Below are 144,179 nucleotides of genomic sequence, written 5' to 3'. Positions count from 1 at the left end.
CTTGCCTTCTGTATCCCTCATTTAAGTGTTTCAAAATAAAGAATATTTTTAAAAAATTAAGGGGGAGCAGACAAAATGTTGAGGAGGGTTTAAATCCAAAATATGGACATTTAGATGTCTTTTCTGTTCAAACATTACAGCTCTATTTTAGTTTATAGGAGTCTAACATTGTAGGATTCCAAGCCCACGACCACTTACCTTCAGATGGGTAACTTCTATCTGCCTGTGTTTGTTGGCCTAAGCCCTAGGGTGTGCCTGCTTTGTCTTTCATTCTGTAGGAGGTACAGTAAGGACCTACCAGAATGCTATAATAATAATAATAATGGATAAGAACTATATGCAGCCTTATTAGAAATATTTTTTTTATAAGAAATAATTTTTTACTTATATAAGGTTCTGTAAGGAGAGTCAGAATATGGACAAAAGATAACACACAGGTGTATAGGTAATATTATTATATGTGGTGCTTTGTAATTTTCAGATCATTTACTGGATATGTTCAGGATTTTCATTTTTGATCTTTGCTAAAATACATCATATACTTAAATGTGTCTTTAAGGGAAAATGACTTTTAAACCTGCAGCTGTTGCTTTAATTCACCTGCCGTGATGTTTTTAGTTTATGACCATATTTATCATTCTGTGGATAAATGCAGCATTTTTCTAAAACTGAAGGGTAAAGTGAGAAGAAAGCAAAGAATTTCCATAAATGTTTATTCCCTTGTAAAAAGCTTGTTAAATATTGATGGTAAATTGGCAGACAGGGGTATAAAAAGGACCATGTGGCATTTTAACTATGGCTTGAAAAAGAAAATGCTGGAAATGGATGTATTTGGCAGAGGCTATGTCTAACTGATATTTTAATATGCCTGCTCAGATGGTACTGGCAGCTAATGTGATGGTCAGTCAGCAGAGGAGCTGCTAGAATGTAAGGAAAAAAAAGAATTGTATGTGAGATTTTAACCTTAATCTTTTACTTAATGTCTTATATCTCCTGTACAGGAGAATGTCTGTTAGGGCCATGTTTTCTTAGTCTTGTTATTAGCTATGGGGGGCCTGATTATGTGTTTTACTGCAAAGGGGGGTTCTCAACTCAAAATGTCTGAAGACCTTTGGATTACTGTATCTAGAGAAATTATATATCCCTTGCAATCATGTGCCAGTATCTGACTGGGGGAACTCAAATGGAAAATCAGTGAGTAAGGTTAGAAAAGGGTGTGCACAGTTATTGAGAAGGGAAAAGCAAAAGATAAGGAGGGAATTGACTTAACTGCTCAAATACATAGGGTTAAAGTGCTTTTAAAGTGAAAGACACAGCCTCAAAGAACGATTGCACAAAAGAGATGGAGCATACACAAATGTGTGTGGGGGGTCAGGAAGATCAGCTTATAACTGGGTGTGATCTGGGTGGCCTAAAGGGGGTCACCTATTAGTGGGGTAATGGGTGTTACAGTTCAACTGGAGGACTACAGGTTGGATGTCCATAATAAATATTTTATCTGTGTGCCCCCTCCCCTATTTGGGGCCTTCTGATGCTGGAGGCCAAGGTCAATGTCCTTTCTGCTCTTCTTCCCATTAACAGAAAAAAAAAACATCTGCCAGAAAACCTGCTCATAACAATGGAACACTGAGAAATGGTTTTGTCAGAGAAAAGAAATGCTCCAGCTTCATTTTGTATCCTTGACTGTACAGTAATATATAATAAAAGATTAAAAACAAGTTCTGCCATTTTCTCTTTATACTTCAATAAACCATGTCTCCTGTTTATATAACGCATAACCCATCCGTGCTAATGAGGCTTGACTATGCTGGGGTTAGGAAGTCACACTCATATTATCTGTTCCATAAAGCTGTTATTAAATCAAAAGGGCAAAGAGATGGCCTTTTCCTTGCTTTTTTTCACATGACACTGTTTAGTGTTTACTGATCCATTGTAGCTGGCCAAAGTATATGGTGCTCAGATTGCTTCTTCCTGTAACCTTAGTCCACCCAGCCTTACTCTCTGGCTTCTCTCCTAGCTATCAAAATACAGCAATTAATCAAACAAAAGTGAAGGGGGTACAGCATATTATTAAGCACAACAGCTGTTGTAAAAACATTTCATAGGCTGCACTAAACTCTTACATTGCATTAGCCATTTCCAATTTATACCATCAACTAGGAGAAAATTGAACTTTAAACAACATGATGACAAAACACATATAAATCTCCTGTGCTCTTCCCAACCACAGTGCACTTACGGCTTACTTACTCCATAGCTTTATGGGCCTGAATGATCTTTAGGTCATGTCTAATCTCTGGATAAATTATGCATATACCTCTTAAGATAGTCTTCCCTTTTGTAGGGCAACCTATTTTTGCTCACGGAATCTTTAACTATAGGAACTAAACATTCTGTTCAAAATGAAATACAGCACAGCATATTTTGGTGTCCTGGGTTATTTTTGCAGAAAAATCAGCTTTTGCATTTTTGTCTGGCATCTGGACAAAGCAACACCCAGTCAGGGGCACATTATTTGATTGTTTTCTAGAACCAAGAACCTCCTGGAATTGCAGGCATGGGTATTGTGTTTTAACAGGGTATAAGGCAAAAGCTCCCATCGCACTCAGAGATTTTGGTATTCAAATTATAGTACATAGTAAATAGCTGAATTGGATAACTGCATTTCTCCCATCATATCCTTGTGTGTTTGGGCAAGTCCTCTGTTCTATTTATTAAAGTGGTCCTGCACTTGGTATATGATGCAGTTGCATAACTACTGAGGAAGCAGATTTTTTGTGAATTTTTAGTCCTGCTGTTTGTGGGATTTGAAAAAAGTGTTATGTGTCTCTAAAAGCTGTCATTGTGTGACCTTTAGTGCTTCTGCACATGCAGGACTGGGCCAAACCATTCATGCACCCAAGGCCGGAGCCAGCACACCACACCCCCTGCTCATCACCCTCCCTCCAGCTCCTCCGCGCTAATAGCACTCAATTTATCTCAATAAATTTAATCCCTACCCATGTTACATAATGAGCAGAGATTGGGGGCCAGAGGAAGAGCAGGAGCTACAGGAAGACAGAATGGCTGGAACTAAGGGTTGGCAGGCAGAAAAGGTACATGCCAGGCTCTCACTAGATGTTGCACCCCTAGCCACCCTAAACAATAGACAATACTAAGAATTGCCTCTGCTAAAACACACATAGACACAATTATCAGTAACTGATCAGCATTGTCTAGTTTAGTAGCCGTGATAAGTAGCTGCTACTAGTAGCTCAGTGTGTCTTCACCCTTAAGGTCCCCATACACGGGACGATTATAGCTGCTGATATCGGTCCCTTGGTCTGATTTGGCAGCTTATCGGCCCGTGTAGGGGCAGAACCAAGGGGCCTGGCCGACCAATATCTGGCCTGAAATTGGCCAGATATCGATCGGCCAGGTTAGAAAATCCAGTCAGATCGGGGCCAAACGATCGAATTCGCCTACATGCCTCCCTGATATCGCCACCCATAGGTGGGGATATCGGGTGAAGATCCGCTCGCTTGGCGACATCGCCCGTGTATGGCCAGCTTTTAGTTAGAGGCTGAAAATACAGAACAGTAACCCATTCAGCTGCTTTATCAGTCAGAAGAAACTGAATTGAGACAATTGGACATTTTGCATGAATTAAAATAAAACAAAACAAAATAAAAGCCATAGCTTTTGTGGGTTGATGGGATTTAAAATGTTTTAAACTCAGCATACCTTATAATAATTAGACGTCTCCAATAAATCTGCTGTATAAATTCCACATGTATTTAATAAGCATAAACCAAATTCTCAAGGGATCATTTTCCCCACAGCTCCTATGTTTCCTGCTTTATAAGAATGAAATCCTTTCTTTCAAGTATAGGAAGCAATCCATTCCCCTTTCTCAACAGAAGGAGGGCTTGTAAGGACATTTAATGCTTTGAAATAGAAAAATGTTCAATTGATTTTCCCTGGCAAGTGGCATCTGGTTCTGTAATCCAGGAGGTATTTGTTTATAGAAAGTCATGTTTTGCACATGAAGCAACTCGTAATGAAACCTAATGTGCATTGTAAATTCTTCTGTCCTAAGTGCTACAATCAGGAAAGTGTGCATTTTCTCAATATTTGGATCGGCCTCTAAGAAAACCTTCCTGATTGCAATATTTAACCGATGACTGATTTTAAACATTTTCCGCGCACATTGTGTTAATTAGATTGTGTTGGGTCCACAAAATACTGTACATTCATCAAGTCTTTGTGACGTCAAACATGTTTTCTGGTTTTTACATAGGAAGCAAATAAAGCACAGCACATGCTTTCTCACAATAACTGATCAGGAATCCCATCTTGTAGCCTCCAGGAAAATAAAGAATTCCTTTTTCCAGGCTCCTCCCTTTCTGTATGTATTGCAGGCAGCACTGAGGCCTCCTATCCCTTTTTGCCATCCTTAGCCGCAGGATCTGGATCTCCTGTTGCAAACACTAATTATGCTCCATAGTATTATGTGCAGCATGTAGCACTTCCAACATTCTTGCTACTGTTACTTTATCCTATGAAAGTAATGAGCAAATGTTTTCGCCAGGTTTAGCCGTGAAAAAAACCTCATAAATTCCAAGGACAGCAAAAATAAGTTGAGCAAGAAAATGCCCGTTGACTTCAAAGCGTATGGGAAATTTTTACCATTTTACAATTTTTTTGATGAACTGAAATGGGATGGATTCACTCATCACTAATAATAAGCAGTCAAAATCAGAGCATCATGTGTGTCATACTTCCATAGTGGTTTAAAGGATCAGCCACGGTGGTGCTAAGCAAAAACCTCCTGAAGCTCCAACTCCCACACACTTGAACCTCTCTTACTAGTTTGTAGCTGTTACCTGCGAGGTACAGGCCAGTATTATGACTGCTAGCTATGCACAAAACAGCACTGTGTAACTCAGTGTCAGTCAGATGGATAATTACCCCCACCGCTAATGACAAGAGGCAGGGGCAATGGTAAAGGCTCCTGCCTGGCGCCCCCTAATCGCCCTAGGCAGCTGCCTCTTCTGCCTACCCCTAGTTCCGGCCTTGGCATTAACTCAGGGGTTGAAAACAAAGTTTTGCCTCTTTTTTGGGGCCCCAGTGCTTAGAAAGGACATTTATGCTGGAGAAAGTGCAGAGATGTTGAACTACACTGGTAAATGGAATTGAACACCTAAACTATTAGAAAAGGCACATGCAAAGGGACATGATTACTCTTTACAAGTACATTAGGTGATATCATAGGCAGATAGTAGGGGTTCATTTCACATACAAAACAACAAAAGGCCACTTTCATTTGAAGCAGCATAGATGGTTCTTCACGGCAGTGAGGTTGAGAAACTTCCTGCTGGATAATATTGTGATAGCATGAATGCCTTTATAGAAACAGTAGCACCAACAAAATAAAGTGTCTTTCAGTAATTTGGACCTCCATACCTTAAGTCTGCTAGAAGATTATTTACACATTAAAAAAAACCCAGTAGCAGTGTTTTGTTTTCAGTAAGGATTAATTGTATCTCAGTTGGGATCAAGTACAAGGCACTGTTTTATTATTACAGGAAAAAAAAGGAAATACTTTTTAAAAATTAGAATTATCTGCTTATAATGGAGTCTATTGGAGATGGCCTTCCCGTAATTCAGAACTTTCTGGATAACAGGTTTCCAGATAATGGATCCCATACCTGTAGTCTTTCAGAGACAACTGCACCAGTTGCACCAGTGCAGGGCAACATTATATTGTATATACAGCTTCATTTTTTGGTGTTACTGTTCCTTTAACAGGGGCTTGACTTCTTGCATAAGCCTAATGTTCATCAGAAATCACTGTGTACTGTGTTCACATATAGCTTAGATGACATCTCCCAATAAACCTTTATGCAGTAATGATCCAAGCTGAAGTTCTTGTAATGCCAAATCATTCTCCAGCGTGCTGGGCAAATTTTTGGTGCGCACTGCTTTTTTTAGAGTGGAAATTGATACTCACATAATCCTACAAAATAAAACACTTAAAATACATTGTTTGTTTTAATGGGGCTTTTACATCTTCAGTATAAAAATGTAGGGGACACAGAACACAGCCTATGTCCATGCAGCACTTCCAGATTCATCCTCATTCCACCATGCCCTGCCTACATCTGCACTCCTTTATGCACTCCTTTTGGAAAGCCCAATCCTGTTCCTAAGATCTGTCATTATTCAGTTTAATTCATTTGGAATAATTACCAACTTATAGATTTAAAAAAGACTTGAAAAAGTTTTTCCTTTATCTTTTTAGCAGATTTTTCTTTTCAATTAATTTGGGATAGTTTCAAGTAATCCAGTGTAAACGAAGACCAACAATACTAAAAATGGAGTGCATGCTCTGGAAAACAAAATGAAATGATCTATAAAGGAGGGAGCCAAGTGTTTGGTGACTGTAGCAGTGAAATAAGCTTTAGATTTAGATTGGGAATCTAACAACTTGACAGAAAAATTCATGCTGGGTTGTTGCCTAGAGATAAAACCAGTGAGAACAATATTGAATAACGTGTTTTTCTTACCATAACAATCAAGTGATATAAAGTAAAATTCCATTGACTCTTTCAGGAAATATGCAGGGCCCCCGTTTCCCCCCTCTTCATATCTCACACTGGCTCCTGCTTGTTCCCTTTCTTTCATTATGATTTTTTATAGCTTCAGGGAGCACATGAGGACACAATGCTATACTTTACCAATTGCTGAAATATGCATCCCTCCAGCTGCGGACGGCATTAACTGGGGTATTTGTAATGTATAGTTTGTGGTTAGCGAACTTGGCACGGAGAACAATCAGGCTGACTAAGCCTGCCCGGCTCATGCTGAGGTTCTATAGATCAAACTTCACGTACAGTTGTTTTTTTGAACTTCGATTATCCATTTGCACAGGAATAATCCCTCAATTGAAAGAATATATATGAAATCAAGGCACATTGAATTTCAATAGGTATAATAATTCAGTAAGTTGAGATGCCTATAATTCTCTTGGAATCTCTTCACACAGATCAGTCTATTTAAGGTCATTCTTTCCAGGTTTATATAGTATCAGACAGCTTCCCTGCATGATACGTATCAAAAATATAGATTTTAAACATTAAAATAGTCAGACTTGAACTGTGCTTTAAACACAAAACGGGTGAAGAACATAAATAAGAAAGACACCGTATCAGACCTTGTATTTATGTCTCACTGTAATGATTTCTTTGTAGGAAGGAGCAGCAGATTTGTTTTCTTTGAAACTTGTGTTTTCTTATTTATGTTTCTTTACAGAATCAAACCATCACCAGAATCCAGAATCACCCATCAAATAAAAAAGGCATTGAGTGAGTATTATATCACTCACCAAACTCAAATTTTTACAATGTTAAATTCACTTCTCTGGTACTGACTTTGCAGCAGTGTTAATCAGTAGCATGAGTTTTGTTATAGGCAAACTAAAGCACATCTAGGCAAAAAATCACCATGTGTAATGCAAAGCAGTGGCTGGATTGTTGTATAGGGTGCTTCATCATCTGGCAGTCTGATGGACACATTTGTTTGGTAGATGGCAGGAGACACATGGAGCTACTAGTAGCAGCTACTAAAAACTACAATGCTGATCATTAACTGATAATTGTCTCTACATGTGTTTTAGCAGAGGCAATTCTCAGTATTGTCTATTGCAGGGGATTTTATGACATTTAGCAGCCTTGAGTAGCTGCTACTAGTAGCCCAGTGTGCCTTCACCTTTAAGGTATGCTTGGCTCAGCAATGCTCCTTACACCAGGATGTAGAGGTGTGGTTGTCAGACTTGGAACTTGGAGGTCCAATTTGCGCCAAGCACATCTTAGCTAATAATAAGTTTACATATATTGAAAAATAGTGTATAAGTTATTCAGATAGACACAGTTAATCAACTGATTTTCAATCCGGATATATTTAAGAGAACAAATAGGTATTCTCCCCAAATCTTAACTAACTGGCATTTAGGCTAAACACCCCTTTTCATTATCTAGTATAAATAAATTTAAAGCAACTGGACTTGTTTGGTACCAAACAAGTCCAGTTGCTTTAAATTTATTTATACTAGATATACCATGACCTGGATGAATGAAAATCTTCATAGACACATCCCTTTTCATTGCTCCATGGGGTCAACCCCATATTTTGGAAACCAAAAATCAAGTAGGAAGCAATGGGTCATAAATATATTTAGGGAACCTCAAAAAATGAGAATATAAATGCATTAGAAAACCAGACAGCCTGGTTGTCTTAGGACAACTCTATGCCCCATGGCACCAAATCCACAGATTGTTTGGGGGTCAAATAAACCATTCAATGGCTTGGATCAATGGATGCAGGCCAAAAGCATTTATTGTCACAATTAGTGGGTTTTCTGAGACAAGTTTGTGTTTTTGATGACCAAGTAGCATGTATGCAGTGCAAAGTGGGTTAAAGAAATATAACAAATAATTTTGCAACATGTATTTGCTTTAATCACAATTGGTTATAAAGTGCTACCATGGTAAACTAAGGAACAGTATACTGTGTATATTAGTAACACCATCTTTGCATCCTGGGGCCCTGCTTATCTTTAGCAGCTCAGGTGATATTCCAAATCAAAACAGATGCCAGTCAGTGGGGACAGCCTTTAGCAACTGAGGCATGCTGGGAGCTGTAGTCAAAATATTTCTATGCCACATTTAATATCAGTTGAGGGCAGAAAGCAACTCTTTTCACACTGCATCATTCTCAGCTTCATTACCTAGACTATTTCATGAAACACTTCACTCTCTTCTTTATGCAAACAACAAACGAGGAGTAAATTTGGATAAAGAATAGGATCCAAAGCTAACGTCCCGATTTGATCAAATCCTTTTGTTGTATACATTAGCCAAAGTCCGAGCTATGTTTTACAATTAGATGACCAAAATATTTACTCTCAGCCTAAGACAATTAGAACTATAATGGATGAGATGAAAGTAGGGAGGTAATAGGCAAGTGCCCCAGAAAGTCTGACTCATCATGACACAAATATTTATTACTAAGATTCATGGAGTAGACTAAACTAATTCTATTTATGCCCTACACTGCTTACTATGAAATCTTTCCAGTTTTCCTTTTAGGGGGATCATTGTATGTTCCTGTTTACAAACACAGGAAAACGAGACTCTTTAAATCATCCCATAAGCCAAACTAATGTAGGGTTTCCTCAGTTGTTTTTACAGCGCACCTGTGACTCCTCTTCACTTTGAAAACTGCAGCCAGGACTTGTAAAACGGCCTCTCTACCATCAAGACTGTAAATCAACCCTGGAGAGGAGTCCTTCTCTCTGCTTTATAGCACATTCCGGGCATTTTCGAGAAGTGATGTCAAAAGCAAATTGGAACAAAGATAAGACTGGGTCAAAAAGTTTCTTTTGTATCCGTTCTCAAAGTTATGCATGAGAAACATTTGATCTCCAAAGAAGAAAAAAAAACGCCTTATGCCGTATTCAAACAAATTCAGAGCTGGTATATGTGAGAAATTCAGTACAGGTTGTAACAAAATATGAAGGAATGACTAAGCCCACACAAACACACAGCCATGATGTTTAAAGTGTAAACAAGAAACGCCTGCAGTGTTTAACAATCAGAATGAAAAATGAGTGTTTGAAATCCCATTAGAGAGCTCTGGGTTTCTTTTAGTTGCATGTAAAATTGTAATGCAAAATCTTGGGCTACATATAAATATTTGTCGTTTTTCTACTCACACACTCTGTGTCCACTTTCTAAGAATGAGCTTGGGGAACCTGTGAATTTAGCGCTGTATATTTTTAGCTTTTTTGTAGTCATGGTTAATTTACACTAACAAGTTTGCCTTTATCTCTAGTCATGAGATAGTATCACATGCTTGTAACGACGTTATGTGTATGATAGAAGGAGAGGACTGAATGGCTGCAAAGTGTTCTACTCAGTAACAATGTGGTGGGGACAATATTCTTCCCAAGCTATACACAGCGAGGGCCACCGTAATTAGCCAGGCATTTGCAGCAAATTGCTGTGCTTCGCCATTGGCGGATTGTTTCCCAAAACGGCAAGAAAGTTTGCCGCTGAAAAATTCGCCACACAACCACAAATTGTCATCCGTAAAAAATTGTTGTGCACATCAAAAAAAAATGCGCATGCGTCAATTATTTGACGCACACACTGTTTTTTCATCGACAGGTGACAAATTTAGGCATTTCAAAAATCTTTTGAAAGATTTGCAAATTTTACGGGGAAGCAAAACGGGACAGATTCGCTCATCACTACCTGCCACCGAAGACACTCAAGTGACTATATGGTAAATATGACCCTGGCTATACAGGCTGCTCTATTACATGTTTATGTACCATAGAGCTGTCAATCTAAATATAAGTAAAGGTATGGACTCTCTTATCTGGACACCCTAAATCCAGAAAGGCTGTCTCCCATAAAGTCCATTATAATTAAATAATTCAAATTTTTCCAATTTCTCTGTAACAATAAAACTGTACAGGTATAGGACCCATTAGCCAGAATGCTTGGGACCTGGGGTATTCCGGATAAGGGGTCTTTCCCTATTTTGGATCTTCATATCTTAAGTCTACTAAAACAGTAATTAAACCCAATAGACTTGCTTTGCCTCCAATTAGGATTAATGATATCTTAGTTGGGATCAAGTACAAGGTACTGTTTTATTATTACAGAGAAAAAGGAAATCAATTTTAAAAATCGGATTCCATACCTGTACCTTGTACTTGATCCCAACTAAGATATAATTAATCCTTATTGGTGGCAAAACAATCCTATGGGGTTTATTTAATGTTTACATTTTTTTAGCAGACAATTTATGGTGATCCAAATTACAGAAAATCCCAGATCCCAAGCATTTCATTTCATAATAGATCCTATACCTGTATACATAATTTAAAGGAGACTTTTTGGAATGGTTTTAATCTCTGCAGTACTATTCTGACCACACCTTAGTAATTATATGTATATATATATATATATATATATGTATATATTACAGTCATTTATGACAAACAGAGGTTTTAAAAGAATTTCACAAACAAGGGTTAGAGAATAAATATAGGATTGGCGGGCCCTGCCTGCAAGAGCTCCCAATTAGGGTATAACCGTAAGCAGAGTTCACATCAGTACATTATTTAGGAACTAATATGAAGGGAAGATCAAAATATTTTGCTTTGTTTTTGTTTTGAAATCCCATATAAAAATAATAATATTTGTGTTCTGTTTATTTCTGATTTATATATTTAGATTCTCCAGATGCCGGTGTTATTTTTATTTCATTATTTTGGATTTCCCTCTGAGTACCATTATCAGGTGTTACATTGCTCTCCAAGCTAAAATAAAACAAGCCTGCAGGCTGCCAGTTGCCTTGGCCATATTGTATGTCAGCATGTATGATTCACATTACATACAAACACATTCTCAATCCGTGCAGGTGGGGGAGGAGGGTGGGGGGGCAGCATCTATGAAACTCAACACACACCTTCTCTAAAAGATATATTTAAAAAGAAATATTACCTTGTTTTCAGCAGTGAGAGGGAGCAAGGTTTACATTCCCATAGGAAATTTGAAATAACATATACAAAAATAGCATTACATAATAAAAAAATAAGGTGCAGAAATAAAGTTGGCCCCTGGCTAGCAGTGGCACAGTAGTACACGAGGGAGTGCTAATTTGCTTGCTGTAGGTGACCCTTAAAAGGCAACTCCTCCAATATTATTTGTTATTTATAAATGTTATTGGAATGAAAAGCATTATGTGCTTAACCCTTGCTATTTTGTGCACTGCCTGTTGTGACTGTTGCAAATGTGTAGCAGAAGGCAGCTGATCAACAAACCTTTGAAAAAGCAAGCCAGCATTGTGGGACATAAAGTATTGGCTGGAGGGGAGCTGATTTCTGCAACTCTTGTTTCAAGAGTCAGAACCAGCACTGCAGAAAGGGCCCAAAACTGCTCTCACTTGCAATTAGATTTGCAGATAAAGTTGAAACCATAGACTTCTAAATAAATGTATAGAGGAAAGTTGCTTAGATTTATATGCTCATTGCGGGGTTACCATATTACATGTTTGCAGAAGACCGCTAATAGCAAGGCCACAGATCATGAAAAAAGACAAATAGATTGCATATGTGAGCTTAGTTTCATCCTAAGACTGAACTGATTGCCTTCTTTTCTGCTAGCAATGCCTGGGTTGCAGCTGCAAGTCACATTCAGCAATAGCCGACAGTATATGCTTGCCCCCTGCACACAATGAGGCCAATTGTCTTCTGATAGCAAGTAGTGATGAGCGAATCTATCCCAAAAATCTGCCAAGGCATTGAAGTTAATTGGCGTTTTTTGTCACTGCAACTTTTTTTCCATGTTGAGGTTTCCACACAAAATATGGGTGTTTTTTTGTGGCAGTTTTTTTTCCATGCAAAATACATTTGAGTCTATGGGAGTTGCCATGTTTTTGTTTTTGATCTCTAAAATATAGTTTAGAAACATAACTCTAACTGGGTTCTACCCTTGTATGGCCCCTACTAGCGAGTCACTCTTGACACAGCTGACTTTTGTCCTACTTACCCTAACAAACCTAACCTAATGCTCCTAACTAATGGGACAGACACTCCTGGCCTTTCAGCCTGAAGCAATTATGTTGGAATTCAGCAAAGCAACATTGCATTGCATGGCTAAAGCATGGTGGTTCGTCCTGACATATTTCATTTGGCATTATGTGACTAGGTTGGTGGCAATAACAGTTACTTGGGTATAATTCATTTAAGGTTTGCATTTAGTCTCTTACCAGGTCTCAGTTTTAACAAGTTAAATGGACCATGAATGAGGATCAGGTTGCTGATACCTGTGGGGCACAAACAGCTGACAAATTGCGGCAGAGGGGCTATTCAAAGGAGCTAATGGAGTCTGTATTGAAAAGAATGAAACACACAGACCTGATAAGTCAATGTCTAGTGTTTTTTTTGTTTGTGTATACCAAGTATGTGTAAGATGTGCACTATCATACATAATTACTGCCCTCTTTTTATATATACAGAGGGCTGTATGTTGGGGCAACTACACTAGACAGGATCAGTCAACATAATTTGACAGAACATTGAGAGAATCTTAAATTGCCAGTGTTAGCACATACTGTAGTCTCAGCCCCTAGTATACATGGCTTGCTAACCCAGGGACCCTGGATAATGGCATGTGCCTCTATTCAGGCTGAATTTCTACATAAATGTAGAAAGTTTGTATATCTTGTATAACAGGAAGTATTAAAAAAGAATGAGATACTTATGTCTAAAGGATAAGGTTTTACTGTGTTTGTATGTATAATGCAGCTGATCTGATTCATATGTTTATATGCTACTGCACATTTCTTTTTTTCTGTATAGTTTATTGAACAAACATAATGGGTGTATATAGTGCAAACAGAAGATCCATTTTGCTGTTTAGTCAAAGGAAGGAAAGAAAAAAATGAATCATAGTATTAATAAATGGCCCCCTTGGAGTCCCCTTTGCACTTAAACTCAAGAAAGAAAACCCCTTTTGTCTGTGGAGTGACTAAGGGGGCCACTTACTAATATCTTTTTTATAAATTAATAAATAATTTATAATACATTTTTTAAATTAATCATTTTTTTGACATTTACTATGTGTAAAAACAGCTAAAATCCAACAATTCTCCAGCTAAAACTTGTCGAGATCATGTAGACATCAATGGCAGATTTCCCTTCCCTGGAGGATCCTTTTTGTTGCTTCAAAACTAGAGGTTTCGTTTTTTCAGCGCTGGTTTTTTGTGCGACAATTCAATTTTTGGTGTGAAAATTCAGAGTTTCGTGACTTTATTCCAATTCTAAAATAAAAAAAATTAGAAGTGTTAGAGTTTTAGTAAATCTACCCCACAGAGTATCTTCAAACAGCTCTGTGTTTGTGGGTTTTTTACTTTTTTTTAATCCATATAACAAAATACAGTAGACAAAGTTTATTTGACTGAAACAAAGACAGACTGGTCCACTGACAATCTGAAAATTTAGGAATGGTCCCCTTTTAAAGAGCCTCTATTAGTGCAGCAATTACCAAAAAAGTAAAAATTGTCACTTTCACTCACATTCTTTAGGTGTTTTTCATGGACATTTTAAATAATTAGATGCTTTCACCAAGTTCAGCAACATTATTAACTAGAAGTTTGGGAAGTTTGAGAACAAACTACCTGTTGGTTTGAAAAACGTGAAGTCACTGAGTGAAATCTGATTGGCTGTTGTTGGCTCCTCCCAGTTTTTCTACTTGGCCCACTGAAAGTCAATGAGTGACATCTGATTGGCTGTTTGTGGCTCAGCCCCATTTTTATAACCTTGAACCGCAGTTACCTGTTGACTAACTCTACAAAGTTTGGGGACCCCGGCGTTATTATGGTGAGAATGGCAGCAGGTTGAATTTCCTACACAAGTCAAAAGGTCAAAAAACTGATTGGCTGTTCTAGCTCCACCCACTTTTGGGCAACCAGCAAATATCATGTTTTCATTCAGGCTGACCCAACGACTGTGTGATTCAAGTGTGGGGAGCGTAGCCTCACAGCTGTAAGATTGGCAGCAGTTTCAATTTCCCCATTAAAGTCAATTGGTGACATTTGATTGGCTGTTGTTGGCTTCTCCCACTTTGGGTTATCCAACAAATGTTGCTGTTTCATTCGGGGTGACCCCATGATTATGTTATTCAAGTTTGGGGGGTGTAGCTTCAAACCTGTAAGTGTGGCAGCAGTTTGAAAATCTTTCCAGTCAAAGTCAATGGGAAAATTGGGGTGTTCGGAGTGGTGCCACAAAAAGACGGGGGGAAGAATCGCTTAGAAAAGGACAAGCAACCTGCTTCGTTATAGGATGAAGAGGTGTGAAGAGTTTGGGTGTTGTACCCCTAAAACTGTAGGAGGAGTAGAGTTTAGAAAAGGGGGGTGCTAAGAATAAGAAGAAGGAATGAAAGCAGAAGAATAAGCTGAAGTGGAAGAACAGTAGGTTGGGTTTTTCAAACCAACATAAAAATACACATATCTGTCCTATATATAACCACTGATTTCAATTAACACTAGCTCACATACCCTAGTGAATTTTCGCAGAAAAATAGTGCCGCTAGAGAAAATTTGGTTGTTTTATTCACATGGGATATTCACCATCTTCTTTTTTTTCACAGTACAAATACATGGACTGTATTAGCAAAAACGGGAACTGGAAACAGCACTATGTTCTTATAAATGTTGCTTGTGTCTAATGCTTCTTATCCCCGCAACATGAAAGCTCAAGGAAAAAATATTCTGCTCCGTGTCTGCCAGTTTGTTATTGTGTGTGCCGCGGAGAACGCACTCCCTTCTGGGATACCACTGCGGGGGGGGACACGTTCTTCATTCTATTGAGTCCCACAGCTTCAATGGAGCATCACTCTCAGATCACACTGTTACATGCATATAAACTGTATAATCAGGAATTATTTATTCCTTGAACCGTGTCACCTATGTAGGATTCTCTTTCATGTTCCCAGGCTTATGTCTTTAAGAAAAAAAAGCTTTTATGTTTGCTGTCATAGACACAGTTTATAATATAAAAATAGGCAGATTTAGATCTAAGGAGGCCCAAGGCAATGCAGACATGCAGGAGTACTCAACCTGAAGAAATGCTATGTAAATCAAGACTGTAGAGCCTGCATCCCCCCCTTATTACCCTCCAATCATATAATGATAAGAATTGCAATTTAAAAACTGTAGGGCATCCCTGGTGCAAATAGAAACAAAATATAAAATTATTACTTATAATATATGTAGTCAGATATTTCTTGATCAAAGAACCTTTGCTGAGCGTGGACCTCAGCAAAATCTCAGTATACGTGCCATAAAACACAATACTTTTATATTATTTTTTAATGAATTTGCCCATAATAATTATTTTTATTGTTAACATACAAACAGACACAAACCAAAGAGACAGAGCTATTAGGGTTGATGGAAGTTTTGGATTGTGCAGCTAAAGGTGAGAAGGAATTTGCTCCAGTTGTAGGAACCCTCAGTGCATCCATACATGCTCCTATAGCAATCAAAATATCAGACTTATAGCAGTATATATATCAGTATGTACACTCATAGCAGCGTCCATACAAAATACCTTTGGTATGAAATGTTTATTATATGATGTAATTCTACTGTGCATAATTAAAAAGAAGACAAATCTTCATTGTATAAATATCCTTAGAATGCAGCTAAAAACACATATCCAATAAGATGAACCACTGCTGAGCTTTCTCTAGAGAAAGGCTGACAAAACCCCCAGAAAGTTATTTGCCTGTCAGGGGATCAATTGAGACCTTTCTGTCCCCAAAATTAATAAAGCAAGTAAATCCCTTTATGAATAACTAAAATGAATATGTATGGATGAATGTACAGTGCTTCACTGAAACTTGTGATTCCCTTTAATAAGATAGATGCACCTTAAAAAATCCTCTTCCTTGGATGGGTGTCCTATAGGCACCCTCATATCCAAGAGTTATGTGCCCAATCACTTACGCATAAGAACAATTTTGTTAGTGGCAAATATTTAATTGTTCACTCCAAATCTGAACAAAGCAAAATGGCTTAATGGCTAAATGTCAGTTTAATAATTTTTTTACAATTTAGTGTCAGGTTTATTAAAGAAGGTGTCATTGTTTTATTATACTTATGTTATATTATTATTGTTTTAGAAAATCATGAATCCAAATTTCAAGTCAAGTGTTTTTGTGAATGATTAGTGCTGCTCGCAATGTAATTCTGTTCACTAAACATTTATTACATTGCAAATGATTAACACCTGCTTGAAAACGGCGTAAATCTTAACACGAAAATAGGTTAAGAAGTTTTATTACATACACTGCGCACTTGCACAAAATAAAGAATTAACAATCACAAACCTACTGTCGCAAGACATCTAAAGGGTTCGCAAACAGTATTTTTCTGTTGCACAAACGCAAAATTTGCCACATTTTGTCCCATTGCGACCATTTTTTCCATTAGCGACATATATTATATTACCCCAAAAATGTGTAAATCAGCATATCCATGTGTTGCCAAAAGTCACAAGAAATTGACAGTAGTGATGGGCAAAATTGGCCCATTTTACTTTACTACATTGCAGTAAAGGCTTTCAGATCTGCAATAGCATGCTCGTTGCAATACATTGTTAAAGAAGTTCTTTTCTGCTTTGCTACAAAAAAAAGGCTTCCATGTTACCTATTTTTCTTAACACAGTTCCTGGGCAGTTTCTTAAACAGAATCACTGGGGAGGGCTTTAAACCAATTGGTTGATGTAAATGGTAGAGAGCATATAAGATGTTGATCTGTGTTTTTTCCAACAAAAAATTTCAGGACAAATTTAGCTGCATAACTGTATGCAGACAAAAAATGTGCTCTTTCCCAGGTGGCAGAGGAGGGGAACAGCCTTATATTCCTGGCTTACTGTTTATATAACCAATTAGTACCACATCAGCTTTATAGTTAAAACAAAATTTGATTGGAAGAAACCCCCCCATAAAACTTCTAAGTAAATACCTAGTATGTTGCTACATTAATCTCCATCACATCATGGTTTAGAAATACTCAGTCCTTCTGATTCCTCCATTTAATGTTGACATTTATATTTTGGTCCTGAACTGTAATTATGTCAGAAGATGTTTTTGCACAACATCTCTTTGTTGAAACTACATTTTCCTACTTACAAAATAAGTGATTACATAATTCCGGCTACCAAAACGAAATCTAAAAATAACATTCAGTGCAAATAATCCGGTCAAACTGTGTCCAGAAATGAAAAAAGGACTTCCTTCATGAACTAGAAATTCCTTTTTGATTACGACTATCCGCATTCTCAACATTTGACAGCAAATGGTGAATACTGCTGCATACCATCTCATGTCTCCTTACAGAAATATTATCAGTGCCCATAAAAGTCAATGGGTCACCACACAAAGTCCACACCTGCCACAGTTCCGTCAGTTATATGATGACCAGAGCAGAACATAATTATGAAAAGAACAGAGCACGCTGCAGATTACACACTGACTCCCTTTTGAGATCATAACCTAAAACTGTTACAGAAATGTAAATGTTTAACATTTTGTATTCATGAATCTATACTGAGAGAAATTGGAATTATTTAACTGAGCTAATGAAATAAACCACAGCTACACTTGTAGTTTGATAGATTATATTTTAAATCTATTCAATTCATCTGATCAGAGGGTTTGTCTGACTGTAAGAAGAAAACAAGTGTTTACTTATTATCTAGTCAGTTTACTCATAAACACAGGCCAACCTACTATATATACTATACTATACTGGTCTTTGGTCATACAGCAGATAAAATGGATAAATATCTGTTGGCCAGAAAAGGAACACTAGCCTTAAGTTATATATTTTATACCCCAAAAATGATAATGAGCTGTTTTTATTTATTTTCTGCTGGCAGCCATGCAGAACAGTGCAGTGGCGGTTTCTATAGAAAGTCCCAGTTTCCAAGTTGCGTTTAATTGTAGCGCCTCCTCACATATACTATGGATCCCCAATCTTTCCTCCAGTAAGCCACATTCAAATGTAAAGAGTGTTGGGAAGGAACTCAAGAATGTAAAAAGTTCCAGTGTTTGGCAACTAAGAGCAGTGATTGTCTATTTGGTAGCACCATGTGAACTGCCAGCTCATTGGAGGTTCTGTTTGGCAGTAAACATCTGTCTCTAAAACTTGCCCCCAAGTCAGGAATTTAAAAATGATCACATGTTTTAAGTGAGCAAAAAGTTGCTTGCGAGCCACTGCTTGGGGGATCACTGACATAAGTCCTAGCTCTTGCTAAGGAAGGACCCACAAAAGAGCATCATGTTTGGTCTGCAAAAGGGCTTAAGGACAGACTGATGTATAGCCTGAGACATGCCACGCACGTAACTGCTGAGCAATAAATATAACATGACATTACTTCACAACTGTCAGGTGACCTGCCTGCATTGGGAGTCTCTCATTAAATGAATTTGTGGACAGAGTAAATAGAAAACAGGACAAATGATATGTGTGTGTGTATCCAGCAAAATGAGATCTAGAGACATGAAAATAATTAATTTACTTTTAATTTAACAAACATATCTAAACAATAGAAGTACTTGTGAAATATAAGCAGGTGCTTACTACCCAGCAATCCAACAAGGATAAGTGGAAAATGGAAACCATTGCTGCACCTTTCAATAAACTCCCAGAAGCCACTGGAATACAGTTTTATAAGGTGGTTGTAAGTGCATTGAACCCATAAAGGTTTTACCAGTAGCTGTTCATGGGTATGCAAATACAAAGCCGAATAAACCCAACCTCTTTGTAGAGTCATATGAAAATCATCAAATCACTAATCACTAATCATGTGCAATATTGAACAAACATACAATATAAAAGAGCTACATGTTGACAGAAAAAAATTTAAATGAAAGAAATTCCAATATCACTGGTAATAAATTCCTGTGAAATGTTAACTGACTCATTGCAGATAAAGAACAGTGGAAGTTTAATACAAGGCCAAATACACGTGAACTAACTACAGAAGAAAGGATCCTGGCACTAAGCTTGCCGTAGATTTCTAGCAAATATTGCCACTGTAACTAAGAGCTATCAATCAATTCCTATTCTTCTTCCCTTCTTACAATCTACAAGGTGCACAGATGAGCATCGAGATCTAATATGGGACATCAGGGGGCAATACAGTTCACAAAAAAATGATTATATCTCTCACAAAAGCAAGAAAAATATTTCCTTTAGAGAGTAAATTTATAAAGAACAGAAGAAATATTTTAAATCATATTTTCCAGAAGCAGCAAATAACTAAACAGTTGCTGGACACCTCAGTAACGCTCAGGCATTATTGCCAACATACACTTAACATTGGTCATAGGGAAAATAAAGTTGCATTATTGTCCATCCCCAGCCAAAGTATCCTCACCATTAACTGCTGTCTCAGAGTGTGGATTAGAGGAGATACAAAGGGATTGTGGAAGTAGGACAGTAGCCAATCCAGGTGCTTAAATGATACATTTAACCATTAATATCTAAACCCTTGTGATTTTATAACATACCAGTGGTTTCAGAAGATGGAATTGACATTAGGATGAAACATGGCAAAGGCATTACTGTTTCTGCTAGTACAGAACATACAGAGGAACATACTTAGGCATAGAGTCCTGCAGTGGGTTGGGTACCTGCAGGTTAACCACAAAACATACAATATAAAAGAGCTACATGTTGACAGAAAAAAATTAAATGAAAGAAATTCCAATATCACTGGTAATAAATTCCTGTGAAATGTTAACTGACTCATTCCAGATAAAGTACAGTGGAAGTTTAATACAAGGCTAAATACACGTGAACTGACTACAGGTAGGGCTATTGCTCTCTAGCACTCTAACAGAAGAAAGGATCCCGGCACTAAGCTTATAGTAGATTTCTAGCAAGAATTGCCCTTGTAACTAAGAGCTAGCAATCAATTCCTATTCTACTTCCCTTCTTACAATCTACAAGGTGCACAGATGAGCATCAAGATCTAATATGTGACATCAGGGGGCAATACAGTTCACAAAAAATGATTATATCTCTCACAAAAAGAACAGAAGAACTATTTTAAATCATATTTTCCAGCAGCAGCAAATAACTAAATGGTTGCTGGCATTATTGCCAACATACACTTTACATTGGTCATAGGGAAAATAAAGTTGCGTTATTGTCCATCCCCAGACAGAGAATCCTCACCATTAACTGCTGTCTCAGAGGGTGGCTTGGAGGAGATACAAAGGGATTGTGGAAGTAGGAGAGTAGCCAATCCAGGTGCTTACATGATACATTTAACCATTAACATCTAAAACCTTGTGATTTTATAAGATACCAGTGGTTTCAGAAGATGGAATCCACATTAAGTGGAACAAAGTTTTGAGTCCTGCAGTTGGTTGGGTACCCGTAGGTTAACCACAAAAAAGCAGGTACCCTGAGGGTCACAACCAGATTTTTGGATGCATGAGAGTCGCAGGTTATGGGTTGAGTTGTGGGTCTTATCCATATTTCTTATTTTATATTTCCTATATTATCTATATTTTTCTCCTTTAAACATTTTTTTAATTTTTTTTTATACCCTCATCCACTTCTGATGATGTCACTTCAGATTTGCAGACATATTACTTTCTGTTTATTGGTGGTCAGCAAGTCAAGGAATGAGTTGTTGTGGGTCTGGTCAAGTAGTTGGTCTGGTCAAGTAGTGGGTCAAAGCAAGTAAAAATGTAGGTCGCAGGCCCCAGGTTGGGTCCGGGTCTCAGAAATAGGTTCCGCACAGGACTTAACTTAGGTATACATGAGCAGAATAAAAAACATGTAGTTAAACGTAAAACAATTACAGGATAGAGAGATGATACAAGACATTGCTGTTTGAAGAGTCTGATATCCCTATGTGCAGGAGAAAATGAACATTACTGAATATACAGTAACTGGCTGCTGTTTATCATCAGATGCTTGACTTATAATGAGAAACAATTAGAACGCTGCAATGTACTCTGTTTCAAATCACCCGCATATGCAATTATATATCTCTTTTGTTTTCAAAGCTTTTGCCCCCTAGGACAAAAAAAAAAAGTAATGAAACATTCATAAGGAAACCGCCTCACTAATGGCACCAATTAACCTAACTGTTTTCAAGTAGTTTACCTACTGAGGTTTTATAGGGTTTTCCAGCAATGTGTTGCAAATGTGCACCTATTGTGTTATGGTCATCAGCATGGTAAACTGTCAATTAGGCCAATAACATTGTGCCTGTGCCGCAGTGATCTCAGGTGAGAACAGAGAACTGGGCTATCTAGGCTGTGTTTACGAGGTGCGGCCTGACAGGCCTGCATGCTACAGTAAGAAACCACTAACATGCTGCTATTAAGACACAGAGAGAACTTTTCATCAACACATAAAGAAATCTTTTTTTCTTGAGCACATTGGGCTTAGAACCAGAGCCCCTTATAAAACGTAGCTGCTTTATTATCAAACACTCTGCACAAAGCCATCAACCTGCTTTTGTTTTGCAAATCCTGTTATTCGCATACAGGAGCTCTGCTAACTGTGGGTTTCGGTGCGTGTTTAGTTTAATCACCAGCCTGAATCCCTTTGCTGTGCAGAAATGCAATTTGGTTAATTTGCCTGAATAAGTCACAGAGCACCTTTATGGAATGCAAGAATCCTAGGAGTGTGATTCGTCAGTCACAGCTCAGGGAGAATTACATTTTAAAGGCGCTTGTTAAGGTTTCACTGAGAATATTGAGTTAGGGTGTTACTATTATTTAGTACTTCACCTCCTGTTACCCTGTGCTCCCTGTGGGGAAGGGAAGAATGAATTAGCTTAGGAGTGTAGAAGGAAAGATATGAGCCACACACACTTAAGATAAAGGATGCTTATCCCACTTATTACCAGCCACGGGGTGTGAGCACACAAAAACACAGATAACATTTAAGCAAAAAATGTAAAGGCTCTGTAACCTTATCTCGGCTAAAAACAGGCCTTCCCAAGCTAGTGATCAGTAGAACAAGGGTATGACTAGACTCTCTCACCCAAGTGAGCCCTCACTAAGTGAAAGAGAATGGCGAGGGTGTTGTAAAACTATTCCTCTCATGCTGCTGTGTATAAATAAAAGTAGAGGATGCCAGAGGTTCTTGCAAATAAAATACCAACAGGCTTTAATTCCAAAGTGCCCAGTGTTATACCCACAAGCAACTAAGGTAATATTATAAGATGCCTGGTACAATTACATGCAGAGCAGGATTCTGTATAATTCTGTAAGGATAACCTGGTAGGTTAGGTTTAAGGTGCACAATTAGGGTTTCTAGTGAATGTGGCCCGGATCCCCTACAGCAGAAATGGATCAGGGAGAAGACTAAAGGTGGCCATACACGGGCCGACTATAGCTTCCGATATCGGTCCCTTGGACCGATTCGGCAGCTAATCGGCCCGTGTATGGGGAGAGCAGATCGGCCTGGCCTGAAATTGGCCAGATCTCGATCGGCCAGGTTAGAAAATCTGGTCGTATCGGGGACCGCATCGGCTCGTTGATGCGGTCCCCGATCCGACTGCCCCATTGCCGCCCACATAATCCGATCGTCTGGCCCCAGGGCCAAACGATTGGATTATTTTTTTTTTACCTAAATGGTCCCCGATATCGCCCACCCGTAGGTGGGGATATCGGGGGAAGATCCGCTCGCTTGGCGACATCGCCAAGCGAGCGGATCTGCTCGTGTATGGCCACCTTAAGCCTGATTGCGGTCCCTTCATTTAACCTAGGAGAGAGTTACCTCCAGCTATTAATTTTTGTTAAAGCAACGGCTGCTATTTTTAGCTTTTCTAACTATCTCATATTCCTGCAGGGCCGGAACTAGGGGTAGACAGAAAAGGTACTTGCCAAGGACGCATCAGTGGGGTGGTGGCACTAGGTAGGTACTTCTTCTGCCTACACCTAGTCAGGACTTTCTTGTACCTGTCGCTGCTTGTCACCACACACTCGCTTGTAACAGTGCTTTTTAGCGCATATATGCATGCCAGAGCAGACGTGGCATGGTGGACGGTTGGGTTGCCTAGGGTGCCAGGAAGGCTAGGCCCACCTCTACATTATTAGTATATAATATAGCAAAAGCTAGTCCTGTAACCGAGTGTACCTTGTTCCCAGGACCCCTGTTCATTGACTTTTACTAGAAGTGTTGTCCCTTTATAACAAAACAGCTTTGCTGGGCCTTGTTGACTCCAGGCTCCCCAGACACATCCATCTGGTTCAACAGATAAAGTGAAAAGAGGAAGAGGTAACAAAAATAAAGCAAGTTTTGCCATCCCATACCTATCTATGCCTGCATTCCCTTCTTTCCAAAACAGTGGCGGCTAAATAAATTTTCACCTGAAGAAGGGGTCACCCCCGAAAGCTTGTGCTGTTTGTCCATTTCTGCAAATAAATGATTTAAAGGCATTGCCGACAGAGTGCTTCTTCCCCTTTGCAAAGATACATGGAAAAAAGGCTTGGGAGCGGCTGTGGAAGTTAAGCACCCTCTGAGAACATGTATGTAAGTGGTGTGCTGAAGATTTTTGTTTAGGCTAAATAAATTTGCCACACAATAATATAATAATAAAAGTACCAAGGTAATTGTTGCTGTACTAAAAATGGGAGTTTTCTTTCTGGGCCATCAACAATGCAATATAATAAAGGTTTGGTACAAGTCTTCTCAAAAGAGCATAGCACCTACGGTGAGACTTCTAAACCTGTCCTATTACGGGCTTCAAGTCTGACATTCAAATAAAAGGACTGTATAACAAAGAAAAACAAAGGAAGGAAAACCATAAACATTCAGCTCTTTTTCGAATTGCTGAATTATATTCCCAACATCATCAAATATTCTCAGGCAGTCGCTGACATTATGGTTGTTTTAGTTCAGCAAAAACTTGAAACCTGGAAGGCATCAGATTCACCAAATCTGAAATAATAACGCATGAAGAGAGACAAAAATCTTTTTGAGATACTGCCAAGATCTTAATTATGTGTTTCTGAAGGGTAGAGAAAGCCAAGAGGAGGGTTGTACAGCAAATGGGGAACACGGAACAAAGGAAATATTCTAACAGTAGAATTTGAATTCAGGATAAAACTTACAGGAGAAAGAAAAAATGTTTGTAGTAAGATTCTTAATTTACTTATACTTTAAAATGAGCATATTAGGCCTTACCATTGGCTGAATCTAATTCTAAATCTAAAAGCCCATGTCCATGGACACTGACGTGAAAAATAGAGGAACAACTCCTTGAATTACCTTGCAACTGCTGGTGCTTGTTGGAATATTTGAGGCTGAATTTCTCTATTTCCTAAATGTAGGATCCAGTATGTATTGACATAAATCAGAGTTGGAGTAATTGATATGTCACCAGCTTAGCACATTATACAGATAAAGGAGAATGTATTTACATGGCCCTCATAGTGCACACAGCTCACCCTGTATTTTAAAGGGGAAAAGAACTGTGGCTGAGACTAATCCTTCAGATACCCTAATCCACCTGTAGCTTGTAGGTTCATTTTTATTCCCATGAAATGTATATGCTTTGTACTCCTATTGTACTTTAGGTATGAGTCCCATACCTATAAAGGCTTGCTCCTTCAAAAAAAAGTAGCACTGGAGAAGAAGTTGTGATAACTTATAGAGCCAGCAGGAGAATGCAAGAAAGAAGTGTACCTTTACCCTTGTATATACAGGGTCAGACTGGGGTGTGGAGGGCCCACCGGGGCCCGCGCCCATAGCGTAAACCCCCCCAGGGGCCCCCTCAACCCCCCACGCAGGGCCCCTCCAACCCCCCTTGCAGGGCCCCCCACCCAACGACCTTCCCCGAGCGCGTAAATATAACGCGTCAGGGCAGGAGCGTTCGGGCAGGGGGAGCGCCGCAAGGGTCGGGTCTGGGCCGCCGGGATTTTTCCCGGTGTCCCGGCGGCCCAGTCCGACCCTGTGTATATATATATATATATATATATATAAAGACAAAGTCCCAACAGGTAGGCACTCGAAAAATAAGGGTATCCGTTGCCTGGGTGCAGTCCTTAAACTTATGTGTAGATAACAGTAGCTCCACACAGGACTTATAGCAAACAAAAAATGTATTAATGCAAAATAACAGAGACTGACGTTTCGGCTGGTACACCAGCCTTTCTCAAAGTTGCAAAATACACTGTGGGGTGAACCTAAATACAAGAACTGGCGGGAACTGACATCAATGACGTGAATGTGTGACATATATGCACAATAAACATTAATCAATTGCATAAGAAACACAAAGTGGATAAGGTACACACAAAAGTAACCATAAACATAGAAAAATCATCGAAGGTAGGGAATAACTTCAAATAAATATGAGCAAAAAATTCTAACCGCAGAAAGTACAACTGTGAAAAACTCCTAGGTCTTAGAACTAGCCCCGAGAGTCAGACATGTTCGATTCCATTCTGTAGCAATTAACAGCGCTAGGGGAGCTCTCAGCTGTTTCGTTGTTGTTAGGGCTGGCTTGCCCAGCAACCATAAAAGCAGGGTACTTGCCGCTTATTTGGGGCGCATATAGTAATCAGAAAGGAAATGAGCAATAACAACATACATGACCAGAGAACAAACAAAAATAGAAAAATAATACAATACAATACATTTATACTGTATATATATATATATATATATATATATATATACACAAGGGTAAAGGTACACTTCTTATATGAATGATGTATACTGTTGTGAAAATGATTCTGAATGCAAAATTCCATACTTAAATCATTATGTTGCAGGTTTTGTTATGGATGTGTATAAGCATTATCCATGGTGTTTTCCATAAAAACAATTTACGATTTCTCTGAAAGAGGCTAGAAATTCCTGATGTGAGAATAAAATATAATGATTGATTTTGTTCTAGCTTTGTGTCCTTCCTGACACAGCATAATACATGACTGGGTATATTCATTCCATCTGCAAAGTTGCTATGGTCCTGGTACTTATCCTGTATTCCCATACCTTAAATAGTTCCTGAGAGAACACCTAAACAGGGCCACAGACAAACCTATAAGGCAAATCAATATGGTTGTGATAGAGAGACAGACAATAGATAGATAGATAGATAGATAGATAGATAGATAGATAGATAGATAGATAGATGATAGATGATAGATAGATAGATAGATAGATGCAAAGGAATTCCATAACAATTTAATTTTATATTCATTTTCATGTTTTACTTGCCCTTATTTCAACGTATTTTCAGCTTGAAATATATTTACAGAAAATGGATTTGGCTAAATAGCATCTCTCTGTGTCAGAAGGAAAAACAACATTGCACAACATGCAGCTTGGGCTCGTGAAGCCTCTTTCTGTTTACTTTACATTTCACATTCAGCAGAAACCCTTGCTAGAGAGCCAAGAGCCTATTTCTTTCCTTCACTGATGCCTAGCATCACTCTTTCTCTCATAAATGGACTTCTTATTAAAAGACGCCTGAAAATACAATTTTCTAATGCTGATAGATGAAGAGAAGACCCATCTTTTACCCCAATATGCCATGTTAAATGTAGAAGAGCACTTAGGCAAATATCTGTTGCATATATTCTGATGCATAGCATTTTGAGCACCCAGAGGATACTTAAATATTTACTATCTGATCCGATTGCTCAACATGAAAGCAAAGTAGCCACTTAGTTTGCCTGTAAATCACATTAGAGTGCTCCTGGGACAAACCCCCATTTTTCTGCAAGAAGGCTGAGAATAGAGAAATCAAACTTCCTTTGATAATGTAACCCTTTCAGCTAGGGAATGCAGCAACACTGTACATTGGTGTTGACAAATGTAGGACAGAATATATTATCTTGGATACAGAAAGCTGAAATCTCTACATAATGCCACCATGGAATACAACTTCTAATTCTGCATCCACTTCATGGCTGAGACAGTTACTATAAGTTACTTATGGGAGAATTTAATAAAAACCATCAAAACAGCAAGAGCAAGACAGCAGCTATATGAACAATGCAACTATAATTTCTTTGTACATATTTAATTTAGATTTTGCAAAGCTGTAGAGGCTCATCCATCACTGCAAAAAAATATTTCATGTTTGTACGAGTAATAAAACTTCCTAATGAAAAAGTCATTATAAATATGGCTCCTTCAAGCTAGTCTTAAAAAAACGCAGTATTGATGATTAAAATTTGCAGGCTCATAAATGTATAATGAAGAATACTATATTATGAGCAACAAATTTTTGTTCTTATTTATGCAATATTTTTGCCAATTTATAACTTTTATTACATGCTCAGTTTAAATCATTGATTCTGACATCAATATCAACAGAAGACTTAAAAATATAAGTACAAGACTGTTTCTGTATGGTATGGGCACTGCCTTGTGCTGCTGTGCATAAGCATTTGTGGTGTAATAGGGGCCCTCTGTGCTAGTGCGCATTTACATGGTGGGCTCTTAATAGTAGTCGTTAATATGGGGAGACCAATTTATCTTAACTTCATAGTTTTAGAGGTTTTTAAAATCATGACTAAAACCACGTGTCCAGCGTCATTAGCGTCTGCCGGTGTGACGCGGTGACATGACACACTGGGGCCAAGGATCACACTGAGGCAGACAGGTAGAGCCAGGGACACAGGGGGGAGGGGGCCAGGGGGGGCGTAGTTTGAGAACTAACCCCCAACAGTCTGAGGGACCGTGAACTGGCCCCCTGTTTAAAAATTTTGAGGGCCCCTGCCATAGACAGTCACTATTTATTGGGCTGGTGGGGGTCTGTTTGGGCCGCTGTGTATTTGAAATGCCAATGCCTATTTTGAAGCCCAATTCAGTCAGCTGTTTATCAGTACTTAAAATCATAGCCACTGAGGTTCATTTCAGTAAGTTTATTAGGAAGAAATCAGTCAAGTTCACTTTGGAACCTTATTAGTATTACCAAAGGAAAACAGAAAGTGGGGCCCAGGCTGTTGTGGCTGAACAGAAGCAAATCCCACCAACAATATTCTAACATCTAGTGCAAAGCATTCCTTGAAGAGTAGAGGCTGTCAAATTAGCTTCTACCCATGAGCCACATTCATATGCAAAAACAGTTGGGCAGCAACACAAGCATGAAAAAAGTTAATAGGGGTGCCAAATAAGGCCTGTGATTGGCTATTTGGTAGCCCCTATGTGTACTGGCAGCCTACAGAAGGCTCAGTTTAGCAGTACACCAGGTTTTTATGAAACCAAAATTTGTCAAGAATTCAAAAATAAGCACCAGCTTTGAGGCCACTGGGAGCAACATCCAAGGGGCTGGTGAGCAACATGTTTCTTGTGAGCCACTGAGTGGGGATCACTATGTTAAAGGAGCAGTTTAGTGTAAAATGAAAGTGGGCAAAATAGATAGACTGTGCAAAATAATGAAAAAAAAATTTCAATATAGTTAGTTGAGCAAAAATGTAATCTATAAAGGCTGGATTGAGCAGATGTCTAACATAATAGTCATAACACTACTTCCTGCTTTACAGCTCTCTAAGCAGTCAGTAACCAATCAGTGACTTTAGGGGGGTCATATGGGACGTAACTGTTCAGATTGCATTTGAATCTGACCTGTGTTCTCACAAACTAACTGAATCGTTATGTCCCATGTGGCCCCCCCTACTGAAGAGGTTAGAGAGCTGAAAGCAGGAAGTAGAGTTCTGGCTATTATGTTAGACATCTGCTCACTCCAGCCTTTATAGATTTCATTTTTGCCTAACTAACTATATTACATATATCTTTTATCTGTTTTACCCAGTTTGATTTTTACACTGTTCCTTTAAAGCAACACAGGAATAACCAACTCCACATTGTCCCATACTAATATTCCTGGTTTGGGAATGACTTGTTGAACAGTCAACTGTTCATTGGCCATATTGTGTATTTCTATGTGTATTCTAGATCCCCAATGTGGCCAGAATTTCCTAGTGGCATTATCATTTGTTATACAAATTGTAGCTGTTTTACTGCCAGTGAATGACTGCTTGGAAAAAAAAATGTCAAAAAAGCTGTCCATAAAGAAATTGGAAAATATGTGATCCTGAAGGATGGGATGCTAAGACTTACATAAGCTGATCTTCCTTTTTCCCATGACATAATAAGAAAGATTTGCAGCAATCGCTCCTTGCCTTAGCTGATATACCGCAGATGTACAAGATCTCTCTCCCTCTCATACTTTGCTGGCTTCCAACTATTTCCCTCCCCTTCTACCTGATCATTTGCTAGCCGGCAGATTCCTGCTGCTTGTTTCTTGGAAATTGCCAAAGATCAGTAAAAGATTAGGGAGTTATTTTGTAGGCAAATGTTTGCCGTGTTCTAGTAACCATAGTAACTAATAAGCCGTTATTTTTAATAATCCGGTGCAGTTGGAATAATGAAAGCAAACATCTGATTGCACTCGGCTGCGGCAGACTTTGTCTGTGTTGCTGCACATCCTCCTGAGACCAGAAATTACCCTGTAATTTTCAGCCAGCCCTAGCACATACCTGACTGTCTGTTACTTCCACAAATAAGAGATTTCCTTTCAAAACCTCAGAAATGTATGTGCCCCCCCATCCTCAGTTAAGTCATGTCCTTGGATAAAAGTGATGGTGTTTACGTGCAAAAGCTGCAAGCACAGAAATAAGTTCTGTTTTACATTACACACATTTACCATTCTTGTAGACATTGGGAAAAGGTAATAAATTGTCAATAAAATAGTGCTTTTCAATATTGCTATGCTGCTACTGAGCCATTTATTTGCCTATACTATTGAATATAGGAGCAAAGACATTTTCAAACCCTCTGCTTTAGTGATGGGCGAAATGTTTCGGCAGGCATGGATTTGCGGCGAATTTCTGCGTCTCGCCATTGGCGGATTGTTTCGCCATTGGCGGATTGTTTCGCCATTGGCGGATTGTTTCGCGAAACGGATGAAAAAAAAGAATAGTCGCGGGCATCAAAAGAATAGCCGCACGACGAAATAATAGCCATGGACGACAAAATAATAGCCGCAGGTGACAAAATAATAGCCGCGGGCGACAAAAGAATAGTCGCAGGCGACAATTTTTTTGCCCCACGTCATTTTTGCCGTTTCGCAGATCTTTTGAAAGATTCACGAATTTTTTGGCAAAGCGAAACAGAACAGATTCACTCATCACGACTCTGCTTCATTTTTATATGAATTGTCTTTTCCATAACACCATTCAGTGCATATCCATGATGAATATTTTGCCTTTTGTATTAATATGTTAAACAGTAGCTCCGCTTCTTATAAACTTTTGTGCAAGTTGCAAGGAACATTTACTCTTTTTATAAGTGCAGAGTAAAATCTTCCAATTCTTGAATGAATCGAATAAAAGTGTTACTGGCCAAACTATGGATCAGTCTGATGCAGCTGGATATTTTTATTATATCTATTATATAGTTCTACCCTGTTCGACAGCACTTTACATACATTATACATATTTACATTAGCCGCTGCTCCAACCTAAAGTCTAAGGTAGCTATCATATTTTCACATATTGTGGTCAGTTATATCAGAAACCAAATAAAGGGGTAGTTCACCAGCATCTAGTGGAAAGCCTTCAAGTTAGGAATCCTACCACGATCGGGTTGCTAGGATCTTGTTTACCTTAGCAACCAGTAAGTGGTTGAATGAGAAACTGGAATATGATTAGGAGCAGGCCTAAATAGACAGATAAGTAATAACATGGAACGATAATAGTAAAATTGCAATCTAACAGAGCAATTGGTTTTTTAGCTGCCGGGGTCAGTGACCCACACTTGAAAGCTGATAAGATGTAGAAGAGGAAGGCAAATAATTCAAAAACTTGATTTATTTGGGATAAAACTTATCCCTCTGCTCAGAATATTTTGTTGCGCTTCTTAAGCTTACCTTATCTACATCAACTAAAAGCACCATAAGCACCAGAAAAAATGGCCTACAACAGTATTCTACATTTAAACTAGCACAATAGTAGTAGAGAGTACATGATTTCTAATTTCTCAGGTTTTAGTTGCCCTTTAAGATTTATGTTTTGTGATTTGAAGAAGCTTAATTTGCACTTGGCATTGTAAAACATAAATGAGCCATGAGCACAGTGATAATACAGATACTGATTAACAACAGAGGGTGAGCCACCATCTCCACCAGCCTAATCCTTTGTTTGGTTTAAGTTGTCTTTTACTTCCTTAGATGGGACACATACCGTATATACTTGAGTATAAGCCAATCCGAATATAAGCCGAGGTACCTAATTTCACCTAAGAAAACTGGAAAAACGTATTAACTCGAGTATAAGCCTAGGGTAGGAAATGCAGCAGCTACTGCTAAGTTTCAATAATCAAAATAAAAACCAGTAAATTACATAAATTGAGGCATCAGTGGTATGTTTTTAAAATATTTATTTAAAGGAAAAACCATAAACTAGCTCTGTAAGTGGAGAAGAGGATCAACAAAAACAATATGAGTGCTACCCTATGCTCATTGCGCATTGGCAAACTGGCAGCAGACCCAGTCCCGGAGGACATGTAGGGGGGAATAAGTATTGCGACTGGGCCAGGGCACTGGAGGGTCAGGTTGTGAGTGGCCTAATTTGCACACAAAGGACAGAGGGTGCTAGTCTGGAGGGACCCATGGCACCCGACTCAAGTATAAGCCGAGGGTGACTTTTTCAGCACATTTTGGGTGCTAAAAAACTAGGCTTATACAATAATGAAATGTAGGTGGAGACTGCACATAACAGAAATTATTTAATCATTAATAAAACAAAACTATGTAAGCAGCATCCTGCAACAATGTAGAAAGAGTCTGTGTTCTTCCAGGTCTATCAAGCCAGCTTCTGCTAAATAGTTTCAGGAGTCAGAAACAGTACTTCAGAGAATATAAATAGCCAGGCAAGTACTGTTTTCAGTTGCTGGTATATTACATACAGAGCACTGGAAAATCTATTGGTTTATGATTGGACTACAAACTGGCTGGAAGCCCACAAGCTCATTGATGAATACATGAAGACTATAAACCAGTGAAAGAATTAGTTGTATTTTTTCTCAACCATTATATAGTGTTTAATGATAAATGCCTGTGTAGAAATGTTGCAGAAGATGTGTAGCCTGTTGATTACAAGTATAACAGGGTGTCGTTTTTATAAATGGTTAGCAATGATTGAAATTTTTGAGCAGGTATAGATTCACTGTGAAATTCCGCATTTCACCATTGCCAAATTATTTCCCAAAACTAGCAAAAAAATTCAGTGTGACAAAAATTTGCAGATTGAGGAAAAAGTTGCGGTTGAGTCAAAAAAAAGTTGCAGTCATGTCAAAAATGTAGTGCACACCACATTGCTGTTTGGCAAAATGTTCAGCAGTTTTTTGGCAAAGCAAAGGGACAGATTTGCTCATCACTATAAATGGTAAAAGTGCAACAAACTGCTTTTATTCAGTCCAGCAAGGAGTAAAGCATACAAACATCGTTCCCATTACTATAATATGTGTACATCATTAGCTTGTGAAAATAAGTGTGACATTAATCCATCATTTGTTATTTACTGAGCTTTTAGGGCCAGGGTAATTGCCATTTAACACCTGAGGAGGGGAGCCCCTAAAGACGTAGTGCATGCTATGATCCACATTTTGCAATAAAATATTTTATGGGAAGGGGTTTGATCCCCAGTTGAAATAGTAAGTTGTTTCCTCTATCTACCTGCCATTAAAGTAGAGATGTTTGCATATTGGCCAGAAGTAAATGTGCTTGAAACTTAATCCTATCCTAGAGCCCACCATTTGTATAAAGATGAGACAATAACAAAGAATGATGAACACACAGGTTTAAGGGCTTTTAATAAATATATAATAAATTAAAAATAAGACTGTTATTACAATAATTACGTTGTCAATTAATAAAGAGTGCATCTGTAGCTGAAGACTGTGCATAGCATTCCATGTAAGGCCTGCACTCCGCTGTGCCCACCCCACCGATACTCGCACGGCTTGTCTAACCACTGTGTGAAATCGCATGGAAATCTTTACATGGCTGTGGAGACAGCTGCCACTTGAAGCGCAATTTAAGCCTTTTTAGGCATTCAGATGAGGTGTGGACATCATGACAAAACCTCAGCTTCATACTTTGTGTGCTTTACTTACTGCAGCAAAACCAGAGCAGACTGAATTACAAAAGTTAATCCACCCACAGCCACATTTCTTCTATAAAACAGAGCATTTAATTACTACATATGCATGACCAGCGGGATTTGGGCTCCACGTGCAGTTCCACTTAGTAACAAGCATTACTTCTGTAGGAAAGTAAAATTACGTGTCATGAAACACACACATATTAATCTTAAAAATTGCTTTGTGTATGGTCAATAATTCAGTATGGTGTGTAACCTTTTAAAGGAGAACTAAACCCTAAAAGTGAATATGGCAAAAATGCCATATTTTATATACTGCACTTACTGCACCAGCCTAAAGGTTCAGCATCTCTATAGTAGTAGTGATCCAGGACTTTAAATTTGTCACAGGAGCTCCCCATCTTGGAAAGTGTTTGCGACACTCACATACTCAGTGGGCTCTATGTGCTCTGTGCAGCTGTTGGAAATAGGGTTGCCACTTCTGCCGGCCTTAATCTCTGGGCAGGAGGCAGGTGGTGATGTCACAAGGGGTGGAAGGGACAATGCAGGGGTGGGGAAAAAGTGGGGCAGTGACATCACATGGTTGGGGCTATGATTTGGCAGACAGCCCTTCCGAAAACCAGACAGGTGGCAACCCTAGTTAGGAATCTAAGCTTAGGGGTCGTTGCAAATTATCAAGCAGCAAATCAGGTTTGTCTGTCATATAAGATGATTGTACAGTGCTGATTATAAAATTAAGCAGTCAAGAAGATGGGAAGCTACTATGGGCATTTTCAGAGGTACATATCTTCCTTGCTAAAGGGCTGTGGTTGCCTTGGGCTGGTACAGAAGCCAAATCATAGGGGCCTATTTATTATGCTGTGTAAAACAAAATTTGCCCATAAAATGGTGCAAAATGCTGTATAAAATAAATGGAGAATTTTGCCATCCCCACACCAGATTTTACACCATTATTTCATGTAAGTTCTGGTGTAAGAAAAAAAAATTACGCCATTTTTTACACAGTGAAGCCTGGCAATGTGTGGCAAATGTTGTTGCTGTTTTAATAATAAATAAATAATAGTAAATAATAAATAGGCCCCAAAATGTACAAAATATTTGCATTTTTTGTGTCCTGCAAACATTGTTTTCACCTGTTTATTTTTTTGTGGGTTGAAAGAATCAATGACCCCCTAAGGGTAGGATGAGTAACTGTGTGTAAATATACTTTTACTAAATCAATCACTTTACTGAGACTGACTCAATAATAATACTCAATGAATAATAAATGATTTAATAATATTAGTCAATTTGGCATATGAATGTTTATGTTATGTGTGCGCATATTAGCGCCTTCGTGACATGCATTTTATAATGTAGGGGGCTTTGTGCACAAGGTTTCATGAAATAGTCAATGTGCCTGAGGGCACAGTACAGTTCCAAGCCAGGCAGTGGGTATGAGTTGGCTCTGACTCATTGTGGCTTGCCTTCAGCAGAACAATTGATTTAGCCCTGTGACTGTGAGGATAAGCATGCACAAATGATAGATTAGAGGTACTGTTATGACTTGCAGCACTTACAGGGTTACATAGTTAAGTTGGGTTGAAAAAAGACCAAAGTCCATCAAGTTCAACCCCTCCAAATTAACCCCAGTGCACATATATACACACATACTTAAGGTGGCCATACACGCACCAATAATATCATACTAAACCTCGTTTCGTACGATATTCGGCGCGTGTATGTCGGCGAGTCGACCGATATCGCAGGAAGCTGCTGATATCGTCGACTCGCCGATCGGACCAGTTTGAAAATTTTGATCGGGCGCCATAGAAGGCGCCTGACCAAAATCTCCCTTCAGCGCTGAATTGGCAGAAGGAGGTAGAAATCCTATTGTTTCTACCTCCTTACCTGCCGATTCAGCCCTGAATGGTGTGTGGCGGATCTGATGATGTTTTGTGCGACCGATGGTTGCACGAAACATCGTCAGATCGCCACGTGTATGGCCAGCTTTATACAGACCTATCACTACTCATATACTGTATATACCAATACCTGTGTGTCCTGTTGAAAGGAAACTGCTATCAGTAAAGAGCACTATCATGCACTGTCATACACCCTGCCAGGATTTGGAACTTGCCAGGTAACTCCAGCTGTCATGGAGGAACCAATATCTATTAAGCACCTAAAACAAATGAAGAAACAGCAAATTGCAAATTCAATTTATTAGCACATTAATATGATATAAACATTAATTAATTTATTTCTTCACCATCAGCTTAGAATAGCTCATCTTTTAATTGCTCAGGAATTTGAGTAAAAAGACTTAATTTTAGGTATTTCTAACCACTAATATTAATTTGCTTTTATTGGGTGGTCTTTACACTATATTAGCACCTAACTTGCTTTCCTAACATAGCATCTCATCTCATAGCTCTCATAGCATCTATTTATGCTGGGTATAATGGGGCTCTTTAAAAGAAAACTAAACCCCAAGAATGAAACCTTAACCAGCAGATAGTTTATATTATATTAAGTGACCTATTAAAGAATCTCGCCAAACTGGAATATATATCAGTAAATATTGCCCTTTTAACCTTTCCCTTGATCCACCATTTAGTGATGGGCTGAGTGCTCCCTCAGGGATCACCTGACAGGATATAATGCAGCTCTAACTGTAACAGGAAGTAGTGTGGGAGCAAAAGGCAGAACTCTGTCTGTTCATTGGCTGATGGAGCCTTGCATGTATGCTTCAGGCCTAGATTTGTGTAGAGGCCACAAAGTCGCGGGCCTAGGGCGGCAAAAATTTGGGGCCGCCCCGCCACACCAAAATTTTTAAATTGTGCTCCCATACGGAGCAATGTGTAAACTTCCGTGCGTGTCCTTGCAGGGGGGGTGCTGTTTCCACAGGGGGGCAGCCTCGGGACACCCGGATAGAAAATCTTACGCTGCTTGGCTTGTTTGTGTGCACTGTGAATCCTATGGTCCCAGGGGGCGGGCCTTCATTCTCAATATGGCAATTTTCTATTTAGGATTACGCAATAGCACATACTACTAAAAATGTATAATTTTATGAAAATGGTTTATTTAGATGAAGCAGGATTTTACATATGAGCTTGTTTATGCAATATATTTTTATAGAGATCTACATTGTTTGGGGGTATAGTTTTCCTTTAAAAAATAACTTGTGCGTTTAAGGGATATTGTTCTTATTTAACAACATGATGATATTGGTTGACTTTTTACCAGGCAAGTAAATAAAACAATATGAAAAAAGGAGGGGGGTGCAAACATCTATAGGGTAAATACATATACACATATATACAAGCAGTATTTTAAAACATAAAGAAGGGGATGTGGGATTTTTGATCCCCTAATGTCATGTGTAACCTATGCTCAGAGGGAGGCATACATGATCATTGGCCTGGGGGATTGTGGGAAATTCCTAGTCTTTCAGAAGAGAGGAATTCCAAGGTTTAGCCTCTTTGGGCTCCACTCAAAGCAGGGAGTAGATATGCTGGATGGGCTAAATCAGGTAGGCCTCAGTAGGAAGACATAAGAACCCTAGGATATGGCTTAGAGGAAGTGTGGGAATGGCTTCTAGACAGTAAAGAAAGCAACTTTAAGCACAATAAGAGCAGATACAAGCTGAGTTTTAGGGTCACATCCCTTCATCAAGCATACAAACCAGTGAGAAGGTAAAGCTATTTAAAGTCCCAGGAAAAGCATAATTAATTGTACAAATACATTTATATACCATATTAAATTGAAAATGTATAATAAAGTTTGAAAACGCTCCTTGCAAATAATTTAAATAACTTTAACAAAATGCAATGATAGTTACCAAACTAAATCACCAGCATAATTTGTAATTGGCATTATTTCTTTGGAAAACTGTCTCCATGCATAGAGTGGATGCAAGCGTAGCTACATAAAGCACACTGACCACCTACTGTATAAAGATAACTTCCCAAAGTATGTTCAGTTGAACTGAGACCTGTACACACAGGATCCTTCTGAACATTTTGTTGGTGGCAAAGTATGGTTAGATACAAAGAAAAGTTCACCTTTGCATTCTGTTATCCAAACTATGTTTGTAGACCCTTTTCAATCTTGGAAACTGTCAACCTTGCAGTTATTGGTTTTCAGCTTCTACCAGATATACTGTACATATTCCAATTGTTTTTCATGTATACCTTGGCAAAGCTGTGGGTTCTGGAGGGGACCCACTGGTTGTCTGGCAAAGTTGGTCTTCCACTACTGTCCCCAGTCTGGACCTTGGTTGGCACAGCAATACTACTGCTCCCATTTTCTTGGATCTACCCCTGGATTTTGGTGCAGTCATAAAAGGGATACAGCTAGATGTCCATGACAGCTGGGATTTTCAGTTTAGAAACTTCCTGTGATTCCTGTGACTGCCACATTAAAGTAACATCAGATCAGACAATGGCGACATAACATTTGCTGACTGTATGCAACAGGACAATTAGATTCCAACATCATTTGATTACACTAATATTCTAGGGCTATTTTAATATAATAGGTGTTGAGTGTGTTAGTGTTAAGTTTCCTCTAGCAACTAATCGTGTTTTCTCACTTATGTAAGACTGTTCAAAACCTATTCCTGATTACTAAGGGCAATGTCACTTACCACAGTTTAGCACCTATGTTTGTAAGCTACCCACCCAACTCATAACGGACAATTATTCCTTTATTAGAATTTTTGCTCTAATTAAATTGAATATTGGTCCAGAAAAGTTCTTTCACAACAAGCAAAATATTTTTAAAATCAAGTCCACCAGCAATACCATCCATTATTATTCTCACAATTCATTGCACTTGCCATGACAAATTTCTGCACACTTTACTAGTTAGGTCATTCTGGTTGCTTTAATCTAGACACGTAGGTATTATATGCTGTTCTACTGTGAATAAATCTCCAGGTTTAATTGTAACCTATTTTTAACTACTCAACAAATATCTAGTTCAAGAAGACTTACATCTACAGACTATAAACAGAACAGAATAAACTCCTAGAATTTTGACTGAATAGAGGGGTTATTTGATGTTAAATGATAACCTCATTCAATATTTAATAGAGATGCATAGAATCCAGGATTTGGATCCCAATGCTGCTGGGGGCAACAATTTGTTTTTCATAATGCTAATTTTTGGGATTCCCCTGTAACCAAATGTGTAAATTCGGGTTATGACTCCTTTTTATATTTTGAAATGTTTTCATAGTTGGACATATACAATGTATATGTGCCTATTTGTGTCTGTTAGTTACCCCTCCAATATAGATTGTAAGCTCTACGGGGCAGGGACCTCCTTCCTCTTGTGTCCTCGACTCTTAACTTATTGCTGCTGTATTTATCTGTATTTATTATTATACTTATCTATTATCTTATTAACACCCTGTTTGTATTAATGTATTCTACTGTAGAGCGTTGCGTACATAAGTAGCGCTTTATAAATAAAGATATACATACATGTATGGATTGCCTAGAATAAGCAGAAAAGTATTTAAAGATATAATAATATATTATTAAAATATTTTAAAAAATTAGTGGTGGTTTTAGGTAGGAAAGTGATGTCTACCTTTCCTGCTTGGACAAGTATTTTGGGTATTAGTTATGTGAGGCCAATAAAATTTGTTTTGTTCAGGTTACACTGTATCCTACCTCCATGGTTCTTCAGAGAAATTGTGGAAGGAGAAAACATTTTAGTGAGGAGAGGAGGAAAAATAGTTTGAAGAGTGGGTGTGGAATAAAGTTTTCTGTCAGGACCCTGGCATCCCACACCAACACTGTGTATTAGATAAATATATCTACAGGAAGTAAAAATGTACTACATAGGGTTGGTATTATAAACAAGAATCAGTGTAGAGTGTTTTGGTATTGCCAAATGTTGTTGTGCTGGGACCTACTGATTCTAATGGACATCTAATCCCCCATCCCAAGATATGAATTTAAGCAGCTGCTCTTCATTCTGTAGACACAAATTATAGAGAAGAAGTTAGTTCTGCAAATGAGCTGTGTTGCCTAAATGTGTCTTGTGATCACAGCGGCTGGCAGTCAAAGCTCTAGGGTTGTGTAGCCATAGTGTATACTGGAGGGTATACTGGAGACAGTGCTGAAAAAAAGTACAGACAAAGTTATAAAATACAATCAACATAGCAACATCATGAAGAGTTCTGTGTGATCCTTATTATTCTGCCATCACATAATGGTCAGTATTATTCTGACCATTTTCCCTAGCAATAGCTCACCTAAAGCACAATAAAGCACACCTAACAAATTTGCTTAGCACATGAAAACATGAGAAGCCTGCTCTTTAAAATTATAGATATATATACATAACTCTTTCTTTTCTATAATGTTCCCTTCTTTTTTTGCTTTTTGTGTTTTTTGGTGTGTTTGAGGTGATAACATTAATGGGAGTGTTTAGATGGCAAACATCTTTCATCTCCAGCAGAGTGAATGGAGTCATGCAACAACTGTAGGCTGGAATGACTCTGGTTAAATGGATTCTGATGCAGTTCCATCTACTCAAACCTTTAAACTGCGTAATGGGACCTTTGATGTGCCACGTGCTCTGACAATCACAAGTCTGTCATAACATTCCATTCCCTGCCAAGCAGATGCATAGCGTATATTAAAGCCACTCCTCTGAATGCCAAAGGACAATTTCTCTGTGGCTATCCGGGACTACATTTTCTACAAAACGCATGAATATGTAACGATCAATACAAAAGCATACAGTCAATAGTATCTGCTGTACAAGTCTCATAGAAAGATATTACACTAAATTTGCACTACTACTAAAAGCAGCACATATCAATGTAATCAAAGGATATTAGGAGTCACTGAGGAGTTGAAAATAACAAGACAGTAGGTCAATAACTTTTGTAGAGGGCACGCAAGTCATGTTAGTATTGCATAGAGTACAGTACATTACATAAATTTTATTTTTCTATGGAAATTCTTATTGACATGTTTTTTTAAATTGCATTATTTTTAATGCTACTACTGTCTGGCCAGTAGTGGAGTTTTGAACATATTTTTTAATTCGAAGCAGTCCATGTCAGTGTGGATTTTGCCCCTTTTCCTAAATAAAATCTTGAGCTGTGGAAGGGTGAATATTCTACAGTATATCGGAAATAGTGACTTATCCGTGTAAACACTAACAGTGTCCATGTAAACTCTAATGTTACTTTAGTTATCACAAAATTCATTGAAGTCAATAACAATACCAACCAGACCTACCTTTGCATAAGGTATGAATATCCATATTAAAATAACCAGCCCAGGCATCTCAAATAAATATACCATCAACCTTGTACCACATATTGTTACCAATTCTTTTAAAAGAATCTTTTCTTAAGAAAGCATAACTTTGTATTTTGTTAAACATGTATATGTATGCTTTTTTTTTCTGAAAACAATGCACTTGTGTTTTAAATGTGAAAAATAAATAAAAACACAGTTGAAAAAAAAAAATAACCAGCCCCAGATTTACAGTTTGTGCACCCCTAGGCACCTTACATTGAACTGCCTCCCCGCACTAGTATGCATGCGTAGTAGTTCCTCTCCGTATCTCCTTCCCACCACTCCCCACTGTCCTCTGCCCCTAAAATCCCGCCACCCTAGGCCTGCGTCTTTTTGGAGGCCTGCGTCTTTTTGGCCTTTTCATAAATTCTGGCCTGACAATAACACTCCAGTACACTGAAGCTTTTAATCATGGCTTCCCTAATAGGCACTCTCACATGCTCCCAAGCAAGCAATACAATAGGTCAAAAGTAAATTGGGGTGAGAGAAAGGGCCACTGTGCAGAAAAGCAAAACTTACTTAAAAACTCTATTGCAGCATAGTACTGCCTCCCCAGTTCTGTCTCTGATTCACTACATTATCAAATCTCCATGTGGGTTGAGGTATGTAGAAAAGACAGTTACAAGACTGAATGACCATAACTATATATGCAAAGCCCTTGAATCTGACACAAGAGTGGGGCAACATTCAACTCAACTTATCTAAGTCACTGATCAGTTATAGGTATAAATTACTACTGTAACATAGTGGTTATATAGTCTCAATACTATTGAATCAAATAGACATTTTTAACCAATTGTCTTTTTTTTATTAAGGCTATATTAATTGCCCAAAGACCGAAGGAGTATTCTAGAAGTTGCACTTCAACAATATCTGGATCGCCACAGGTTGGACATGTCTGTCAAATTACCACATATGTGATAGAATATATATACAAAGACTCTCTCTCAGAAGTGATTACTTGCAGTTACTGTTTGTAATGTAGGGATTTTGGTTGCCGAAACTGGTCAGATGCCCATTCATTTTATTTCATTATTCCAGTCCAGTCACTCACTTTTAGCTGACAAAAATTTATGAAAGGCAAAAAAGAGTTATTTTCCACTTAATGGATCAACATAAAACCTACAATTCCCATGTTCTTCTAAAACAATAAGCAACTTTCTTAATCTACCATAGCAGATTAGGCAGATCTATATCTATATTAACAGCTGAACATACACAAAGGTTCCATACCTAAAAGACACTTGTTTTCTGTCAAATATTAATCTTCCTACATATCCAGGGATACAGCTGAATGACAAATCAATAGATAGCTTGAACACCAAAATCTCCATCTCCATTACTTGTTATTCTTTAGTCTCCTTTTCTATGTTGATGTGTGTTCTTAGACTATAATTTCCCTATGAATGACCTAAGAGTACTTTTAGCTGCCATATTGCCATATGGTGCTAGGTCCTAATATTGTGCTCTCTGTTCCTTTACCTTTAATAATATTAGTGTTTCCACCCTTCCGTGATATTTAGGATTCAGCCAAAGATTTCAAGAGCTTTGCTTAAAAGAATACTGCATATGAAAAATAAAATCAAATAAATAACAAATTGCAGGGATGTTCGCATTCCTATGAAATGGGTTCATTATAATAAGACCAAAGATATTTAATAACTATCACTTAGTAATTTATGTGCTATCCTTTTTTAAAAGATTTTATGGCTTTTCTAAAGATAACCATGTAACGAGGAACTGGAACAAAGTACTGAAACAAGAAACTCATGTTTAGTCATTTGACTAAATATTTGAGACGCTTGTAGTGGCCACACAGCAGGTCAGTGTGAGTGCATCCCAAGCCCTGGAGGTATATGAACATGATCTTGCAGGATGGTAGTAACATTACTTAAATACTTTCAAAATTGAAGCCATTTAACCTTAAGACCGAGATACTAAAAAAAGAAAAATAAAGTACACAAAATGGATTTTGCAGCCATCATGTGAACCTGAGAATTTTGTTTTTGGGATCAGACAATGAGCAGTTACTGAGAAGTAACATGTAGAATGACTTTAGAAGCAAACAACGGAACTGTCATATGATTATATTTTTGCTACATGATTTAGCTGTCAGTTCCCCCAACCTTATCCCCACCATCTTTAACATACATAAACAGTTTAAACCCACTTTTATTAAAGGGGCCATAATGTGAGCTCAGTTAATACAACTTGTATTAAACAAAATAATCTTTTTATGTAAACAAAAAGATAATGTAATATATATTAAGAGTGCCCCATTCACCCAGATTCTACAGTCAGTGCAACCAAAGATTTACCAATGTTCTGAATTCTGTTAAGGGTAACCATTGTCATAAATCAAGGCAATGATGGTAGTGGCCTCTGATGTGATAAAGGAGGTAATTACACAGAGTCTTGGTAGTAGAGTACAGCCAAATAACAGGTGTAAATATGCAGAAAATCCAGCCCCATGGATAGATAATGCACAAATCTCCATCAAGATATAGGAAGTAAGGGCAGCCCTAAAATATTTTATGGTAAAGCCCGCAGACTTCTCCTTTTGATACTGCTAAAAAGCAGTCTCTGCTCCCACTGACTTTTTGCATTGAACTCAGTGTTGCATATCCCCCCTTTGCCTGTAGGTAATATAATCCAACTGCCCTATTAAATGTGTAAGCTTTATGTCCGCAGTCACTCCAGGTTGGAAGTTATTTCATCATTTTTTGCACAGGTTTCAACAGTTTTATGACTAAGGTAAGTTTTATAAATGGGTATATTTATTCAACCTACATATTTACATAGTAAGCAGCCAGTAACTGATACAAGAGTTAAAGTGGGACATGCCCAAAAGAGCTTATTGCATTGAGAATTTTAATTGCTCATTGTAGTCTTTTTAAGGCAAGCTTGAAAGTGGCATAATATTTTGGAGCAAACTTAACAACTTTTTCATTGTCACAAACAATACAATTTGCAAACTTTCTTTCACTTTTGAAGCGGTCACTAAAAAGTTTCCACATTCACAAAGCCTGTATTAAAGTCAAAGGCAAATTTGTTTATACAGAGGCATAAACTTTCGTAACTGCAAATAATTTTTTCCATCTTTTATAACATTCCCCCCATGGTCTCCTGTTTAGGTATCCCTATACCCAGTGTAATGTTTTACTAATTATCTAACTTTGATTTGGGCATGTTACTTGTTACCATAATGCATCATAGATATCTACTGCATCACACACTCACTCTTAAATGCACCATGTATAAGCTGCTTGGAAATTATCACATGAAGGAATCCTTAGGGTAATGTTCCATGGGGCATTTTGACTTGCCATCTTGATGGAAAACAGCAGAACCTCCAGTTTGAAGTACAATTTCAAGTACAATGCAGCATTTTTTTCCCAGAATGCAGGCATCATTTTTGCTTCAAGGCTTTGTGCCTGATGCAGTTGTGTGGTGTCTGATGGAATTGTGTCCAATTCAGCAAAATAAACAAAACTGCACGTGCATTGGTTGCAAATAGGATGCAATTGTTTGGAAGTCCATCTGGTGTCACTTCTGGTGTTTTACGTGCGAGTACGTATAGATTGGCGTTATTAGAAACCTAGATCCCCTTGGAATGAAAGATAGGAAGGACTGAGCACTGCTAAGCACACCTTTAAAGGAAAGCTATATGCTCAGAATGAATACTTAACCAACAAATAGTTTATATTATGTTAAGTGACCTATTAAAGAATCTCGCCAAACTGGAATATATATATCAGTAAATATTGGCCTTTTACATCCTTTCCTTGATCCACCATTTAGTGATGGGCTGAGTGCTCCCTCAGAGATCACCTGACAGGAAATAATGCAGTTCTAATTGTAACAGGAAGTAGTGTGGGAGCAAAAGGCAGAACTCTGTCCATTAATTAGCTGATGGGGCCTAGCATGTATGTGTGCCTTGGCTTGTTTGTGTGCACTGTGACTCCTATGATCCCAGGAGGCGGCCCTTAATTCTTAAAATGGCAATTTTCTATTTAGGATTACCCAATGGCACATACTACTAAAAAAGTATATTATTTTATGAAAATAGTTTATTTAGATGAAGCAGGGTTTTGCATATGAGCTTGTTTATGCAATATATTTTTATAGAGACCTACAACGTTTGGGGGTATAGTTTTCCTTTAATAAAAGTGCTTTAATGCACAACTTGGGAAAAGTCGCAATTTGCTAGCTGCGTCTGTGAATGTAACTGATCCCTACAGTATACTATAGAGTCACTCATACTGTAGGTGGTGTTTGCATCTGACTCCTCCACCACCTTTGTAAATTAGCCTTTTAGTCATTTAATGATTGAACGTTTATTTTGTAACAATTATGTTGAAGTTGAGAGAAATATATATATATATATAACTCTAACCAGATTGTAATGACATTTCCCTAGAAAACCTGTTATTGAACGCCTTTGGGTTGTGTGTATAACAGTAACATTCCCTCAGAATTCATAGACCAGGGGGCACCACTTTAGTTGTTTGTGAGCTACAACTTCAAGCAGCGAGCTCATTCCACTGGTGGGAGTGCCTATCTTTCATGTACAGGGTAGCAGCTGACAAACAAGAGAAATATGGCAGTGCTCAGACAAGCCAGCAATGAGAAACACTGCAGCAAAGTATGAAACCTTTTTACATTCTTCTCACCTATGGACATTTTTTACATTCCTTTGCCTAAAACTGAGCTACATAATAGCCTCTACGCCTTCAAAGTAAATAATTAAATTGTCCAGAAAAGATTTAAAAATAACAATCTGTTTACTCAAGTCTTAAGTCACATTGACAGACTGCATGGTGGAAGCTACTTTTGCAGGTATTAAGAGAACTCAGTCTTTACAATAAACTTTTCCCAGATTTGTATAGTTGCATACTAGTGTCTCATCCTTTTTGGTATAATAGCTGATGTTTAGTTGGTTGGGAATTTCCAATCTTGAAGGCTCATCACCAGCCTGGGCTTGAATGGACCACCCAGTGTCATATGCTGTTTTCTTACTAATAACTAACACACACAATACAACAGGATTTCCTTTAGTATGTGCCAATGTCACCTCTCTCTCTGTCTCTCACAAACTCTTATAATCTTAAATGTACTTGTCAATATCTATTTCTTTGGTCTAACACTTAACATTTAGCCAAATATAAAGCCAATAGCAAACAAGGCTACTGGCTCTTCATGTTCATCCTCAGGATAAAACACAAGGGGAATTACTGTTAATTCCTTCCTGAAGTCGTCAGTGTGCAGGTTTACAGGACATTGCCCTTTGTACATACATCCACAGAGTTGGGATAGAAAAATGGAATCCTCATTAGCCTGTTTACTTTTAGAAAATGGAAGTTTGTAGGATTTTATTTTTAAAGCTACTGTTATGGGATCTCTTATCCAGAGATTCCTTAACTGGACCTGAGGAAAAAATTAGAGCATTTATTAAGAGTACTAAAGGGTATTCTAATATTAAAAAAGACAACAGAATTGTTTTGACAATATGGATCTTTGGCTGGCTTAGTCAACTTCAGGTAAAAATACTAGGGGTAATTTACATTTATTTGGGGTGCAAGTACTAAAACACTAAGGCAATTATGACTCTGGGGGAAGCTGCACAGCATCAGGAGGCACAGGTAAGTCCAATCCTTATTGCCTGCCATAGGACAAGAACAGGGCTTTGTTATGGCCTGCACCTCCTGTTGCTCTCAAACTTGTGCATCTACATTCCTCCTCCATTTACCTCCTTTACGTCAGTCCTGTACTTTATATATGAGTTTTCCTTGTATCTCTGAATACTACATGTAAATGGATGCAACTGGTACCAATGCACTGGTGCTAATCAGATGACAAGCGTGTTTATGACATTTTAACACGTGCAAGGATTTTTATCACGGGATCCACTCATATTATGCATAAAACATACATTTTTTATATCCAAGTTTTTTATCTGAACAAAAAATAACTCAATTTACCTTACAGTATGTGTGTAGCTTTGAGAATTAAACAGAATTTATTGTGAAGACAGAACACAAATGCAGAACACAAATGGCTCTGTGTAACTTTTACCTAATCCAGTAATGTCCATATCACATGTGGATAAAAAATTGGGGCCTCTTTGTCTTGCGTGCTATTGTTAATGCCATTGGCTTTCCCGGGCTCGGTTACACTGTACTATGACACAGGATCTGTCAATTTCTTCCATTCGAGGCTTCTCGGCTTTTCCTTCTTAATTACTTTTTGCAATTGTTCTGTAATTGTTTTTCCCAGTAAATGTGTTGAGAATGTTATGTTAATCTGTGGAACAGCGATACCTTAATGCATTTTGAATTGCGTTTCTAAACAGCAGAATGTGGAAAATGTACAAGGGTGTGACGATTCTTACAAAGCACCGTATCTGACACATTAAAGGTGCCGACTAAGGCAAAAGATTCTAATCAGAGAGCAAGCCAAAGAAAGCTGGACTGAGAATGGAGTAATTTGAGAAGGTTGCAAGCCAAGGTGAGATATGGTCTTTATAAACAAATATGATGTTTTTGCATAAAACAGCATGAGAAATGTTAGAAAACCAGAACACACAAACTAAGCTTCTATACTAGATATGATGCATTTATTTTTCTGTTGGATCGTTCTGCTCTGGTTCACCGTGTACATTTAGTGGTATGGGAACTAAACATTACTGGTTTTAGGAGCAAATCAAATGGAAAATTACATACTGTTCTGTAAAAAAAAAAAACTGTAAAAAGAGACTATAATAGGGGAGAACACATGCTTTATGTAATGATCAGTAAACATTGGCTGGCATATAGCTGATATTAAAACAGAGGACATAGGGGGTAATATATGACCCACGGGTGCAGTTGTGACAAAAATTCGCCCCTGGTAACATAAAGAGCCGAATTTCTGTTTTTTAAACTCTTCTGGTGCAGGGAACACAATTGGTACTTGTGTAAAAAAGGAATTCCACATAGCTGCGCTCAGCGCCGCTCAGTTCTTCCGTTCCAAATCAGCTCTGCTGCACCTATTGGTGCAAGGGGATCCTGCAGCTATTGGCATCTACTGGCCAGTCAGTAGTGTCATGATCAGTAACCTAAAACCCTGAACAATTGGCACAGTCCTGGTCACAGCTCACACTTCTGCCTATAACAGCCACCTTTGGCATGGAGTGGAGCTCTTCGCTACTTGGGTGCCACCAGGTCTTTAAATGAGAGAACCAGGGCAAAGGTTATGAGTGAGCAAGGGAACCAGATTGTTACAGGAGGACTGAGGGAGCTTACCAGAATCAGAGTTAGGCAGGCCAGGTCAAAAGCAGAACGGTAGCCCAGTACAGAATCAGGATCCAGAAGCAGAATCAAACAGGCAAAGGGGTCAATCCAGGCAGAATTCACTCAAAGTCAGGATTCAGGCAGGAGTCAGAACTAGACATACAGGACAAAATTTGCACCCAGAAACTATGTTAGATCGACCTATAAAAGGCATGGGAGAAACTTGGAGGTAGGGATTTAAACAGGTGTGTGTAAATAGAGAGCACCTGTAGCCATCACTCTTGCCTGGATAACTAAGGATACTATTGTAGTGAACCAGGAACCCAGCAGTCCTGCCCAAATAGGTAAGAGCACAGCAAGCAGTGGGTTCCTGGTTCAAATCCAGGCAGGATGTTACAAGTAGCTCCAGAGTTCCCTTCATGCCCAGCATCAATAGGAGCCACAGCCTTGGACCACAATGATGCTGGAATTTTGGGGGAAAAAATGCTGCGTTGTGGGGAAAAAACTTGCCGATTGTGCTCAAAATTGCACATTGCTCACTGCACTTAAATATGTACATGTGTCCTAAAGTGTTCCTGGTGCCCAATTATTTTTAAAAAATGTAAGAAATGTACAATGTTGCTCATTGACCCAAATATTTCCCTCAAATAGAAAGCCTATCCTTAAAAATGAGGCCCCTGTGCACCTCTGTATTTATTCATTTCTGCATGGCACAGGGCGGGAACACTGGACAACACCTTTGAATATCAATGAAACATCAATATCACAGATGCTATAGTTTATGAAATATTACAATTATCAGTGACAAATCACAAATATTTATACTTGTACTAAGCTAATTGTTTAGTTTTACATAATTTCAATGAAAAGGGCACATGATTGCAGGCTTCTCAATTCCAGCTTAATAAATCAATGGTTTTTCCTCTGTCCTCTGCCTTCTCAGCCTCCATTCCAAGCCCCTTGATCATCCAATCAATATTTCATCATTTATGGCTCTGATTTGTAGTTTTTCAGCCTTGCTTTGCCTTTTGCTGGCACTGCACTCGAGAGTAAATGAAACAGCACAGAGGCAGGCGTGTCATCACAATTCTAAACCCACTTGCCTATACACTGCATATTTCAAACGAATAACAAGATAACTAGAAACTGAATGCATGTACCCAAAATGACATTCACAGACTTATCAATGACCTGTATGTGATCGTGCTACTCAAAAACATTTAGTGACTTCATTTTTATATATATATACGTAAATAGGTTAAAAAAATAAAGTATTTGGTGCGGGATTTGAGCATCTCTTCATTTACAGTAAGATATTGGACTGAAGGCTACTAATGGGGATCACTGCTGCCATCCTTGGAATGTTATGATGAGAATCTTAAAGGCAAAGTCCCTAATGTAAATACCTGCCTTGAGGCTCCATTGCGTAAATAGCACCTACTGACTAATACATTCAGTGCCTGAGAACAGAGACAGTAATGACGCATCTAAATCACCCTCTAGCCTTGCTCAAAGGGTGTCCTTGCATTTTCCCTTGCCTTTCTGTATTTAACAAGATGCATGCAAGGTCTGTTGAATATTCAAGCTATGCCTATTGTTGCCCTTTGCCATATATACACAGGCAAATAAAAGAAGGAATAGCTGCAGAGTTCAAGAGGAGGGCCTGGATTTTAATAATTTCTAGCTCCATCAGATACAAAAACGAACATTTTCGGTTGTTAATTATAAACATCTACATTGTAGCACTCACAGGTATCATTTCTCATGATTTATTAAACTGAGCAATGCTCATGTGCAACTTACAACTCACAAGGCAAGAAATAAAATTACTGATATGTGCATGCCACTTCTAATGTTGTATGCTTGTCAATACACCCAGGTACATAGAATTCCCAAATTCTGCTTTAGTAATAATAATATTATTTCTATGCATGCTGCATTCTGCAGTACAACCCTCTGCTGATTACTCTTAAAGGAGTTGTTCACCTTCAGTTTACCTTTTATTATGTTATAGAATAGCAACTTTTAATTTGGTCTTTATTTTTTATTTTTCAAACTATTTGTATTTTTCAAATGGGGGTCACTGACCCCAGCAGCCAAAAAACTATTGCTCTGTGAGGCTACAATTTTATTGTTATTGTTACTTTTTATTACTTATCTTTCTATTTAGACCCTCCGCTACTCATATTCCCGTATCTGTCTCTCTTTCAAACCCCTGCAATGGTTGCTAGGGCAAATTGGCCCCCTGCAACCGGATAGCTGCTGAAATTCCAAACTGGAGAGCAGCTGAGCAAAAACCTAAAAAATTTAAAAACCCCAAATAATGAAAAAAATAAAGAGCAATTGCAATGTGTCTCAGAATAGCACTCTCTACATTTTTACCTAAAGTTCATTTAAAGTTGAACTACACTTTAAGGCATACAAAATATCCATTTCAAAGCTTCCTTCTAACTTTATTCTATTGACTGAAGGAAGGGTGGGTCTAGTAATACTTCTCTATCCTAGTGACTCATTCATTCATTCATTTGTTTATTGCAAGGTAGATAATTGTATATTAAATGTGTATATTTAATATGCACATTTAATGCCCTGCATACCAAAGGGTGAAGGAAAGGCATTGTATATTGGTAATCTAATTATCGACTTTGCAAGGATAAAGCATTGAATAGCTTCATTTTCCCTGTTTTCCCTGCTGGAAAAAATGAGAAAATGCACAGGTTACATGGCAGATAACAGATAAGCTCTGAAGAATTCAATAAGAAACTACTGTTATATCTGTTATCTGCTATGTAACCTGTCTTTTCTCCTATTTTCAATTTGTATAGCTACTCCCATGGCCACACAGCAGCTTTGGTTATATAAATTATAGAAGGGTTTTTGTAGAGAAAATTCAGCTTTTACCAGAGTAGGGCAGTACATTATAGTTTAAATCTTTGGTGTTACTGTTCCTTTAAGCCATTATTATGGCTTTCATCATGGATTTTGTTTGTCGAGTTCTTACTTGTACATCGTTGTATGATCTGGATCGATCTGGATCACTCTGGATATGAAAAGAGAGAAAAGAGAGGGAAGGATCAGGACACAAGCCAAGCCCTATATATTATACCACCCCTATTCATGACTGGCACTTCTTAGCAAAGCCCTTCTTACCCTTTACTAGGGAATCATCAATTCATCAAAATCATTAATACCTTTAACATAATGTATCTCTGCAAGGAAGATACAATACAAGCATCCCTCTCTTACTCAATGCAGCAGTAAAAGCTTGTAACATCAAGCACCACTAAAGAACCGCCCTATGTTCTTATCACTGACTGTTAGTTACCCTTCTGAGTATTCATCAAGGAAGAGAGCACACCTTTATAAAGTAAGAAGTGGCAGAATTATTATACTTTGGATTGAAAGAATTTGTATTATGCTGGTCTGTTTTATAAACAGCAGAGATTTCCAAACTGTAGGAGGACTCATAACACTGCAAGACGAGGGCAGCCTAATATCTAATTATAGATTTCTTTTAATTGTTGTTTAGGATTATATAGCAATATCATATTCCGTAGTATGCTCAATCATTTATATTGGCCTCTGTTTACAATCTAAATAATCATAATCATATTTACACTCACACAATAGGGCTACAAATTAAAAAATATAAAATGTTGCACAAGGAAAATTCTAAGCAAGTTTTCAATGTACATTTATTACAGATTTTCAAAGTTTTTGTAAAGGTGCCCATACACTATAAGATCCGCTCGCTTGGCGATGTCGCCAAGCGAGCGGATCTTCACCCGATATCCCCACCTACGGGTGGGCGATATCGGGTAGCAAGAAACTTAAAAAAAAATAATCGGATCATTTGGCCCTGGGGCCAAACAATCGGATTACATTTGTGGTTATGGGGCAGTCGGTTCGGGGACCGCATCAACGAGCCGATGCGGTCCCCGATCCGACTGGATTTTCTAACCTGGCAGATCGAGATCTGGCCAATTACAGGCCAGATATCGGTCAGCCAGGCCGCTCTGTTCTGCCCATACACGGGCCGATTAGCTGCCAAATCAGTCCAAGGGACCGATATCGGCAGCTATAGTCGGCCCGTGTATGGGGACCTTAAGTGTAATTGCAATTGAAAGCAATATCTCTCTATCCCTTGTGGAAGCCAGCTAATTAGCAGAGCTAAAAGAAACCATGCAAGGCATTGTGGGAAATGGAGTCTCAGTTAGAGGAGAGCTGACTTCTGTATATCTCCACAAATAAATCATTATTGCATATTTTGCTCTGTAGAAAAATAGAATGCATTTTAGTAGTGATGACACATTAGACTATATCCTTGTAAAGACGTTCAATGCGACAGCTGAAAGAATACTGATTAATCCTGGTACAAACCTTTTGCCCTTGTAGGATTAGGACATCCCAACCCTAACTATCATGTTCCCCCACACTCGCTCTTGTTATGTCAGGTTTGAGCAAATATGATAGATAGAAAACCTGGAATGATTTGAATTTCATACAAGTGGCACCAAAGCAACAAAGACAACTGGCTTTGCTCAGGGACTGGTAACTATTCTGGATCTTCACCTGCCTTTCCACATAGTTATTAATGGACAAATTTCTAAACCCTAAATGCAAGTTCAGCATCAAACCGTGCAAAATTGGTGAAAAACTCTTCTAATTTATCCTGTTTTTGGCAACATCAACTAAAATTGTAAAAAAAACAATAATAGCATGACGGATTAGAATGGAAGTCCTGCTAATGCAGCTCAGTGGTTGTATTTAGTTATAAAGGAGACATTTAATTCAGATACATTCACTATTTATTAAAAATAATGGAAACATGAAACGATGCAAGTGCAAGTGAATACTGCAATTTAAGGTGCAAAGTTGCCTTTTTTACTAAAAATGCAGTGTATTTTTTTTCACAATTCCAGCATAATAGCACCCGCAAGATGGTGATGATGCAAGTGATGCATTAAAATGGTGATCCCCAACCAGTGGCTCAGGGGCAACATGTTGCTCACCAACCCCTTGGGTGTTGCTCTCAGTGCCCACAAACCAGGTAGTTATTTTTGAATTCCTGGCTTGGTGGCAAGTTTTGGTTGAATAAAAATAAGATTTGCTACCAAATAAAGCCCCCTGTAAGCTGATAGGGTGCATAGAGGCTGCCTAATAGCCCTTATTTGGCTCCTCCATGAACTTTTATGATGCTTGTGTTGCTCTCCAAGTCTTTTTACATTTCACTGTGGCTCACAAGTAAGAAAGGTTGGGGACCCCTGCATTAAAACATGCACAATGGCATCAGTGCTTCAACACAATTGTGATGAAAATGCACAGAAAATCTTTGGTGTTGGGATGTTGTTATTTTGGGCACTTGGTGACAAAATTACATCTACCCCTAATTTCTTAGGCACAAGTATGCTGGGTCAATTGATGCCAGCTGCTGTAGGAAACATAAAGCTCCTGCCACATTTGAGGTGCAAGCAGTTTTAGTGGTTCCCTTGCATCAATATGTGCACTGTGTGTGATCAATCTGAACAAACTGCCAGGGTACCTTTAATAATACCTTTAATAAATGCAGCCACCAAATAAATGCAACTACGATTGTGCTTAATTGTGAGCTCCATAATCTATAGTTAGAATGGAGAATGTGTGGCCAGAGGTGACCTACAGCAAGAACATGGTATCTGCACTTGGCCTGCAGTTGGCAATGTTTGCAATGATGTGCCAAACATTTCTGATCCCTTGTCTAATACAGGAGACAGGAACACTGCTGCCAAGTGGCGAGATGAGATTCTTCCCTCAGGTGGCAGCTGCTCCTGATAACAAAAAGAGCAGAAATTTTGATTTTTAAATTAGAATTTTGTTGCAATAGCACCTTCTGCACTAGCAATGAGGCCCTTCCGACTCTAAAAAGTTAAGCACGTGGTGAGCAGGGGGGCAGCATCAGAAAGGCCACCTTGGGCGGTAGAGGGGCCAGGACTGCCCCTGACAGAAGGAAGTTATTGGAAATGCTTGATATCGATCTGATGTTTAACCAATTACATGTAACTAGTTCCATTCTGTAAAAGAGGCAGAGATATATGTTGTTTTTGGGGGGCTAGAGAAACAGTATTTCTTAGGGATCCTCTGCAAAGAAAGTCTGCAAAGAATAATAATAATCTATCTATGTGGGCCTCCAAACATTCCCTTTCTTAGAAACAGGAAAGAATGTGTTTTTCTTTACCTAATACTATAAATGAGTGACTTGATTCTGTATTTTAATAAGAAAACAATGAGCCTACATCCCTACAAAGACTACATCTGTAGGTGTTTAATACTTTTTTTCACTGGAAATTCCCAGCAGTTAACCCACAGAGTGCCCTACAGAAATACTGGTGATATCTATCCTTTAGCAGCAGTTTCCCCTCATACATACACTTCTAGACAAACAGCAATCCATTGTTGTTGCTTCGAAAGATTTTAAGGCATTGTGATTTCAGACTTTTTTGGTATTTTCTTTCAAAAGAATAACAATGTCATTTTCATTAACAATACAGTACAACAAGAACATTCACAGGTATACATGGAGCCAAGCATACAAGTCTTTAATCAATTACACAGCTTGGGAAATAGATGTACAAGTTCACAAAAGTTTCAGATTTCTTCATAGCTTTTAGACAGTAAAATTATTTTTTTCTGGCTTCCCTTAATATGCCAACTCAATACACTCATCTTAAAATCATCTTATAGAGAAATGGGGATTGTCTTGAAAAATGTTCATTGATTGCAGTGTCACTTATTCTTCTGGGGTGGCAGTGGGAGCCTAGAGACAGAAGGTGCAGGGAATCGCGTGCCACTCGATATTCTTCAAGGATATTAACCCTATAGTACCAATGCCATGACTCCTTGAGTGCCATAGCCATGTTTTTTCCCCACAATGCATCGTTTTTGACCAAAATTTCAAGGTTGTTGCAGATGCAATTGGGCATTTCTATTGCTGAAATGATGCTGCATCTACTGCAATTCTGCCCAATTCGCCAAAATGGAACCAACTGCAGCAGCATGTCACTGCAAATTGGACACCGTTGTACCATATATTTTCAATATCTGCCTGCTGTCATTTTTTGTGTTCGGCATGCAAGTGATTCATGTGCCCTATTCTTTGGGCACAAATGTGCTATGCCTATTGTCGCAGGGATCTGAGTGAACTCTTGCCCAAGAGGTGGCAGCAGCTTCAGTATGCACAGCAGCCCCCGATTCAGAAAGAAAGGCAGGAAGGACTGAGTGACACTAAGCACAACTATAAAGAAGTGCAAGGAGTGCATTTTGAGTACTTTGTGCAAAGAAAAGCACAAGTCATCCACTGCACTTGTGGACATAAATGAGTCTTCATATCTCTAGGTTAATGAAATTGGTTTTTAAGAGTTCTAATGTGTTTTTCAAATGAAATAGAGTAATAATGGTTTTCAAATCAAATTTTAATAAAACTAATGTCTTATTGTCGAAACAATCTATGGTGCTAATGGGTTCAAAACTATGGAGCAAATACAGTTTGCACAAATCTTAGTTTATTTTTTTTTTATGTCTGCTCTCTTAGCTGTGCCACCATCCATATTATGCGAAGGCCCCAGAATCCATTTCAGCAGAGATACTTACTTTGTACAGAGCTAATCTTGATGCCATATCTGCATTGCTGGGTATAACTATTATTGTGCAGAGGGCTATAGATTCCCAACAGCACCCTGCATTTCTGCCTATTTTTGTAAGCTAATCCAATGTAGTACCTTCAGTGCATATGTGTTCACCTCAGCAATGTAACCGCAGCACCAAATATTCATTCCAAATTGTCACATTAACTACACCAAAAGCAGCAAAAACAAATAACAATTTGGGAAACTTCAGGAGTCTACATTGGTCATGAGCACTATCATTCTTCAAATTTACATTTACAGTGAACCTGCTGTCCTCAAATACACCCACACCACTGATAACATTGGACATATATTGTAGCTTCCATGGAAGATGGCATTTAGGCCAAACAATCGAATTACAAATATATAAATAGGACCCATTAGAGCAAGGGCCGCATCAATGAGCCGACACAGTCCCCGATCTGACAGTAAATTCATATCCAGCCAGTCAAGATCTGGCCACTTTTACATGGGCAGATAAACTGCTGAATCGGTCTGAAGATCTCCAATCGGCAGCTTTAATCTGCCCATATATGGCCAATTAGGAGAACAGGAGTGATTAAAGAGTGTGAAAATAAAAGACAAAAGGGGGGTATCCTAAACCTACTTGTGAAGCATCAGTATTTTATTAGCATGCTCTCTATTCAATAAATAGACCTAATACAAGTAAATGAAAATGATATAATACAACCAATGCATTTAATATTTCAAATGACTACAATGGTATATCTATATTTGCTTTGCAATGGAGATCAAGCCCTTGCCCTTCAAACAGCTAACTTCCCTTAACAAGACCTCTGCTACATGGGCACAAAGCACAGTGCTGTGTATCTGAAAGCACGCCAAAGTTAATGATCACCAGGCACATTTCACTGGTTTCTTTAATCCTTTGCTCTTTCTTCCCATCACCAGGCCAGGCTCCAGTTTGGAAATGAGTGAATGAATTCAGAAGTACTCCAGTTTGTACTTCCACAGACTGCTTCAACAGCTCAAGTATCTGATTTCACAGCACACTAAAGAGGCTGGAGCGGCTTCAAAGAACTTGTGAAGCATCTATGACTTTATTGCACAATACTAATGATCCAAGGAGTGCCACCTCTCTTTTTACATACATTACTCAGGTTACTTTTTGTTAACCTGCACAAATGAGAGGCCAGGGGTATTCTATATGTTCTTCAAGAACCTATCAAGGATTAAATAAACACAATAATTTTCTGTTTTGGATTTTACTTTCCTGGCATCTCAGTGGCTTGCTAAAAAAATAATTTGGGGGTTGTAGAGCCCAAGGCTTCCCACCCTATGTTTCTTGCCACTACCAGTCCACCAGTTCTGGCACTTTGGTGTAATGCACCTTGTGTGCTGCACCTGCTGCCTCCCCTAAGCCCCAAGGGTAGCAAGTGCTTGGGCTGCCAGGAAACCATGTGGCACTGCTGGCAAAATACAGTGCTCTGCACTCTCAGTGTTTGGCAGAACCCTTTTTCTTCTGTATAAATAGAGAGGCATATTTTTCTGCAATTTGGATCACCATAGCACAAGAACTTTTGCATTGATCTAATTTTAGTATATTTTCTTGAATTCTAAAAAACTGCAAATGTTACCTTATTTATTAAAAAATTCAAATAAAAAAAAATATGATTGAATAAAACCAGAATAAAAACTTGAATACCTCACATTTGTAATTTTTGTATCATTTTTAATAGGTTGCAAAGCTCAAAAGCAATTGAATAACTTCAAAAACTCAAATTGAATGAACAGCTACCATTGACTTCTACATGACTGCGCAAGCTTTTAGGTGCCCAAGTTTTTCATTTGCCTTTTTTGCATTTTTTTCCACTTATTAAATATAAAAAAATTGTGTTTTTAACCAATATTTACGTTTATAAATTTTAATGCAAAAAAGAACTCACATAATTGCAGCTTGGTTACCTCCAAGTACAAGGTACTGTTTTATTTTTATAAAGATCTTTTTCCAAATTTGAATAATTAGCCTTATAACTGGCTCTATGGAAGCTGGCCTTCCTGTATTTTGGAGCTTGGATAGCAGGTTTCAGGATAAGCGACACCATACCCGGATTACATTTTTCATTTTTTCAATACCACTAAATAGTTTGACTTTACTAAAAGGCATTTAAAACTTGCACAGAATTATTTGCCCAGAGGGAAGGACCAGACTGATCATTTGGTTCCAGATTCACCATGACTAAATACAAACCTAGCTCTTACTTGTAGAGACCCTCACACACTAACACCTAGGGAACAGCTAATTCTGCTCACATATTGCCATTCAAGGAATGGCCCATTGCTTCTTTCATGTCCCCAATAAACACCAAAGTGCTACCTAATCACTTCCAGTAAAACCTTCCTTTGATACCTTTATCAGTAAATTGTGAACAAGAACATGCATCAGTTGGAATTGATGTTCTGCAGCATGTGTAAACCTCAAAGAAGACTCCCTAATACCACTATTTCATTGTATCCATGCCAACCAGAACCAAGCCCAAGGTGAAGCCAAACTAAGAACTGGCTAACACACAAATTATAAAATAAAGTTTCCAAAGTACCTCGTATTTCGTACATTATAACTTATAACTCTATAATATTATAAAATCTCTTGTGATCAGGAACTTAATGTATGGATCCTTTTTGAACCTGTTGTATCAAAATAAATGCTTATAATATACACATATATGGGTATATGACGTAGGACTGTCCACACACTTTACATTTCCTTCTCCGAACCCACGTAATACGAAATTATAAACATATTTTTGGTGCTCATTTATTTTAACAAGAGAACAGGTTGCTGGTGTTCCTCTGTGTGCTCTGTGTGCTGTACATAGGGGACGTGGTAAAAAGTCCACTGTGTACAGAAAAATGCATTGCTTAGAAAGTTTCCTTTAATGACCTATGGAATAACTATACTTGGAAAGACTGCAAAAGATTCTTAGAACTATGATTAAGAATTTGTGACCACAATATAACATAAACAAACCATGTCCTCTGGGCTCAAGTCTCTACTTGTTCAAAAATGTAAAATATTAAGTATAGTATACTAATAATAATAAGTATAGTACCTGTGTGAGATAGTTATTAAAATGTTCACATCTCAGTTTTATGAGTGTGATACAGCTTTAGCAATAACATTCTATATAATTATATTATATTCTATATATTATTATATTATGTACTATTATAACATTATTAATTACTTATAGTAAGTAAAAAAGTAATAACACAGCATGTACATATGTAACCACATACTGGGTTTCTGGGTGTGGTCAAGGAAAGGATGGTATGTAATGGCAGAAAGCTGGCATATTATTACAATGTTTATCATTATTATTATCATCCCTGGTTTATATATAGTGCAGATTTGATTGATTACAACTGTGGAAAAAAACATAACACCACAAATTTGTTCGTTTACAAGCTCAAAAGAAAAATCTTGAATTGAAAATATGGCTTGAATTTTGTCTAGGAAACTCCCATTGACTTTTACATTAACTCTTAAGCTTTTAGTTGCCTACGTTTTTTGTGCTTAAAAAATACCAAATATTAGCATTTTTTTAAAGTATGAGTTGTTGTGTAATAAAATTTGAATTGCAGCAAATATTTCAGTGTTGATAAATCATGCCCTAAGTCTTACCTTAAAATTTGCATTATTAAGGAAAATGCATATTACACATTTCCACACCAATATCCAGACCGTGTGTGTCAGTTCCAGTGCACTTCCAGTGAGAAGCGGGTGGGAATGGATTTGCTGGATCAACCTGCAGGCAGACAAACAGCCTGGTGTGCCATTGACCCTTAGCCCTTGTGTGATTGTGCACAAAAAGTATTTGTTTTTATCTAAAAACACAGTTTCAGTGGGAATGGAAAACTGCCCGGAGTATTCTTGTAGAAGTTAATTTGTTGTGATCTTCTTCCTCTCCTGCCTTCCTTTCTCGGGGCCCAGGCAGGCACAATTGAGTGAAAAAGTCTTTTGCTTCTAAATTCAACTTTCACTCTCCTATGCATGTGATTGTGCTGCCTGGACCGGAACAAAGAGTATATGGAAGAAACGGAAGAATATGACCCTGCACCAACCCTGGGCGGGTGCAGTTTTTAGCATACAGAAGCCCCGTCCTGGGGTATCAGTTACCAATTAGAATAACATTTTGGGTGCCCCCCAAGCTCTGTGATGACTGAAGCCTTGCAGAACACAGGCAGGTCTGCAGTAGAGGATATGGATCTAAAGGCAAAACATCAGATGAGCTGAAAGTAAGAACGCAATGTAGCAAAGCACTGGTAAAAGCAAAGACAATATTTGCACAGGAAGCAGGATTAGTAGCAGAAAGAGGGATGACACATAGGACCCTGGTGACATCTCTACTCAAATACTGCTCAGCTTTGCATAGTCAGTCATTAGAAATATATTAAAGGAGACATGTGTGAAAATCTAGAACATTATACTATTATTATACTATTATATAAAATCAAGTGCATCATACTCCTATAGGTATAAAAGGAATGTGCTGAGGAAAGAGGTTGTAAAACCTTTTCTGAAAACAAAAACCCATTTTTTTCCATTTATTATGTGCCAAAACTGTAACAAATCCGAATGTAAAGATACACCATCTAAAAGCTGTTCAGCTCATGTAGAAGGCAATGGCAAGATGTCCAGTTGAAAGATCTTCTTTTGCTTTGTGGATTTTTCGGACGCTCCATTCACTGAAAATTGTGAAAATTGTGTGGTTCTCACATTTTTTCATATATGCTTTATTTAAAAGGCCCTTTAAATAAATCACTTGGCTTTTGTGGGTTTTAGAGAAACTAAATTTTTTCATTTTTTCAAAAACCACTAAAACCAAAAAAATGAAAATGTTTATTAATGGGCCTCTACTAATCCCACCCATATTTTCCACTTCCTGCCTCCTCCTTTCCCAGGCTGTGCAGGGGGGCCGGCGGCACTCGGCACACTGCACTGTAGGATAGGAACCAATCAGTTGCTAGGTGGACTGGATAGGGAACTGAAGCCTGTCTTTGCTTTTATGATTGCAGGGCTGTGATTGGCTATCCCTCTACTACTGTGCTTCTGGTGGGGACTGTTAGGACACGCCCACCCCTCATTTGAAACATGGACATGGGCCAGGGATGATCTATAGGGAGCTTGAATAAAGTGGTCTTTTTTTAAAGATACCGTAATATTCTTTTTTGACACAAAGTAAAACCAGCACCATATATTATTCATTATAACCTACAAGACTGGAGAGTTTTTAGTTTTGCTATTTGTCTTCTTTAAATACATTAAAAGGACAGTATCCTTTTTCATTAATAGTTCCATTTGTGCTAAACAGCCTTTCTTCCTGTTTTAATTAGAAAATGGTTCCTGTTATTATTATTTCTTGCTTTGCATTTGACAAAATTGGAAAATAAAACTAAAATCACACCCTGATGCCAATAAGCAACAAATCAGCAGCCCAATGAGAGCCCTCGGTATAAATGAAGCCATACCTTCCCCCAGCTACAGTCGCTTATCTTTTCAGATAAAGAGCTGCTCAGTATGCAGTGGCTTCTCAGTGGGCTGCTGGTGGGTTTTAAGAAGCGAGATATAACCTTATTTTTTTATTTGTGCCCTGTTTATAGCAAGAAATAAAAAAAAACAAAAAATCATTAGGTAAAAAGTATACTCAGCACAAGCCCTGTTCAGTGAACCAATGTTGAAAATTGGGGGGATACTGACTCTTTAATGAAATAAAAAAATGAAAACAGATTTATGATGACAGTTGAAGTCATTAATTAGACTATGGATTCTGAAGACAAAGGGGAGATTTCTGTGGGGTTCTGTGCTCACTACACTTTCTACACTGCAATTTGCAGGTCTATAAAATACATTCTCTGTAGTCTTCCTAGTAATGCAGTAAATTTGACTTTGACATGGATCATATTAGTACTGTGTAAAAGATGATGGTCTTTATTATCAATTTTGTCTGTTAAATATACAGTATACTATAAGGGCAAAGCTTATCATCTGCATTAAAGATTCCTCATCCAACTGAGCTTTGTCAAAATCACTTATTATCTCAAGACAAGACAGTCAGATCCAATTTTCAGGTTGATGGGATCTGAGAGGGGCAGCCCAATAAAGCCTTACACCTCAGTAGTGATTATTCTTACTAATCCAGGTGCAAGTGCTCCCAGGGGACTCCTAAGTAAATCACTGACACACCACAGGGTATTCAGCAGCCAGTCCTCTGCCACACACAAGCAAGGTGAGAGCTTTTTTTACATGACATTATTATGAGTAGTAGTTTCTATAAAAAAATGCCGGAAATGTATTATTGAGTTATTCCAGATACCAAAGAAAAACCAGTTGGATATTCTTTGCAACCAACTGTAAAACTGCTGTGTGCAAAAGCAGGATCCGTTGGTCAGTCTGAATGTGCAGCATTCCCTTCAAACCAAATCATTCCCTTCAAACCAAATCCAAAGAGACAGTTTTGTTTTTGCTCCTGTTCTTTTAGAAATACAAATATTTGTACTTAAAGAGTTATGAACCAACTCTTCTCTGTTCATACAGCAGTGCCCACTCACTGCTCCACTGGGGCTGCCACTTTTTTACCACCCCTGTCACAAACTCCTTCCTGTCTTAGCCAGCACATCCCAGAACAGTGTACCTTTTACTTCTGCAGTCATGATCTGGTGAAGTGCCTGCAGATCATGATGAGGAGCAGGGTTGGGCTGGTAGGGAGTGGGCCTGGGCTGGCGGGGCCCATAAGGGCCAGGGCCCACTGTGTTTTTTCCTGGTGTTCCACCAGCCCACTCTGATTCTGTTCCTACCCCTAGTCTGAACCTATGTCCATGCTACCCAGTTCCATCTGTTCCCCTCCACGCTTTTCACTTCTTCTCCCTTCCCGGTCATCGCCGTCAATTAATATTTAATGTGGTAGTCCACCCACCAGGTTTTTTTCCCCTGTGTTCCACTAGCTCATTTGACCCTGTTCCTACTTCTAGTCTGGACAAATTTACATGGAAGGCAGCTAAGGTCAGTGTCTTCTGCATTTCCACTAATAACAGTCCCTGGGATGGAAACAGAGCTGCCCGTGTGAAGGAGTGACACACTTGTACTTGTACTTGTACTAATTTAGTTGCCTTTTATGAGGAGGTGAGCAGGAACCTTGATGCTGGAATGGCAGTTGATGTCATCTACTTGGACTTTGCTAAAGCGTTTGATACAGTACCTCACAGAAGGTTAATGATCAAATTAAGGAATATTGGCCTAGAACATAATATATGTAATTGGATAGAGAACTGGCTGAGGATAGAGTACAAAGAGTGGTGGTAAATGGAACATTTTCTAATTGGACCAGTGTGGTTAGTGGAGTACCGCAGGGGTCAGTCCTTGGTCCTTTGCTTTTTAACTTGTTTATTAATGACCTGGAGGTGGGCATAGACAGTACTATTTCTATTTTTGCTGATGACACTAAATTGTGCAAAACTATAAGTTCCATGCAGGATGCTGCCGCTTTGCAGAGCAATTTGACAAAATTAGATAACTGGGCAGCAAACTGGAAAATGAGGTTCAATGTTGATAAGTGCAAAGTTATGCACTTTGGTAGAAATAATATAAACGCAAACTATCTACTGAATGGTAGTGTGTTGGGGGTATCCTTAATGGAGAAGGATCTAGGGGTTTTTGTTGATAACAAGTTGTCTAATGCCAGGCAGTGTCATTCTGTGGCTACTAAAGCAAATAAAGTGCTGTCTTGTATAAAAAAGGGCATTGACTCAAGGGATGAGAACATAATTTTGCCCCTTTATAGGTCCCTGGTAAGGCCTCACCTTGAGTATGCAGTGCAGTTTTGGGCTCCAGTCCTTAAGAAGGATATTAATGAGCTGGAGAGAGTGCAGAGACGTGCAACTAAACTGGTAAAGGGGATGGAAGATTTAAACTATGAGGTGAGACTGTCGAGGTTGGGGTTGTTTTCTCTGGAAAAGAGGCGCTTGCGAGGGGACATGATTACTCTGTACAAGTACATTAGAGGGGATTATAGGCAGTTGGGGGATGTTCTTTTTTCCCATAAAAACAATCAACGCACCAGAGGTCACCCCTTTAGATTAGAGGAAAGGAGCTTCCATTTGAAGCAGCGTAGGTGGTTTTTCACGGTGAGGGCAGTGAGGTTGTGGAATGCCCTTCCTAGTGATGTGGTAATGGCAGATTTTGTTAATGCCTTTAAGAGGGGCCTGGATGAGTTTTTGATCAATCAGAATATCCAAGGCTATTGTGATACTAATATCTACAGTTAGTACTAGTGGTTGTATTTATAGTTTATGTATGTGAGTGTATAGATTGGTAGGTGTGGGTTAGGTGTGCTGGGTTTACTTGGATGGGTTGAACTTGATGGACACTGGTCTTTTTTCAACCCTATGTAACTATGTAACTATGTAACTTGCCATGAAGCTCAACAAACAGAAGTTCAGAAGCAGAAAAAAGACAAAAACGTATACCAGTGTGATAATTAAATCAGCAGGCAGAAACCAGAGCAAAAATTTGGCTGGGGTTGGAATAGTAGTTATACGTAGGTCGGCCCAAAAACCTCAGGACCTACTGTTCTCAGCAGGTTAAGGCTAATATTTAATGCCAATCCAGCCAATCCCCAACCCTCCCCACCTTGCCCCATCATAGCTTCTGTCAGTAGACACTGATTGCTGCTATTATTTATATATGTAACCCCCCCCCCAGTGACATCAAATATTGCCACCAGTCAGCACAGTCGGTTAGCATGGGTCAAAATGTATTCATCACTAACCGGTACCCCAATATCAGGAGGAGCAAAGAAAATCAGAGCCAATCAGGGAGAAATCAAGTCCAAAAACTTTGTAGGAGATAAGGAATCAAATAAGCACTGGGCAAAACAGTAAATTTACACTCAAGCAATGCAGGTAAGATCACTCTGCAAAGTGTCCAAGAGCTGGTGTCTATATAAGCACATGCCTGAATGCACAATGACGGGGTGAACAGGAGTCTGAGTATGTGACCACAATAATTTCCGAAGTTCCAAAATGTCTCGAAAATGCTTTTATCGTTCGTACGTAAATATCGCAATTTCGTTCCGAAAGTCACAATATTTTTTGTGCCGAAAAGTTCATCATGACACGAAAACTTTTCTGGCTTTGATGCCTTCCATAGGACTCAATGGCACTCGACAGATCAAACCTGGCGAAAAGATAGTCCCGATGAAAGTGTAACCAAAGCTACTAACTACTACTAGCTACTTACTAATCCAAAAACAGTCATATTAAGATCAAGTTTCAGAAAGGTCTGTAGCATGGACTTGCACCATACATCCTTCTGTAATGGCTACAATGTAAATATTTTGTTGGCAAGTGCAAATGCATTTACTTTCAGTGAGATCCTACCTGCGCTACATGGTTTAAACCTGAATTGCACAAGAGATTGAAATGATTAATGAAAGATAAACTGTATTTGTTTTTGACACATTTTTCCCATGGCAAATAAGAGCGTGATAAATGGGCAATATCTATTTGTCTTTCTATATATATGCGCCTAGTTATCAGCATCAAGATTTACAGCATGTCCTGGTTTTATTTATAAATCATGTGATGGCATGTGTAGCGGAATAAAAAAAATACTGCTCTTGTTCCCCAGTACCGAGAGCCTCTACAGATTTCAGAGACTTCATTAATGGAACCTTGTTAAAGCTGTGTGCCCTGGCATCTGCCTGTGTCTTATAAAACTGTTCTTTATCAAATGAATTAGGACATCCAAGAAAAAGGAACTAACTAAAGATGAAGAAGAAAAATACAGCAAATTAAACAGAACAGGGATAGTCAATTTTATTATTGCTACAATGAGAGAGAATAAAAGAAAAATAAGTGAGGATGCTCTAGAACAATGCTGTCCAACTTCTGTGGTACCCAGGGCTGGAATTTTTGTGGCCTACATGGTGGAGGGCAGATAATGGAAGCCAATTTTGACCACTCCCCTTTTTTAAACTGCACCAACTTCAAACCACACCCATTTTATCACAAGCTTTTAAGATCATATCCACATTAATGGTGGTAGCACAGCAAAAACCCAAATGGTTGGTGCTTTCTGTAGGGATATCACTCTTCATTCATATGTGAAAAAATTATATTATGTCATATTAAGACATACCCCTAAATCCATATGCCTCCTCCTCCCCTGTGGATAGCACTATTTCCAACTGCTAACAAACTCCCAGAACAAACCCTGCCAGGTTTACCTCCCACAGGCAGCATAGGGCAGGCAGATTATGGCACACACAGGCAGCATAGGGCAGGCAAAGTATGGCACACACAGGCAGCATAGGGCAGGCAAAGTATGGCACACACAGGCAGCATAGTGCAGGCAGAGTATGGCACACACAGGCAGCATAGGGCAGGCAGAGTATGGCACACACAGGCAAGGTAGGGCAGGCAGAGTATGGCACACAGGCTGCATAGGGCAGACAGAGTATGACACACACAGGTAGGGTAGGGCAGACAGAGTATGGCACACACAGGCAGCACACAGTTCTTACACAAAGGTAAGCAGTCACAGCAGCAAGACAGGTGGGGGGCCACACAGAGGGGGGTCACGTGCGACCAGTTGGACAGCACTACCCTAAAAGGAATGATACTCAGGATCTAACATGTTGGTATACCTGCTAAGAATAAAGCAAAGAACAGAGAAGCAATGATGGTCATTGGCTATGATATACTTAACAGCAGAACCCTATTATATGTCTTCAACATCATACATATATAAAATACCCCTATTTACCAATATAAGATGCATTAATTCAAATAGATCAGCTTTGGGTGTCTAACTTCAGGATGGACAGTTGAGTTATTGTATATGTTTCCTTAAATATTGACATGGACCAGTGGTCTGGAAAAAAGGACAACTCGGTGATCTAGTAGAAAGCCTTTCTCTGACAGCAGCAGTAGTTTTATTGGTGCCTTCAGAGACCTTGGGGAAGTGAGTTTTCAACAGATCAGTGAGCTTTTCAACTTTATTCACAAAGCAGCCAATGAGCTCCAGTTGTAATAGCACACAGTTAATAACACAAAGCAGACAGAAAAGGGCACAAGTCTTGTGTATGTGACTTCAAAAGGAAATTACCTAGGTGTAGGATTACTCTGGCAGCCAAGCAGCCAGCTCACATGCAATAATAAGAATCAAAGGGAAATACTAATCCGTAAACTCAGAAAGACCTAGTGAAATGTTCCTTGCACTGGAGTTTAACAATACAACAGTTCTTGGAAACAAATCTACTTTATTAGCTTTATCCTACACCTGTATGTATTTATACTGCTTTAGGGGCAATTTTAACAATTAACATAGCAGTATGATGTTAGGTACAAAGAAATATGAATAATACATATAATACAGTACAGCATGGGCTGGGGTCCAAATGCTTTCTATTGCAAGAAAAAAAGGAAGAGTATTAGAAAAAAACAAGCAATTAAATATAAAAGAATACCAAATTCTAAAAAAAAAAAAGAATAAGTAACAGTAATAGGATATTAAGCAATAGATAGATAGATAGATAGATAGATAGATAGATAGATAGATAGATAGATGATAGATAGACAGTAGATTCTAAAAAATAAATAAAAACAGTAATAGGATATTAAGCGATAGATAGATAGATGATAGATAGATAGATAGATAGATAGATAGATAGATAGATATTGCGTGTGATTTTATGTTCCTATTACTATACCATACACCAGAAAGTTCAAAAGGAATTTGCTTTACTAGTTAATGTATCACCTACGGGGTTTTTTTCATGAACAACTTCTCCTATATTTGATCCCAGTAAAATATCCTAATCCTAATTGCTGGCAAAACAATCTAATTGAGATTATTTATTGTTTAAATGATTTTTAGTAGAATTATATTATGGAGATCCAAATTACAAAAAAAAACATTATTCGCAAAACCCCAGGTCCTGTGCATTCTGGATAACAGGTCCCATACCTGTTTTGTAAATGCTAATCTAAAGTCACATACATTTCCAATATGCAAGATAGCAATATGTAAAAGTGGTATATAGACTGACACATCTAAGTTATACATTGTATACAAGTGTACATGGTAACATTAACACAAATAATTCAGCGAAATGTGTGTTCTTTCTGACCAAAGCTGTCATTCTGTCTTAGAGCGGAGATTTCTCACATTTATGCCTTGCCTACTGGCCCAAGGTAGCAGCTGGACTATTTTAATGGTAACAGTTGAAGGTCAATATTTCAGCATTTTTAAAGGGTGGTTTTAGTACATCACTAAAGAGTGCATATTGCAAAGCTATACTATGGCAGCAAAAAAATCAAGCTTTTATTTCACCATATTTTGGAACTGCTTTTAAAGCATTGTAAAGCAACTTGCTGTCATAAAACCCTGCAGCAACACCCCTTCCTAATATCACAGGGTGTCTTATGTAGTTCACCCTGGCACGCCATGTCATTTTGCTCAGTTAAAAAGTTCTGGTGCAAACATACAGAGATGTAGGTCTTTTAGTTCACAATATTCACTAATAAAACAAAACAAAAAAGGTAACTTTGCATGAAAGTTAAGCCTTGCTCGGTTACTGAATGTTTTCCCTGACCTGGCTGTAATTGTTTGATTCTTTACCCACTGTCTATCCACTTCCTTCAAGTTTCAGCCCATGATATACAGGAACCCTGTAGGATCCAGCAGATCAGTCTTACCTATTCCTTAAGACAGATGTTTTTCTCTCCTTCACCCCTATTGCAGCAGAAAGGATCTTCTGGGTTTTCTTTGCAACTTCATTGGAAACCTGATCCTGCAGAAACAAGGCATCAACAGTGAACTGTGAATTGTCCTCCAGATTGTAGGTGGCCACCCGTAAGCCCTCTCTTCCTACTTCTTATTTTCATTGAAAAACTTCTGCTGGCTGCTTGAACTGTTAATCCCAAGCTTGACACAGTGTCACTTCAATGAACCAGGAGACTGAACTGAAAGAAAATGTGTGTTTTTGTATCCAAAATACCAAAAGACAACTGGGTTCACTAAAGATCTTTACAGAGTAATCATGGCAGCTTAGATATATATTTTTTATATTGAAATATATATTTAAGATTTAATAGTTTGCATGTAGGTTATATAATATACAGAATAAGGTAAAAAGGATTGAATAGAATACAGGAATATTGGCAGATAGCAGACTTGTTGAAAGGAAAGTAATCTTTCCTGTATTAATATAAAGTGTAATAATAGTGCATTTGTACAACATCAGACTAAATATAAAATATTAGGTCCACAAAAAGATATTACGAAGATAGAGAGAGTTCAAAAAAGGGCAAGAAAATGAATATAGAGAACAGAAGATTTCAGTTATGAATAAGGGCTATCCAAGCTGTGCCTCGGGCAGGGGGTTGAGATTACTTTATCTCACATAAATATATGAATACAACTCTGAGATCCTTCTATACATATTAACAGATTTTCTAGTAGGAGACAAAGGCATCTCTTTTCTATTACAAAGTAATGAAGATTGGTTCAAGAAAGGAATGTATGCTTTTAATTAGTGCTTTTTAGTGACTTGACCCAGACTCAAGAAGGACTTTGTTACCCTATTAGTCTATTTAGACTGAAAAATGCTCTGCAAGTGTAAATTGCTATAACTTGCTATATTCTTGTGATTCTGTACCACAACTTGGTGCCTTGATTCTGATCCAACCTTGGCAATGCACAAAATGCAAATTCCCACCCAGAATTGCAAGTATGTAAATGATATTCAGAAAGGTCTGCCCGAGGCACCCCCAAAACTATTGGTGAAGGAGAAAAGCAGGACAGGAGAAAGAACTTGATCCTCCCATATGTAGCCGGGGTGTCCGAAAAACTTTTTTAATAAACACAGCATCCCTGTCTGCTTTAAACCCAGCAACACCCTGAGGCAGCAACTGGTTCACCCAAAAGACCCAATCCCAAAGCATAAGTAGAGTAACACTATGTATGTAGTACAGTGCAGTGAGGAGTGCTTGGACGTATATGTGGGAGAAACCAAACAACAGTTACACCAGCGTATGGTACAGCACAGAATAGCCAGCTCCTCTGGTCAAGGCTCAGCCGTGTACCTAAATCCAAAGGAAAAAGGACACACATTTGAAGACTGCCAGGTCCTGATTCTAGACAGGGAGAGCGACTGGTTCCAAATGAGGTGTTAAAGAGGCCATATATGTGAAAACAGAAAAACCAAGCTTGAATAGAGGCAGGGGGTGCAACATCTATTGGCTGCCACATACAATGCTGTTAGGCACCTGTCCCTGGAAGATTTAATAACCCCTCAGAACTCCAATCATGCTAATACAATCAACACCTCACCTTAATGAGATCCCTGACCCCATGCTGGTTATGATAAACAAATTATGCTGATTCTAGCAACATTCCAGAGTATTTATTCCAGGAAGATCCATGTCATTCTGAATTGAGAAAGCCAGTTGGATGACTGGCTAAGCGTCTTCAAGAAAAACACAGCAAGTCCAGTTTATTTGAAAAAATTCCAATTTAAACTTACCAGTAGCGTCTTTTGCCACCCTTGGTAAACTAATGGACTCTGCCAACCAAGGCAAGGATCTTAACTTGCTTTATGGCAGCAGCACCCTTGAAGGTACTTGCACCTACACACTGCTTTTACTTTTGCCTTGTACGAAAATGCTGGCGCAGCCTGCTTTAATGAACTTTGCAAGTATAAGCTGATGGTTGCGAGGAAGTCCTGGCATTAACAGCTGCCTTAAGGAGGTGTTACTTCAAAGGCCCCCATTGCATGCTGCACCCAGACCCAGCTAACTTAGCATGCTAAGGCTGTTTTGCAGCGCTGCACAAAATGGCTCAATGGTGAAATAACACCATTCATACCCACACAAACTAAGCAAAAACAGATCCTCCTCTAGTGTGTGGTCAATGCAATGTGTAACAAATACACTTATTTTCAGGTGTCCACACCTTAGCATTTACTTAGGTAGACCATGTAGAATTTTTTTTTTACTGCATATATGTGTGAAAGTGTCTCATCAGACATACAGTGACAATAATAGAATGAATGTGCGATTCACCAGACTCAAGTCACTTGCATATGTTAGTGCTAAAGGAACCCTAGAGTTACCGTTAGTTCAAAGCAGGTGTTAATAAATAAAGTTTTCCTTACATCCCATATGCTCTGTACTTTGCACGTGCACATACTTCATTACATAGTTACATAGTTAAGTTGGGTAGAAAAAAGACCAAAGTCCATCAAGTTCAACCCTTCCTCAGAGCAGGCTGAATGGGTGCATTAAACCTACAAGCAAACTGTAAGGCCTTAGTATGGAAGCAAAGTTTGTGAATGATGTGTGCAAAACTGTGTGCAATTAAACACTGTTAAGAAAGGAACTTGCACCTGTATGCATCCCTTGCAAATGGCACCTAGCAGCAATATGCCATAACTACTAAATTGGATAAAAGTGCAAAGTACAGAGCCGGGGGCAAATACACATTTTGCTCCCACATGCACAACTGACTTACACCTACTGGACCACATGCTAATGCTATAAATTTATATTTACAAAGCAAATCAACTTGCGCACAATTTACTAGTGAAGACACTAATAAGTAGTGGTCCCATTGGTTGCAGATATGATACAGAAGCTGGTATTTAGGCTGCAGTTGTGGTGAAAACGCATGCATGCTGGTCAGATAAAAAAGCAGCCTGCACTTTTCACTCCTGCATGGCAAATCTTTCAAGCAGTTTACAGATCAGATTTTTATGTGACATCCAACAAAAGCTCCTGTCTAGTTGAGCCCTAACTGTACTGAGCTGGCCTTTCTTTTGTCATGGTAGCCGCTCGTCTTTCACAATTTCACTTGTCAATCCCAGTTATTCTAAAGCCCTGTGTAAACTCGTACGCTCTCTATAAATAAAAGATAATCATTTCAGGGTCACAAGTTTAGCAAATTATTTCTGATGCACTGATGTAACAACTTGGCTCTGAGTTCCAAGCTTGTACTATATATATATATGTAACATAGTAACATAGTAACATAGTAACATAGTAAGTTGGGTTGAAAAAAGACATACGTCCATCAAGTTCAACCATAATGCCTATACCTAACCTGCCTAACTACAAGTTGATCCAGAGGAAGGCAAAAAACCCCATCTGAAGCCTCTCTAATTTGCCTCAGAGGGGAAAAAATTCCTTCCTGACTCCAAGATGGCAATCGGACCAGTCCCTGTATCAACTTGTACTAAGAGCTATCTCCCATAACCGTGTATTCCCTCACTTGCTAAGAATCCATCCAGCCCCTTCTTAAAGCTATATAATGTATCAGCCAGTACGACTGATTCGGGGAGGGAATTCCACAACTTCACAGCTCTCACTGTAAAAAATCCTTTCCGAATATTTAAATGGAACCTCCCTTCTTCTAAACGGAGTGGGTGCCCTCGTGTCCGTTGGAAGGACCTACTGGTAAATAAAACATTAGAGAGGTTATTATATGATCCCCTTATATATTTATACATAGTTATCATGTCACCTCTTAAGCGCCTCTTCTCCAGTGTAAACAGACCCAACTTGGCCAGTCTTTCTTCATAACCGAGACTTTCCATACCCTTTACCAGCTTAGTTGCCCTTCTCTGGACCCTCTCTAGCTCAATAATGTCCCGTTTGAGCACTGGAGACCAAAACTGAACAGCATATTCTAGATGGGGCCTTACCAGTGCTCTGTAAAGGGGAAGAATAACCCCCTCCTCCCGTGAATCTATACCCCTTTTAATACAGCTCAGAACCTTGTTTGCCCTTGCAGCTGCTGCCTGGCATTGCTTGCTACAGCCAAGTTTATTATCTACAAGGACTCCAAGGTCCTTCTCCATTATGGATTTGCCTAGTGCAGTCCCATTAAGGTTATACGGGGCTTGCATATTTTTACATCCCAGGTGCATGACCTTACATTTATCCACATTAAATCTCATCTGCCACTTAGCTGCCCAGATTGCCAGTTGGTCAAGATCCTGCTGCAGGGATGTCACATCCTGGATAGAATTGACTGGTCTGCAGAGTTTTGTGTCATCTGCAAACACTGATACATTACTCATAATACCCTCCCCTAAGTCATTTATGAACAAATTAAACAAAAGTGGACCCAGTACAGAACCCTGAGGGACCCCACTGAGAACCTTACTCCAAGTAGAGAATGTGCCATTAACAACCACCCTCTGTACCCGATCCTGTAGCCAGTTTTCTATCCATGTGCAAACGGCTTCACTAAGACCAATAGACCTTAGCTTAGAAAGCAGTCGTTTGTGGGGAACGGTATCAAATGCTTTGGCAAAATCCAAATAGATTATATCTACTGCATCCCCACTGTCCAGCTTCTTACTTACCTCATCATAAAAAGCAATTAAATTGGTCTGACATGACCTGTCCTTCATAAAGCCATGCTGATTACTGCTCATAATGCCATTCTCCACTACATAATTTTGAATGTGATCCCTTAACAAGCCTTCAAATAACTTGCCCACCACGGATGTCAAACTTACAGGCCTATAATTGCCAGGCTGAGATCTTATTCCCTTTTTAAATATGGGAGTGACATTCGCCTTCTTCCAATCACTAGGTACCATACCTGATGAAAGAGAGTCTGAGAATATCAGAAACAAGGGCCACTGCAATTCTGCCCTTAGCTCTCTCAGTACCCTAGGGTGTATTCCATCTGGCCCAGGTGCCTTGTTTACATTTATCGTGTGTAACCCTTTAAGCACCATATCCTGTGCCAACCACTGTGTAGTTGGAGCTGAGGCAACAGTGCAGCTATTGGGTGGGACTTGGCCCACTGGCTCCTCTACTGTATACACAGAAGAAAAGAACTGGTTAAGCACATCTGCCTTTTCTGTATCCGCTGTAACCATATTGTTATTATAACTCAATGGGGCCACACCCTCAACCTGCATCTTTTTACTATTAATATACTTAAAAAACTTTTTGGGGTTAGTCTTGGCCTCGGCCGCGATGCGCTCCTCATTTTCTATCTTTGCCTTCCGGATTGCTGTTTTACAACACTTGTTATAGTGTTTATATTCATTAAACGCAGCTACTGTCCCCTCTGACTTATATTTCTTAAAAGCTTTCCTTTTTTTCCCTATTAACTTCTTTACCTCAGAGTTAAGCCACATAGGGTGATTCTTAACACTTCTACTTTTTCTTATTAATGGAATGAATTGAGAACAGTAATGATTTAATATCATTTTAAATGACAACCATTTCTGCTCTGTGTTTTTATCAGAAAACATAATGCCCCAATCTATGCCCTGAAGCGCTGCCCTTAAGGAGCTAAAATTTGCCTTCCTAAAATTCAGTGTCTTTGTTGCCCCCGTGTAAATTTGTTTCCTGCACCAAACATCAAATGAAATAACATTATGGTCACTATTACCCAGGGGTTCAACCACTTGCACATTTGCTATACGTTCTGGGTCATTAGAGATCACTAGATCTAGTATAGCATTGTTCCTGGTTGGCTCCTCAACAACCTGTGACATAAAGTTGTCATGCAGCAAGTTTATAAACTTGTTCCCATTTACTGTCCTGGCAGTACTATTGCCCCAGTCAATATCAGGGTAATTAAAATCCCCCATTATTATCACTTGTAGCGCAGTTTGTTCTCCATAACAATGGCCACCGCTGCTGCTGCTTATAATAGTGTGCAGTGAATAAGGGAGCCAGGTTTAGGCTGGTATTTATAACAGAAAAAAGCATTGCCCAAGCCTGGGATTTCATTGTGTAAGCCTGTCCGCCTCCCTTTTTTGGGCCCCTTGCAGTTTAGTGTAAACTGCAGCTAGAAACATAGCAGGAAGCTCTCAGGAAAGTGGAAAACTTGTTATTGCAAGTGTTTAACGGCCACATCTTTAAGTACAGAATACAGTGAAAAGAAAGTTGTTACAGAAAAAATATGTGACATTTCTTCAACTGATGAAGCCTGAGAAAAACATACACATTAAAGTATATTTGTAATGAGTGTCAGACATCAGAAACCATAAAAACAAAATCAGAGCAGTGACTTTATTTTAAACTGTGTACTATAAAATATAAATATGTTGCAAGCAGGAGTACAAAGCAGCTACACAAAAAATGTGTTTTGCACATAATAAAACAAAATTTGCCATTCCTAGCAACATGCCCTTAGATTTTACTGTGAGATTTTTTTTTAAAGCCATATGCTGATAACAATTCACAGGCCCGACAGCTGCAAGTATTTCTGCGACTGCCATATGAGACTCGTGCGGTAACAACTGCAGAAGCAGCGATTCGTCACAATCAGATTTGGAGACTGAATGTTCCTGGGGAATTTTCACCCAACATTACGCAGAGCAATGTTTCATACCGAGGTATCAGTGCAGTAGTATATAGGATAGTGCAAATGTAAGTTCATTATGTACTAGGTATCTCTTTTCAACTTTAGTGGATTAGATTCCTAACACGTGTCCTTATTCACTCTTTTGCTGTACACATTCAAAAATACACAATAAAGCTTATATACTAGAGCAAATACTAACTGTAATTAGCTTTTGTGTATTTTTTCCCCTAGAATTCCAGTGTTATTACCAGCATCTCACTAAGTAGTGCATGCAGCAACTTCTGTATCATTAAAGGGGTGGTTAACTTTTAGTATGTTGTAGAATGGCCAGTTCTAAGCAACATTTTAACTTCATTATTTATTTGTTATAGTTTTTGAATTATTTGCCTTATTACCAGTCTCTCATCCAAACCACTCCCTGGTTGCGAAGGTAACTTGGACCCTAGCAACCAAATAACTGCTAAAACTCAAAACTGGGACCTGAACTGAAAATGAAATAACTACAAAACTACAAATAATAAAACATTAAGACCAACTGTAAATTGTCTCAGACTATCACTCTACATCATATAAATGTTAACTTAAAGATGAACAACCCATTTAACCAACATGGATGCTTATTTTAACAGCAGACTGAAAAGGCAACTACTCAGTAGCATTTAATCAATGTTTTTTAGCTCTGCATGTGCTAGTGTGTGTATACAGGCCCAGACTGGCAATCTGTGGATTCTGGCAAATGCCAGAGGAGCTGCTGTAATATGCCATAGATGTAATTTGCCATAATATGCCTATTATTGGGCAGGTGGGGGGATCTCTTTGGCCTTCTGTGTACTTTAAATGCCAAGGCCTAGTTTGAATCCCGTCCAGACCTGGTGTAGCCATGAAAACAATGTAAAATGTAGCTTTATAAACTCTGCTTTTTGATGGCAGTAGATATAATCGGTGGTTAGTGATGTCACAGTGATATCACTGTTGTTACACGACTCTGAAATGTATGTATCTAAAAAAATGAGTTCATCTTGCAAGTTCCGTGTTCTATGTTTGAAGGAAGATATGTTTTGACTGTGTTCCACTCATTCCCTAATGTACATCAGTGCCCAGAAGGGTTAACTCAAGGAAGTTGCTCCTCTTATACTGCTAGTTGGCTGGCCCTGGAAACCCCTTAGAGAACCAGTTTTATTAAATGCGCTTAAATTGTATTTAATTAGGTCCTAAAATGTGTAAGGGTGTCTATTTGATATCATGGCCTGTGCAGGGGCAATTTTGCCATAAGATGTGGAGAGCACCTTTCCAAAAAGATACCTTAGGAGCCAAACTTACTATTAGAACGTAGTAGTTTAGTTTGCAGTATTGTATGAGAGAGCGATGTGCTCTTTCCAGTATTACCGCTCAGTCTTCAGAGAGAAGGGGATGGCATCTAGGAAATGGAAAAGCACAAGGCAGCCAGTTTATGCTACCTCAGTTGGCCATATTGTTTAAATTGCCACTGGCCCTTAACTAGGACAACTGAAACTTGTGTTTTATTTAAGACATTTGACAGTCATGGTGCCTAAAAGGGTCTTCTTGGCATCACTTTGCTGCAGACACTAGCAAAACAAATATAACCTCTACATTTATGTAAAGCGTGTGAATTTTCTTTCTGTTAAACACTTACAAATTTGCTTTCCTCATGAGAGTGTATTTCACTAAAGCAAGATGACTTCTGTTTTTCCATCCCTCTTTCCACAGTCAGGCCCCTCAGTCTGTCTGGAGATCTGCAGCACCTGGAACCAAGGTCTAAACTAACAGCTGGTGCAGGTGTATGTGATCCCAGCCAGATTTAACTGCCCAATAATGCTCCAAGTAAAAGCTCTGAGGATATACTGATTCCCAGTAAAACAATGGCCCAAATTATTTACAGTACTGATATAATATGTAAGGGATTTAAAGGAGAAGGAAAGCCTCAATCACTGCGGGGTGCCTCCTTCCTTCATTGTGCTGTTTGCACATGTGCAGTAGAGTACAAAGCCCAACTTTAACAAAAAAGAAGGAACAAAAGCAGGAAGAGGAACATTTGCTCGCAGGTACCCTGGGCTGGTGAATTCTCTTCTAACAGGGTACCAGGTAAGTGATTACAGTCACTGGGGGGTGTCTAACTTTCCTTCTCCTTTAAGACAGCCAAAAATGGTCATGTTTCAAAAAAAATATTAAGTCCCAAATGCTAACATATATATAATCATTTTGCCTAAGCAATTAGCTCAGATTGAATGTGATTGAGTGTATTTCAATTTAAAGAAAGAAAGTATCTGATTGGCTGCTACATACACCATTCTCGGTATCTTCCCTTACTTTATGCAAGGCATATTATTATTGCTGATAATAAATGTCCAAATGACTAAATATTTTACAGTATTTGGTTTTATTTTAAATCCAAAAATGTGGCAGTAGTTATTTCTTGCACTGAACCTACTTTGAGTTTTGCTGCAGTAGATTATATACAATAGAAAAACTTCAGGTAAACACTGACTTGACAGGTTTTGCTAAATGGTAACCGACATATAATGAGGATGTTATCTGCAAAGTCCAGACTACTATTTGCTACGTGTTTACGTCACTGTAACTAGTTATGTTACCTTCATTTTATTTTGAAACTGCTGTGCACTTCATTCTGCGTAGAACAAACAGGCATTTTATGAAAATATGGAAAAACAGGCTCCCTTCATTGCTGAAATGTGCTAAATGCTTTGTACTGTAAGGGCAAGTATGAGAAAATATCAGTGTATTAACTAAAAGCTGGAATCATTGCCTCCTGCTGAGAGCAGGCTGTGTATGAGAGGAAAGATTAGGCTACTAATCTGGAACAGATGAGAAGGTAAGAAAGCAGTCATCCTATATGTGTAATGAAGGGAAAAACTTCTAATAGCAATCTTATATGCCTTAGATCCTAATGCTGCCAGAAGCAATGAATACCACAGAGTAAAGGTCTTGGATGATCAAAATTCTGAAGAACAATTAACATACTAGCACTCTCATTAATGGCGCTGTCCTTAGCTGAACTTGGATCATAAAACGGTAAAGGGAAAAGCCTACCATAATTTAAAGGGTCCCCCTGCCCATCTGGATTTTGACATCTGCTTTGTGCTTAATAGCCTTTTTTTTTCAACACTTCCGTTTCTCAATTCATAAAGTACTGGGGAGCAAGGAAATTTATTTTATAGTCTTTAACCGTAAACGTTGCCGGGAAGGCAGAATGTAATTAAAGATTTGGTGGCTGTGTGATGGCTGGTTTTCTTAGATGTGTCCAAGCTACAATTTAGTTTTAAGGTCCGGCTCATATGTCTCTCTGCACTAGCTCACTGAGTTTGCTATTGCACAGTGATATATTCAAGACAAGGTAAACATGTTTTATTTAATCTTCCTTATTTTGTGCCTCAAGGGTTTAATCATATTCAACTAAATGTTAAGTTTAGGTATATTTTTGGGTTAAAAGGGCAGGGGTGAGTTAAAGTCTGCTGAATATGATGTCTAGAAAAATTATTAAATAGCTTCGGAATGGAGTTTTTATTGCAATGGGAACCTGCCTGTGAAATCTATTGTGATACCTATTGCCTATTTGCCACTGTGTAGAGTGAAAAAATGGAAAGCAATTCACGTTTTCCCTCTGCATTTGAATATATGTATTGAATACATACAATGCCAATAACCAGTACTGGCATGTGTGACAAAATGAATTCATGCAGCTTAGTTACCATCAGGTACAAGGTACTGTTTTATTATTAAGATATAAAAAAGGGGCACAAACCATGGCATGTATCAGTTAACATTTATTTAAAATGAATTAAAATTGCACTTACAATGTGTCAGAAATAAAATGGCCCATTACAAATCTTCTCAGATCAAAGTGATGTTTGACCCCCAATACGCTGACGTTATGGTCTGTGCTGCATACAGGTGAGGTATAGTTCTATAGCTTAAAATCACTGGGGATTCTTGGTTAAAGTCTGACCAATAATGACCACCGTCTTGTAATCTCAGTCTAACTTCATCAGGTTAAGAGAAAATTAGATTTATTTGCTTAAAGGAATACTGTCGTGGGAAAACATGGTTTTTTTTTTTTCAAAACCCATCAGTTAATAGAGCTTCCCCAGCAGAATTCTGCATTGAGATCTGTTTTTCAAAAACACAAACAGGTTTTTTATATTTAATTTTGAAATTTCACATGGGGCTAGCCATTCTTCATTTCCCAGGGTGCAACAGCCATGTGACCTGTGCTCTGATACTTCAGAACTTCAGTCACACTTTACTGCTGCGCTGCAAGTTGGCATGATGTCACCCCCCTCCCAGCAGCCGATCAGCAGAACAATGGGAACGGAGCAAGATAGCAGCTCCCAGTAGGTAACAGAATAGCACTCAATAGCAAGAAATTCAAGTCCAGCATGGGACTCCTCCAGTTGGGAGTAGGAGGAACAATAGGTTACCTGAAAGCCATTGTAATGTGTAGCGCTGGCTCCTTCTGAAAGCTCAGACTCGAGCACAATGCACTGATATGGCTGCCTACACACAAATATTACTGCTAAAAAAATACATTTGTTGGATCAAGATCTATTTCTTTAGGTACAGTATGTGGGGTGCAAGGGGCTACCCTAATTACTCCCATACAGGATCTATACCACCAGTGGAGTTACCTTATGCTGCCCCACTATCTTTACACCACAGATATAACTCAAATTAAAGATTCACAGCAGTATGGTGACTTTGCACTGTATGCTTCCAAAGAAATAAGCCCTAGTTTTTCTGGAGGTGGCTGTCTGGCATTTTTGATTGTAAACACTGAAGAGTGAAAAATGTAGCCATAGGCTAATGTATTATATTTAGCTAGTCTGTGTATATACTGCTCTATATGGGCTGCTGGTGCTGGCATGCATGGAAAAGGGTAGAGATGTTTGGGGACTGGGGGCTGGCAACATTAGAAATGTCCAGACTCCAGCCTTTAGCTGTTATCACATTGCAGTTATTAGCAGCTTCCCAGGTAGCTGTTTGACAGCCAGCTAAGTTCTTCTTCCATGACAGCTGTAGGGTTGTATGTCAGACATAGCTGCCTTATTTATGAATGTATGCATTTATTAACATAGCTTGCAGCTCTTTACCAAGGGAAAAGCATTCACAAGTGTTGAATAAATATAACTGAAGAGATTCTAGTGAATATAGGCTGAAAATTCATGGCACCAGAAGGTGCTTTGTGCTAAAAAAAAAAAAAAACTTGCTATCTATTGACTTCTCCAAAAATATTAGCCCTAAGTGCTACATTCCACGGGAGATTTTCATCAGATTTTGTGGATCTGATTTTATCTGATCTTTTCATGCAACCCGACTCAACCCTACGCAACGCCATGCAACCCAATAGCACAAGATTTTGTAGGATCCTACAAAATCTGATCTCCACAGCTGTAATGTAATGTCAGACCAGATAAAGTCGGATGAAGTGTTTTGTTCCTGCATCTCCTGCATTAGATTTTATCCTGTCAGATGAAGACACAGCATGCAGCAGGCGTGTTGTGTGAGATGGCATAGCTTTCATGTAGTTAACACATTAAATTGTTGTATCTATTATAGTTTAACCCATATTTTATCCGACACTTTCTACTTGTTGATACTGCCTCCGATTCTCATTTTAGGACTTTAGCCCAGACACTTTTCTCATTAGATCAGGGACATTCAGTAGCTATTTCACTGATAATTTTAGTTAATATACACCTGCACTGGACAAATTCCCTGTCAATGATGTAACTAGATGTTATGGGGCCCCAGAGCAGATTTCATTCTACTATATACAGTAGCTATTCTACCAAGATACTGTGTTAAAATGTGCTTGTTATTTAAAGGAAAACTATAGTCCCATATAATGTAGATCTCTATAAATATATTTTGCATAAACAAACTCATATATAAAACCCTGCTACATCTAAAAAAACCATTTTCATAAAAATATACTTTTTAGTAGTATGTGCTATTGGGTAATCTTAAATAGAAAATTGTCATTTTAAGAATTAAGGGCCGCCTCCTGGGATCATAGGATTCACAGTGCACACAAACAAGCCAAGGCACACATACATGCTAGGCCCCATCAGCCAATTAATGGACTAAGTTCTGCCTTTTGCTTCTACACGTCTTCCTGTTACAGTTAGAGCTGCATTATTTCCTGTCAGGTGATCTCTGAGGGAGCACACAGCCCATCACTAAATGGTGGATCAAGGGAAAGGATGTAAAAGGGCAATATTTACTGATATATACTGCAGTTTAGTAAGATTCTTTAATAGGTCACTTAACCAACTGATAGTTTATATTATGTTTAGTATTCATTCTAGTGATTAAGGCCTTGCTGGACCCTCCACATTCCTTTCCTGCCCCCCCCCCCCCCCCCCCCCCCCCGCAACTGCAGGATCTGCTTCCTCTGTAGTTATGCCACTGTTTACTATATCTTCTGCTACTCTTTCTTCCTAATATTTTCTTCTTAGTAGGTGTGCTTTGTGGAAGTAACTTGTTCTAGATAAACCCATGACTTTAAGTCAACACCAGAAGCTTAGTAAATTAATCTGTGTGTATTAAATATATTAGTACCGTTATTAATTTGATCCATTGGGGTCAAATACAGATTTTGCTGTGGGGCCTAAGAAGGTGTAGTTAAACATTGGTCTACCTAGTTTTGTCAATGAAATAGCAGCTTCTTGGAAAAATTATGATTTGGCCAATGTAGCCATAGATTTTGAAATAACATAAAACAGTGTCTGTATATAAGAATAATAAACAACAACCCTCACGTAGAAACTGCAAATCCTATTTTTTTCATCATCACAGTCTGTTTCCCCTTTCAGTCTGTTCCCCCTTTCTGTCTCTGTGTTTTCACCTCATCTGGATCTGCCCTGCTCAAGAAATAAGTCTGCCTTTGTGTTCGTGAAGTGTTCATTGAGGATAACTGAGGTCATTGTGCTTCCACAGATGACCATGTGAATACAGGTACTGTGTTATGTTTTTAAGGACCAGTGGCACCTAGAATATGTTGCTTTGCACAAACACACTTCAGAGAGGTAGTGCTCTAGTGCACTTGAAGAGAGAAGGGTCTATGTACCCCATGAAGTAAATTTACCTATATGGCTACACTAACGTAGAGATATGCCAAATAAATATTTGTATTACCTGCCATTCAGCACAAGATGCTGCTTTCCCGCATGACCCGAGGCATGCATATACCTCTGGAGAACTGGTAGTACAACTAATTGCTCACAAGAGTTATATAAATATATTTAATATGAATATATTTATTTTTTTATGCTACAAGGTCTCTTCTAAACCAGTTTGATATCAAATAGCAATGGACAGTTTTAATGATTTGGGGGAACGAATCTGGCTATGTATATTTTGCACTCTCCTTTTAATCAACATGTAAGGTTATTTATGAAGGTGAATATCTGTGAAAATTAAACTTAACCATGGTAATTTCAACAGAATGGTGTTGACACCTGTAAGTAGCTAAACACATGTGGACAATGTTTACGGGGGAGATGTAAAATGTCAAACTGAAAACTCAAATGTAAAACTTCTATAGAAACTCACAAGCTTTTAGAAGTCAGTGGGTGTTGTCCTAGACAAAATCAAGCTATAATTTCAAATATTCTATCATTACAGAGAAAAATAAAATAATTTTTAAAAAATTGGAATGATTTGCTTATAATACAATCTATGGGAGATGGCCTTCCCGTCAGGGTCAGACTGGGCTACCGGGGCAATGGGAAAAAAACGCTCCCCCAGCCACTGGTGTCCCTCCCCTGATGCAATGAAAGGAAAGCAGAACGTTGGGCAGGTGGTAGGGGCCCTTGCGGGAGGTTAGGGGGTCTCGGGGGCCCCTGTGGGGGATGCGGCAGGGGCACATTGTGGGGCCCCAAGAGTAACAGCCCCAGTTGGTCCTGCACCCCCCAGTCCGACCCTGCTTCCCGTAATTCAGAACTTTCTGAATAAGAGGTTTCCAGATAACGGGTCCAATGTACAAATGGATCCTCAGCACTAAACTAAATGGTAAGACATAATGGATGATTTTCCTATTGGGCCATATTTGTCCTGCCGTGGAACCCTCTCTTACAATGTACACATGGCACATGTATTGGGTATCCATTGTATGTATGGGGCATCATCAATCAAACTGGACTACAGACGTGCAACAGTTGTTGGTAAGTGGAATGTACAATACTTTACCTAGTTGTAGAAGCCCTACACATTTTAAAAGTATCCATTTGCCAAATGGTCATAAAGTTCAGAAGATACAACTTAATCTACGAACAAATGTTTAACCATCATTTATGAAAGAAGCAAACTTGGCCTAGCACTTGATTGATGTCTACTCTGTCCACCATCACCATTTAATAAAGAGGTGTTTGCTTCAGCTGGCTTTCTAACCTTTATGAGACCTCTGATTCCAAGCTGTTCCAAGTCATGCTTGCAGGTTTAAGTATGAAGAGTTGTTAAACATATCTCCAGCTATTTATAATTATGGGAGGGATGCCATATAACACAGCCAAGTGTGTGGAATATATTGTAGTATGAATCACTGGTTTATGGCAGCATCTTCAAAGACCCATTGTGTGTTTCACAGGAAAAATAGTGTAGTATTAAATAATAGCAAAGTGCAGGAATGTGAAAACTTTCTACACCTTCCTCTTCTTGGGTGATAAACAATGAAAATATTTTTACAATTAAAAATCATGTGAAGATTAATCAGGATGCCCATCCCTGCTACAAAACAAATGTACATATCATGCACTGTCAGCAAATTTGGTTTAATCTGCAACTAAAAACTATTTCAGATAATGAATTGCCTTTGTCATTTTTAATACAGACTTGCCAGACATCATATATATGTTATAAACAAAAGGGTTCAAGGATTTCAGATATACTCACAGAGTTCTAAAACTGGCAATACACTGAAAGACCTGCTGTGGTGGGTAATATCGGATTGATCCCATCGTTTGGCTCAAGAGAATGATTGAATCACATTGACAGGATGCAGATTGTCAGGGCAAAGGCCGCATAAATGAGCCGATGCTCTCCTGTCCCTAACAGGATTTTTAAACCTGCCCGATTTTCAGTCAGATATTGGTCGGGCAGGCCCATCTGATGGCCCCATACCTGGGCCGATAAGATGTCAACTCTGTCTGTTGGAAGCTTTTATCAGCCTGTGTATGGTCAGCTTAAACAACTAGATACTATGCAAGACAGATGCATCCAAAAATCTGATTCTTCATGCATTTAAAGCCTTCCCCTTTTTTAAAGGCGTATCCTTTTGATTTTTTGTTGTAATGCATAGGGTACAGTACAGAACCAACTAGGGAAATAAATTAACCACAATCTGTCAGGTTAGCAATCTGCCCAAGTCTTATCTCAGCACACTCACCATGGGAATTTCACCATGGGAACTGGTGAAATTCCTATACAAACGCATTTAGTTGCACCCTATATTTTGCATTTTCTTTAAAAAGTAGTCCTTGATCTAATCTGTCACTTTTAGTTTTCAACATATAGATACATAGTTTTCTCTATAAGGCTTTCAGTTGCAGCAATGATACATAGCATAACAGCACGAGAGAGCCCTCTGGCAGAGCACTGCTTGAGCCAATCATGACCAAAGTTTATTTGTATCAACTATGCATTTTTTTAAGGCAAATTTTGCACGGCTGCCAACATAGATCTTTGCTCAAGGAGCAATCACTGCCAGCTTCCCCACAACTAGTCCTTGGCAATACCTGGCTTGAGGTCAGATGGGAGTACAGTTAATCCCAACCAAACAAATACCTGCTTTTAGAATACAGCTGTTACACAGAAAGCAGTTGCACTACATCAGGCTCAGACCTACACCTACCTTGTAAACATCTGGAAAAATGTGTACTTTAAAAAAGTCCTAATTCTAAATGGTTAAAGGGCAAATTCCTGCGTTATAGAAGCCAAACAGACTCGGTCACTTTCAGTAGTAAATATCCTATTCAGGGCAGCTGTTCTTGTCTGAAACTTCACTGCACCTCAGTTTGCAATAACACAACACTATATGGAATATGCCTACATTAAAGAGATACTTTTTTAACATCTATCATAATATTGTCTTTGCATGTTATTGATATTTTTGCCTTAAATGTATTTGCCTGATGCTGTTACATTACTATTTTACATTACTACTGCTATTTTTGTGCAGCAGGTTAAATAGCATTGGCAAGTTGTATACTATTTGGAGCTAGAACTCACAGGTTGAGAAGGGACAGTCAGGTTGGCAAAGCAGTCAGACTTAGGCAGGCCTGGACTGGGATTTAAAATAGGCCCTGGCATTTTAAAGAAAAAGACATAAAGACCCAAACAGCACTCCACCAGCCCACTAAATAGTAACTGTCTATGGCATCTTATAGCAGCCCCTTTGGCATGGGGGCTTTTTAGTAGTGTATTTATCATTCAGTGAAAGTTAGAACTCGCCATTTAATAAATACACTTTAAAGAATCCTATAGGAATGAATAGAACGTGGGTGAGATTTTTTTGTATCTATAAACTCACATTTTGATAAATCTGCCTCTTAATGTACATTCATATTTTGAAGAGGAGCTTTTCATCCTCCATACCACTTTAAATATATCTAGCAAACTTGTTTTTTCCTATAATTAGGGTGTAAAAAAAAAAAAAAAATTAAAATATTAGGACCGTTGATCTGTACTTATGGGCCTGGGCCAAAAGACTGTTAAGCACTGCAAATGCATTGCTTCTCCTACCTGCTTTTGTGCTTTTGGATACCCTGTAATTACCACCACATTCAGGGAGGTGGTAGCTCCAGTGTTCCCTCACGTCACTAGGCACACTTGTACCTCGTTATCAAAAGAGAAAATACCAGTGCAATGGTGTTCAGATTAACGAGAAAGCAGCTTGTTGAGACACAAGTGCCTTGGCAACATGTGTCCATTTTGTTACAAACACACTTATACCCGCAGAAATGACCCCTGTTGCCTCTAATAGCCTCACATTCATTATGGTTTAATCTCAACAATACTGCATAATGAATTATTTTGTAGTCTTCTGTAGATTACTGTAGAATACTTGTGAATTTCATTATACATTTACTTAATCCCTTGCTTTACAAACAGTTCTTATTTTTCTGTTTTTTGTGGGGTTTTTTACTGCACTTGGCAGTTTGGTGTTAAAATCCCCTGTGTGTATTTATTCATCTAGTGATGCGTAGTTTCAGAAAAGAAGGTCTAACTTTCCATCCAATGGTGGAAGCTTATGTGTAACATATACAGTAGCTTTCATGAAGTCCCACTGAAAGCAATATTTAAGAAGTAAGAAGAATGAACCCCCTGATGGCAGTTGCTGTAGGCATTTGTATCTCATAGGCGGTGTCAGATTATTTCAAACAGTAATAAACGAAGACAAGAGATCAGAAGGCATTGCCAGTTAGAGCTTAAAATCGATGTCATATTAGGAATGCTAGGTGACCGGCTTTTCACAAGAGTTCGGTCATAAAAAAGTACTTGAAAGGAATATGAAGGCAATTAATGCTGGCAGTGTTATCCTATAAAAAGAGGAGGTATGGACAAGAGGTATGTTACCTACTCACCTCTTTAAAACAGACACACATTAAATCTATATGCGGCAAGGCTAATTATCATTAGATTAAGATGCATGTCACAGGCAGCGGTGGTTTCTCTGCAACCATGCAGCTAAATTAATAGCATGCGGAATTCATATGTTTCTGGTATTAAAGAGATGAGGTCGCAACCTTAATCGACTGAATCAATCAAATTTTCATCACTTTAAAACCAAAAGAATATCAAATCCATATGCTTGCTAGGGTGGCATTTCATCCTTTTAAAACAGAACAAATATAAATTGTATATCCTACAGTTCTCATTAATCAGTTTATATCTATGGCTACTTGGAAATAAGTGCAGTCAACAACAGGTACATTACTTATTCTATGTACAGCGTGGATTTCACATGTGTATTTTTTTTTCTGCCCTGAGTGCTCATAAGTGCCATTACATGTAAGAGACTAACTACTTGTAGCAGGTTAAAGATATATTTGTACCTTATGGTGGCAGGCTGTGCTACAATTTGTAGTCTGTATGGCATGGTTCATAGGAAACCTATTCTAAGGCTTTTTTATCCCCATTAAAAGGAAGGAAATGCTGTACTTATTTGTGTGCAAACTCTGTAATGCATATTAGTTACCCAATAGCAGATCTCACTATGCCAAAAATAAATCAGGGCAGAAATTGTCATTCTTAATAGTTATATTACTCTAACATGACTATTTACTATATCCTTTGCCACTGTTTTAATAATCACATACATATATTGATGTATCTCTACTATGGTATTGTTTATTATTGATATTTATAAAGCATTCATGCAATACAGATCTGAAAGGATAACAGTAACATTTACAAATAATTTGCTAAAGTAAAGAGGATTCTGTAACTATAACTTTCCTCATAGTTTAGCAAAATGACAACCTAGCAAACTAGCAGCAGGCTTTAATATCTGACAGCCTGTTCTAAAAGGTTTCTTTATTACTGACCGGGAAATTGTATCCTTTATCAAGAGAAAATGTGTTTCCTTCCTGCTCTGACAGCTCTACATAGCAGAGCCACACGTCTGATACTGGATAAATTATGAGAAAAAGATACAGCTTGCTCTTGTCTGAAATGGCATGCTTTACGATTTACAGTTGGCAATATTTTCAGACAGAGAACAATGTAGTAGATGTTATGCTAAGTCAGGATATGGAAACAAATATGATTGCATACAGAATAGAATTTATTTCGATAAGTCCTGTGCTTCTTTGATACAAATATATGTATGTATATATATACACAAAGGATGGCACACCGCTACATAACATACCTCGGGTGCTCCGTAAAGGGTTCCAATAGTATAAAAAAGACCAGCAACTCCGGGATTTCTTGTGAAAAATCAAAACATATATTCAAAGTAGCTGTTTATGCTACTTTGAATGTATGTATATATATATAGAGAGAGAGAAAATACTGCAAACACTTGGGGGCTGATTTACTAACCCACGAATCCGACCCGAATTGGAAAAGTTCCGACTTGAAAACGAATATTTTGCGACTTTTTCGTATTTTGCGCAACTTTTCGCGTAAGTTTTAACGCTACGCAAAATGCGCAACTTTTTACGCAACTTTCGTAATGGATAGGAAAACTCGCGTTTTTACGCAAAAATCGTATTGGATCCGAAAAATTCGTAAAGAATCCGAAAAAATCGCAAAACATACGAAAAAAACGCAAAGTACCGATCATTACGAAAAAAACGCAATCGGACTCCATTCGACCCGTTCGTGGGTAAGTAAATCAGCCCCTTGGACTTAACATACAGAACAAAGTTTTATTGAAAAAAAATCCAACATTTTAAGCACAAACAGTGCTCTTCCTCAGGCACTGCACCCAAGCTCTGATATGCTTCTTAAACGTGAGCATTTGAACCAGCTTCCATTTAAGGAGACTTCTAATACTGAAATCTACTGAAATTCAAGATCATATGGAAATAACTAACAAAACAGTAATAATTATAATGTTAATAGGTCACAATACACTAGTGGAAAGTCACACTTAGGGGCTGATTTACTAACCCACGAATCCGACCCGAATTGGAAAAGTTCCGACTTGAAAACGAACATTTTGCGACTTTTTCGTATGTTTTGCGATTTTTTCGGATTCTGTACGAATTTTTCGTTACCAATACGATTTTGGCGTAAAAACGCGAGTTTTTCGTATCCATTACGAAAGTTGCGTAAAAAGTTGCGCATTTTTCGTAGCGTTAAAACTTACGCGAAAAATGCGCAACTTTTCGCGTAAGTTTTAACGCTACGCAAAATGCGCAACTTTTTACGCAACTTTCGTAATGGATAGGAAAACTCGCGTTTTTACGCAAAAATCGTATTGGATCCGAAAAATTCGTAAAGAATCCGAAAAAATCGCAAAACATACGAAAAAATCGCAAAGTACCGATCATTACGAAAAAAACGCAATCGGACTCCATTCGACCCGTTCGTGGGTAAGTAAATCAGCCCCTTAAAGTTCAAATAAGACGTGGTTCTTTAAATAACATCAGTTTTTTATTTTTTTTAAACTAATATACAGTGTGTGTATATATATATATATATATATATATATATCAGTCCTGATGGTGTCTGCACTCCAAGGCTTTTAGTATTCTGTGGGGTGCACAGCCAAAATCTGAGTATTTAGCATGAAATAATCCATGGCCGGCACACCCTTAAAATTCAAAGAAAATTTTTATTGAAAACTCATTGTTTTTAAACAATGAGTTTTCAATAAAATTTTTTTTTGAATTTTAAGGGTGTGCCGGCCATGGATTATTTCATGCTATATATATATATATATATATATATATATCGAACCAAGGGTGGCACACCGCTTCAATCCTTGTCCCAGGTGCACGGTAAAAGAATTTAAATATTGAAAAAAAGACCAGCAACACCGGATCTATTGCAAACAATCAGGTCTTTTTTTCAATATATATATATATATATATATATATATATATATATACGTGTGTCATAATCAGGGTTTGCAGTGTATGTAATCAAAATTTCACCCTTTTCTGGAGATACAAGAGTCTGTTGCCTCCCAACATATATTGCATGAAGTCTGCATGAACGTAATGGCGGACTGCAAAATTCGAAGACATTGGGGCCCATTCATTAAAGAACAAATTTTTATTTTGAGAAAAAAATCGTATTATTTCTGATTTATATAACTTTTCATAATGACCACGATAATATCATTAAAATTGCTCTACTCTTTCATGGTTTTTGCTAACTTCCACAATCGCAAAGACTACAACCATTTCGTAATTCATTCAAGCTTCCGTATCGTGCCTATCTTTTGACCAGGTTGGATCTGAGTGACACTGAGTCCTATAGAAGGCTTCCAAAATCATGCATTGAAGTTTCAAAGCCAGGAAAGTTTTCCTGCCGTTTACGATTGTTCGGATCTGAAAATTTCATGACTTTTGGAACGCAACCACAATACTTTTGTACGACCAAGAAAAGAATTTTCATGACATTTTCTTACATCAGAAATTATTGTGTTTACTCCAAATTTTTTCCAATCGTGCTTTTAACCACCCAAAATTCGTGCTTTAATGAATGGGCGCCATCAAGACATAAAAGCTGTAAGAGAGGCCAGTGTTTGTAAATAGTATGGTGTACTTTTCTCATTGTTGGATGGAAGGTGTGAACAAATAGGATATAAGCCCCTGTCCTCTGATCATAGTTCCTTGATCTAAACCCTGTACATGTAAAAGTCCCTGTTGTAACAACTTCCATGTTGGGTACATTTGGTTGTACTCTCTTCTAACTGTACTGTTAATTTGTCATTCTCTGATTCTTCCGGAGAAAACTATTATATCACAATAAACTATAATGGTCTATTGGCAGGAGTCAGGAGTTTATTTCCTTTGCAATAGACTGTTGTGTCAAGGAATGTAACTGCATCCTCACTATATATGAGGAGAAAAAGAAATAGATAGAATATACCTATCCAAGTGTTCTTTGAATGCTGACTGGATCAAATGTATCTATATAGCGCCACCACTCAATGTGATGTTTCTAAAAAAAGGGAATGGGAATATACAAACTTCCCTTCAAAGTAATTAACAAGGATATTTGCATATGTTGGTTCAACACTGGATCTTATTACAATGCCCCTTAATTGGAGGTAAAACGTATCCTGGAATAAAAAGTAATACCATGTTCCTTATGTGCAGAGGTGAATTGCAAGCATGTAGTAAAATATAGCTCTATATCATTGCAGAGCAGGATGCAAAAGTGCAGCAGAAGAGAAAATGAAATAAAGAAATATAAAACAAACCATAGCAGATGTACTGTTAAGCAGGGCTCTCTCTTTTGGGCAGGGCTCTCTTCCCCCTTTTGTATTGGTTATTGATTGCTTTATATGTTATTCTGTATGTCCAGTGTATGAAACCCACTTATTGTACAGCGCTGCAGAATATGTTGGCACTTTATAAATAAATGTAAATAATACACTCCGCTGATTGTGTACATAAATCCTATGTATGCATTATTTTGTCACCATTCTGCTATGTAAAGTATATGAGAGTGAATACTTTTAAGCCTTGGACAGTGCAAATTGCCCAACTGAGCCATAGTCCTACGTATAACATGCAATATGTACACACAATCCCTCATGTGACCCTGCACTTTACCATGCAACTATAATTTGTACCACTGCAACAGATTCTTTTGGAATGTCTCAAGACTGAAACCCAAGTTTCAAGAGTATTGGCCTCACTGCCTCCTGAATTTATACCCTTAACTTCCAGCCATATGACTCACTGCTGTCTCCTTTCAACAATCCCTGAGAGATTTACAGGGGCTTCCCAGCAACCCTTGTCTCCCCTTCACCAATCCCCTTGGGATTTATTTAAAACCTACCCCAGCTGCAAGCTACCGTACAGCTTAAACACAGTCGTACGGGCCATGGCTTGAATCCCATGCAGCACAACTTCAATTCTATTTAACTCTGTAGTTGCTGTCCACTATCCTATCCACCCTTGAGGCCTCCAGGTGCCATTACGCCACTACTTACCCCTGTGCTGGGTTTGTCCTGAATTGAGAATTGGTGTATTCGGCCCATGACTGATGAGTACCTGAAACTAATCTTTTTTTTTTAGGTATTCCAGAGTAGTTTGTCCTGTGCAGTCAGTTAATATCACATTTGGAGATAACCTTCTTATAAAGCTATATATAATATAGTTAACACCAAATTATAAATATAATATAAATGTTATATAATAACTTAAATCAAAGCACTAAACAAGTAATGATAATCTTCTGAGGTGCCCGATGTGACCAGTCCCTCCTCTCTTGACTACCCCCCCCCCCAGCCCTTTTGCACTGCACCTCCTGGCTATGCTGCACTGCTATATTTAAAGGTAGGAGAGGGTACGGGGAACTATGGTACATCAGACCCTGCAGTCGCTTCCTCCCCAGCGACCGCAGGGTCTGCTGTACACATAGTTACGCCACTGGTAAGGAGCTGTAGAAATCTGTCTCTGAAGTGGTTGTAGTGGCATATACATTAGATATATTTTTTTCAACCTAAATTACTATGTTCCTACTATGTTATTATGCAAAAAATGCTGGAGTACTAGTTTGATGAATATTGGGGTTATTATAAACACTGGACAAATTTTCACCTGCAGCTGGCAGTGATTGGTTGCCATGGATTACTGCCTAGGTACAAATTTGCCCAGTATTTTTTTATTTTGTGTTATTAATGAGCTGGTACATCCTGGTATAAGATGATATTCACAATTTATGAACTATTCTACATAGGCATGCGGCAAGCACATTTCAATTAGCAACAGGCATTAGAAGTAGATAAAAATTCCTTTCAACATAGCAGTATTTATTTTGGTAAACACGTGGGTGTAATGCTAGGCACCATATCATTGGTTCTAATTGTGTAAGACAGGGTCCATGCCACGAAGCATATTTCTGCCAAATAAAGGAAAGGACATTTGATATTGTTTTTAATTGGACATGGGAGAAAAAATATTATAAACTAATATGGCAACAGACATGGCTTCCACGGCTTCACTTGGCAAAGGAGTCACTGAAGTCACTTTTCCCTATAAATCCATTGATGTTAGACAAGGCTAAAGTGGATAACATTTTTATCATCAATGCAAGTAATGACAAGGTGGTAATTCTTCCAGGAAGCAATGTTTCTAGAGTGCTTTGAAAGAAATATACAGCCTTCCACATTAGCCCCACATCTATCATAAACCTGTCTTGGTTGCAAACCAGGGAACTTTTCTAAGAAAATGACTCACTCCCTGTTCTCAGTAATGTATTGGGTAATTACTAAATAACTGGGTGATGTCCTGTAAATTTGGGTACATGCATAATAAGGACAAGCCTATGTAATGCAACTATACCTCCTTAAATGTTATTTTTATTATAGTCCTTTCCTATTCCATCTAGCTAACCCATCTTTGAATGTGCAACTGTCTGCCTGATACTGAACAGATGACATTTTGACCAGTTTGTATTTTTTTCTTCTACAATACGCAAATTTGAACAATTACATTTAAGAAGAGTAAAGGGAAGTTGACATGTGTTCAAATATGTCATTTTTTATCCCCCAAATCGTATTTATAGTAATTTGTGCTGAACATAGTGACTCCAGGGTATGCACCCAATGAAATGAATTAAAATAGTTGGGGATCCATTATCTGTAAACTTGTTATGCAGAAAGCTCAAAGTTACAGGAAGGCCATCTGCATTAGACTCCATTTTAATCAAATAACTCAATATTGTAACAATGATTTTCTTTTTCTCTGTAATAATAAAACAGTAAAAGGGTACTTGTTCCCACCTAAGATGTAATTAATCTTTATTGGAGGCAAAACTTAATGTTTAAATGATTTATGGTATGGACTTGATGGTATGGAGATCTAAATTACAGACCCCCTTATCCAGAACACCCCAGGTCCCGAGCATTCTGGATAACAAGTCCCATAACTGTACAAGAAAGTGTAAAATGTGGGAACATTAAATCAGGGTTTGACTGTAGAACCTCAAACATTGGTAGTAAATTACAATAAAATTCCAGGTAACAAATTACTGAAATGACTGAATGAGAACAATATGAATTCCAGTGTTACCCACAAAACAACTAACAGATCAGCATTTGTTTTACTGCCCAATATAGTAAAAAATGACTATATTGCAGCTTTGTGCAAGGGATTGCTGGGAAAATACAGTCTTGTGGTGCTTTTTTAAGGAAGTGGAGTCTCAACCTAGGGTCCTAGTTTAATAATAAGTATCACTGGTATCAACCCTATAATGTATTGCATGATGTATTACTCTACATTTTAAATCCCAATGCTGATAAGCTCATTATTAGCACTTTTTGTAAAAGAAAAAGATGGGCCAATAAAATTTGCCCATGATTCCCAAGTCAGTATTTCTTTATTTTTAAGGAATGGTGCAATTACTGTTTTAAAATGTGGAAATACTGTTTTTGATTAATTAAGCCCAATGTTATTTTACAAGAAAAAAATATAGAGTGCAAGAGAGACCATTTAGACTCCATTGATCTCATTTGAAACGTGTTTTACTTCTTGCATTAAAAAGGGGATGTAAAAGCTGTTCTCCTCTACTCTTACTGAAGGCGCAATAACATCACTTCCGGGTGCATAGTGCCCTTGGGTGCCGCTATCATAGCGGAGGGTGCCACACTGACCGCTAGCACTGCCCCACCTACCAGATTACATGGTATCTGACTGCACCCTTGCAGCTAACCCTTGATTCCCTACACACACTTGATGGAGAAATGGTCTCTGCATACAAATATATTTACAATAGAGTAAAAAAATTTGACACTCAAATTGTACTCTGGCTTCAGTACAAAAATAAAAGTCATATGGAATACTACCTGAGGAAAAAGATGCTGATAACAGGAATGCAACTCTTTGTTGGCGTTCTGTAACTATTCTCAGCTGGTGAACGCAGCTGCTGCTGAGACGGATGCAGTAAAAATTGTGAGCCCTTGGCTACAGTTTCTATTTCAAAGGCTTGTTTCCCAAAGCAGTAAATTACAGCTAACGCATGTTCTGACTGCACACTTAGCTGCAAACTACTGCTATGTTTTTTTTGTTCACATAAGCATAATAAGAAAATAGTTCCAAATAGCTATAGTGGAACAAACCAGTGCTCCAAATATACAGATCTCAAGGGCAAATGCATTACAAAAACAGGCAATTTTAAAATATCTGTCCATTTAATCCTCTTGCACTGGATTGTGAAAACCTTAACCAGCCAATGACTAAAGGCTAGTGTTTATTTATACTCAGCACTATCATGGCCTAAAGAAGTTACGGGCTTCCAGAAGCCCCCTTCGAGGGGGAAAATGTTGCCAGTCCCACATTCCCTTTTCCTCAAAACAAGGACACTGATATATTGTCAGAGTATTTTCATGTCATTTATCTCACTATGGTACCAGGTCAGGAATATCTGGGACAACTAATAAAAATAGTCTCCAGGAATATCTAACTGGCCTGCAGTCATTGTTTTGCCCCCACCTCCAACTTTTAGGTCCACATGGCCACATGGTTTCAACTTCTAATCATCACAAACTCCACAGATGTCCAATCATAGAGGCTGTGTTCTAATCTAAACTATTACATATTTATCGATATTTTTCTTTCAATTGTGAATTAAAAAGTTTGTCAAATGTGAAGTTTCAGTCCCCACTGGGACCTTTCTCAAGGGAATACAGAGGACCTATCCTATTTTGATTCCTGAATGCTGCTTTAGGGTGAGAACCCATGGAGCGGTCGAGTCTCCCGCAATAGATCTCTGCTTTCGCTTTGCACCAGCAACAACAGGAGTCGCCGATGAAAAACCTTCCCTAATCAACATTGACCCTAATTTTATTGACCAGTTTTCCAATTTAGTCAAATCACTCTCTGATAATATGTATCATAACTTATCCCTCTCTATCCTAAATAGTGGAAATCACTAGAAGGCAACATACCTTATATGAATGTCAGCTACACAGCTTTATACATTATATTTTAGAATAATATAATCCTAATATTATGAAATATAAATGCCAATGAACAGCTTTGTATTGTAATTGGACACATAATAATTACAATGTGCAAGCAAAGGAGTAACTCGAGCTTGTCTTCTCATTCCCACTATATTTTCCACACCTGTCATGCATGTCATTTAAAAAGCCTGCTCATCTTCTGGATGTGATCTCATGGCCACCGCCAATCAATGGAAGGTTAGCGGCTGCAATTTCTTCAACTTTTTTTTCTTCAACTTTTTTTTTTAATAGTAACACCTGTCATCTTAACTGGATTTGGCAACCCCGGCCTCAGCTTCCATGCTTCTAAGTTACACGCAGAATACACTTTTTATGGCTTTTAAGAATAAAAATAATGTTATAAGATATATATATATATTTTACTGTTTTCTGCAGTACACTGTGCACTTGTTTAAAAACAGTGAATGCCAAAAAAAAAAATATTTTGGCATGTCGTACTTGTTAATGAACATAAAACAAATGAGTGTTACAAGTTTTTAGGATGCATGATTCCTGCATAATGATGATGCTTAAACATGCTGATCACAGTCTCTCCCTCTAGAGCTGATAACTATTGATATATTATTTATAGAACTTTACACAATGCAACACAAATTCCACACATATTGTTCAATAAATTATTTTTGCATAGGCAGATCCATGTTGGGGTTTTTCTTAAAAAAAGACAATTTTGTGTGACTTGTATGATAATACACATTTGCACTGATTACTAAAAATTTAGAAGGCATCAGTCACCAAGTAGCATGCAGGCTCTGTAATATCAGGTTATGCCACTGGTAGCATGTACTGGTCTGCTGTTTGAAATTAAATATCTGATTGACTGCTGCACCAAAATTGTGAATACAGGTATAGGACCCATTATCCAAAATGCTTGGGACAAGGGGTTTCCGGATAAGGGGTCATTCCGTAATTTGGATCTCCATACCTTAAGTCTACTAAAAAATCAATAAACCATTAATCAAACCCAATAGGATTGTTTTCCCTCCAATAAGGATTAATTATATCTAAGTTGGGATCAAGTACAGGTACTGTTTTATTATTACAGAGAAAAAGGAAATCAATCTTAAAAATCTGAATTATTTGATTAAAATTGAGTCTATGGGAGACAGGCTTTCCGTAATTCTGAGTTTTCTGGATAATGGGTTTATTTGAACTTATTATTATATGAACATAATATAAATGGTCAGAAGGCTTCTCTGTTCTTACACAAAGCTTGGGTTAAATCACTGTTGTTGCTCGGTTGCCACAAGTATTGGTGGCAATAATCTACAACGCAGTAACAAAACCTCTGTTAATATCAACAATTCTTTAAGGGAGGTCATACTGCGGGATTAGGTTTAAAATAGATTCTTTATAGTTTCCTTTAGAAAACATATGATCTCTGTTTATTTTTTGGTAATCCACGTGACCAGGAGTTAAGTCCCTTGATTGAAAGGATTATGCAGATAGGCACACACCTGTACTCATGTCTAACTTTCTATTTGCACAAATTAAAAGAAAACAATGGGAGGTCACAGTTTAAAGAAGAACATCACTTATTCCATATCCCAGCAACAAACAAAACAGCAACAAAAACAGCAACAATTCATATTTGTTATGGCTGATTGATTTATAAAGAAATAAAACTTCCTTTTGATGGATTGCTTTTATTAAAAAGAGTCCTCATACACTGACAAAGCATCGTTGACAACGTTTCCTTTTTAATTAAATAAAAGAATTGCACTGGTCATAAAAGAAAGCTATTGCCTACCTTGCAGATCTTTTTAACCTGTCAGGAACCAGATAATACTGCAAATCAAATCAGGGCACAGTCACTCTAGAACATGGATTCTGATGAGCTGTATTAAGCTGAGCTACTGATTTCTAGGATTCTTCTCACAGTTTAGGAACTAAAGGTACGGCCCTGAAAATGAGACATTTTTCATGAGTTTTGGAACATCAAAATGTGTGTACATTGGGTTGACTCTAGCAGAACACTATAGTAGCTTACCTTAAGATGGCCGATCGTGGCCTGACCAAAGCTGGTGACCTGGCCCCTCAGAGTAAGCAGCTTATTAGTAATCAGGAGAGCAGTCTTGTCATTCAAGGATTGCATTGGCATGTTGCTGTCTATGTTTTAATGGGTCTCCAATGGCCTGTTGTACAATGTGATTGTTGGTCCAGCCTGATTAGACACAGCACATGTGCGATGTTGACAAATATGCCTATTTTTAGAGTATTGAGATCTCTTACAACCACATTTTCCTTATCTGCTTATGACTTTAAGGCTGTTTTTTTGCCAGATATCACATGAGACATGTTGTAGAGCATTTTATAAATGTTTCCAATGAATAATGCCAGGCTTAAGGTTACATTGACTTTGAATTGGTTGAATTGGACTACAGCAGATCTGAGCTCAACTGATTCATAGAAATAATTAGATCTGTGTAAGAAAAGTGATTATTTTGTTGAGAACTGATTCGATGTTGCATCTTGACCTTTGATAAACCTGTCATATAATTAAATTTTTTATATAACAATTGCACCCATCTTCTCTTACTATAACTGTGATTATTGTGCCTGTCATGTGGTATTGCAATTTTTTAGGGAAATATCTGCTGGGATGACTCGACCATGTGTGCTGTGTTTTACACCTTTTGTACCAATATACACACACTGCCACTACATCTAGTCTGCACATTCTTAGGTTACTTCCATTCTGTTCCATGACTGGAAGGGACTTCTGTATAATTAAATACTACACACTGGGTTTATCGCCAAGGAGCCACAAATGTAAAGAAATATTTAGAGCCATGTACTACAGTAAACAACCCTGACAGAAATAGCGACTACCTAGTGCAAAGGAAGTGGTATACAATAGGTAATACAACTATAATACAAGAGCCCTGAATATCCTGTAAATGATATCCTTCTAAACAGTGCTTAGTGATGTCATCAGTTATAATGTAATTTGTCATATGACTCACAGCAACTGGTGTATTATATTAAATTATGTATCCTCTGTTGTAAAATATGGGAATACTGAAAGTAACCTTGGCATTTCATGACCTGTATAAAAGTGTTATATGCTCATGGAACTCTTCTGTGACTTATAATAACCTTTCATTTTGCAACTGGAGGTGCATTTTGAACTTGTTGGAGACAATTAAACAGGGCCCATAAAGGTGATGTAACAGAGTTGTCTGTGACTATGCTGTCTTGCTGTGATCTACTAACCACAAGAAATAATTATATGAATATAATATCGAATAGTGGTATATATGTAAGAAATCTTGTTGAAGTTTTCATTTCTAGTGCTGGAAGCGCAGTTGCAACTCAGTATTATCCACCTTACATAGTAACATAGTAAGTTACTGTAGGTTGAAAAAAGACGTACGTCCATCACGTTCAACCATGATGACTATATATAACCTGCCTAACTTCTAGTTGATCCAGAGGAAGGCAAAATACCCCATCTGAAGCCTCTCTAATTTGGCGCAGAGGGGAAAAAATCCAGTCCCTGGATCAACTTGTACTAAGAGCTATCTCCCATAACCCTGTATTCCCTCACTTGTACTGAGAGCTATCTCCCATAACCCTGTATTCCCTCACTTGCTAAGAAGCCATCCAGCCCCTTCTTAAAGCTATATAATGTATCAGCCAGCACAACTGATTCGGGAAAGGGAATTCCACAACCTCACTGCTCTCAGTAAAAAATCCTTTCCGAATATTTAAATGGAACCTCCCTTCTTCTAAACGGAGTGGATGCCCTCGTGTCTGTTGGAAGGACCTACTGGTAAATAAAGCATTAGAGAGGTTATTATATGATACCCATATATATTTATACATAGTTATCATGTCACCTCTTAAGCGCCTCTTCTCCAGTGTAAACAGACCCAACTTGGCCAGTCTTTCTTCATAACTGAGACTTTCCATGCCCTTTACCAGCTTAGTTGCCCTTCTCTGGACCCTACACCAGGCAGAATATACTATATGACTCAAACGTTTCTATTTTTTTTTTGTGCCGTTTGTAATTTTTACTTTCAGTTGCTGGGAAGTACAAACCCTACCTGTTTGTACCCTGTGGGCTTTCAGCTAACAAAGTTTTTGGGGTGAGGCACTACAAAGAACTTTTGGGAAGAAGGACAAAACCGGGAATGTAGGCAGAATAACTATATAAGGGGACCATATAATAAACTCTCTAATGCTTTATTTACAACTAGCTCCATCTAGCATATACAGGGGACATCCATTCCGATCAGAAGAAAGGAGGATACATTTTAATATTTGAAAATTCAAAATTAATTTGACCCCCCACAGGCAAATTGGAGAGACTTTAGAAAAGTTTTTTTTGCCTTCCTCTGGATCAGCTAGCAGTTGCGGCTGTGTAAAAAAGTGCATCTGTTAAACCTGCTTTCTCCATTTAGGGCTGAAGACTTCTAATACAAGTTGCTGGGCTGCACTGATCGCTTTTAAACAATCAGAGTAGCCCATCTGGCTATTTTTTCTCAAACCCCCATATGTAAAAAGAAGTACTAAGTTTGCCTAAGAGCAGTAGCCCATAGCAACCAATATGCTTTTTCCTTTAAACAGGTGACAAGTAAATTTTACCTGCTGATTTGTTGCTATGGATTACTGCTCCTGGGCAAAATAAGTGCCTTTTACCTTTTACTATATAACCACCTAAGTGTCCCCGATTTATAAAATGTGGTAATCTTAAACAGTATAAATGATTTAGCTGAAAAAGACAGACAAAAATAGAACACCCTATTCCTTTAAATTGCTGTTTCTTAAACTTGGGTCCTCAGATGTTGTATTGTCGGCCTTCTAGTAAGCTTTTTACCATTTACTAAATGTTGAAGAATCTGAGAGCTGTAGTCCCGCAATATCGGAGGGCCCAAGGTTAAGAAACAAGGCTTTAAAATATTCCAATCCATTACTATTTATAGCTCTCAGCCTTGAAAAGCATGCATAAGCATGCATACAAATTATTTTGAAAATGTAAGTACTAGGGTATGGATTCCACAATAAGCCTTGTGGCAGCTCTAAAAATGACAGTAAACAGATTACCTCCTTGTCTTGTACACTAGCAAGGCTGAACACTACACAATAAACCTTATATAACACTTCCGCGGCCTGTGCAAAGATCATAAAGCAGGTTATTGTAACCCTAGCTTAAACATCCCATTCACAGTTCTAGAGAAGCAGATGTTCTAGATTTTAGGATAATGGAAGATGGAGTAACGTAGGGCCAGGAAACCAGTGCTATAATTTAGTATTAAAGGTGTCAGCATCACTAAAATAGAACTGTGGAGGGGGATCTGAACATTTCAATTGCAAAAAAGTCACTTTCTGTACTTTCAGCATCCCAAATGCTGCATGACCTTAGAGTTCCTCCGGCTGTGTTCCTGAAGTATATAAGGAATTATGAGATTTACATAGGAATTCATGGAAAAATCACCTAATGCTGTGGGGCAGATAATTCTCCTATGCTCTCTGCAGCTAAAAAACAAAGGTTGCACTGAATGAAAAAGGTGAAGCCAACAACATATTAAACACCCTATACCAGTGGTTCTCAACGTTCCTAATGCTGCGACCCTTTAATACAGTTCTTCATGTTGCGGTGACCCCCAACCTTAAAATGATTCCTAAGACCATTGGAAATATGTGTTTTCGATGGTCTTAGGTGACCCCGTGAAAGGGTTGTTCGACCCCCAAAGGGGTCCCGACCCACAGGGTGAGAACCACTTCCCTAAACCTATAGTTGCCTTATTTGGCAATGATTAGAGAACAGCCAACCAGATCTGTTGCCATCTGCCTCATGTTCCAGCAGCAGTGACAGACATGATCCATGCACAATTGTACATTGGTAGGCACAGATAATCAAGTGTAATCTGTTTAGTTTTGAAAGGGAAAATATATTCCTTCCCAACTACCTCCCAAAAATGTATCAGATATTCTTTTGGGTAAAAAACTTATTGGTGGCAATGGGTTCCTGGACCAGGGCAAATTTAGTGCATTTTAATATTATATTACTGTATTGGGCAATTAAAGGAAAACTATACCCCTATATACAACGTAGGTCTATTTTTTTAGTAATATGTGCTATCGGGCAATCGTATATAAAAAAAAAATTGCCATTTTAAGTACTAAGGGCTACCCTTTAGTACTAATTCTGGAAGTAAAGTTTTCCTTTAAAGATATCACACTTGTTCACATATCAACGATCATTCTTATATTTCAGTACTGTAATTTGTGTTCAACCAATCGTTTCCCAATTATTTCTTAAAGGAGAAGGAAAGGTTTAATCACTAGGGGTTGCCAAAATGTAAAGATTCCCCCCAGTTTTGTATTTACTTACCTGATACCTTGGTCTAGTGCTCCTGTTAGCAAAAAAATGAAACAGCCCAGGGTTGATGCAGGCAAGCAATCTCTTTTGTCTCCTTTCTTCGTGCCAGCTGTGCATGCACAGTAGAGTAGAAAGCCAAACTTTAACAAAAAATTTAGCTTTTTTTTCTGACCATGGGCCCCGGGATTGCAGAGAAACAAGGAAGATCGTTCATCAGCATGTACCACAGGCTGGTGCGATTTTCTGTTAATAGGAGCACCAGCCCTAAGCCCTAATGAATTCACAGTTTGCAAAGCACTTAAGCAATATAAATCTGGTCATACCCACACCAATAAAACTGTGTTTCGTACAAGGGCACCTATAACCCTAAATAGCTTTCCCCACCAGAGGTGCAAGCTAATTGAGGCTGCACTCCAGTTGGAGAAAACAATTTAAAAAATAAATAAAAATAGCCCCCTACAGTGCTAGGCTGCTCGCACCAGGAGACAGCACACTCATGCGCATAATGCTGCAACTCGCTCATTGTGCACATCTGTGTCCTGTAGGTAGGTGAGTCGCATCCACTGCTCCTACCTCGCACACATGTGCATAAAGAGCGAGCAGGGAGTCCTGCTCACTATGCACATGTGCACTAGACAACATGGCTGCCTTCTGGGGATGTTTTTTTTTAAAAAAATATTGTTTGCCCCAACCGGAGTGCAGGCTCTATTAGTCCGCACCTCTGGTGGGGGAAGCAATTTCATGGTGATAGGTGCCCTTTTAAATATCCAAGGTGTAGTCTTCAGTCAGTCAACAGTGAGCATAGGGGGCTAATTTTAAGCAAAAAATGCTTGTGTGAGGTAGGTGACATTAGCCTTTTTTTTCTGTCACAGATCTCTTTGATGTCTGAGATTTCAGCAAAATTGCTGGTGTCATTATTCAAAAAGGATCCTGCCCTCAGACTGAAAATTATAGTTCTGTTAATTTGACACCAGTGGTAGGGAAGTTTAGTTTTACGTACAACAGATCTTGCCAGACATATTTAATTGCCTTCTATGAGGAAATGAGCAGAAGCCTATACATTGGGGTGGCAGTGGATGTTATCTATTGTGAACTACATTTTGCTAAAGTATCTGATACAGTTCTGCACAGTAGGTTAATGATTAAATGAAGGAACTTTGATCTGGAACATAATATTTGTACTTGGATAGAGAAATGGCTAAAGGATAGATTACCAAGAGTGGTGGATCCAGTTTTCCATAAGGCTCAGTCCTTGGTCCTTTGCTTTTTAACTTGTTTTTAAATGACCTTAAGGTTGCCATTGTAAGTACTGCATCTTGTATTGCTAATGACACACAATTGTGCAAAACTATAAGTTTCATGAAGAATGTTGTGACTTTGCAGAAATATTTGCTGCCCAGTTCTCCAATTAAGTCAAACCAATAAACAATGTTCAATGCTGATAAATGCTAGTTATATGCTAACTGGCAGTTGTGTGTTGGGGGTCTCATTAGTTGAGCAGGTTTGGGGATTTCTGTTGGTAATAAACTCCTGGCAATGTCAGTTAGGGGCTACAAAAACAAATAAATTGTACCTCTCAACTTTCCCAATTTTTGAGGGACAGTTTAAATTTTAATCACAAAAATTGCCTGTCACCTGCTGAAGTTGAAAGACAAGTTGAGAGACAAAGCAGAGTGGCAGCACAGGGAAAGAACACCAACTTTGTTGTATTCTACTTGTGCAAGTGTAGGTAAGGTAATGCTTTTGAACTATTCATTTATTGGAGTGCTCAATAGTGTTCTTACAGGCATGGTTTTTATGGTTTTATGGTCAAGGTACTTTTGAGGGGTGTTGCTACAAGGTGAGCATGGTCAAAATTGTTGCCACTAATTAACAATGTCCCTCTTTTTAATTTTCCAATGTTGGGTGGTATGAGTAAAGTGCTGTCTAAGGTTAATAGGTAATTAGTTAAAATGATGAATACATAATTTTGCCTCTTTAAAGATCTCTGGTAAGGCATCATTGTGAGTATGCAGTGCAGTTTTGGGCTCCATTCCTTAAAAAGATAACTAATGAGCCGGAGAGAGCGCAGAGACTGCAACTAAACTGGTAAAACTCATGTAACAATAAAACTATGAGGAAGCCAAAGTTGGGGTTGTTTTTTCTGGATTTGAAGCAGTGCAAACAGTTGAGGGAAATAAAGTTGTGGAATACCTTGCCAGGATGATGTTGGATGATTTTTTAGCATAATATCCAGGGCTATTTTGATCTTAGTATCTACAGTAACTTTAGTATAGGTATGTGTGTAACACATATGTGCAAGATATAACAGAAAACACCTTATTTTCCAGAAGAAAATTAAACAGTATCTAGTTTATTATGTATAGAAAGTTTTTTTTTCAGAATTTACAAACAACCACATTGCTCATTCCAGGGACTTTTGATTTAAACACTTGTTTCACCTTCTGCTTCATCTTTTTTCCCTTTTTTTGTTTTATTTTTTTATTATTTTTTTTTTTTACAGTATATACAATGGAAGACTTGATTTTATTTCTGGTGCCTGTGCAAGGAGGTTTGCGTTTATTCAAACCCATAAGTATACAGAATTGGGCTCTTAAATTACATGACATAATCCCTTTCGTGCAGCAGCCCTATTTGGCACTGAAGGGGTTAAGCGCCTCACTGTCAGAAGTGCAAAACTGTTGGATTATTGGGGTTATGATACAGCTCTTGCTAAATAGGACTGAAAATAAGCACCCTAGCAATCTAGGACACATTTTTCTCTATAACAATCTTAAAAAGGAAAATAGTACCTACCTATATTCTTTTTTAGAATCATTTAAGCAATTACCCCATCTGTTTACAAAAAGAATACCTCAATGCTCCACATCAAAAAGATGTGAACTAGCAAAAAAAAGAAGAAAAAAAAAAAAAAGATTTAATTAAAAAAGTACATGTATAAATCAAAACCTATGTTAAATATTTAATTTTCACCAACCATTAACAGTTTTTATACGTAATAATTTACAACAAAGATTTGTAATACAGTTTCTTTTTGTAATCTTCAGCAGCAACATAAATTGAATGAGTGAATATGTGCGAGGTGTTGTAAGTCCATTCACACCAGACAGGGTGCTGGGAGTAACAGATTGAGATAGACATCAAGAGTGAAGTGGAGAAGACTCTCTGTGTACAGACGTCACAGTGCTTTTCGCTTGGCACAACAGGGAAGGTGCGGTTCAGTCGACTGACTCCTGAGGTTTGCGTGTAAAGTAAACAAAGTGAACTGGATGCAGCGTACCATCTACTGACTTGAATGTGAGGTCCTTGTTGTGATGTGTAAAGGTTTCTGAGAGTCTGTAATCCGTGAGATTGAAAAGGTTATTTGCTGAGGTTGCAGATGTTGTTATTCTGAAAGTAAGAAAAATCAGAGATGTTAATGTAATGTGACATATCGAAAACACTCAGAGTAAAGTATAAATGCATCTCACTGTCTGGCATTAAAAGCTAAAATGCAATACAAACTACACCAAATATGGAATAATCAAATAGGAATGTCAGTCACTCAATGTGCCAGTGTAACTTATGAACTGTATAAACCACAAACTTGCAAACAGGAAGTCACAGTGATGTTAGAAATAGCTGCAATCCAGGGTCAGACTGCACTACCAAAGGATCTCCTGGTGGTCCCCATAAGACGATATCATCTCTATACCACATGGAACTGTATCCAGCTAATTGCTGTGAGTGGGCCCTAGTTCTAACACTACAATAGCCAAACAATGTGTGGCGACATACCTTCCCTGCATCTCTATATTCAGAAAATATAACAGTAACCAATAAAAGAAAATAAATAATCTTTTGCTTTCTTCAAATTTTAGGACAAAAGATTTATTAAAATTTTGAAGCTGTCTCTTCTAGGGATATTTCATGTATAATATTCTGTTTTAGTGTTGCATGGGCTTGCCCAAAACCCACAGGACAAACTGGTCAGGTAGGTACAGGACTCTTACCAAGGCCCTCCCCAAAGGTGACATCACCCTCATCCCATCACAGCAGGTAACGTTCCTGCTCCTGGCCAAAAACCCCAAATCTGCAATTTTTCCCACCATGAATAAAAAACACTGTCTCGTCCAACTCTGGTGACATCAGAGATGGGCAGGTAAGACATGGGTTAATAAACCACAAAGCATGGCAGATTGCAAGATGGTGGGCTTGGCACAGGGAAAAGAATTGCTGACCCAAGCATCACAACTGTTTATCACTATTTGCTCTTTGAAAACTCATAAGAGAAATGCAACAAATTAAAGGAAAAAAAAATTGACATTGAACTTGCAAACTGCCACCCGGTTACTAGGGTACTTAATCACTATAATGCAAATAGAAGGTGAAATCCCAAGCATATGATATCACCCCCCTCCCAGCAGCCGAACAATGGAAAGGTAGCAAGATAGCAGCTCCCAGTAGGTATCAGAATAGCACTCAATAGTAAGAAATCCAAGTTTGGCTTGAGACTGCTCCAGTTACAAAGGAGTAGGAGAAACAATAGGTTACCAGAAAGCAGTTCTGTGTAGCGCTGGCTCTTTCTAAAAGCCCAGACTCAGGCACAATACACTGATATGGCGCCTACTCACCAATGTTACAGCTAAAAAAATACATCAAGAATAACATTTTAAATGGTAGATTGAATTATTTGCTATGTAAACAGTGTCATTTAGAAATAAAAAGTATACCATAAAAATCATGACAGTATCGCTTTAAAGTAACCACTAATAAGTAACCCAGGTATGGGGTCTATTATACAGAATTTTTAGAACCTGGGGTTTTCCAGATAAGGGATCTTTCTGTAATTTGATTCACCAATTTGCTAAAAAAAAATTATTTAAACATTAAAATAAAACCCAACAGAATTCTTTTGTCACCAATATGGATTCATGCAGCTTAGTTGGGATTTAGTACAAGCTACTGTTTTATTATTACATAGAAAAAAAAGAAATCATAAGTCTCAGGGCTACTTGTATTTTATGTGCTATAGTCATTCAGAATGTTTGCAAACGTAAATGGATGCAAATCCCGCAGGGGGGCACAGAGCAGATCTAAAGATCTGCATTCTAACTGTGCTAGTTGCCACTTGCTCACCCCTGCAAGTTATAATATTCATATTGGGAACTGTAGTTTGTAACTGGCGGAACGCATGGCTTCCTAGCTAAGGATGCTGGGCCCAGTTGTGTAGCAGCAGAATTTTAGCAAAGGAGAAGCAGGAGAAGAAGACAGAGTGCTAAAGGCAGTGCTTAGATCATGGCCTGGACACACCATTGTTTCTCATCAACAACAGCCAGCATTTCCCTAACAACCAATAAAAAAAAGTCTCCTTACAAAAGTGACTTAGTGCAGGGAATCTCGGGCTACAGTGATCTCAGTGTGGGATCATATAATATCACTGACACTGACATCATTATTGGCAGCCTCTGAAAAGGGAAAACCTGTGTTTAATCTATTTCCTACTTACCGCCAGCATTAGCTGGAGTCCCCGATAATACATCTTTGTGGTCGGGGCTGGACATTTTTTCTGAATTACTCACTCCTTCCTGGCAAGGAATACATGTAACTAGAAAGGTTACAGTGGGGTACGCAGGGCTGCATGTTTCACATCTGTTCTGAGGTGTGTTCTGCGCAGCCAAAAGTTCCCTTTGTTTCATTTTAGATTACAACCATGTTAAAAAGCCCTTTCAAAGCAGCCCATGAATTTCGTTACCTAAACTAGTCTGCAACTGTTGCTAAACTACAACTAACAAATCCCGTCGAGAGCCAAAGACTTTCAGGCAGCGGCGGGCCAATCCAGCCATCCCTGGTGATCATGTGCAGGTAGGTTAGCCACTTTTTTGGCTTTGGGATCAGGGGGTGGGGCAGGTCTATGACATCAGGGGACTAGGTTATGATGTGGTGGTCAACAGTTCTGAAAAGTGAAGTTTAACATCTGGTTTTTGTTTCTCATATCTGTGTTATAGGGGCAATGGAACACAAAAGAGTACTTCTTGCTCCAGGTCTAGTAACCCTTAGCTACCAACCTAAGATTGGGGGGGCAGCCCGAAGTTCAGTATTAGAAAAGTTAGAAAGTTGCGCCACTATTACCCAGTTCTGTGTAATGACATGGAGCCACTAGCTGTCTCTGGCTGCATTAGAGTAGCAGCGCTCAGTCTCTCTCAGCCTCTCCTTACACAGTCGCTCTCCTAAAATTTTCTCAGCAAACTGGCACAGGGCAGACAAGGACATAGGCAGTGAAGGATGTTAATCGTGTGATTTTGATATATGCAGCATTATACGATTTCTAAAAGGGGTTCTCAATGAATAATGCTGGATTTAGTGCTCAGCCCAGACTGGTGAACAAATGGTGAGATCATGTGAACAAAGATTAATGCAGTTTCCTTTGAGTAAAGAATTACATTGTATAGCGGCTCCCTGAGAAAAGCGCGCACAGCAGTAGGCTTGTGTATAAGATGTGGACTTCAGAGCAACCCCATTATTCAGAGGAAGAGTTAATGAGACAAGAAATTACGTCATGTCTCTTTTCATCTGGGCATCCCTAAAAGACCACAAAAGTGATTATTAAGCCTCTGTTTCTGTATGTGGGGCAGCTGAGCAGGGCACCTGGGTGTCACGGCAGTGTCCAACACAAAACATCACCAGCAATCAATGGTATAGTGCCCCCACAACTACTTTAAAGGACCTGTTACACTGCAGGTGTTGAGATCTCATTGCTCCCATCATCCTCAGCCAGAAATCTGCAAAGGCCTCTAATATAGTATGGGCCCCATTTCATAATGTTTGCCCTATTTCCCTAGCTTAATCCACTTGAACACAAGATTGACTGCCAGCTAAAACTAATCATATTACGGAGACAGCTGATTAACATTTTTCAAACTGACATTGTTAAACATATTAATTGAGATTAAGCCACAGCAAAAGACTAAGTGAAACCCTCAATGGTTTAAGCTAGCACCACACAGGCTGCTGGAGAGAAGGGAAGGCTTGGCAGGTTACACTAGCCGTATTACCGGCTATATATAGAAGTGATGCCTCAGCACTGGAGCTTTGTAGCACACAGCATCTTCAATGCCAGGAAATGGGAGGAAAAACCCTTTGAGGAACATAAGAATGATAGATGTATACAGAGTAGAATAGAATGGTACCTCTTCCAGATTCAACTGAACTTTCACTTTAGCTCTATAGTACTTTTACAGAAGTATTACAGGTATCGGACCCAATATCCAGAAACCCATTAACCAGAAAGTTCTGAATTACGGAAAGACCATCTCCCATAGACTCCATTGTAATCCAGCACATGACTATACCAGCCATAATGCACAACACACTGGCAAAGATATTTACTATGTTGCATTATGTGTATTTTGTGCACCATCCGATTCACTGCAACAGGGACTACAACTCATGCAACTCATGTTGCACACAGAATAGACAGTGCTTTAGCTTCTAACCTATTGCATAAACATGGCAAACCACATGGCAGCTACTAAGAATTGAGAATTTTTTCTCTACTTTAAACTGCGCTTGTGCACTTTAATTTTCCAACAGTGCCGCAGATTCTCAACTGGATTTAGATCAGTGCTCTGACTGAACACTACTGTAAAGCAGTCCCCTTTTTTGTTCCTAAACCAATATAGTGTTATTGTGTCCTTTTGGTTTGGTATAATTGTCCTGCTGAAAGATGAACTTTCACCCAAGCTTCAGAATGTTACCAGACAAACTTGTTCCCTAAAAGTAATTTCTTGTATTTTGCACAATCCATTTTTCCTCCTTTGTTTTTAAGATACCGAATGCCTGTTAATGAAAGACCTAGAGTAAGGCATAATTCACTGTGGTTATGGGTCAACCACACCAAGACCCCTCAGAAGCCCTGTATCTGGGAATGTGGCACAAATTAGCCATTAGATGTGCCTTTGGATATTATGGCACATCTGGAGTTTGCTAAAAAGCATGAGTGCCACAGTTGAAATGCGGGAAAAGGTTCTGTGGTCAGCAGAGACAAAGATAGAGCATTCTGGCCAAAGTGCAAATCAATACTTTTAGGGTGCAACGCGTATCTAACACTGCCTTTATCTAAAAAAAAATAAATCATATGCGCATTAAAATAACATGGAGCAGTTCCACTTGGAAGAATGGGTTAAAATAATTGTAGAACACTGTGCAGAGTGGCTCAGTGGGGTTGGTGGCTGCTATCTCTGGCTGCTTGATGTCATTTTCTATCTTTTTGGTGGCCAGGAGCATGTGCAGTTAAAGTCAGGACCAGATCTGTTACAATTGTGCATGCTTTGGCCTCCTACCAACTGCTACTCTCTAGTTTAGCAAAATATTGAACAAACGGGGCAGCGTTGGAGGTTGTGTTGTGCTGTTCTTGAGGGAGACCTCTGCAAGTGTCCTAAGATTAATAAATGGCTCTCGTTCTCTTTTAAGGGCCTGCAATGCACTGTATCTCTTTATCTTATCAATAGAGGTATATAGTAATAGAATGCACAAGCTTTGTCCCATTCGTTATCACAAAGGCACGTGACTTTAACTACAACATTACTTCTTTGGTTATATATGCGCAAGATATACCACTATCGTATTTGCTATTATTTGACAACATACTGTACACTGCTTTGTAACAGATTTGTGAATGAACCCTGAGCACCTGTTGATGCACAAAGGTTCAAGGCAGTTCACTTACTGGAAAATGTTGTGCTGTTTGCTATTTCATGGACTTTACTCCTAGTTTAAGCTACACACTGGCAAAAGAAGTATACATTATGTTGTCAGTCAACTGATTCCTGTACACAGAATATTAACATTACCTTAAATAGTGCAAGGCTAAATAAAGAAAGGGAGCGGGAAGGTAGAACCTCAGCACCATCACTAAAGCAGTCAGCCCAGCATTTGGAATTAAAAAGACTAACTAGTGGCCCTAGGGCTAGGGCTCGTAGGTGGGGATATCGGGAGAAGATCCGCTTGCTTGGCGACCTCACTATGCTAGTGGATCTTAGCATGTATGGCCACCTTTAGTCCAAAGTTGAAAATTTGCTAGACAGGAAAGCAACAGAAAAATAAACATTTAGCTCTTACTACTTTTACATATATTTAAAATTAAAGGGTAAATGCATAAATTAAGGTAATGTGGCTCTTTAAGAAAAATCAGGCAATCATTCCTACATTTGCCCAGGCCCTAAAATTCACAATACTATTTACACTTACGTGAAGGGTATGAGTTTCCCAGAATGTCATCTATATTTAATAATTATAACAATCTTAAAGCTTATTAAGTGCAAATAAAGAACACATATAAAAAAAAATAAATATATAAATATAATTCCAACAAAATAATTTAAAAAGATGTTAAATAGGATCCACAGTAAATAGAGCTCACCGCGCCCCTTCCTGTATGTATAGGCATGCACCTCAAAAATGTAAGTTTTCTTTTCTTTTTTTCCTCTGTGAAGAAAGATCTGGGAAGATCTAGTTTTTGTTGGTTCAGCCAACATTGTTAGTTAGGACTGTGGGTGTAAAATACCAATAACTAACATGAGATCGCTGGCTATGTGCAATCCCAACAATTTAAAGAATGTACAGAGCAATAATAAAATAGCAATGTAGTCTCTAATGCTTGTATTTAGAAAAAAAACAATGGTTTACAGTATATATTTCAAAATATCCTAAGCAATCAGGAAATAAAAATAGCATAAAAAAGTTACATCTATTTGCCCATGACATCTGCAATAGATTCATGTAGAAAACCTACCACATCGGAATGTTCCTGTTATTCTTTTCCATCCTGATAACTAAGTAACTAAACACCACCTTACAGGAATACTCTGGAACCTCTTCTCACTTGGTAATAACCTGCATCTTATTGAAGCTGTAGGATACACCCACTTTAAAGGATTGCCTTCGAAACTCTGCTGCACACAGGGCGTATTGATTCTGAAGTGCACATGCAGATTCCTGGTGCTCCCCATCTATTCTATACCTCCTGTATCAGTTAGTTGTTGTACATTTGTTATATGTTTAATGTTTACACCATTTTACAGTAGAGAACTTCATGTGTGTTGACTGCATATCTTTTCCCTCCCTCGGGAAATAACATAGCAACAACATTTCATAATTGTCTTAAATTGTTTCTAACTAGCAGTAATCTTTTTTCTTGGCTTGAACTCAAGCAATTTTTGTCTAATAGCACGGAAGTAGTTTTCCACTGGTGTACTGGTGCCATAAGGGCAAAAACACAAGCTGCGCAGAGTTTGACTCACTCCGTCTGCATTTAGTAGGCAGACCGAGAAAAGCGGATCCACTCTCATCTGCAGAGTGAAGGTTGGACCGAAAAACGCAGAAGCAGGCATTTTCAGCCTGATATCCACTCTGTGTAGCAGCACTCAGGCTGACACTGTGCTGCGGATGAGAGTATATTCTCCCCTCTCTGCCTGCCTACAAAACTCAGGTAAAGAAGCAGACCCTATGCGACGCGCAAATTTAATATCTGATATCTAAAGCAGGGATAGGAAACAGTCATCTCTTTTTTGGCTGTTAGTAGGATGTAGGCTAACATTATCTGTGAAATAATTAAGAGTGGATTTCTGATGCTGCAGGCAGCAGGTATATCCAACCTGTGGTATGCTGGGGATGGACTTCTATGATGTGCAAAATACCAAGAAGCCAATGCTGAAGTCATTACAAGCCTAAAACAGTTATAACTTGCTCAGCACTTGAACCTCACAAGCAATTTCCTTCCTTTCCTGGCTTTGACTTTGAAAGGAGCTGAAGTGTTCTTGGGATAATGTTACCCAGAGAAGTAAAGCAGGAGGTAACAAGGGAGTACTACTAACCAGTGTGCCCCCCTCCTCTCCCTTCCCCCCTCAAGTTTGTCAACTGTCCATTTTGGAGCGTTCTCCTGTTGGAATGCTTACAGCTGGGGAAACGTGACGCACTCTCTTGCCTCCAAAGCATGCAGCCTGGAGTGTGACAGATGCATTATTTTTAAACCACTCAGAAGGATGGTGAAAGCAGCGGAGAGAGGAAATGGCTTATAAAGATTCATTAATTACACTTATAAGGGTACGACAAAAGGAGAAAAACATCTGTAATATTAAGTATATTTATTACATAAATACACAAAGCAACGCTGGCATAAATCATTTATTTACATGCTGAAAGTGAGTGGAAAATGCAAGTTGGGTTCATTTTACGTAATCATCAAGCAAGATCATTGATATCTGCCAAAAACGTTTGGGTACGATTAGAATGTGAAAAATGCTGAAATAAATTGCTTCCGCTGCAGAGAGAGTGCTTTTGCAGCTGCCGAGAGAGGGGGCCACTACACAGGGCCAGTTTGCCAACTTCCACTCTTATCTTTCTGGCTTTTAATATGTGTGGCCCATTACTTTACCCTAGAATGTTTTTCCTAGAGAAGAAAGCAAATTTAGTGTATAGAATCTCATTAGGAGCCTACATACCAGGGATCCAAATACCATCACTTGTTTTGAAATTCGAACTTAGCTATAAAATGCCTATATGGATTGCCCCATAGAGCCACATTTATTTTCTTTGATTCCCATGCATCTGCAAAAATGAAATGAAACCACTGATATACACAGGGGCACATAATACTTATCTGATCTAGCTTTAACTGCCTTGCTGAATGATATGACATTTTTAACCTGCAGTTTTTAATAGGACGGATGTATACATTGTATCAATAAATAGTTAGAACATGTCCTAAAATCTTTCAAACATACTATGTTGCATAAAAACTGCTAAGCCATAGCAAATGAGAAGAAATCCACTTAAAATGGTTCCCTCATTCTATGAATTGCAGTGTGTGTGCTCATACACTGCTAAACACATCAGGAATAAAGGCTCACTCAAGCGAGCAGGCACATGCAAAATAATATGCCAAGAGGGAAAGAAGCACCTAATAGCAAGTTGCAAAAGCAACCATTTAAGAAAAAAGAAATTTTGTGTTTGCTTGTATTGGTTTAAAAACAGCCCACTGCTACTAAGGGTGAGGGTACACAGGGATTTATCATCCACAGTTAAATCTACCACAGGCAACAAGTCTGCCAAGAATGCTTGCCCGCAGGCAATAATGTAAATCACCAGTGGGAAAACATTTTTTCCAAAGTCACCTGAAGTTTTCACACAATACAATCCCGGGCGACTTCGGAAAGCAAAAGCAACTCATACGTCATAGCATTTTCAACAGATTTGCTGCCTACGGTGTCATGACCGATGACCACAAATCTCCCTGTGCCACACCACCCTAAAGTACACCACCCCAAAAAATGAGTATGTAATTTAAAAAAAAAAAAAAAAAAAATTGAACACATGCTTCATAAACATTCAAGAGAACAAGCAGAATGTCAGATTATTATGGACAGACATAAGTGGGAATTAATTTCCCTGCAAAACTAGTGCCAAGTACAATTGTGTCCTGCTCCCCTAGAGGAATACACTACACTGTATGTGGGGTACAACTAAATATCATTCCTTTGCAGAACACCTTTCACAATAATGCTGACTTAATTACATATCATTTCCAAACAAGGCAGTCAACATGAATCAGCACAGTTTTCATTCTTTGTAAGCAGGAAAAAAACAACTCCATAGTATTAAAGGACAATGAAAGGTTAAATCACTGTGCAATTCCCCAGGGTACTTGGCAAGAAGTGACAATGTCTATTTACCTTCTCTTTTAACCATAGCATAGGCTTGGGATGGATACATGCACAGTACAATTATAAAATTTCTCATACAGAAATCCAATATCCAGAAAGCTCCAAATAACAGGAAAGGTCCCTCTTATACTTCTTGCACTTGAGCTCCTGTGGTAATTAAACAACCCCATTAGTGTACTCCACATGCACTTAACCCAAAGGACTACTGGGGCAGGTTAAAAATGGTAGCACAACACTCCCCAGCAAGTAGTCCAGGTAGAGTTTTTATAGAACATACAACAGACTGGCACCCTCCCCACTGCAACAGGTAAACCCTTTCTTGCCCTTAGGACATGCAAAGGGCCACGCCACTATTGTGAAGCCAGTTCACAAATAGGTACTATAAAAAAACTGCAAATTCTCACTTTTAAAAGGATTACTAAAAGTTCAGTTCGTATATCTATATGTATGTATGTTATACATGATTCCTAACACCAAAATAAGGTACAGGCTCACAAGAAGAGTACTATACTATCAACAGGCAATGACTGGTGGGGCCGCTTCTATTAAAGCAAGCCTTTCAGAGCTACAGGAGTTCCCCCTCTGCTGCCTCTATGAAAACTAATACATCTAACCCACTCTGTGCTGTTTATCTGAATCTAAAGTTAGCAGTTGAAATGGGCACCATGGAAAATAAATCAAAACTGTGCGTAGGTGCAAAATAGATATGCATTGAGGGTGATGTGACTTCAGAAAACGATGGAAAGATGATAACCTGCATAAGAATGGATTTCAACAGTAGAACGACTGTGGGGCAAGCACAGCACCCTAACTGTGTTTTTTTTCCAACTTCCTCAAGAAGTAGTAGGACACTGGAAGGTAATGGTGATTGCGGTTAGAGGGATGCATACTGGGAACTGCAGACATACAGCAGCTGGGGTTAAACCTGAGGTGTCATAAAAAAACAAAGCAAGGAGTTAACTTTATACATGCATACACGTTAAATTGAATTTATTGTATTAATAGTAGGGGCAATGCTCACATTTTCTGTTCAAACTGTTGACTCTACATACAATAAAAATACAGTCAAAATCACTGCTTTATGATAAATAACAGGTATGAGAGTACAGCGATGAAGGCCTGCAGTCTACAGCCCCGAGACTGCATTAAAGGAACAGTAACACCAAAAAATGAAAGTATATAAAAGGAACTACAGTATAATGTACTGTTGCCCTGCACTGGTGCAACTGGTGTATTTGCTTTAGAAACATTACTATAGTTTAGTAAATGAAGCTGCTGTGTAGCCATGGGGGCAGCCATTTAAAAGAGAAAAGGCACAGGTTACATAGCAGCTAACAGATAAGTTCTGTACAATACAATGGTGTTTTATAGGTTATCTGCTATGTAACCTGTGCCTTTTCTCCTTTTTCCAGCTTGAATGGCTGCCCCCGTGGCTACACAGCAGCTTTTTATATAAACTATAGAAGTGTTTCTGAAGCAAATGTGCAAATTTTACCAGTGCAGGGCAACAGTGCATTGTATTATGATTACTTAAAAACATTTTTATTTTTTGGTGTTACTGTTCCTTTAACACGTGACATTCTTTTTAAAATGGAACCTTACTAATAAACATCTTGGCCTAGCTGATAATGGATACTAAAGATGAATAACAAAAGGTTGCTATACCTCAAAATCAAGAAACATATGCAGAACTTTACATGCCTGCTCTACCCAGATGCTGGGCTTCTGGTCCCCAGCTAACAATTATATCATAATAGAAGCCTATGGATACTCACTAGTATAGTTTTGTACATGCATAGAATCATCCTTATCTGTATGTCTGCATAAATTACTAGGGCTACCATATTGTTTGTCATAGCATTCTTCACTACCTATTCCTGAGCAATAATATAATAATAATAATAATAATATAATAAGGATTTAAGAAGGATGCTCTTCATGGTCATGCAATAAGGCAGGATATAGGAAAATCTGCAGCAAAGAAATCTTCTGTACAAAAACAACAATGCAAGAATACCACAGAACAGAAACACAAGTTGAGTTTCTCTTTCTTTAAAATATGCTTTTAAAAAATGTTGTTGTGTATATTATATCAGATATTTCCCATCACTGTGTTTTTAAAACACATAATCCCTTATTTATGGTCTCAGTATTGTTATGAAAGCTAACATTGGTTACTTATTGTCACACATTCATTCAGCATTAATCCACCCAATTCTATGGACTTTTGAAAACAGTACCCCCCCCCCCCCCCCCCCCCAATTTGAAGTTTGAAGCCATAGGTTGTCATATGTCAGCAGCTGCACAGAACACATGGTAGAGAGAAAAACATGGCTTAAAAATATACATTTTACCCCTGCATCTCGATGGCAGCTTCAGGGATCTGTATTCCAGTCCCTGGTGGAAGGAGGATGAAGGCTGGTTATTTTTAGGGGAGAGAGACATTTTTGTGTCATTTTTGGTTATTTGCCAAAAAGGCAGTTGATGATTATTGCTGCCTGGACCTTTGATTGAGGGTGACATTTTTAAAAAGTGGCTAAAAAGAGGCAGGCTTAGGCTTTAGCCCAAATTCTTACACTCTTAGAGCATCAAGTAAAGGTTTTCCTTAGCTATATACAGTATATAGCGAATAAACGCAAAGCATTCACAGCATTTGACCTGAAAAGTACAAAATATTTATTGTTTCATCAACATAGAAGTGTTTTGTTCCACCTGGGACCCCTGTCGGAATAGATTATATATATCTATATATATATTAAATTTTACAAAAACATACCTGATTCCACAGATTGACAAGAAACTATTATACTTCATGAGCCTAAGGGATTTTAGATAAAAGTTTGTCAAAGTACTGCAGCCCCTTCCTCACCGTGTTCTATTGTGAAGTGATGGATTGTGAGTCTGGAAATACCCCTGCTTTTCATAGTGGGTGGTACACAGATTCTCTTGAAAGCTCAGAGACAGAATCCATCACTTCACAGTGGAATAAGCTGAGGGAGGGGATGAATTACACTGTGAGTCTAAATGGATGGGGAACTGGTCCCTGAGAACACAGACAGACTACCACCTACCAAAAAAAGATGTGTACTATTGCTTAGTTTTAAGTGGAGCAGTATGTCTAAAACTATAGGAGGCCAAAGTACATGACAAATTACCTTTCTTTGCCTTGCATTTTGCTAGCTATCCCCAGATGCTGCAGAACTACACCTTCTTCTTGATCCCTTGCCTTGACAAATTCTGTGTTAGTGCGCTTCATTCACACCCAGAGCATGCTTAACATAAGCACAAGGGACGATGAGGTTTGCTGTGCGTGTTATATTAATACTATGAAAAAAATGTATGTATCTTCCGTAGTGACTGTCATACCTGAAAATACCATAATGAACTGATACATCTACAACCAGTATAGCCTTCAAATCTGAAGAAAAAAAAAATCTTCTACATTTTAAAAAAATGTGAAAATGACTGTAAACTTACCCCCAGTGACTAAAGTACTAGTAACCCCTGCAGCATATGGGTGCAACTGAACATAAGCCAACTGCAATATACATTTTAGCTGGTATAAGCAACAATCACTATGATGTACTATGCCCCTTCCAAGGACTCATGTTTATTTAGATGTATAAAAACACACACAACTAAGTCCATTTCCATAAATAAACCTACAAACGGAAAGCACAAATCACATTTCTATTCATGGTCAGTTGTGTCGTGTGGCCAACTGCTTTCCTTTGCCTATTTTTAGCTTCTTTTTATCGCAATAGTTTAATATTCTCAGCGCTTTCCTTTTATATTATCTTGTGGTTTTACAGTCTTCAGAAGTATGCAAAGCACTGAAATGGTTTCCCTCGGAAGAATAGAGCAGAAATCCATGCCAAAAAACATTAGGAGTAAAACCACAAAACAGCACTGTTCATGCCACGCGTCAGATACCAGCGTTTACACGACTTCAAACCATCAAAGATAAAGTTCTTCACATACAGCAGGTACAATTTCTGTGTGCTATGCATTTTAAAGGGAAAAAAAAGCCTTAACACATGTTTAAGTACAAGGAGCAGCTTTATGCTCTTCCATACCACACCAGCATCCCCCTATTGCTCACCCTTGGACATACACCAGTTGGCGATTTTTTGTCTGTGTAAAGATGGTGCTGTAAGCAGGAAGAGGTACAACAGCCCCTAAGCCTTAATACAGTTGCATAGTGACATTAACCCATATTCCTCTTTAAAATCAAGGGAGAGGGGTAAGTTAAAGGTGCAGCCAACACAAATCATCTTAAAAATGCACTTTAAAGAAATGGCATACAGTATAATGGATAGCATTTGTTATCTTTTTGATCACCTGTAGAACTGTCAACCTTAAGAGTGCGCCAGTAAAAAATGTTCCTGGTACCCGGAAGTGACATCATATGCACGCTTCCAGAAGGTATGTCACATACATGCACAAATGGCCTGTTGAAAATGAAAAATTGCTACCTGAAAAACGTGACACAAACTTTGGGGGATAGCCAAAAAATCGTGAGAATACTACTAGATGGCGGGAGACTGGGGGAGAGAAGGCTAAATTGGGTTACTACTGAAAGCATATGGGGGGGGGGGGTGCACCTGAAAGGAAATAATGCAGCTCAGTGTGGGAGTGCGGTAAGAACTCTGTCCATTCATTGCCCTAACGTGTGTGTGAGCACAGGGAATCATGTGAGCCAGGGGAGGCCCTTAGTACTTACAATGGCAGTTTTCCCATTTAGGATTACCCAATTAACTGTGGAAATCTCTCTGTTGATCCATTGGCTAGTTAGATTACCCTACTGAAAGGATTTTGGGCAAAAGTTTGAATTTATTTTAGTTGAATTTAGTTGCTATGAAATGATGTAAATTGCCAAATCTAGTGATAAAGCACGTTCTGCTGCATAATGTTTCTCAAGAGCAACCCTACCATAAAACACCAGTTGGAAACAATTACAGGAGTTAATCAAAAAGCTGCCCGATATTCAGCATTTATTGTACAAATTCATCAGTTACTGAGGGTTCACTTGCTGTGCTCAAATTTTTATGTAAATTTTCATACATTTAATTGGTGAATTTTTTTGCTCACAATGCAGCACTAAATAACCTGCAACCTGAGAAACAAAGTAAATCAGTAAATTTTATGCTCTATGGCACATAAAGGGTTAATTAGCACTTCTGTAAATATTTCATAAAGGAATGGAAAAAAAAAAGTGGAAAGAGGGACTTTCATTTTAACCAGTTGGATTTTGGTCAAAATGTTAATATGAAATGATACATAAACAAAATGTCCTCTAAGAATATCCTATTATGTATTACACAACAACTCTGATCTTCATGGTAATTAAAACTTTTATTTGGGGTTCAGGCCAGAGGAAACAATGCTTCCCTCTTCTCCACTACAGATGCTATGGGTAATTGAGCTAACGCTACTCTTTCAAAGCATAAGCACTAACCATCCATGTAACAGCGGCAGGCATTGTGAGTGAAACTGTTTGGTGAAGGGGTTAAGTAGCAATTAACACAAATAATTGCGGCCATGCAGGCTTTCTGCCACCAAAACTACTGGAAGGGAGCAATGTTTTAGCTTTAATATGCTCTTGATGGAAGTCCCGCTTTGCAAACCTACTTGCCTTCGCAGGCATTCGCAAGATCTTTTTCCAGAAGATCTCGTTTATTCTAAAACCTCCAGCTTTGTGGGGGCGGAGGGAGCTATCGGATAGCTGTGAGCTGTGGCCCGAGGCCATGAAATTCTTTGCTGCTCCCTTGCTTTCCTTGCATATCGTTTTCCGATTGCACCGAGCCTCCATCAGCTGCATGACCTTACTTTTGAGGACACATTTTGGAACTAAAGCCCCTCTTGGGGTTTCCAACTCACAGCCATCGTGGCTGCACACACAGCCAAACATGTGCACTCCAGAAAGATGTTTACAGTCTAAATTCCAGTACAGTTCAACTGTATTACATTAGCCTCCATTTTGATGGCAAGTTTCTAGGAAAAGGGATAGGGAATTAAAAAACCTGCAAAGAAATAACCTTCATAAGAATATTAAGAGTATTAGAGATAGTTAGGGTTAGGGGGCCCTGCTACAGACATGCATAAACATACCATTATTCTACCAAATATGGACAATCTAGCGCTATAACCACAAACAGAACCAAAATATTTATAAATGTTGCTCTTAAAAACTCTTTCTTAGGGTCAATGTCACTTCACCATGTTTTGGTCAATAGCCATCTATCCCAAAGTGTTTGTATGTATTGAAACTACACAGGATAATAAATATGTTTTATCTAATATTGTAAATGTTACCCTTTTCTGAACTGAAGTATTCACACTGTAATAGAGCAGTCTATGCACCAGCAAAACAAACTGACACACCCCAGGCACAAGTACAATGATGCACAGAAGTGGTGACACTGCTACCAGACTTATACAGGTATGGGACCTGTTATCCAGAATGCTCACGGGGTTTTCGGGATAAGGGATCTTTCCATAATTTGGATCTCCATACCTTACGTGTACTAAAAAATCATTTGAACATTAAATAAACCCAATAGGATAGTTTTGCCCTCAATAAGTATTAATTATATCTTAGTTGGGATCAAGTACAAGGTACTGTTTTATTATTACAGAGAAAAAGGAAATCATTTTTAAAAATTAGAATTATTTGCTTATAATGGAGTCTATGGGAGATGGCCTTTCCGTAATTTGGAACTTTCTGGATAATGGGTTGCCAGATAAGGGATCCCATACCTGTATTGGGTTTTGCAGTATACTCCTCAGGGTATCATATACCTCCTGTACCAAAACCAGTCTCTGTTCACTTCCCCATTTCTAGTGCCAAAAAAGACAACTTTGTTAAAGTTGAACTAAACACATCCAAAACAGTATACAACATTGCTCTGCTGAGCACTTTTTCAATTTAAGTTAATTTTTTGCTATGGTATTTTCACAGTTTTCTTACTGCTTCCTCCCAAGCACCACAGTGCAGGACTACTTAAATGAAGAAAATGTCAGAATAAAATAGCAATTTTACATTATTTGAAGCCCTTTAACAACCTTTTGTTTTGTCAGGTCTGCGATAAAACATGAGATACATATAATTTACATCTGTTTAGTCAAGGAAATGTATGAAATAACCAGCCTAGAAAGGCAATGAGTTGGGTACATAGCTGGGTACATATTGAAAGCTCTGGCTATGTTATGCAGTAGTAGTAGTAGAACTATTCCATCGGAGCCAGGAGATGAATTGAGCTAATAAGCCTGGGGCTGTGGGAGGGTTTTGACACTTAGTCCGATTTCCTATTAGAAAATTGTGGTTAATTGGCCCACAGTTAGTTTTAGGTAAAAGGACAAAAAATCAAAAAGCCCATGATCTTGCAAACCAACGCATAAAATACAGTGAGGGAGACAAAGGGAATCCAATAAAAGGAGCTCTCTTCTGAGGGAATGGTAGTTTAAAAACATTTCACATTCAAAGATGACTCACTAAATTGGATTCCAGTGTGATGTCCTATTGAATATAGAGCTGAAGCCCTCAGGATGAATAGACATCGCCACCCAATTAGATCAGAATGGGTAGGCTGGAGGGGCTTTGTGTGTGCCTGATAATAGCAAGCCTCTGCCCCACAGATCCGGCCCAACAAAGGCTTGTGTGAAACAAGCTTTGAAGACACAATAACATTCCTCTGCTGAGTTTCAAGCGCCAAAAACAGCTCGCTCTTCCGTACTGAAGCACATTCCTAGCCAGAAGTTCAAAGGCCTGCAAGATAACATGCCAGGGCTGCACCTTTTTGTGTGGCAGCTTTGGTGGATTAACCTCTTTTGCTGCTTTACAGGGGGATGCAACATGCAATACAAAAGCACTGCTGCCCTACTGCCATTACATAGCTATTATAGTTATTTATTTAGCATGCCCGTGTTTACTGTGATTGTTAATTATTCACATTAGTCCTTGTCCCAGAAGAGAATCTAAGTGTATTAATATCAATAATTGTCCATCTTCTTGTTATGCCAGTTGAAAAGCTTTATGGCAGCTTTGTATTTTTGAACAAACTGGCAAAGAGCTTCAGTAGCAGGACAAGCAGGCAACAAAGGGAGTAAAAACTGCATTAGGCTAATGTCCCACGAGGAGAGATTAGTCGCTGCGATTTTTAAAAAGCGAGTTCCAGCGGAAAGTCGCTAGTTTTGTCTCTACATAGAGAAGAATATAAATCGCCAGTACCTAAACCAACGACACCACTTCAAATCGCTTATTGCGCTAAAGCATTGTCATTTAAACTATTGGAATTACTAAAAGTAAAACCCACTGAGCGGGAAGTCGCTGCAATTTCCCCATTGCACTGAATGTAATTTCTAATTGTGGGTGGGGAATATGACACCTGGATTTGTGGGAAATAGAATAGCTCCTTTGTTGAAATCTCTAATAACCGCTTGTTAGGAAAAGATGAGCAACTTGTCTCTGGAACTTGCTTTTTAAAAATCGCAGCGACTAAATTTCCCCGTGGGACATTAGCCTTACATAGCAGAAACAAAATGTAAATGATACAGAGTGGATATAAACCACTAGATAGGGTGTATAGGGTGCAAATGTTTGTAAATGTACAGTGGAAAAGGAATCTGGAAGGGGTTTAGTATGTTGCTTGACACAACCAAAATGACCTTCTAAGTCACCTTTTTTGACATTACAAAACCAAGAGTAATTGGCAAAAGTCATATATTTCTCAATAGTTAGTACACAGCAATGTTGCTGCACACATTGCGCAAGATGTTTGGCTTGGAGTCTATAAATGTCCAGCAGTACTTCCTGTGTAAATTGTAATACTGGAGCGTGTATGAGCTAAGAACACACACTTCAACAACATTAAACTGTGTGATTACAATACATGAGGAATTTTTTAACTTGTGTAACCTCTCAAGACTCAAAAGTGCAAAAAGTAAATGTCAGTTTAAATTGATGGAATTAATTGGTACAGGTACTAGAAAAGCCATAAGACTATATGATGATTACTAACAGTCCTAAGCCCATCGCATTTCACTACAGACTGGCCAGTCCCAGAAAATGGCCCAATACTCTTGTTGGCTAGGAGTTGGTTCAAACACCAGCATACATTTATCCACTTTAAATATGGTTACACAATTGAAGTACTCAAACCTCAATGGACACTCTTTGTACACAACCTAAGGAAGGGCTGTCCAAATGATGGGCTTAAGGCCAAAGTGGATCTCCAAGGTGTTTTTATGGCCCCATGACTATCAGCTGGCTCCACATATTGCTGTGTGTGATGTCATAATATTAATATAATTAATAAATATACATTAGTGGCAAAAGAATCCTAAAATTTAATTGTTTTATGTAGATGCCCTTAAAGAAATACTGTAATTAAAGAACATTTTTTTCCCCAAAACACATCAGTTAGAGATTTTCCAGCAGTCCCGCATTAAAATCCATTTTTTTTTTAAAAGCCCAAACATACTTTTTAATGTTTAGTTTTAAAATTACACATGAGGCTAGCCATATTCTTCATTTCCCAGGATGCCACAGCCATGTGACTTTACTGCTGCACTGCAAGTTGGAGTGTTATCACCCCTCTCCCTTCTGCCCTGCCCTCCGCCGCTGATTAACAAAACAATGGGAAGGTAGAAAGATAGCAGCTCCCTGACACCTGTATTGTTATAAGTCAGTGTTCCCAACCAGTGGCTCATGAGCAACATGTTGCTCGCCAACCCCTTGGATGTTGCTCCCAGTGGCCTCAAAGCAGGTGCTTATCTTTGAATTTCTGGTAAGGAGGCAAGTTTTGGTTGCATAAAAACCCAGTATAATGCCAAACAGAGCCTTCTGTAGGTTGCCAATCCATATTAAGTAGCCAATTATAGCTCTTATTGGTACCCCCAGGAACCGTTTTCATGCTTGTGTTGCTCCCCAACACTTTTTTCATTTAAATGTGGCTCAGGGGTATAAATGGTTGCGGTTCCCTGTTATAAGTGATAGATAGCACTCAATGGTAAAAAAAATCAAGTATGGTTCATGACTCAGTTACATGGGAGTAGGAGAAACAATTGGTTACCTGAAAGCAGTTCTAATGTGTAGCTCTGGCTCCTTCTGAAAGCTCAGACTCAGGCAGAATGCACACCAATATTACCACTAAAAAATACATTTGTTGGATCAAGAATAACATTTTAAATGGTAGAGTAAATTATTTGCTATGTAAACAGTGTCATTTAGAAATTAAAAAAAAGTGCACCATAAAAATCATGACAGAATCCCAAATTCCCAAGCACACTACAAAAGCTTTCTGTTTAGCAGCTAAGCATGGCTTCTGCTGACTGATTACTTGATACTTAATAGATCAGTTAAAGAAGTAATGTAAAGCTCCAAGTTAAGTACAGAAGTAAAAGTAATAAATGCTTTTGTTATACACCTTTCTCTAAAGAATAAGAGGAAAAGTCGCCATTGATCTATATCAAGGTGCTTGCCTAGCAAACCCTAAGTAGCGACCTATACTATCTAGTTAGCAGATGAATAATTAAGAGATTAAATCATTTCATATCTACAGCAGCAGGTAATACTGCAGCAATGAGGGATTTTCCGTGGTGTCTGAGACATTTTGCTAATTAGGAAACTGCAGGTGGGATGCAAATCTGCAGCTGGCTGTCAGCTCTCCTTAGTCCCGATAAAAACTGCAAGGCCTGACACGCATTAAACACAGATTGCAGAAAAATAAAAGCAGCTTACCTTGGTGCCTATTCAAAGATTAATACACTATAAATGTTGCCTTCAAATCATCTACTTGCATATAACGAAAAAAAACACACAGCAACATTGGACATGGTCGTTATGTTAAAAAAATATATATATTTTTTAAACCTCAAAATGAAGGTGTAATCACAGACAGTGAATTAATAAAATGCTTGCCCCTGATTACTATATACCATATAACCATATATGCATGAGTGAGAAGTTGTATAATCTGTATGTAGTGCTAAGGAATATTGATGCGTAAACCTACTAAATACTTTGAGAAAAAGACAAGAATATCTCATATTAGAAGCGTTACTATATGATCATGACAACAGAAGATCCTTTGATGAAAAACACGGGCTAGAAATTTAGAGCACACAAAACAGGACATCTCCCAGCTACTTAAGGATAAATCCCCGGAGACATCTTCTAAAGCAGTGGCCTAGAAATGTCAAGTGCGATCAGAAAATTGCACATCAATAAATCTCAGAGCTCTGAAACAGATAAATAATTTAATAAAAACCTGATGTATATACATTTTATATGGATCTTTTTTTCCCCTTTTGATTTTTATAGTATCTATACCACCTAATGACAGAATGACATTGTAGCTATGTATCTGTAAGTCAGAAACTCCCCTACAGGCAGGTTCTGCTGAGCAGCAGTAGAAAGATACATTAACCCTCTCCTACAGTGAGGCTGGGTTACCATTTATTTATAGGCTTCTATCCATGAAAATGAAAAAAAGACAATCATGCCTGAACAAAGTTCACTTGGCATGCACATGCAATTTAAGGAGGTCAAACATTGTAAGATTTACTTGTACGGCAAGGTCGCCAAACGAGTGAATCTTACCCCCAATATGCCCCCCTTGGGTGTGCAATATCAAGCTAATAGACCCAAACAATCACATTACAATGAGGGGGATACAAGTCGGAGCGAAGACCGTGTGAATGAGCCGATGCGGTCCTTGATCCACAAATATCAATCGTGCCTGATCGACATCTACCCAATTTTTGGATAGATATTGTTCGGGGAGGCCTGTTGGAGGGCCCGATACATGGGCAGATAAGCAGCCAAATCTGAAGGACCTGAATCTGCAGCTTAAATCTGCCCATGTATGGTTGCCTTTACACCTACAAAAGGGCTAGACTACTCACAGAAATCATGAAAATTTCAGATAAGCAGATTCACTACAGCTATTTTTTTTTCTGTAATTTGGATCTCCATAACCTAAGGGGCTGATTTACTTACCCACGAACGGGTCGAATGGAGTCCGATTGCGTTTTTTTCGTAATGATCGGTACTTTGCGATTTTTTCGTATGTTTTGCGATTTTTTCGGATTCTGTACGAATTTTTCGGATCCAATACGATTTTTGCGTAAAAACGCGAGTTTTCCTATCCATTACGAAAGTTGCGTAAAAAGTTGCGCATTTTGCGTAGCGTTAAAACTTACGCGAAAGTTGCGCATTTTTCGCGTAAGTTTTAACGCTACGCAAAATGCGCAACTTTTTACGCAACTTTCGTAATGGATACGAAAAACTCGCGTTTTTACGCAAAAATCGTATTGGATCCGAAAAATTCGTACAGAATCCGAAAAAATCGCAAAACATACGAAAAAGTCGCAAAATATTCGTTTTCAAGTCGGAACTTTTCCAATTCGGGTCGGATTCGTGGGTTAGTAAATCAGCCCCTAAGTCTGCTAAAAATCATTTAAATATTAAATAAACCCAATAGGCTTGTTTTACCTCCATTAAGGATTAATTATATCTTAGTTGGGATCAAGTACAAGGTACTGTTTTATTATTACAGAGTAAAAGAAATTAGAATTATTTTCTTATAATGGAGTCTATGGGAGATGGCCTTTCCGTAATTGGAACTTTCTGGATAACAGGTTTCTGGATAAGGGATCCCATACCTGTACTAGAAAATTAGCAGCCTCCCTATACCCCTGAAGCAGAATAGGAAAGGCTGCATGGGCAATAATGGCCAGTCAAGTGATATGACTGTCTAGCCTAGTTACACTTAAAGAGAATCACCCTCATGCTATTTTTCCCTTTCTTCAACTATTACCCAACATGCCACCCAGCCCAACCTAATCAACCCAACTGTTTCACTGTGAATTGTTCCTTCAACAAAGCAGGTAGCATATTTGAATAATCAGGCTGCTGTGGCAAGAGGGTAGTGCAGGGGTGCTACTAGTACACTGGGCAAGTTAATTATTGTATATATATGAGAAATGCATGCTTGCATAAAGAGAGGGCCAGCTACTAGGTGCTATATATTTACGGAGCTGCATTTGGCAGTTGATCACACAGAAAATAACTAGTTTTGACCGTTTAAGGTCAGTTCTGCTCTCTGCACCAGTAATCCTGAGGCATACAGAGCAACAAAGTGCACTTATCTTTATAAATGAAAAAAATGCACCATACCTAAATTCATCTAATGAATTCACTTAAAACCTGGTGTGTTTAAAATACGAAATGTATTTTTGTCGATGGTTTAAAGATCACCTTCAGAAGAATAAGGAATGAAAGCATTTTCATTATCCAGTGTCAACTACAGGAAGTATCAATTACTTGAAAAGTATCTGATTACCCAGCGTAGTATGCACATGTATGGCACTTCAAGGATCATACTGCAGGCATAAGGAAGCAGTCTTTACCCTTTAATAATTCCTAATGTTTCTTTCTATAGTTGCTATTAGTTGCCCGGCTAAAAAAACAGCAAATGCTGTAAAAGTGAATGTTTGTGCTTTATCATAGCTGTTCCCCTCAGACAACACAAACTTATAGTTCTCCAGCTGTTCAACTACAATTCTCATCTAATGTTGCTTCAGTGGGGACAGATGCTGGGAGATGTAGTTCAAGAAAGAAAAAGACACAAGTTCCTCTTAAATGAGAAAGCATACTCCTTTCTTTTTATCTAATCATTTCATAGCTTTAATTAACTGCATTCATTTGTTCAAATTAATTCCTTAAATACACAGCTGCCATACTGAAACCCTCAGATCTAACATTTAGATTTCAGAGAATCAATCTGTGTAATTTCCTGTCCCCTTTTTTTATTTAACCCACCACCATAAAGTACTAATAGGGGGTGCACGATCATTTAGCAATGAGAAGTATCACAGATGCCAACTTTCAAGATGTGTAAAATGATGAGTGGGTGAAGAACTAGAGCTGAGAAACCTTTCATTAATGGTCAACCACCTGTTTTCCTCTGAGGATACTCATAGTTTAGAGACTAAAGGGAGTGTATGGAAACTATTTGGGCAGGAAAAGTCCCAAATGGTTGTTTTGGGATCCATCTGTAGCCTTATATTTGCAATAAAAAAGTATGATTTAAAAGTATCACTTCAATTTTATTTAATTCAAAATTAGCATCATCTCTGCTTTATAGTTTACAAAAAATGTTAAAAATGGATAGGGAATGTAATGGAATACTGAGCTTTATCAGCTAGGATGACAAAGTCTGGCGCATTTGCCTTAACAATGAAAAAATAAAGTCTGGGAATTGCATCGCATTCCTTTGGTTTAATTAAGTAAGAAATACTCTTGTAGACTGGGCGCGACATGGGAAACTGATATACTGTTCTCACCAGTCAATCACTTTGGGACCTCAGTTTTTAGGCCATAGTTTAGATGAAAGACAGGTCTTGGCCGGTGAACAAAGACCATGAAAGGGATCACAAAACACATATACACAAAACAAAATTTAGAGGGGGGTGGGGCTTAGCTGGCAAAATAAATAACACATTCATTGTTTTTTTTGTTTAGAATCAAAGTTATTTACAAACACCACTGATTTAGCTACCTGTGTTGAAAAAGAGCATCAAACCAGACCTAAAATTCATTTTACGATAAGCTGGCCAACCACGGTGATGATTTAGTCACCCAACTATGCTACCCGGGGGGGGGGGAATCACCTATAAATACCTTGTGATCGGAATTCATTACACTCAGCAATTCAATTAATTGCAAGAAAATGCCCAGAATACTGTGAACTGCTGTATGTGTTTTACATGAAGGTATTTCCAGGAGATATGTCACCCGTGGTGACAAATATCCTTATGTGCCATAGCCCTCAGAAAAGATAGGGTTTTATGAAAATAGTTGTTGTCACTTACATAACTCAGCTTTAATAAAATAATTAATCTTGTATTTAGGCTTCACAATAGTAACACAGTACAGTACAGGCTGAGAAGCAACAGTTATGAAGTCTCTATAGCCAGAAATTCTCACTGGATGCCAGAGGACACATATAGTATTTTATATGTAAAAACTTTGGGATGCTGCAGAAAATACAGGCAATTTATAGTGTAATTGAACTATATGAATACCCAATGAAACACTAGTGTTTTAAAGAAGACAGTACTCTAGAATAGCAATAAGCTAAAGATGAAGATGGATAGTTATCATTTGCTACTAGTTGGAATTACACTAAAGTTAATCAACCAGTATAGCTCCAGATTTAATTGTTCTAGCTCAGAAGTCATCCCCAGGAGGAGGAGATGAGAATAAAACTAATGTTTTACTTTGCAGAAGTAGTAACAGTGAGCAAATAGCTTCTTGGGAATTAAGCAGATACTAATCAAAGCAATGAAAAACTTGTGAAGGCTCTGCATTGTTATCACACAGAAACAGCACCTCACTCACTGGTGTTATAAACTGGTGAAATAAAACAAAACCAGCACGTCTTTTCCTATCTTACATGTCAAAGTTTAGCTTTCAAGCCTAAAAAAAAAAATAGTATACTTCATATATAAAACAGCTACAGTGTTGTATTTATGGTGCAGCTAAAGTACACTGTAACTGGAAACCTATATTACTATTAACGCATGCATGTTATTCAGTACTAATGTAATACTAATATTTAAAATTATTTAAATACCACATTTCCCATTGCTTGAGGGTCCTATCTAGGAATCATCCTCCATACAAAGACAATAGGAATTCCCATTTAGCAACAAAACAATATAAATTGTCAGCTGTGCCACTACTAGAAGAATGAATGGCTAAAATAAGTCAGTAAGACAAGAAATACCATATTTTATATACTAAACTTATAGTAACCGTAGAGAGGAATGCTGAATCATAGGAGCTATGTGGTGCAACAATCTTATTGTTGTGCCTTCATCTGGAGCCACTGCATCAGGATATAGGCACACCAAGCATGAGCGGTTTTGCACCAAATTCCGCTTCATGTACTTGCACCTAAGCCGACACAATGGCTCCAGGTGAAGGCACAACAATAAGATTTTAGAAGTGTAAGGGCAGATCCTCAACATGCGTCTATCTGCAGGCCCCGTGTGGCATAAGCCTTAAAATCAACCACAGGAGCTAGGATTGTTAAGCTATCTTTTGAGTTCTAGTGGCATCGCCCATGCTTAGCGCAAAGGCACACTGAGCGGAGTGAAGGAGATCCACTCTCTTCCACAGCTCCAGAGAGGTCAGCCTGAAAAACAAGAAAGCAGGCAAGAAACTAAGCTTAGGAATTGTTGTAAATCATCAATCAGAAAATAAGGTTTGTCCTTCATAGATGCCAATGCTACAGGGCTGATCATTCAACTCTGACGCAGAATGCACTGATTTCTCACATGCTGTGAATTAGCAAAATGAAGATAAGGAGATGCTGGGGGGGGGCATCTTAAAAAAGCCTTCCCTGTTAAAGGGCTGTGGTCATCTTGAGCTATTAAAGAAGCCCAAAACATAACTTACAGCATTTGTAGCCTCTTTTTTTTTTCATTAAGCATTATTTATCCTTTCAAGTTTACAATTCCATGCTCACCCACACTGGAAAAGGAAGACAGTGCCAAAGCTATAAATGATTCTTAGTACAGCTATCCCTGTCCCTACTCTTTCACACTTACAAGTTTCTCACCAAAGTTTGGCATTGTGTCACCTTAAATGACGTTTTTTTTTTTTATGGCTTTTTATAGTTCCTTTATTTGATTGTTCGGACCCTGATATTCTACTCAGTTACACATTATCCTTTAAAAGGGTAATGTATCTGTTTACTCATCAATATCCATGGCGGAAAAGTACAGGATTTTTTTCTTGGAAAAGGCGAAACTGCATTATCATTATTAATAAAAGAAAACACAATCAGTGATTAAAATATTGACTTAGATAAGAGAGAAGTTCAAGTTAGAAGAGGTAAATAACACTGACCTAAGGACTTTGTACTGATAGATACTGATTCAGAGAAGAAATTATTGGTGTAACTCTCCCTTGTATGGCCCATAAATCGCTATGAATAAGTGTTGGTAAACATACCTTATCAATCTGCAAGGAAAGCATAATGGTTTTCAAAAGCATGTTGTATATACTGGCATTTGGCATATTACAAAAAAAAAAAAAAAATATGCGCCAAAATATTTAAATCTGTTCCCATTAAACATTTTAGCAAAGACCAACTGGCTATAGAATGCAAGGATTTTTTAAGAACTGTAAAACCTTTCTTAGGCATAGTGTGACATTTAAAAGGAGAGTTCAATGCTAGTCATTCTAGATTTAAATAAACAAGAAAAAGTAGAACCATTGACGGTACAAAGTTTTTAAGCATCCCCGGGATTCTAGTTGCTTACTTCCTACCCTAATTAAAAAAAAAAAAACATAAAAATGAGGACCAAATGCTAACTGTCTTAGAATATTGTTGTCTACAACATACCAAAAGTAAATTTTAAAGTGAATTAACCCATTAATCTGTTGATGTAGAAAGATCAAGGGATTTTTGTGGATAATACATAATTCCAAAAATATATTGTCCAATTTTAATCTTTTTGTCCCCAGCTGCATCATTCTCTATGTAAACTATGCTTTAACTAAAAAAAAAAACACATTTGGAAGTTTACATTTGAAAGATACTTTATTAAATGTTCCATATATTCTACAATCCATGGCAGTTAAAAAAGATAAAGATTCACAAGACACAAAAATAATTCTTCTATTTCTACAGAGTACTGGAAAAGACCATATTTTGTTAAGGTATGAAAAGGCTTTTTATACTGAGAGCTATAAAGTTGGGGAATTTTGAGCATTTTGTGATCAAGAAAAAAAAAACAGGTGAAAACAATCCCATTATGTCATTGCTCTAAACTTGGCCATACACTGGAAGATTCATTTTGGTGACCTTGCAAATCTACCCCAATATGCCCCCCCCCTTGAAGTGGGTGGTATCAGATTGATCCAATTATATTGACAGGATATAGGCTTCAGGAAATGGATCACATTAAATCAGCCGATGTGCTCCTTGTGCTGAGGGGCTTTTTAACATGTCCAACTGACATCTGCCTGATTTTCGACTAGATATTGGTCAGGTAGGCCTGTCTAAGGACTCAATACACTTGCCGATAAGCTGCCGATTCATTCGGTTGGCAGATTTTATTGCCCATGTATGGCCACCTTAAGGTAAGTTGATAGCTTCAGATTTTTTTTTTCCCGCTCTGGATCACCTAAGAGCTATGTAGTAGTTACTTGGGCAAAAGGATAATCCTGATGGACTAATGTATTCGTTCAGCCTCAACTACTACATAAACTAAAAAAGTTTCTGGGTTCAGGTGCAGGTCTAGGCATAAATGCTAAACACACACAAAAAAAAATTAAGATACTTTTTTTCTGCTTTAAACATTTATGTTCCCTCCCATGGGTAGTGACCCAGACAGCAGATTGAGCAGCTTGAGATCAATTAACTTTTGCATCGCTCTGCAGTGAAATGCTTTAAAATCCACCGCGCATATAAAAACCCACGTGACTGAAGCCTTAAGCAGGAAGGCTGTAATACATGATCACTGCTGCACAACTACAGACTTATTAGACCATAGCACTAACTTAATAAATATTTCATGGCTGGAATAGGTCTTACATAACTACCAATATGTGTGTCTTTAGGCAAGGAAGATATGCTGGGAGTTAAAAAAAACAACTGCAGGGACCACACCTGAGCATACCTATTTACCAAGAATAACCCTCTGACAGTCCAGATGTTGCAAGCATACAACTCTAGGCATCCATAAATCTGATGGAATGGATGTAGACTCAACAATTTTCATTCAATATATGCACAACTTAATGCAGTTTATTAACATAAAAAACACTGTAATTATATGATAAACCTATGGCTAATAAATAAAAGTTTAAACAAAGATATTACCATTTAAAACCATACAGATAACACCAGAATTATTAAAAGCATGAACCCTATATAGCTTCTAGCACATTGTCCCTAAATCTGCACTTCACATCTGTACTGTAGTATGAATGGCCTATATCCCAGACAAAAAAAAGGCAGACAGGGTGTCTCCCAGCTCCGAGGCAGTAATAACACACCTGCTGGCAGCACAAGCATTTGCAGCAGTCACAGAAAACCAGCTTTTCTTCCTCTAGTGTGGAAGCTATAAGTCTAGCTGCCATCTGCCTAATTGGAGAGCCAGGACAATTATTTAAATAGCAATAAAACAGAAGGTGTAGCAAGATACTGGAAAAAAAATTACATTCACATTTCCTACAGGCGTTTAGCAACACATAACTGCATAGGTAACTCTGCAAAGAGAGCAGTGCAATAATAAGCACCCTGAGTGGCAGCTGCCATACTAATTGCTCTAATCAGCATATCTGAAGCTTCATCCCAAAGCTAGGGATTCAGCCTTTTCAGTTGCTGTTACCATTGAATTGCAGAAATGATGCTTGGATGGACTGTTTTTTCTTTATTTTTATCCAACAAAGCTGTATTTATACCACCCTCATGCAAAAGCTGCTGAGAGTAAATGGAAAATGTTACGGAAAAAATATTTCACATCCTATTTGATGAGAATCCATTTGCAGCTCAACAAAGAAGGACAGTCTGTGTCAACAAGCAAAAGGTACACTGCAAACTATACATAGCAGGCTGGCTTAGGTATGAGCAGATATGCAGCTTTAACTAGCCAGAAGGATCACCTAAGTAGCAACACATACATTGCCTTCTAAACCACTTCAAAACAAGAATCCTTGTGCGTCAATGAATGACTGTCTGCAACCAAAACATGTAGTGATTGTTAAACAGCATAGCAACTGTTACTGGTTTGTAGGTAACTGAATGCATTCCCCTCTGGCACTGTTACATAAATATTATATTGTACTAATATGACATAAAAAACAAAATCACAAAGTTCCACTTTCACTTAAATACATTTTCCTTTGATTCCCCAGACTATGTAATAGGACAGCGCGGCATACTGCTTACAGAGAACTTTTCCATGAGCACACAAGCAGGAATGGAGCTGTAAAACTGTTTTTTTTTTCCTAACAGTTTACCAGGTTGTGTAAGCTACAAGAACATCTTATCAAGGAAAGGACAAGTGTACTTATACTAAGTTGGAACCTCTTGTTTGGACACTGACAGGCAACAACGACAGTTTGCAGGGAGTGCTGACAAGACATCCTAAAGCACAGCAGGACTCAGATGACAGCTTCATAATAGCAAGAGTAATACTTTATAAAGTGTATAGAGCCAGGAGCAAGCTCTGTTTTCCTAGGAAGAAAACAAACATGCACGGAGAAAGCTTCTCTGCTGCCAAGTGGCTATGGAAAAGCAAGGGGGTTAAGCGGATGTGTGTTATGGAGGAGGAAGAGAGGGCGGGATAAGAGCAATGAGTCCATGAAATGATAGATTCCCACGCTCTACTTCATTCATTCATTCTTTCAAGCACTTTGGTAGCCACGTTAGTGACTGCAAACATTAAACAAAGGCTCGGAACTTAAACATGCTATGTTTTCATCCCTGATGAGTTTAACCCAATAAGCACCCAAACATTCAACTTCAACCATGAGATTTGGACCTCATTAAACTCTGGGATGCATATATAATTCAACTTAGACAATTATTTGCAATTTTTTTCAGTGGCAATGATTGCTCTTATTTTACAACAAAAGCTAAAAAAAAAAAGCTAAAATAAGGTCTTGGGGAGTATAGGACAGTCCAAAAGCCAAGACAAGAGGGTATTGCCAGAGACAAAGGGAAGGGAACCTATTTTTTTTTTTTTTTTTTTTTAAACAACCGACAAAGCATTTAATTCAATGGCTTAAAGAGTAGCAATATGGCACAAACAATTTTGACATTATTTCTTCTAGTGCATTGATCATTGCAAATTTTTTGAAGGAGTAGCTTCAAACTTGTGAAAATGACCAATCTGGGATTTGTAATTAACCAGTGTTGCAAAATGCTGTTTTAGAGTTTATATTTGCCTGGTTTCCAGAGATTCCTGCTAATAATGAACCAAGAGAACACATGATTCATGCAAGCACTCAAGGTGGAATCCTATAATAATTATATCATGAAAAACAAGAATGCGGTGTACAGAGATTTCAAAATAAAGAGCAGCAATAAAATGCATGTGTAAAATAACTCATAGGAAATAATGCTGTACTGACAGGGTCCCACTTAAGGAATCAGTTGCACAATGCATAAAAGGGGCAATGTCAACAGTCTGACTTATAAAGGCATGTGCTTCATTCCTGGTGATGACACATTTGTCAAGTCTGTGTGGCCTTGGGCAAGTTACTAATTTTTTCTAAATCGGGCAACAAATTTAGTTCCATGGGAAAGGGATTCACCTGAATAACCTCAGTGCAGCATCTGCAATGAGCAGCATTATGTAACACAATAATAATTTTACACTGCATTCACAAAAAACAGACAAACATTTTGGATTTTTTTGCCATAAATTTTTGAAAAATACTGCTTATGTGATTTAAAATGGGTATATTTTGTGGGCGCCTTCATAAGAGATATTTTACAATATAGGTGGGTTTCCAGAACAAGGATGCACAGAACAGTGTGAGTACCTGAAAGGTTTCAAATCCAGGTTGCTTTCAACTTACAGCATATTTTCTTCAGCTAATAAACCTTTGCAAGAAACATGCACGGAAGAGATGCTTGTAGAGTTATACTTACAGGGTTAAGAACATAAGTGGGGTTTTGGAACTGTTCAGGTACTTCTAGGCGTTATAAAGGCAACTATATGTAATTAACATGCATAAAATAAACACAAATATTGTGTATATGATTGAGAATACGTTATACATTTACTTTTAATGTTTTAACCGGAACATGAGATATCCCCTCTAAATATGACAAATTCCTAAAACAATATAAACAAACCAGTATAAAATGACAATTAGGTGCAGCAGTTAATATTTCTAATAGCTGCAATTGCCACTGTGCCCTAAAACGGTGCTATCCATCTTTAAACAACTCCCACACCCTAGCAACACCCAAAGCCTGTTGGGGGAAAGGTGCAAGAACACCTTATAAAAGGATAAACTACCTTTTCCATAACCAAGCACAGAATCTTTTGCTAATTAAGTTACGCACCTAAATGAACCAATCACAGCTGTAGACACTTTGCAACTTGTAAGACCTGCAAGTATCTCAAGTATCAGAAATGCATTTTGACACTCACAGGGCTAAAGTCTACCTGAGGAAAATTGTTGAGTAAAAAGGATTCAAACTATCAGCTATTTGTAATACCAGTCCCAAAAGCATCACTTTTAACATAACTTTTGCATACTGGGCACAATGATGATCAAAACACTACCAAATGGAGAAATTCAAGTGCTTTCTATCAAAATTTTACACATTATGCAAAGATGTTGAAGAGATTGTCTGTGCTGCTTTCTGTGAGACAACTCAAAACTGCTAAGCAAAAGATACAGAGCCATACAACAATAGGAATTAGAAGCGCTCACAAACAGTACTGTACACTGAAAGACAAGAGAATGCTAGGCGAGCTACAATATTTCGCTAAAGGGTGTCTGAGGACACAGCAACTACTTCTCAGTAAAAACATTTGTACTCATTGTCTATCATTTATGGGGTGGCACATTAAAAGAACATGAAAAAAATTGATGAGCTCAAACATTTACTATGTCTACGTCTCCAACATGTTATCTTACACAGAATCAAACATACATCAATGATTTTCAGTATTTTACAAATCTTACCTTCTGTTTCTGCCTGATTCCGGTGCTCCTCTAGCTTGTGGAAAGTGATGCTGGCGTATGTGCTCAGGTCATCTGATGGGTGGCTTACTCCAGATTGGTGGGAGTTGCAATGATCCAGGCCACTCAAGTCCTTAGCTAGATCTAAGTCAATATAATTCAGGCCATTATGTGTGTGATCAGAAGGCTGAAGGGAATCTCTCCTGGCAATCTCTCCTGGTTTTAGCCACACATTTTCAAAGGAGGCAGAACTATGTCTCTTGACATCCTCCCCAGAAACTGGGCCAGAAGTAACTCTGGCTGTAGTAGGAGTAGAGGAGAATGTCTCTGAGCTGTGCCTCCTCCTACCCTGTGGGTCCCCGGCCCTGATGACTTTGGCACTCTGATTGCGGTTTGGGCTTAGACTGACCCGAGTAAAGGCGCTAGGGCCAGAGCCCTGGCCCAAAAGGGAAGAGCGAGATGCTTCAGATAGGCTTGAGTTAGAAGTTTGGGGAATAGCAGGAATATTATCAGAAACTCCGCCACTTGACATCTCTGCATAATTACTTTTATTAGAAGAAAGAGTAATGGGTTTGGCAGTTATTCTGGTAGGTGGAACTTGGCTGTAATCTGAACACAGAGCACTAAGTTGCATGCTCATATAGTCTCGTGAGTTTGTCTTTCCTCTAATAGGTGGTCGACTACTACTGCAAGTTTCAGTAGGGCACACTGAGCTGACCGGCTTGTATGGTGGTTCATATGATGAAGATGAGGTGGAAGCATAGGAAGTTTTAGCTCTCCAAACTCCAAGATCCATGTTCATGTATTCAGACAAGTTCTCTCTTTGAGGCACAACTCTGCTCTGCACAAAAGGAAGGGGACACATGGAAGGCATCAAGCCCCCTGAAAATACCTTGTCGTTAAACTCTATATTAACATACTCCCCAGGACTTTTTGGCTCTGGGGGCAAAGCAGGTTCTCTCGCCCTTGGCAGTGTGCTGGCCTTACTGCTGTTTTCCAATGAAAGCCTGGTGGGTCTGGTCAATCTCTTCCCTTGAATGCAGGTCTCCCCTTTTCTAGGCTGCTGAGGGTCCTGCCCCCCTAGACTATCACTGCTTGTGGAAGAGGAGGAAGAGTCCTCAGTGTATAGATTATGTCCAGAATTTGCAGTGATGCGCAAATTGCCATCTTCACTTTTCCTGTGAACATGTTTGAAGGACCTGGGCAGGGAAAAGTAGGAATATACAGGCTTGGTCGACTCTTCAATAGAATTCAGATAAGAGTCTGGAGGCGTGCTTGTAGTAGAGCCACTAGCAGGAGACATATTAATGTAGTCACTGCAAGGCAGTTTGCCCTCAATGCTATCTATGGACAACTTTGGATTGGTACCATTGGTCCATATCTTGCTGTAATTGGTGCTATCCGGAGAACAGCTACCACTGGGTGACATCATCATATAACCATTTGAATCTACAGCAGAGTGCCGTCTTGGGTTAATGATCTGTTGAGGGGCCGACACACTCTTAGGGCTCATAGGCATATAGTCATTTGATTTTGTAGGCACAGGAGCAACACCAGGTGACATAGGCATGTATCCGTCATCTGTGTGGTTAGCTCTGCTACCCTCTAAATGGAGGTCCAGGCACTCTTCTGGATAGGAGTAGGTGGGTACAAATGCAGAATGTCTAAATGATGTTAAACGAACAGGATGAGCAGGCATCATCTCTGTATATTCCTCAATAGAGGACTGTGATGGTGTCTTCTGGTGTGAAACTGTAGGAGGTGATGTTCCTGAGGAGTGAGTCCTCTTTCTAAAAACCTTATCAAAGTCAGGGTGCTCTTCCCCTCGACTTAGCTGGTACCTCTGCTGCTGACTTCTCTGGAGATGACTACCGGATTTGCCCATGCAAATATAGTTATTTAGTTCTTCTTCCCTAGCTGGTGGAGTGTGGCCCAAAGAATCTGGGGTTACACTGCGAAAAGAACTTCTAAAGTCACAAGGGCTAGACCCATATTCATCTGAAGAAATAAAACCACCATCACTGGGTGAACCAGAAACAGAGGCACTGGATCTTCGAGGGCACATGCAATCAGAAGTGGAACCATGTCCACTGGTACTACTGGAGGACAAGCTGACAGGGCTGGTAGCCGATGGAGAGCAGCGAGTTGCTGGCATTGGTATAGACCGACTATGGTTAAGAGGCGGGTGAAGTCGAGAACTTCCCCGATGCCGGTGCGACTGAGCTCTGCTAGCACTGGGACTTACTGGGCTCCCTTCCATGGAGGCTGGCCTTGACATTGTTCCTTCTCCATCACTAGATGCCCGGACTCTGAAAGAGGAGGATGATCCATGCTTTGCCACACCCCCTGCAGGTGATGTGGCAGTAACACTCTCTGTACGAGCTCTTCTATTTAGTCCTACCTGGCTGGGTGGTGGATGATTAAGGTGATGCCTCCTAAGAGGTACAGATATAGGATTAGAGCAGTTAGATGAAGACTGACTCTTACTCCGAGGCCGAAATTCATCGCTCAGAGCTTTCATAGCTTCTAGTATGGTTTCATGCATGTTTTGAGCAACTACTGAATCATCCACTTGCATCCAGAATTCACCAGCTCCGGTGACTGCTGAACGACCCACTTCTATAAAGAAAAAATTTTCTGAATGCCCACATCTCCTTATATTCATAAGTTGCAATACCACAGCGGCTGCATCAGAGTTCAGTTTTACCAAACTTATTGTTCGGTTGGTGAGGCACAGGCGGTAAATACCAACTAAATTCTTAAGTTGCCCTAAACCCTTGGGCTTCATGATCACCTGCCATACCTCTTTGAAGGCCAGTCCTGGAGGAGTAACCTCCCCATAAACGTCATCTCCATTTAAACCATCATGTACACCATTGGTTGCACCGTCATGGTTATGGTGTTGGTGGTGGGTCTTACCACGGTTGTGAAGATCCACTAGAGCCTGATACCAACCATCCTGTTCTTGTTCACATTCAGCAGCAATTGCAAAGCATTCCTCCTTTGTGTACAAAGCAACCAAATGTTTGTTTTTTGAATCAGCCCTCTTGTTAATATTAAAGCAGCTCTCAAGAGGGATTGACCTCTTTGGGGCCCCAGACTTATGCCTCCACTTTTTCTCATTTTCATAATACTCCAAACGGGCCAAACCTGACTCACTGGCAGACCTGAGCACAAAAAACCTCTTGTGCATGCTCTTAGGTTTCCTTAGATAGCCCACCTTTCTGACATCAGAAAAGTTCTCCTGAGCCTGTGGATCTGTGGGGCTAGCCATGGTACCAAATGAGACAGAAAGAGCAAAAATGCTAAGAATTCTTGTTAATAAAGCATGTGTACAGTATACAAATTCACAGATCAATCAGCACCACTTGTGAAAAAAAAATATACTTGAGTTTAATCCTTGAAGTTCACTTTGCAGCGTTGTATTTGTATATCCTTGAGGTGGTTCGGGTGTTTATTACATCCACAAATTCAGTGACAGGGAGAGATGGAACTCCTTACCCAATGGAAGCAGGGCAGATGTACAGAGCCAGGGGGAATCCATTGCCTGCATCTGTCTGCCGAGCCCACGGTCCAAGTTTGAAGCTGCCAGCACTGCAGTGTAGTTTGCGTTGCCTCTGGGGGGGGCACCGATCCCTCTCTGCTAATCGAGCTCCTTCTTCCACGTAATCCTCCTCTCCCACCGGGCTCACACCAGGCACCTCTCCACAATGTCACCGCTGCCAGAGGTTTTACTGTCCGTGTGTGTCTCCAATCAGTGCCATGGCATGGGGCGAAAAGGGCAGGTACATGCACTCACACCCCCCGCCTGCTCCGCCAAGCCGCGGTGGAAACCGGAGAGCTCTATCTCTCTGTCCTAGTGGGGTGCGGGACCCTGCCCGGCAAGGCTGCTGCTAAAGGCAGACAGACAGTGAGGAACAGCCGGCTGGCTGCAGGGAAGGAGAGGGACGCAGTACTTGGTGGAGTTTCTGCAAAAGCGTCCTCTCTCCCACTCTGCTTTTCCTTGAGAAATAAACCAAAACAAGCGTCTGTGTTCGAGTCCCCGGGAGCGCAGCCCGCCGCCCCCTCTCTCTGCTCCAGCCACCTCCGTCTCCCTCAGAACAACACGTGACCGCAATAGCAGCACCACACACACTCACACACATGCATGCATACATACAAACACACTGCGTGGAGCCCAAGAGATCAATCTAACTTGCTGCCCGCACTGCGGTAAACGCCACGCCTCCTTTCCCTGCGCTAACGAAGCGCTCTGGGAAGGCGGTGGGTAGGTAGAAGCCCCTCTCTGATTGGTAGCTTACGCTTTGTCTGTCACCTCGCCTTCTCCCCGCCAAAAGTTCGGTTGAAGGTCGGTGTAGTAAAAAGGCGTAGACGCCATTCACCTCAATGTTATTAATAAAGAGAGATGCTTTGCTGCGGTATATCTAGCAAGTGCACAGTGGAGCATATTAGCCGGCGTACAGTGTGTGAGGATTCGCTGTGCCGCTAGCCAACTTAGTAAACAAGACAGACATAACCCACTTCTCCTCAGCTGCTACGGCTGCACTCCTCACAGCCAAGCCACCGGCAGCCTGCACATGAGTGTGACATGGATACCCAGTGTGGGCAATTGGGACAGGCTGTAGTACCAGAACAACTAAAGAGCTGTGTGCCATATTGTGTATGTTGGCTCTCAGTGACAGCACAAGTGTTTAGCCTAATGGCACATGGGGTGTTGTGTTTCCCTGTGCAGCAGGAGCCAAGCACACATAGCACACAGACATGGGAAGAGCATGGGGACGTGTGAGTGCAATTTCAGTTGTCCCTGTACTCATGGCTCTGTGGGTAAAACAACACATTTATACTGCATAATGAAAGAAAATATACAATATACATTCATTATACATGTAATTTGCAAAGTTGCTTAGAATCACATTAACATCACATAATAACCCAGGATCACTTCCGAATACAAAAAAATCGTATTTTTTCTAAGTTTTCATACTGTGTAGACAAAAAAATGAAATTTGTGCGACAAAATCGTATTTGTCGCGCCGAGTACAACATTTTCGGATTCATTCAAGCTTCAGCACCGTGACTTTCCTTTGGCCCAGGTTGGAGCTGCAGAGTGCCATTGAGTCCTATGGGAGACTTTCCTTGGGCCGGGTTGGAGCTGCAGAGTGCCATTGCTTCCTATGGGAGGCTTTCCTTGGGCCAGGTTGGAGCTGCAGAGTGCCATTGAGCCCTATGGGAGACTTTCCTTGGGCCGGGTTGGAGCTGCAGAGTGCCATTGAGCCCTATGGGAGACTTTCCTTGGGCCCAGTTGGAGCTGCAGAGTGCCATTGAGCCCTATGGGAGACTTTCCCTGGGCCAGGTTGGAGCTGCAGAGTGCCATTGAGCCCTATGGGAGACTTTCCTTGGGCCAGGTTGGAGCTGCAGAGTGCCATTGAGCCCTATGGGAGACTTTCCTTGGGCCCAGTTGGAGCTGCAGAGTGCCATTGAGCCCTATGGGAGACTTTCCTTGGGCCCAGTTGGAGCTGCAGAGTGCCATTGAGCCCTATGGGAGACTTTCCTTGGGCCCAGTTGGAGCTGCAGAGTGCCATTGAGCCCTATGGGAGACTTTCCTTGGGCCGGGTTGGAGCTGCAAAGTGCCATTGAACCCAAGGGAGACTTTCCTTGGGCCAGGTTGAAGCTGCACAGTGCCATTGAGCCCTATGGGAGGTTTTCCTTGAGCCAGGTTGGAGCTGCAGAGTGCCATTGAGCCCTATGGGAGACTTTCCTTGGGCCAGGTTGGAGCTGCAGAGTGCCATTGAGGCCTATGGGAGGCTTTCCTTGGGCCAGGTTGGAGCTGCAGAGTGCCATTGAGTCCTATGGGAGGCTTCCAAAAACATGCACAGAAGGATCAAAGTCAGAAAGTGTTTCCCGCCGTTTACGATCATTTGGATACGAAATTTCGTGACTTTGGATTGCCAATACAATATTATTGTGTCTAATACGCTTTTGTAAGCATTTTCATGATATTTCCGATTATCAGAAATTATAGTATCTAATCCGAATTTTACCCATTTCAGGGTTCGAACGCGTACTTTGATGAATTAGCCCCTTAGGATTCCATTGTTTCTGCCACACAGCCTTAAAGAGATGTTTGCAAGAAATTCTTTTTCCACAAGTCTCCTGCACCAATTAACCCAAGCTGCTGTGGGAACCTTGGAATTACTTCCATATTCAGGTCAGTGGTATCACTAGGGTTCCACGCATCAATAGGCACACTTGCACACAAAGAAGAGGAAGGAAGACCACAATAGCACTTGGCACAAAAGTGCAAAGGGTGTGCTTAAACACAAGAATGGCATTAATAAGCTCGAAAAGTACTTTTAGACGTATTAAAACTAAGTACTGATTGGTTGCTATGGGTAACCACTGTGCAGTTCG

General features: G+C 38.8%; 1 protein-coding gene across 2 annotated transcripts; it reads right to left on the bottom strand.

The window, feature by feature from the left end:
* Window positions 1-104,670: 104,670 nt before the first annotated feature.
* On the bottom strand, window positions 104,671-141,971 carry irs1 (insulin receptor substrate 1). 2 transcript variants are annotated; one of them, XM_012963449.3, is made up of 3 exons: window positions 137,772-141,971; window positions 132,066-132,074; window positions 104,671-105,728 (listed from the first exon to the last, which is right to left on the bottom strand). In XM_012963449.3, exons 1-2 carry the CDS (start codon window positions 141,040-141,042, stop codon window positions 132,070-132,072), a joined length of 3,276 nt encoding a protein of 1,091 aa, XP_012818903.1. In that variant the 5' UTR covers window positions 141,043-141,971; the 3' UTR covers window positions 104,671-105,728; window positions 132,066-132,069. The 2 variants fall into 2 exon arrangements, with proteins under 2 accessions (XP_012818903.1, XP_002937134.1); XM_002937088.4 differs by lacking the exon at window positions 132,066-132,074 and having other exon boundaries at window positions 137,772-141,970.
* Between the last annotated feature and the right edge of the window lie 2,208 nt (window positions 141,972-144,179).

This window comes from Xenopus tropicalis, chromosome 5 (genome assembly GCF_000004195.4).
Source record: "Xenopus tropicalis strain Nigerian chromosome 5, UCB_Xtro_10.0, whole genome shotgun sequence".
Taxonomy (NCBI): Eukaryota; Metazoa; Chordata; class Amphibia; order Anura; family Pipidae; genus Xenopus; species Xenopus tropicalis.
Note: the sequence above shows the minus strand (reverse complement) of the source record. Positions and strands in the feature narration are given on the sequence as shown.

Excerpts from the sequence above, each read along its gene's own strand:
- irs1 (XM_012963449.3), bottom strand. The coding sequence starts at position 141,042 with ATGGCTAGCCCCACAGATCCACAGGCTCAGGAGAACTTTTCTGATGTC.